General features: G+C 45.2%; 1 protein-coding gene across 1 annotated transcript; it reads left to right on the forward strand.

Moving 5' to 3' along the window:
• Positions 1-16,447: 16,447 nt before the first annotated feature.
• On the forward strand, positions 16,448-98,278 carry LOC139544449 (lysophosphatidic acid receptor 1-like). The gene is made up of 3 exons (XM_071351560.1): positions 16,448-16,762; positions 48,404-49,163; positions 97,099-98,278. Exons 2-3 carry the CDS (start codon positions 48,425-48,427, stop codon positions 97,404-97,406), a joined length of 1,047 nt encoding a protein of 348 aa, XP_071207661.1. The 5' UTR covers positions 16,448-16,762; positions 48,404-48,424; the 3' UTR covers positions 97,407-98,278.
• The last annotated feature ends 45,901 nt before the right edge of the window (positions 98,279-144,179 follow it).

Raw genomic sequence — 144,179 nt, forward strand, 5'->3', positions numbered from 1 at the left:
TGGGAGGTATTAGACCATTCTCCTTGTATGACTGGTGGAGGAGAGACAGGTGTGTTCTACAGGTCTGATGGGAGGTATTAGACCATTCTCCTTGTATGACTGGTGGAGGAGAGACAGGTGTGTTCTACAGGTCTGATGGGAGGTATTAGACCATTCTCCTTGTATGACTGGTGGAGGAGAGACAGGTGTGTTCTACAGGTCTGATGGGAGACATTAGACCATTCTCCTTGTATGACTGGTGGAGGAGAGACAGGTGTGTTCTACAGGTCTGATGGGAGGTATTAGACCATTCTCCTTGTATGACTGGTGGAGGAGAGACAGGTGTGTTCTACAGATGCTGAAAGACAAAATCCAGATACAAATATCTTGGCGTTATTATACAATAGATGGCCATAATCACCGTCAGTCACACCTAGCTAACTTGATGGGCCACGTAATCATCTGGCGAAGTGGAGTCTTTTGTTTAGACATGTAGCTAGCTAGCTAAACAACCATAATCCCAATAGAGTACCAGCAATACAAACCGATTGTCATAGCTAGCTAAAGTTAACCAAATAGGTTTAATGTTAGCTAGTTAGCTAGCTAACATTAGGTTATGACTAGCAATGGCTAGCAGGCCAGCCATCTAATGTCAGCTAGCTAACAGTACGCTTTACCATGAAACGAAAAAGACTTTGACAAAATTAGAAATGTATATCTGAATCTGTATCTAGACTCTTATCCGTGTACATGGATGAACGCTTCACAACAGACAGCATCCTCTTTCTTAATAAAGACATCCTGCGTGGTTTCCGTTTTGTTTGTACAGCTTGCTTGGCCCGTCGTCTCTCTGGGGGGCAGCGAGGGAGACAGGGAGGCAGGGGCCAGGGAGGGAGGGGCAGGCAGGGAGGGGCAGGGGCCAGGGAGGGAGGGAGGGAGGGGCAGGGGCCAGGGAGGGAGGGAGGGAGACAGGGGCCAGGGAGGGAGACAGGGGCCAGGGAGGGGCAGGGGCCAGGGAGGGAGGGAGGGAGGGGCAGGGGCCAGGGAGGGAGGGGCAGGGGCCAGGGAGGGAGGGAGGGGCAGGGGGTAACAGGGAGGGGCAGGGAGGGAGGGAGGGGCCAGGGAGGGAGGGAGGGGCAGGGGCCAGGGAGGGAGGGAGGGGCAGGGGGTAACAGGGAGGGGCAGGGAGGGAGGGGCAGGAAGGGATGGAGGGGCAGGGGAGGGAGGGGCAGGGAGGGAGGGGCAGGGGCCAGGGAGAGAGGGAGGGGCCAGGGAGAGAGGGAGGGAGGGGCAGGGGCCAGGGAGGGAGGGAGGGGCAGGGGCCAGGGAGGGAGGGGCAGGGGCTAGGGAGGGAGGGGCAGGCAGGGAGTGACAGGGAGGGAGGGGCAGGCAGGTGGGGTAGAGAGAGGTAGAGAGGTGTGTAGAGGCAGAGAGATGTAGAGGCAGAGAGATGTAGAGGCAGAGAGATGTAGAGGTAGAGAGATGTAGAGGTAGAGAGGTGTGTAGAGGCAGAGAGGTGTGTAGAGGCAGAGAGGTGTGTAGAGGCAGAGAGGTGTGTAGAGGCAGAGAGATGTAGAGGTAGAGAGGTGTGTAGAGGTAGAGAGGTGTGTAGAGGCAGAGAGGTGTGTAGAGGCAGAGAGGTGTGTAGAGGTAGAGAGGTGTGTAGAGGCAGAGAGATGTGTAGAGGCAGAGAGATGTGTAGAGGCAGAGAGATGTAGAGGCAGAGAGATGTAGAGGCAGAGAGATGTAGAGGCAGAGAGATGTAGAGGTAGAGAGATGTAGAGGTAGAGAGATGTAGAGGTAGAGAGATGTGTAGAGGTAGAGAGATGTGTAGAGGTAGAGAGATGTGTAGAGGTAGAGAGATGTAGAGGCAGAGAGATGTAGAGGCAGAGAGATGTAGAGGCAGAGAGATGTATAGAGGTAGAGAGATGTATAGAGGTAGAGAGATGTATAGAGGTAGAGAGATGTAGAGGTAGAGAGGTGTGTGTAGGCAGAGAGATGTAGAGGTAGAGAGGTGTGTAGAGACAGAGAGATGTAGAAGCAGAGAGATGTAGAGGCAGAGAGATGTAGAGGCAGAGAGATGTAGAGGTAGAGAGGTGTGTAGAGGCAGAGAGATGTAGAGGTAGAGAGGTGTGTAGAGGCAGAGAGATGTAGAGTGGGGGTTTAGAGCCAGTGTGTGGAAAATAGGGTAATTGTTTCCTGATGTCAAGTTTCTGCTCTCTGCCTGCTTCTCTAAATGATAGGCCCTTTTCCATTCCTCCGATCCGAGGGTGGCTGGAGTACTTTCTAGAAGTATGTATGTGTGTGCGTGTGCGTGCGTGTATGTGTGTGTAGCAGTTTAGCGTGGCGCTAAAGATGCTAATCAGACTCATGTTTCAGCTGCTCCTCTACCCCATCTCCACTCAGTCTCCCAGTCAGACAGCCCTCTGAATGACTCAACTCTGGAGAATGTAGTTACTGCTAGGTTTCTTCTAACACAAGGCTAGCCTATCACACTACTGCTAGGTTACATTTACATTTCACATTTAAGTCATTTAGCAGACGCTCTTATCCAGAGCGACTTACAAATTGGTGCATTCACCTTATGATATCCAGTGGAACAACCACTTTACAATAGTGCATCTAACTCTTTTAAGGGGGGGGGAGGTTAGAAGGATTACTTTATCCTATCCTAGGTATTCCTTAAAGAGGTGGGGTTTCAGGTGTCTCCGGAAGGTGGTGATTGACTCCGCTGACCTGGCGTCGTGAGGGAGTTTGTTCCACCATTGGGGTGCCAGAGCAGCGAACAGTTTTGACTGGGCTGAGCGGGAACTGTACTTCCTCAGAGGTAGGGAGGCGAGCAGGCCAGAGGTGGATGAACGCAGTGCCCTTGTTTGGGTGTAGGGCCTGATCAGAGCCTGAAGGTACGGAGGTGCCGTTCCCCTCACAGCTCCGTAGGCAAGCACCATGGTCTTGTAGCGGATGCGAGCTTCAACTGGAAGCCAGTGGAGAGAGCGGAGGAGCGGGGTGACGTGAGAGAACTTGGGAAAGTTGAACACCAGACGGGCTGCGGCGTTCTGGATGAGTTGTAGGGGTTTAATGGCACAGGCAGGGAGCCCAGCCAACAGCGAGTTGCAGTAATCCAGACGGGAGATGACAAGTGCCTGGATTAGGACCTGCGCCGCTTCCTGCGTGAGGCAGGGTCGTACTCTGCGAATGTTGTAGAGCATGAACCTACAGGAACGGGTCACCGCCTTGATGTTAGTTGAGAACGACAGGGTGTTGTCCAGGATCACGCCAAGGTTCTTAGCACTCTGGGAGGAGGACACAATGGAGTTGTCAACCGTGATGGCGAGATCATGGAACGGGCAGTCCTTCCCCGGGAGGAAGAGCAGCTCCGTCTTGCCGAGGTTCAGCTTGAGGTGGTGATCCGTCATCCACACTGATATGTCTGCCAGACATGCAGAGATGCGATTCACCACCTGGTTATCAGAGGGGGGAAAGGAGAAGATTAATTGTGTGTCGTCTGCATAGCAATGATAGGAGAGACCATGTGAGGATATGACAGAGCCAAGTGACTTGGTGTATAGCGAGAATAGGAGAGGGCCTAGAACAGAGCCCTGGGGGACACCAGTGGTGAGAGCACGTGGTGCGGAGACAGATTCTCGCCACGCCACCTGGTAGGAGCGACCTGTCAGGTAGGACGCAATCCAAGCGTGGATTTAAGCGTGGAGTTACTGCTAACAAGGCTAGCCTATCACACTACTGCTACTGCTAGGTTACTGCTAACAAGGCTAGCCTATCGCACTACTGCTACTGCTAGGTTACTGCTAACAGGGCTAGCATATCACACTAATGCTACTGCTAGGTTACTGCTAACAAGGCTAGCCTATCACAGTACTGCTACGTTACTTTTTTTCCCACCTTTATTTAACCAGGTAGGCTAGTTGAGAAAAGTTCTCATTTACAACTGCGACCTGGCCAAGATAAAGCAAAGCAGTTCGACACATACAACAACACAGAGTTGCACATGGAATAAACAAACATACATTAAAAAATACAGTAGAAAAAGTCTATATACAGTGAGTACAAATGAGGTAAGATAAGGGAGGTAAGGCAATAAATAGTCCATGGTGGCGAAGTAATTACAATATAGCAATTAAACACTGGAATGGTAGAATGTACAGAAGATGAATGTGCAATTAGAGATACTGGAGTGCAAAGGAGCAAGATAAATAAATAAATACAGTATGGGGATGAGGCAGTTGGGTGGGCTATTTACAGATGGGCTATATACAAGAGCAGTGATCTGTGAGCTGCTCTGACAGCTGGTGCTTAAAGCTAGTGCGGGAAATACGAGTCTCCAGCTTCAGTGATTTTTGCAGTTCGTTCCAGTCATTGGCAGCATAGAACTGTAAGGAAAGGCAGCCAAAGGAGGTGTTGGCTTTGGGGGTGACCAGTGAGATATACCTGCTGGAACACGTGCTACGGGTGGGTGCTGCTATGGTGACCAGTGAGCTGAGATAAGGCGGGGCATTACCTAGCAAAGACTTATAGATGACCTAGAGCCAGTGGGTTTGGCGACGGATATGAAGCGAGGGCCAGCCAACGGGAACATACAGGTTGCAGTGGTGGGTAGTATATGGGGCTTTGGTGACAAAACGGATGGCACTGTGATAGACTGCATCCAATTTGTTGAGTAGAGTGTTGCAGGCTATTTTGTATTATTTGTCTATTTAAGTCGAGGATCGGTAGGATGGTCACTTTTACGAGGGTATATTTGGCAGCATGAGTGAAGGATGCTTCGTTGTGAAATAGGAAGCCGATGTTAGATTTAATTATGGATTGGAGATGCTTAATGGGAGTCTGGAAGGAGAGTTTACAGTCTAGCCAGAGACCTAGGTATTTGTAGTTGTCCACATATTCTAAGTCAGAACCGTCCAGAGTAGTGATGCTGGACGGGCGGGCAGGTGCAGGCAGCGATCGGTGGAAGAGCATGCATTTAGTTTTACTTGCATTTAAGAGCAGTTTGAGGCAACGGAAGGAGAGTTGTATGGTATTGAAGCTCGTCTGGAGGTTAGTTAGCACAGTGTCCAAAGAAGGGCCAGAAGTATACAGAATGGTGTTGTCTGCATAGAGGTGGATCAGAGAATCACCAGAAGAAAGAGCGACATCATTGATGTATACAGAGAAGAGAGTCGGCCAAAGAACTGAACCCTGTGGCACCCCCATAGAGACTGCCAGAGGTCTGGACAACAGGCCCTTCGATTTGACACACTGAACTCTATCTGTGAAGTAGTTGGTGAACCAGGCGAGGCAATCATTTGAGAAACCAAGACTGTTGAGTCTGCCGATAAGAATGTGGTGATTGACAGAGTCGAAAGCCTTGGCCAGGTCGATGAATAGGGCTGCACAGTAATGTCTCTTATCGATGGCGGTTATGATATCGTTTAGGACCTTGAGCGTGGCTGAGGTGCACCCATGACCAGCTCGGAAACCAGATTGCATAGCGGAGAAGGTACGGTGGGATTCGAAATGGTCTGTAATCTGTTTGTTAACTTGGCTTTCGAAGACCTTAGAAAGGCAGGGTAGGATAGTTATAGGTCTGTAGCAGTTTGGGTCTAGAGTGTCTCCCCCTTTGAAGAGGGGGATGATAGCGGCAGCTTTCCAATCTTTAGGAATCTCAGACGAAACGAAAGAGAGGTTGAACAGGCTAATTATAGGGGTTGTAACAATTTTGGCAGATCATTTTAGAGAGAGAGTCCAGATTGTTTAGCCCGGCTGATTTGTAGGTGTCCAGATTTTGCAGCTCTTTCAGAACATCAGCTGTCTGGATTTGGGTGAAAGAGAAGCGGGGGGGTCTTGGGCCAGTTGCTGTGGGGGTTGCAGTGCTGTTGGCCGGGGTTGGGGTAGCCAGGTGGAAAGCATGACCAGCCGTAGAAAAATGCTTATTGAAATTCTCAATTATAGTGGATTTATCGGTGGTGACAGTGTTTCCTAGCCTCAGTGCAGTGGGCAGCTGGGAGGAGGTGCTCTTATTCTCCATGGACTTTACAATGTCCCAGAACTTTTTTGAGTTAGTACTACAAGATGCACATTTCTGTTTGAAGAAGCTAGCCTTAGCTTTCCTAACTGCCTGTGTATATTGGTTCCTAACTTCCCTGAAAAGTTGCATATCACAGAGGCTATTCGATGCTAATGCAGTTCGGCAAAGGATGTTTTTGTGCTGGTCAAGGGCAGTCAGGTCTGGAGTGAACCAAGGGCTATATCTGTTCCTGGTTCTACATTTTTTGAATGGGGCATGCTTATTTCAGATAGTGAGGAAGGCACTTTTAAAGAATAACCAGGCATCCTCTACTGACGGGATGAGGTCAATATCCTTCCAGGATACCTGGGCCAGGTCGATTAGAAAGGCATGCTCACTGAAGTGTTTAAGGGAGCGTTTGACAGTAATGAGGGGTGGTCATTCGACCGCAGACCCATTACAGATAAGGGCAATGAGGCAGTGATAGCTGAGATCTTAGTTGAAAACAGGTATATTTGGGAGGCAAGTTGGTTAGGATGATATCTATGAGGGTGCCCGTGTTTAAGGATTTGGGGTTGTACTTGGTAGGTTCATTGAAAATTTGTGTGAGATTGAGGGCATCATACTTAGATTGTAGGATGGCTGGGGTGCTAAGCATGTGCCAGTTTAGGTCCCCTAGCAGCACGAGCTACTGCTAACAATTCTCGCCTATTACAGTACTGCTACTGCTATGTTACTGCTAACAAGGCTAGCCTATCACAGTTCTGCTACTGCTATGTTATTGCTAACAATTCTAGCCTATCACACTACTGCTACTGCTAGGTTACTGCTAACAAGTCTAGCCTATCACAGTACTGCTACTGCTAGGTTACTGCTAACAAGGCTAGCCTATCACACTTCTGCTACTGCTAGGTTAGTGCTATTAAGGCTAGCCTATCACAGTACTGCTACTGCTAGGTTAAGGCTAGCCTTAATAGCACATCACAGTACTGCTACTGCTAGGTTACTGCTATGACGGCTAGCCTATCACAGTACTGCTACTGCTATGTTACTGCAAACAAGGCTAGCCTATCACAGTTCTGCTACTGCTATGTTATTGCTTCCAATTCTAGCCTATCACACTACTGCTACTGCTAGGTTACTGCTAACAGGGCTAGCCTATCACAGTTCTGCTACTGCTAGGTTAGTGCTATTAAGGCTAGCCTATCACAGTACTGCCACTACTAGGTTACTGCTAACAAGGCTAGCCTATCACACTACTGCTACTGCTAGGTTAGTGCTATTAAGGCTAGCCTATCACAGTACTGCCACTACTAGGTTACTGCTAACAAGGCTAGCCTATCACAGTACTGCTACTGCTAGGTTACTGCTAACAAGGCTAGCCTATCACACTTCTGCTACTGCTAGGTTAGTGCTATTAAGGCTAGCCTATCACAGTACTGCTACTGCTATGTTACTGCTAACAAGGCTCGCATATCACAGTTCTGCTACTGCTATGTTATTGCTAACAATTCTAGCCTATCACACTACTGCTACTGCTAGGTTACTGCTAACAAGGCTAGCCTATCACAGTTATGCTACTGCTAGGTTAGTGCTATTAAGGCTAGCCTATCACAGTACTGCCACTACTAGGTTACTGCTAACAAGGCTAGCCTATCACACTACTGCTACTGCTAGGTTACTGCTAACAAGGGTAGCCTATCACACTTCTGCTACTGCTAGGTTAGTGCTATTAAGGCTAGCCTATCACAGTACTGCCACTACTAGGTTACTGCTAACAAGGCTAGCCTATCACACTACTGCTACTGCTAGGTTACTGCTAACAAGGGTAGCCTATCACACTTCTGCTACTGCTAGGTTAGTGCTATTAAGGCTAGCCTATCACAGTACTGCTACTGCTAGGTTAACGCTAGCCTTAATAGCACATCACAGTACTGCTACTGCTAGGTTACTGCTAACAAGGCTAGCCTATCACACTACTGCTACTGCTAGGTTAGTGTTATTAAGGCTAGCCTATTACAGTACTGCTACTGCTAGGTTAGTGCTATTAAGGCTAGCCTATTACAGTACTGTTAGGTTGATGGTATTACGCTGAGCAGAGCAGTGGCTCCACGAGGTTATATTGTTGTGAGGGTTGGGTCTGGTCCAATGTAACGTGTTACATCGCTCTACTCTGAGTTGAGTCATAATGGCTGTCTAATGGAACAGGGATGTTGTAAACTCTACTCTGATTTGAGTCATAATGGCTGTCTAATGGAACAGGGAGGTTGTAAACTCTACCCTGAGTTGAGTCATAATGTCTGTCTAATGGAACAGGGAGGTTGTAAACTCTACTCTGAATTGAGTCATAATGGCTGTCTAATGGAACAGGGAAGTTGTAAACTCTACTCTGAGTTGAGTCATAATGGCTGTCTAATGGAACAGGGAGGTTGTAAACTCTACCCTGAGTTGAGTCATAATGTCTGTCTAATGGAACAGGGAGGTTGTCAACTCTACTCTGAATTGAGTCATAATGGCTGTCTAATGGAACAGGGAGGTTGTCAACTCTACTCTGAATTGAGTCATAATGGCTGTCTAATGGAACATGGAGGTTGTAAACTCTACTCTGAGTTGAGTCATAATGGCTGTCTAATGGAACAGGGAGGTTGTAAACTCTACCCTGAGTTGAGTCATAATGGCTGTCTAATGGAACAGGGAGGTTGTCAACTCTACTCTGAGTTGAGTCATAATGGCTGTCTAATGGAACAGGGAGGTTGTCAACTCTACTCTGAATTGAGTCATAATGGCTGTCTAATGGAACAGGGAGGTTGTAACCTCTACTCTCCATTATGTTGCCATTTCACTATGTCACATTCTGTCCTCAAACTGCCATCACTACATGACTACGTCTCCTGGCTGGAGAGTGGTTAGGCCAGACCGGCGGGGAAGACGTGAAACACATTCAGTCACTGACTCCTCAGCATCTGGGCTGTGCAATTTAGACTGACAGACAGTAATTAAATAAAACTCTCTAACGCCACAACAAACTCAGAGCAAACTGAAGGAAACAACACCGAGATTCAACTTGTTGATGATTCCTGACTGATGGCCACTGGGGATCATCTCAGGTCGTAGGAAACGTGGAAAAACCAAACAGCAAAAGACAAAAGGAAGAAGAAAAAAAATACAGGATACAGAGAGACTGAGTTCCCCAGGGAATAGGGTGCCATATGGGACATATCCCGAGTTCCCCAGGGAATAGGGTGCCATATGGGACATACCCTGAGCTCCCCGGGGAATAGGGTGCCATATGGGACATACCCTGAGCTCCCCGGGGAATAGGGTGCCATATGGGACATACCCTGAGCTCCCCGGGGAATAGGGTGCCATATGGGACATACCCTGAGCTCCCTGGGGAATAGGGTGCCATATGGGACATAACCCTGAGTTCCTCAGGGAATAGGGTGCCATATGGGACATACCCCGAGTTCCCCGGGGAATAGGGTGCCATATGGGACATACCCTTAGTTCCCCAGGGAATAGGGTGCCATATGGGACATACCCTGAGCTCCCCGGGGAATAGGGTGCCATATGGGACATACCCTGAGCTCCCCGGGGAATAGGGTGCCATATGGGACATAACCCTGAGTTCCTCAGGGAATAGGGTGCCATATGGGACATACCCCGAGTTCCCCGGGGAATAGGGTGCCATATGGGACATACCCTGAGTTCCCCGGGGAATAGGGTGCCATATGGGACATAACCCTGAGTTCCTCAGGGAATAGGGTGCCATATGGGACATACCCTGAGTTCCCCAGGGAATAGGGTGCCATATGGGACATACCCTGAGTTCCCCGGGAGATAGGGTGCCATATGGGACATACCCTGAGTTCCCCAGGGAATAGGGTGCCATATGGGACATACCCTGAGTTCCCCAGGGAATAGGGTGCCATATGGGACATACCCTGAGTTCCCCGGGGAATAGGGTGCCATATGGGACATACCCTGAGTTCCCCGGGGAACAGGGTGCCATATGGGACATACCCTGAGTTCCCCGGGGAATAGGGTGCCATATGGGACATACCCTTAGTTCCCCGGGGAATAGGGTGCCAAATGGGACATACCCCGAGTTCCCCGGGGAATAGGGTGCCATATGGGACATACCCCGAGTTCCCCGGGGAATAGGGTGCCATATGGGACATACCCTGAGTTCCCCAGGGAATAGGGTGCCATATGGGACATACCCTGAGTTCCCCGGGGAATAGGGTGCCATATGGGACATACCCTGAGTTCCCCTGGGAATAGGGTGCCATATGGGACATACCCCGAGTTCCCCGGGGAATAGGGTGCCATATGGGACATACCCGAGTTCCCCGGGGAATAGGGTGCCATATGGGACATAACCCTGAGTTCCCCGGGGAATAGGGTGCCATATGGGACATACCCCGAGTTCCCCGGGGAATAGGGTGCCATATGGGACATACCCTGAGTTCCCCAGGGAATAGGGTGCCATATGGGACATACCCCGAGTCCCCCGGGGAATAGGGTGCCATATGGGACATACCCCGAGTTCCCCGGGGAATAGGGTGCCATATGGGACATAACCCTGAGTTCCCCAGGGAATAGGGTGCCATATGGGACATACCCTGAGTTCCCCGGGGAATAGGGTGCCATATGGGACATACCCTGAGTTCCCCTGGGAATAGGGTGCCATATGGGACATACCCCGAGTTCCCCGGGGAATAGGGTGCCATATGGGACATACCCGAGTTCCCCGGGGAATAGGGTGCCATATGGGACATAACCCTGAGTTCCCCGGGGAATAGGGTGCCATATGGGACATACCCCGAGTTCCCCGGGGAATAGGGTGCCATATGGGACATACCCTGAGTTCCCCAGGGAATAGGGTGCCATATGGGACATACCCCGAGTCCCCCGGGGAATAGGGTGCCATATGGGACATACCCCGAGTTCCCCGGGGAATAGGGTGCCATATGGGACATAACCCTGAGTTCCCCGGGGAATAGGGTGCCATATGGGACATACCCCGAGTTCCCCGGGGAATAGGGTGCCATATGGGACATACCCCGAGTTCCCCAGGGAATAGGGTGCCATATGGGACATACCCTGAGTTTCCCAGGGAATAGGGTGCCATATGGGACATACCCTTAGTTCCCCGGGGAATAGGGTGCCATATGGGACATACCCTGAGTTCCCCGGGGAATAGGGTGCCATAGGGGACCTACCCTTAGATTTCCACTGACTCCCCCACCCCCTCTACTGACCCTCCACAACCTACATTGACCACCCCAGCCCTTCCTCTGACCCCCACCCCCTCTACTGACCCCCCCACCCTCTTCACTGACCCCCTCCAACCCTTCCTCTGACCCCCCACCCCCTTCAATGACCCCCACCCACCCTACTGACCTATACAGTAGTGAGTGGAGTTAAGAAACTGACTGTACTAAAGACAGGAGGTTGGTGGTCTCTTAATATGGGAGGACAGGCTCGTGGTAATGGCTGGAACAGAATAGGTGGAACGGTAAAAATACATCAAACACATGGTTTCCATGGTTTTGATGCCATTCCATTTGCTCCTTTCCAGCCATTATTATGAGCAGTCCTCCCCTCACCAGCCTCCACTGGTACACAGCCCTCCACTGATACACAGCCCTGCACTGATACACAGCCCTCCACTGGTACACAGCCCTGCACTGATACACAGCCCTCCACTGGTACACAGCCCTGCACTGATACACAGCCCTCCCCTCACCAGCCTCCACTGGTACACAGCCTCCACTGACACACAGCCCTCCACTGGTACACAGCCCTGCACTGATACACAGCCCTCCCCTCACCAGCCTCCACTGGTACACAGCCTCCACTGACACACAGCCCTCCACTGGTACACAGCCCTGCACTGGTACACAGCCCTGCACTGGTACACAGCCCTCCACTGGTACACAGCCCTGCACTGATACACAGCCCTCCCATCACCAGCCTCCACTGGTACACAGCCTCCACTGACACACAGCCCTCCACTGACACACAGCCCTCCACTGATACACAGCCCTCCAGGTCTAGGTACACAGCCCTCCCCTCACCAGCCTCCACTGACACACAGCCCTCCACTGATACACAGCCCTCCAGGTCTAGGTACACAGCCCTCCCCTCACCAGCCTCCACTGGTACAAAGCCCTCCCCTCACCAGCCTCCACTGACACACAGCCCTCCACTGACACACAGCCCTCCACTGATACACAGCCCTCCAGGTCTAAGTACACAGCCCTCCCCTCACCAGCCTCCACTGATACACAGTCCTCCCCTCACCAGCCTCCACTGACACACAGCCCTCCAGGTCTATAGTTCATCTGTTTACAATAATTATCCAATGCATGCTGTATTTAACACCAGCTAATGAGGTTATACTGAAACACAAACAGAACACAACTAAAGAGCTTTAGCTAGGTAATGTGTTTATGTAAACAGAACACAATTAAAGAGTTTTAGCTAGGTAATGTGTTTATGTAAACAGAACACAACTAAAGAGCTTTAGCTAGGTAATGTGTTTATGTAAACAGAACACAACTAAAGAGTTTTAGCTAGGTAATGTGTTTATGTAAACAGAACACAACTAAAGAGCTTTAGCTAGGTAATGTGTTTATGTAAACAGAACACAACTAAAGAGTTTTAGCTAGGTTATGTGTTTATGTAAACAGAACACATCTAAAGAGCTTTAGCTAGGTAATGTGTTTATGTAAACAGAACACAACTAAAGAGCTTTAGCTAGGTAATGTGTTTATGTAAACAGAACACATCTAAAGAGCTTTAGCTAGGTAATGTGTTTATGTAAACAGAACACAACTAAAGAGCTTTAGCTAGGTAATGTGTTTATGTAAACAGAACACATCTAAAGAGTTTTAGCTAGGTAATGTGTTTATGTAAACAGAACACAACTAAAGAGTTTTAGCTCGGTAATGTGTTTATGTAAACAGAACACAACTAAAGAGCTTTAGCTAGGTAATGTGTTTATGTAAACAGAACACAACTAAAGAGTTTTAGCTAGGTAATGTGTTTATGTAAAAGGAACACAACTAAAGAGCTTTAGCTAGGTAATGTGTTTATGTAAACAGAATACAACTAAAGAGTTTTAGCTAGGTAATGTGTTTATGTAAACAGAATACAACTAAAGAGCTTTAGCTAGGTAATGTGTTTATGTAAACAGAACACAACTAAAGAGTTTTAGCTAGGTAATGTGTTTATGTAAACAGAATACAACTAAAGAGTTTTAGCTAGGTAATGTGTTTATGTAAACAGAATACAACTAAAGAGTTTTAGCTAGGTAATGTGTTTATGTAAACAGAACACAACTAAAGAGCTTTAGCTCAGTAATATGTGTTTATGTAAACACAAACAGAACACAACTAAAGAGCTTTAGCTAGTTAATGAGTGTTTATGTAAACAGAACACAACTAAAGAGCTTTAGCTCAGTAATATGTGTTTATGTAAACAGAACACAACTAAAGAGCTTTAGCTAGTTAATGTGTTTATGTAAACAGAACACAACTAAAGAGCTTTAGCTAGGTAATGTGTTTATGTAAACAGAACACAACTAAAGAGTTTTAGCTAGGTAATGTGTTTATGTAAACAGAACACAACTAAAGAGTTTTAGCTAGGTAATGTGTTTATGTAAACAGAATACAACTAAAGAGTTTTAGCTAGGTAATGTGTTTATGTAAACAGAACACATCTAAAGAGCTTTAGCTAGGTAATGTGTTTATGTAAACAGAACACAACTAAAGAGTTTTAGCTAGGTAATGTGTTTATGTAAACAGAATACAACTAAAGAGTTTTAGCTAGGTAATGTGTTTATGTAAACAGAATACAACTAAAGAGTTTTAGCTAGGTAATGTGTTTATGTAAACAGAACACAACTAAAGAGTTTTAGCTAGGTAATGTGTTTATGTAAACAGAACACAACTAAAGAGCTTTAGCTAGTTAATGAGTGTTTATGTAAACAGAACACAACTAAAGAGCTTTAGCTCAGTATTATGTGTTTATGTAAACACAAACAGAACACAACTAAAGAGCTTTAGCTAGTTAATGAGTGTTTATGTAAACAGAACACAACTAAAGAGCTTTAGCTCAGTAATATGTGTTTATGTAAACAGAACACAACTAAAGAGCTTTAGCTAGTTAATGTGTTTATGTAAACAGAACACAACTAAAGAGCTTTAGCTAGGTAATGTGTTTATGTAAACAGAACACAACTAAAGAGCTTTAGCTAGTTAATGAGTGTTTATGTAAACAGAACACAACTAAAGAGCTTTAGCTCAGTAATATGTGTTTATGTAAACAGAACACAACTAAAGAGCTTTAGCTAGGTAATGTGTTTATGTAAACAGAACACAACTAAAGAGCTTTAGCTAGGTAATGTGTTTATGTAAACAGAACACAACTAAAGAGCTTTAGCTAGTTAATGTGTTTATGTAAACAGAACACAACTAAAGAGCTTTAGCTAGGTAATGTGTTTATGTAAACAGAACACATCTAAAGAGCTTTAGCTAGGTAATGTGTTTATGTAAACAGAACACAACTAAAGAGCTTTAGCTAGTTAATGTGTTTATGTAAACAGAACACATCTAAAGAGCTTTAGCTAGGTAATGTGTTTATGTAAACAGAACACATCTAAAGAGCTTTAGCTAGGTAATGTGTTTATGTAAACAGAACACATCTAAAGAGCTTTAGCTAGGTAATGTGTTTATATAAACAGAACACATCTAAAGAGCTTTAGCTAGGTAATGTGTTTATGTAAACAGAACACAACTAAAGAGCTTTAGCTAGGTAATGTGTTTATGTAAACAGAACACAACTAAAGAGCTTTAGCTAGTTAATGAGTGTTTATGTAAACAGAACACAACTAAAGAGCTTTAGCTCAGTAATATGTGTTTATGTAAACACAAACAGAACACAACTAAAGAGCTTTAGCTAGTTAATGTGTTTATGTAAACAGAACACAACTAAAGAGCTTTAGCTAGGTAATGTGTTTATGTAAACAGAATACAACTAAAGAGCTTTAGCTAGGTAATGTGTTTATGTAAACAGAACACATCTAAAGAGCTTTAGCTAGTTAATGTGTTTATGTAAACAGAACACAACTAAAGAGCTTTAGCTAGTTAATGTGTTTATGTAAACAGAACACAACTAAAGAGCTTTAGCTAGGTAATGTGTTTATGTAAACAGAATACAACTAAAGAGTTTTAGCTAGGTAATGTGTTTATGTAAACAGAACACAACTAAAGAGTTTTAGCTAGGTAATGTGTTTATGTAAACAGAACACAACTAAAGAGCTTTAGCTAGGTAATGTGTTTATGTAAACAGAACACATCTAAAGAGCTTTAGCTAGGTAATGTGTTTATGTAAACAGAACACAACTAAAGAGTTTTAGCTAGGTAATGTGTTTATGTAAACAGAACACATCTAAAGAGCTTTAGCTAGGTAATGTGTTTATGTAAACAGAACACAACTAAAGAGTTTTAGCTAGGTAATGTGTTTATGTAAACAGAACACAACTAAAGAGTTTTAGCTAGGTAATGTGTTTATGTAAACAGAACACAACTAAAGAGTTTTAGCTAGGTAATGTGTTTATGTAAACAGAACACATCTAAAGAGCTTTAGCTAGGTAATGTGTTTATGTAAACAGAACACATCTAAAGAGCTTTAGCTAGGTAATGTGTTTATGTAAACAGAACACAACTAAAGAGTTTTAGCTAGGTAATGTGTTTATGTAAACAGAACACAACTAAAGAGCTTTAGCTAGGTAATGTGTTTATGTAAACAGAACACAACTAAAGAGTTTTAGCTAGGTAATGTGTTTATGTAAACAGAACACAACTAAAGAGCTTTAGCTAGGTAATGTGTTTATGTAAACATATTTCATGTTCAAAATACTTACACGTTTCTGATGCCCCCCCTGAAAACATAATATAAACCTAGCCATGTTGTTCAAAGCACACTATCAGGAAATTATGGAGATATCTGTTGTCACCTGCTTAATTAAAAGGAAGATGTGCATTTTAAACAAAGTAGGCCTGCATGAGCAGCAGTTCTGCCTTAAATTAATTTTCAATTTGACTAGCTATGATGCTGCGTCATCCTTTAGCACTGTAGACCTAAGGATTGCGTGCCAATACAACGCTATTAAAAACAATCTTGCTATATATTTAACTTTAGCCTATAATATCACAAATAAACACTAAACTACCTAAACTAGAACATAGAGAAAGCTAATTGGTAAAGAATACAATCGCGTGTCTCTCTCTCTCTCTCTCTCTCTCTCTCTCTCTCTCTCTCTCTCTCTCTCTCTCTCTCTCTCTCTCTCTCTCTCTCTCTCTCTCTCTCTCTCTCTCTCCCTCTCCCTCTCCCTCTCTCCCCCTCTCTCTCTACAAAAAAAAACGAGTGTTTTCATTTATGCGCTCAAGAAAAAAAGTGTGAGTGTGACGTCATACGCGTACAGCGGTCCAGTCCAGTCGAGTGGCGAACAGGGCTCTGAGACGCTGGAGAGGAGGACGCAAGGAAAGTAGAGAGAGCTACCATAACTATGCAATCACAAAAACACACTCGTCTCTATGGACTGTAAAATGAAAAGATCCTCGACTTGGATTGGAAGAAACAACACATGCGACTCTGATGACCAACTCAATAACGGAATTCACTTTTTGGAGTTTGGGAGTTCACTCCGAAATAATCTTTTTGGCGTTTCAAGCAACAGTTTGTAAATATCGCTGAGACAGAACGACTGTAAGTAGTAATTTATTTGTTTATCTCGAACATAAAACATTTAATCTCCAACACGTAGCCTATAGAATATACACGAGATGTGTCCGTTTTTTTCTCCCTTGCGCATCTTCAGCTGCATCTTCAGGTGTTTATGTCACCGTAGGTAGGCTGTTTTCAAAAGTCGAACTAGTATGTTACCGGCCACGTATTATCATTCACAATCAATTGACAACTGTTTAATGGTAGTTACCGCCGATGTCGTGTTCCTGGTCAACGTCTATTTAATATGTCCGGATCTCACGACAGGAAACCGTGCAGCTGAATCATAACTTGTTGCGCCTGTGCAGTGCCTGGTAAAACTATTTTCCATGGACAAAAAAAAAACCAACAGATGAAACGTGGGCTTTGGAAAATGGGAATAAATGTTACCTGTGTTGATCGATTTGGGCAGCTGTTTTCACTTTTTCTTCAATGAATCCTTGGTAGACTTATTATTCAGAATAAAACACCTGTGTTATGTAATCCTCCAGGCTCTATGCTGTCCTGTAGTTCTATGCTGTCCTGTAGTTCTATGCTGTCCTGTCGTTCTATGCTGTCCTGTCGTTCTATGCTGTCCTGTCATTCTATGCTGTCCTGTAGTTCTATGCTGTCTTGTAGTTCTGGGTCCTGTATTCCTCCAGGCTCTATGCTGTCCTGTATTCCTCCAGGCTCTATGCTGTCCTGTAGTTGTGGGTCATGTATTCCTCCAGGCTCTATGCTGTCCTGTAGTTGTGGGTCATGTAATACTCCAGGCTCTATGCTGTCATGTAGCTCTATGCTGTCCTGTAGCTCTATGCTGTCCTGTAGCTCTATGCTGTCCTGTAGCTCTATGCTGTCCTGTAGTTATGGGTCATGTATTCCTCCAGGCTCTATGCTGTCCTGTATTCTCCAGGCTCTATGCTGTCCTGTATTCCTCCAGCCTCTATGCTGTCATGTAGTTCTATGCTGTCCTGTAGTTCTGGGTCCTGTATTCCTCCAGGCTCTATGCTGTCCTGTATTCCTCCAGGCTCTATGCTGTCCTGTATTCCTCCAGGCTCTATGCTGTCCTGTATTCCTCCAGGCTCTATGCTGTCCTGTATTCCTCCAGGCTCTATGCTGTCCTGTATCTCTTACAGATTATTTCAGTCCTTTGCTTAAACATTGGCAAATACAGATTGATAGTCATCAAACATTCCTGCTGTTTTTTGGCATGTCCACAAAGTCTACGCCTTGGTGTAGTCTCTCTCTGGCTCTGAGAGGGCTGTGTTCAATGTTGGGTGCCGGTCTGAGGTCTCAATAACAACGTTTTGGACATTTGACAAAAGTACTCAGGTTTTTACACTTTGTTTTGCTTTAAATCAGAACTACCTTTATTTGCCAATACATTAACATGTACCATGGATTTGACATGGTGCTGACAATGCCTTAAAATTAACAGAATATAGAAAATAGGATTTGTCAGATATTGTCACATGCACTACATGACCGAAAGGATGTGGACACCTGCTCGTTGAACGTCTCATTCTAAAATCATGTGCATTAATATGGAGTTGCCCATGAAAAACAGCCCCAGACCATTATTCCTCCTCCACCAAACTTTACAGTTGGCACTACTCGTAGCCTTCTCCTGCCATCCGCCAAACCCAGATTTGTCCGTCAGACTGCCAGATGACGAAGCGTGATTCATCACTCCAGAGAACGTGTTTCCACTGCTCCAGATTCCAATGGCGGTGAGTTTTACATCTCTCTAGCCAACGCGTGCGTGGCAGAATAGTCTTTTAGGACAAACCCTTCCAGATGATTTTGTGAGATGACTGTTTTTCGTGATGTCTCATGGTCCGTGCAAAACACCGCTCTGTCATCTTTCACAGCAGATGCGAAAGTGCGACATGGGCGGATATGGTAGATTGAGACACATCCAATGCAAAACACCATATAATTATATCTTAAACAGACAAATTGTTATGGGGATTGTTTTTAGTATTATGCTAATTAGATTTCCGTGGGGGCGTAGACATCGACCTCAGCAAGTTAAGTGTAAAAATTTGCCCTCTGAAAATGTATCTGTAATCGGCTTTATAGCCGCTAGTCGAAAACACTGCATGGGTTTCACCGTGTTAACACAATGGGCATCATAGTTAGAAGGCCCTGGTCTGGGTTTCACCATGTTAACACACTGGGCATCATAGTTAGAAGGCCCTGGTCTGGGTTTCACCATGTTAACACAATGGGCATCATAGTTAGAAGGCCCTGGTCTGGGTTTCACCATGTTAACACAATGGGCATCATAGTTAGAAGGCCCTGGTCTGGGTTTCACCATGTTAACACACTGGGCATCATAGTTAGAAGGCCCTGGTCTGGGTTTCACCATGTTAACACAATGGGCATCATAGTTAGAAGGCCCTGGTCTGGGTTTCACCATGTTAACACAATGGGCATCATAGTTAGAAGGCCCTGGTCTGGGTTTCACCATGTTAACACACTGGGCATCATAGTTAGAAGGCCCTGGTCTGGGTTTCACCATGTTAACACACTGGGCATCATAGTTAGAAGGCCCTGGTCTGGGTTTCACCATGTTAACACAATGGGCATCATAGTTAGAAGGCCCTGGTCTGGGGTTCACCATGTTAACACAATGGGCATCATAGTAAGAAGGCCCTGGTCTGGGTTTCACCATGTTAACACACTGGGCATCATAGTTAGAAGGCCCTGGTCTGGGTTTCACCATGTTAACACAATGGGCATCATAGTTAGAAGGCCCTGGTCTGGGGTTCACCATGTTAACACAATGGGCATCATAGTAAGAAGGCCCTGGTCTGGGTTTCACCATGTTAACACACTGGGCATCATAGTTAGAAGGCCCTGGTCTGGGTTTCACCATGTTAACACAATGGGCATCATAGTTAGAAGGCCCTGGTCTGGGTTTCACCGTGTTAACACACTGGGCATCAGTATCACAGGGACGTGAGGCAAGAGGTAGATTAAAGACACCTCGGTGGTTTTCTAAATTGCATGCTATTTCCGTTTTATAGTGCTGTGGTCTAAAGTTGTTCACTATATAGGGAATAGGGCTCTGGTCTAAAGTAGTGTACTATATAGGGCTCTGGTCTAAAGTAGTGCACTATATAGGGCTCTGGTCTAAAGTAGTGCACTATATAGGGAATAGGGTGCCATTTGGGACTCTCCCTTTGTTTTTGTGAATGTGACAAATGATGAGTGGTGAATGTGATTGTTGGTGCTGACAAACCAACCAGATGGGAAGCGCACCGGCCGGTAGGTCAGGTGGGATGCAGGTCAGTCACAGGAGAGACCTGCGTCCTGTCCCAGCCTCAACCCCAGCCCCTTCCCAATCTCTCCCAGGGATGGCTTCATGTTCATTGGGCAAGTAAACATGTAATACCCCTCACACTGTCTGGTGTATTATATACCCCCGTCGGCCTCCATGCCCAACTTGGAGGGAGAACAATACGTGGTTACTCTGTAGACTCATAGCAAAAAAGTAGTGAGTTTGAGTCAATCAGTTGTGTTGTGATTAGGTAGAGGTGGTATACAGAAGATAGCCCTACTTGGTAAAAGACCAAGTCCATATTATGGTAAGAACAGCTCAAATAAGCAAAGAGAAACGACAGACCATCATTACTTTAAGACACGAAGGTCAGTCAATCTTGAAAGTTTCTTCAAATGCAGTTGCAAAAACCATCAAGAGCTATGATGAAACTGGCTCTCATGAGGACCACCACAGGAAAGGAAGACCCAGAGTTACCTCTGCTGCAGAGGATGAGTTCATTAGAGTTACCAGCCTTAGAAATTGCAGCCCAAATAAATGCTTCAGAGTTCAAGTAACATACATCTCAACATCAACTGTTCAGAGGAGACTGCGTGAATCAGACCTTCATGGTTGAATTCATGGTTGAATTGCTGCAAAGAAACCACTACTAAAGGACACCAATAAGAAGAGACTTGCTTGGGCCAAGAAATACGAGTAATGGACATTAGACCATTGTAAATCTGTCCTTTGGTCTGATGAGTCCAAATTTGAGATTTTGGGTTCCACCCGCAGTGTCTTTGTGAGATTTTGGTTACTACATGATTCCATATGTGTTATTTCATAGTTTTGATGTCTTCACTATTATTCTACAATTTAGAAAATAGTAAAAATATAGAAATATTTAGTAGATATAGTAGTGGTAGTGTCTGCAGTAGTAATGGTAGATATAGTAGTGGTAGTGTCTGCAGTAGTAATGGTAGTGACTGGTTATAGTTATAGTAGTGGTAGTGTCTGCAGTAGTAATGGTAGATATAGTAGTGGTAGTGTCTGCAGTAGTAATGGTAGATATAGTAGTGGTAGTGTCTGCAGTAGTAATGGTAGATATAGTAGTGGTAGTGTCTACAGTAGTAATGGTAGATATAGAAGTGGTAGTGTCTACGATAGTAATTGTAGTGACTGGTTTTAAACTCAGCAAAAAATAAATGTCCTATCTGTCAACTGCGTTTATTTTCAGCAAACTGAACTTGTGTAAATATTTGTATGAACATAACAAGATTCAACAACTAAGACATAAACTGAACAAGTTCCACAGACATATGACTAACAGAAATGGAATAATGTGTCCCTGAACAAAGGAGAGGGGTCAAAATCAAAAGTAACAGTCAGAATCTGGTGTGGCCACCAGCTGCATTAAGTACTGCAGTGCATCTCCTCCTCATGGACTGCACCAGATTTGACAGTTCTTGCTGTGAGATGTTACCCCACTCTTCCACCAAGGCACCTGCAAGTTCCCGGACATTTCTGGGGGGAATGGCCCTAGCCCTCACCCTCCGATCCAACAGGTTCCAGACGTGCCGGGCTCTCGCTGGCCATGGCAGAACACTGACATTCCTGTCTTGCAGGAAATCCCGCACAGAACGAGCAGTATGGCTGATTACATTGTCATGCTGGATGGTCATGTCAGGATGAGCCTGCAGGAAGGGTACCACATGAGGGAGGAGGATGTCTGTCTGTCTGGTCCAGTGACTGTCTGTCTGTCTGTCTGTCTGGTCCACTGTCTGGTCCAGGAGGATGACCAGTCCTGTCTGGTCCAGTGACGGGGGGCAACGTTGTTGCCGGTGATGTCTGGTGAGGACCTGCCTTACAACAGGCCTACAAGCCCTCAGTCCAGCCTCTCTCATTCTATTGCGGACAGTCTGAGCACTGATGGAGGGATTGTGCGTTCCTGGTGTAACCCGCGCAGTTGTTGTTGCCATCCTGTACCTGTCCCGCAGGTGTGATGTTCGGATGTACCGATCCTGTGCAGGTGTTGTTACACGTGGTCTGCCACTGCGAGGATGATCAGCTGTCCGTCCTGTCTCCCTGTAGCGCTGTCTTAGGCGTCTCACGGTACGGGCATTGCAGTTTATTGCCCTGGCCACATCTGCAGTCCTCATGCCTCGTTGCAGCATGCCCAAGGCACGTTCACGCAGATGAGCAGGGACCCTGGGCATCTTTCTTTTGGTGTTTTTCAGAGTCAGTAGAAAGGCCTCTTTAGTGTCCTAAGTTTTCATAACTGTGACCTTAATTGCTTACCGTCTGTAAGCTGTTAGTGACTTAACAACTGTTCCACAGGTGCATGTTCATTAATTGTTTATGGTTTATTGAACAAGCATGGGAAACAGTGTTTAAACTCTTTACAGTGAAGATCTGGGAAGTTACTTGGATTTTTACGAATTATCTTTGAAAGACAGGGTCCTGAAAAAGGGACGTTTCTGTTTTTTTTGCTGAGTTTAGTAGTGGTATTGTCTATGGTAATGCTAGTGACTGGTTATAGTAGTGGTAGTGACTACAGTTGTTATTGTAGATAGATAGGATAACCTGAACATATGAAAGTTGGTTTGGTGTCAATAGCTTAAACTGTAAATTAGTTACTGTTAGTGAGTTATTTTATGCAAATGTATGTAGTTAAAGTTGATAAAGATTTAAGAATTGGAAGTTAGCATTGCCTAAACGAGAGTTTGTTTGGTGTCTCTAGATTTATATGGTTATAGTTGATAAATGTTTTTTATAATTTGAACTTGTAGCGAAATGATTGTATTTCGAGCTCCAATCCAACAGGAATATCTAACAATTTCACAACATATACCCAATAAAAAAACAGATCTAAGTAAAGGAATGGATTTAAGAGTATATAAATAAATAAACAAGCAATGTTTGAGCAATGTTTTACCAGGCGATGATACAGCCCGACAGAATGCTCTCAACTGTGCATCTGTAAAAGTTTGAGGGTTTTAGGTGCCAATTCAAATTTCTTCAGCCTCCTGAGGTTGAAGAGGGGTTGTTGCACCGCCTTCACCATGCTATCTGTGTGGGTAGACCATTTTCAGTTTTTGTAGGATACCCTGAACATGTGAAAGTCGGTTTGGTGTCTCTAGCTTGAACGGTTCAAGAGTTTTACTGTTGGTGAGTTTATTTCTGCAACTGTGTATAGTTATATTTGATAAAGATGTTTAAAGAATTTGAAGTATAGCCTAAACATGTGCATGTTGATTTGGTGGCTCTGGCTGGAACTATTCATTAGTTATTCTTTTGCTAATTGATGCAAATCATATTTTTAAAAATGTTTATTTTATCAAGGTTTGAGAGAAATTTAAGTTAGGGTAGCCTGAACGTTTTAAAGTTGGTCTTGTAGATGAATTGACCAAGGAGCAGGACCATTTTGAATAGCAACCACTGTATTCCTATGGTTCTCATTCAAACCCATGTTAATTTATACATATTTACAATGGTTATAGTTCCGAAAGTATACATAGTTTCAAATATCCTTTGACAAGCCATATAAATTTGGCCAGTCTGAACGTCTCAACGTTGGTTTGAGGTTAAACGGTGTAGGAGGTCTAGAATGTATATTGTTTAGCGTTGAAGACTATGGGCTTTTTTTTTGTCATTGAAATGCATTTTCAAATATTGTTATAGTTCAAAAAGTATAAATGCTATCAAAATCATTTTCTACAGCAACCTGGGCAATCTGGACATTTGGAAGTTGGTTTGGTGTTTAATATCGTACATTGTTTAAGATCTAGAGCAGACTAATAAACAAATTTCTCTGTAAGAAATCTCACGTTGTGCTGTGCCTTCAGCACACCTAATAAATCTGAGAAGGTTTGAGCTCATTCAGCAGTTTTTACCTGATTTCTGTTGAAAAATAAACGCTATCATTTTATATTACTAAAACATAAGTTGAAAATGATACTGTTGATGCTTCCTGTTAATCTAGCTGTGTGTCAAAACACTGGTATCCAAATTCATAATCAATAAGTTGTGATATGTTAAAGACCAAGACATGCATGTTACTCCCTACACGCGTGTCACACTTGTGTCCAGATGACTTACACTGTGTTTAGCTAAATTAGTACCTTAGAAACATCAACATTTACCGAGCGGACACTCTAAACCGGAATTGATTAGCTTGTTCTACTGTAATCAAAAGTGTGTGCAAATGAATCGCTCACATCGATATTGTATTCAAAACAATCGAACTGGGACAATAACCGTGGTGACATGTACTGTTTGCGCTCTTCTAAAAGTAGTGCTGAGCGATGAACCACATTTTTGTTTATTTATTTTTTATTTATTAAAAAAATGATTGATGTCTGTTCAATTATTTGCATTCCATGTAATGTCTGAGGACAGTGCCCCGCATACACCAGCATTAAAAACATTTTTCAAACCAGCAGAGGCGTCACAAAAATCAGAAATAGCGATAAAATAAATCACTTACCTTTGAAGATCTTCCTCTGTTTGCAATCCCAAGGGGCCCAGCTACACAACAAATTGTCATTTTGTTAGTTAAAGTCCTTTATATCAAAAAAAGTCTGTTTTAGTTAATGCGTTTGATTCAGTAATCCACTCGTTCAACATGCAGACAAATGAATCCCAAAAGTTACCGGTAAACTTCGTCCAAACAAGTCAAACAAGGTTTCCAATCAATCCTCAGATACCCTAATATGTAAATAAATGATACTACATTCCGTCTTAAATTGTATGTTCGATACCGGATATAAATCACGAAGTGCGCGCCCTCACTCACGCGTGCCACAAGACTAGAGTCCTAATGAGGGACACCTTGAAAAACTACATCTACTTGCTCATTTTTCAAAAAACAAGCCTGAAACCCTTTCTAAAGACTGTTGACATCTAGTGGAAGCCCTAGGAACTGCAATCTGGGATGATTTATTTTGAATATCCCATAGACTAGCATTAAAATGCCCTTTACCTCAAATAATTTTTCCCATATGGATTCTCCTTGGGTTTTCGCCTGCTATATCAGTTATGTTACACTCACAGACGTTATTTTAACAGTTTTAGAAACTTTAGAGTGTTTTCTATCTAATGCTACCAATTATATGCATATCATAGCTTCTGGGCCGGAGTAACAGAAAGTGTACTTTGGGGACAACAGTCATCCGAACTTCCGAATACTGCCCCCTAGCCCAAAGAGGTTAACAAACTATAGCTTTGGCAAGTCGGTTAGGACATCTACTTTGTGCATGACACAATTATTATTTTCCAACAATTGTTTACAGACAGATTATTTCACTTATAATTCACTGTATCACAATTCTAGTGGGTCAGAAGTTTACATACACTAAGTTGACTGTGCCTTTAAACAGCTTGGAAAATTCCAGAAAATTATGTCATGGCTTTAGAAGCTTCTGATAGGCTAATTGACATCATTTGAGTCAATTGGAGGTGTACCTGTGGATGTATTTCAAGGCCTACCTTCAAACTCAGTACCTCTTTGCTTGACATCATGGGAAAATCAAAAGGAATCAGCCAAGACCTCAGAAAAAAGATTGTAGACCTTCACAAGTCTGGTTCATCCTTGGGAGCAATTTCCAAATGCCTGAAGGTACCACGTTCATCTGTACAAACAATAGTACGCAAGTATAAACATCATGGGACCACGCAGCCGTCATACCGCTCAGGAAGTTCTGTCTCCTGGAGATGAACGTACTTTGTTGCAAAAAGTGCAAATCAATCCCAGAACAACAGCAAAGGACCTTGTGAAGATGCTGGAGGAAACAGGTACAAAAGTATCTATATCCACAGTAAAAGGAGTCCTATATTGACATAATCTGAAAGGCCGCTCAGCAAGGAAGAAGCCACTGCTCCAAAACCGCCTTTAAAAAGCCAAACTACAGTTTGCAACTGCACATGGGGACAAAGATTGTACTTTTTGGAGAAATGTCCTCTGGTCTGATGAAACAAAAATAGAACTGTTTGGCCATAATGACCATTGTTATGTTTGGAGGAAAAAGGGGGAGGCTTGCAAGCCAAAGAATACCATCCCAACCATGAAGCACGTGGGTGGCAGCATCATGTTGTGGGGGTGCTTTGCTGCAGGAGGTGCTGGTGCACTTCACAAAATAGATAATTTTCTTCCTCATGATACTATGTGGATATATTGAAGCAACATCTCAAGACATCAGTCAGGAAGTTAAAGCTTGGTCGCAAATGGGTCTTCCAAATGGACAATGACCCCAAGCATACTTGCAAAATGGCTTCAGGACAAAGTCAAGATATTGGAATGGCCATCACAAAGCCCTGATCTCAATCCTATAGAACATTTGTGGGCAGAACTGAAAAAGCGTCTGCGAGTGAGGAGGCCTACAAACCTGACTCAGTTACATCAGTTCTGTCAGGAGGAATGGGCCAAAATTCACCCAACTTATTGTGGGAAGCTTGTGGAAGGCTACCCTAAATGTTTGACCCCAGTTAAACAATTTAAAGGGTGGCAGAGTAGCCTAGTGGTTAGAGCGTTGGACTAGTAACCTAAAGGTTGCAAGTTCGAATCCCCGAGCTGACAAGGTACACATCTGTCGTTCTGCCCCTGAACAAGGCAGTTAACCCACTGTTCCTAGGCTGTCATTGAAAATAAGAATTTGTTCTTAACTGACCTGCCTAGTTAAATAAATAAAAATAAATAAACAATTTAAAGGCAATGCTACCAAATACTAATTGAGTGTATCTAAACTTATGACCCACTGGGAATGTGATGAAAGAAATCAAAGCTGAAATAAATAATTATCTCTACTATTATTCTGACATTTCACATTCTTAAATAAAGTGGTGATCCTAACTGACCTAAGACAGGGAATTTTTACTAGGATTAAATGTCAGGAATTGTGAAAAACGGTGAAACTGAGATTAAATGTAGTTGGCTAAGGCGTATGTAAACTTCCGACTTCATCTGTACTTTCTTTAGGCACTGTAGGTAAGTCAAAAGGAGATTTTGATCAAGAGCTGTTTGACAAAACAAACCTTGTGACACAGTGTGACTAACAGATATCAAATCAAATCAAATCAAATCAAATTTTATTAGTCACATACACATGGTTAGCAGATGTTAATGCGAGTGTAGCGAAATGCTTGTGCTTCTAGTTCCGACAATGCAGTAATAACCAACAGTAATCTAACCTAACAATTCCACAACTACTACCTTACACACACACACAAGTGTAAAGGGATAAAGAATATGTACATAAAGATATATGAATGAGTGGTGGTACAGAACGGCATGGCAGATGCAGTAGATGGTATAGAGTACGGTATATACATATGAGATGAGTACTGTAGGGTATGTAAACATAAAGTGGCATAGTTTAAAGTGGCTAGTGGTACATGTATTACATAAAGATGGCAAGATGCAGTAGATGATATAGAGTACAGTATATACATATGAGATGGGTAATGTAGGGTATGTAAACATTGTATTAAGTGGCATTGTTTAAAGTGGCTAGTGGTACATTTTTACATAATTTCCATCAATTCCCATTTTTAAAGTGGCTGGAGTTGAGTCAGTATGTTGGCAGCGGCCGCTAAATGTTAGTGGTGGCTGTTTAACAGTCTGATGGCCTTGAGATAGAAGCTGTTTTTCAGTCTCTCGGTCCCTGCTTTGATGCACCTGTACTGACCTCGCCTTCTGGATGATAGCGGGGTGAACAGGCAGTGGCTTGGGTGGTTGTTGTCCTTGATGATCTTTATGGCCTTCCTGTGACATCGGGTGGTGTAGGTGTCCTGGAGGGCAGGTAGTTTGCCCCTGGTGATGCGTTCTGCAGACCTCACTACCCTCTGGAGAGCCTTACGGTTGTGGGCGGAGCAGTTGCCGTACCAGGCGGTGATACAGCCCGACAGGATGCTCTCGATTGTGCATCTGTAGAAGTTTGTGAGTGCTTTTGGTGACAAGCCGAATTTCTTCAGCCTCCTGAGGTTGAAGAGGCGCTGCTGCGCCTTCTTCACAACGCTGTCTGTGTGGGTGGACCAATTCAGTTTGTCCGTGATGTGTACACCGAGGAACTTAAAACTTTCCACCTTCTCCACTACTGACCCGTCGATGTGGATAGGGGGGTGCTCCCTCTGCTGTTTCCTGAAGTCCACAATCATCTCCTTTGTTTTGTTGACGTTGAGTGTGAGGTTATTTTCCTGACACCACACTCCGAGGGCCCTCACCTCCTCCCTGTAGGCCGTCTCGTCATTGTTGGTAATCAAGCCTACCACTGTAGTGTCATCCGCAAACTTGATGATTGAGTTGGAGGCGTGCATGGCCACGCAGTCGTGGGTGAACAGGGAGTACAGGAGAGGGCTCAGAACGCACCCTTGTGGGGCCCCAGTGTTGAGGATCAGCGGGGTGGAGATGTTGTTACCTACCCTCACCACCTGGGGGCGGCCCGTCAGGAAGTCCAGGACCCAGTTGCACAGGGCGGGGTCGAGACCCAGGGTCTCGAGCTTGATGACGAGTTTGGAGGGTACTATGGTGTTAAATGCTGAGCTGTAATCGATGAACAGCATTCTCACATGGGTATTCCTCTTGTCCAGATGGGTTAGGGCAGTGTGCAGTGTGGTTGCGATTGCGTCGTCTGTGGACCTATTGGGTCGGTAAGCAAATTGGAGTGGGTCTAGGGTGTCCGGTAGGGTGGAGGTGATATGGTCCTTGACTAGTCTCTCAAAGCACTTCATGATGACGGAAGTGAGTGCTACGGGGCGGTAGTCGTTTAGCTCAGTTACCTTAGCTTTCTTGGGAACAGGAACAATGGTGGCCCTCTTGAAGCATGTGGGAACAGCAGACTGGGATAAGGATTGATTGAATATGTCCGTAAACACACCAGCCAGCTGGTCTGCGCATGCTCTGAGGACGCGGCTGGGAATGCCGTCTGGGCCTGCAGCCTTGCGAGGGTTAACACGTTTAAATGTTTTACTCACCTCGGCTGCAGTGAAGGAGAGCCCGCAGGTTTTGGTAGGGGGCCGTGTCAGTGGCACTGTATTGTCCTCAAAGCGGGCAAAAAAGTTGTTTAGCCTGTCTGGGAGCAAGACATCCTGGTCCGCGACGGGGCTGGTTTTCTTTTTGTAATCCGTGATTGACTGTAGACCCTGCCACATACCTCTTGTGTCTGAGCTGTTGAATTGCGACTCGATTTTGTCTCTGTACTGAGACTTAGCCTGTTTGATTGCCTTGCGGAGAGAATAGCTACACTGTTTGTATTCGGTCATGCTTCCGGTCACCTTGCCCTGGTTAAAAGCAGTGGTTCGCGCTTTCAGTTTCACGCGAATGCTGCCGTCAATCCACGGTTTCTGGTTTGGGAATGTTTTTATCGTTGCTGTGGGTACGACATCGTCAATGCACTTCCTAATGAACTCGCTCACCGAATCAGCATATTCGTCAATATTGTTGTTGGACGCGATGCGGAACATATTCCAATCCGCGTGATCGAAGCAGTCTTGAAGCGTGGATTCAGATTGGTCGGACCAGCGTTGAACAGACCTGAGCGCGGGAGCTTGTTGTTTGAGTTTCTGTTTGTAGGCTGGAATCAACAAAATGGAGTCGTGGTCAGCTTTTCCGAAAGGGGGGCGGGGGAGGGCCTTATAAGCGTCGCGGAAATTAGTATAACAATGGTCTAGTGTTTTTCCAGCCCTGGTAGCACAATCGATATGCTGATAGAATTTAGGGAGTTTTGTTTTTAGATTAGCCTTGTTAAAATCCCCAGCTACGATGAATGCAGCCTCAGGGTGTGTGGTTTCCAGTTTACAAAGAGTCAGATAAAGTTCGTTCAGGGCCATCGATGTGTCTGCTTGGGGGGGAATATATACGGCTGTGATTATGATTGAGGAGAATTCCCTTGGTAGATAATGCGGTCGACATTTGATTGTGAGGAGTTCTAGATCAGGTGAACAGAATGACTTGAGTTCCTGTGTGTTGTTATGATGATCACACCACTTCTCGTTAATCATAAGGCATACCCCCCCGCCCCTCTTCTTACCGGAAAGATGTTTGTTTCTGTCGGCGCGATGCATGAAGAAACCAGCTGGCTGCACCGACTCCGTTAGCGTCCCTTGAGTTAGCCATGTTTCCGTGAAGCAGAGCACGTTGCAATCCCTGATGTCTCTCTGGAATGCTACCCGTGCTCGGATTTCATCAACCTTATTGTCAAGAGACTGGACATTGGCGAGTAGTATGCTAGGGAGTGGAGCGCGATGTGCCCGTCTCCGAAGCCTGACCACGAGACCGCCTCGTTTTCCCCTTTTTCGGCGTCGCACAGGGTCGCCGGCTGGGATCAGATCCATTGTATTGGGTGGAAGGCAAAACACTGGATCCGTTTCGGGAAAGTCATATTCCTGGTAGGAACGATGATGAGTTGACGTTAATCGTATATTCAGTAGTTCCTCCCGACTGTATGTAATGAAACCTAAGATTACCTGGGGTACCGATGTAAGAAATAACACGTAAAAAAACAAAATACTGCATATTTTCCAAGGAACGCGAAGCGAGGCGGCCATCTCTTTTCGGCGCCGGAAGTAACAGGTTAGGTTGTATTACCACGCAGCAGTATTGAAAACAGGACTTTTCCATCTGGGCTGTGTTTTCCTGCTTTAAATCTCAACAGAGGAACTCAGTCAGCAGAGCAACGCACTGGTTGAGTTAAACGCAGGCTCTCTCTCTCACACACACACACATAGTGTATGTCCAGTGTATTCAGGCCAGAGCTCTAGAGTTGAATTGGCCGATTCTCTTCTCCCCCAACACCCTGGCAGGAAGTAATGGGCCTCTGGGCTGTGCCTGGAGCACGTGCACATGTTTGTGAAAAAGCCTGGAGCCTCAGCATGGGTCTTGTAATCGAATCCTTATTATTTACGCACAGCAATGTGGATGTGTGTGGTCATCTTATATGTTCACATTCCTTACAGTGTCTCTATAGCGTGCAGCGTGACACAGCAGTTCTTAAACTATACTGAAAAAAATATAGAAACTAACCCTGTTTGAACCCCAGGAAGAGTAGCTGCTGCCTTGTTGTGAGGTGTAACTATTCTAACCCTGTTTGAACCCCAGGAAGAGTAGCTGCTGCCTTGTTGTGAGGTGTAACTATTCTAACCCTGTTTGGACCACAGGAAGAGTAGCTGCTTTCGCAGCAGCTAATGGGGATCCTAATTGATACTAAATACTATATAAACAAAAATATGAAAGCAACATGTAAAGTGTTGGTCCCATGTTTCAATAAATGAAATAAAAGTTCCCCGAAATTTTCCATACGCACAAAAAAACATATTTCCCTCAAATTTGATGCATAAATTGGTTTACATCCTTGTTAGTGAGAATTTATCCTTTGTGAAGGTAATCCATCTACCTGACAGGTGTGGCCTTATCAAGAAGCTGATGAAACAGCATGATCATTACACAGATGCACCTTGTGCTGGGGACAATAAAAGCCTGCTCTAAAATGTGCACATTTTGTCACACAACACAATGCCACAGATGTCTGAAGTGTTGAGGGACCGTGCAATTGCAGGAATGTCCACCAGAGCTGTTGCCAGATAATTTAATTTTAATTTCTCTACCATAAGCCACCTCCAACATCGTTTTAGAGAATTTGGTAGTACGTCTAACTGGCCACACAACTGCAGACCACAAGTAACCATGGCAGCCCAGGACCTCCACATCTTCCTCCTTCACCTGCGGGATCAACTGAGACCAGCTACCCGGACAGCTGAGGACCTCCACATCTTCCTCCTTCACCTGCGGGATCAACTGAGACCAGCTACCCGGACAGCTGAGGACCTCCACATCTTCCTCCTTCACCTGCGGGATCAACTGAGACCAGCTACCCGGACAGCTGAGGACCTCCACATCTTCCTCCTTCACCTGCGGGATCAACTGAGACCAGCTACCCGGACAGCTGAGGACCTCCACATCTTCCTCCTTCACCTGCGGGATCAACTGAGACCAGCTACCCGGACAGCTGAGGACCTCCACAACTTCCTCCTTCACCTGCGGGATCAACTGAGACCAGCTACCCGGACAGCTGAGGACCTCCACATCTTCCTCCTTCACCTGCGGGATCAACTGAGACCAGCTACCCGGACAGCTGAGGACCTCCACATCTTCCTCCTTCACCTGCGGGATCAACTGAGACCAGCTACCCGGACAGCTGAGGACCTCCACATCTTCCTCCTTCACCTGCGGGATCAACTGAGACCAGCTACCCGGACAGCTGAGGACCTCCACATCTTCCTCCTTCACCTGCGGGATCAACTGAGACCAGCTACCCGGACAGCTGAGGACCTCCACATCTTCCTCCTTCACCTGCGGGATCAACTGAGACCAGCTACCCGGACAGCTGAGGACCTCCACATCTTCCTCCTTCACCTGCGGGATCAACTGAGACCAGCTACCCGGACAGCTGAGGACCTCCACATCTTCCTCCTTCACCTGCGGGATCAACTGAGACCAGCTACCCGGACAGCTGAGGACCTCCACATCTTCCTCCTTCACCTGCGGGATCAACTGAGACCAGCTACCCGGACAGCTGAGGACCTCCACATCTTCCTCCTTCACCTGCGGGATCAACTGAGACCAGCTACCCGGACAGCTGAGGACCTCCACATCTTCCTCCTTCACCTGCGGGATCAACTGAGACCAGCTACCCGGACAGCTGAGGACCTCCACATCTTCCTCCTTCACCTGCGGGATCAACTGAGACCAGCTACCCGGACAGCTGAGGACCTCCACATCTTCCTCCTTCACCTGCGGGATCAACTGAGACCAGCTACCCGGACAGCTGAGGACCTCCACATCTTCCTCCTTCACCTGCGGGATCAACTGAGACCAGCTACCCGGACAGCTGAGGACCTCCACATCTTCCTCCTTCACCTGCGGGATCAACTGAGACCAGCTACCCGGACAGCTGAGGACCTCCACATCTTCCTCCTTCACCTGCGGGATCAACTGAGACCAGCTACCCGGACAGCTGAGGACCTCCACATCTTCCTCCTTCACCTGCGGGATCAACTGAGACCAGCTACCCGGACAGCTGAGGACCTCCACATCTTCCTCCTTCACCTGCGGGATCAACTGAGACCAGCTACCCGGACAGCTGAGGACCTCCACATCTTCCTCCTTCACCTGCGGGATCAACTGAGACCAGCTACCCGGACAGCTGAGGACCTCCACATCTTCCTCCTTCACCTGCGGGATCAACTGAGACCAGCTACCCGGACAGCTGAGGACCTCCACATCTTCCTCCTTCACCTGCGGGATCAACTGAGACCAGCTACCCGGACAGCTGAGGACCTCCACATCTTCCTCCTTCACCTGCGGGATCAACTGAGACCAGCTACCCGGACAGCTGAGGACCTCCACATCTTCCTCCTTCACCTGCGGGATCAACTGAGACCAGCTACCCGGACAGCTGAGGACCTCCACATCTTCCTCCTTCACCTGCGGGATCAACTGAGACCAGCTACCCGGACAGCTGAGGACCTCCACATCTTCCTCCTTCACCTGCGGGATCAACTGAGACCAGCTACCCGGACAGCTGACGACCTCCACATCTTCCTCCTTCACCTGCGGGATCAACTGCAGACCAGCTACCCGGACAGCTGAGGACCTCCACATCTTCCTCCTTCACCTGCGGGATCAACTGAGACCAGCTACCCGGACAGCTGAGGACCTCCACATCTTCCTCCTTCACCTGCGGGATCAACTGAGACCAGCTACCCGGACAGCTGAGGACCTCCACATCTTCCTCCTTCACCTGCGGGATCAACTGAGACCAGCTACCCGGACAGCTGAGGACCTCCACATCTTCCTCCTTCACCTGCGGGATCAACTGAGACCAGCTACCCGGACAGCTGAGGACCTCCACATCTTCCTCCTTCACCTGCGGGATCAACTGAGACCAGCTACCCGGACAGCTGAGGACCTCCACATCTTCCTCCTTCACCTGCGGGATCAACTGAGACCAGCTACCCGGACAGCTGAGGACCTCCACATCTTCCTCCTTCACCTGCGGGATCAACTGAGACCAGCTACCCGGACAGCTGAGGACCTCCACATCTTCCTCCTTCACCTGCGGGATCAACTGAGACCAGCTACCCGGACAGCTGAGGACCTCCACATCTTCCTCCTTCACCTGCGGGATCAACTGAGACCAGCTACCCGGACAGCTGAGGACCTCCACATCTTCCTCCTTCACCTGCGGGATCAACTGAGACCAGCTACCCGGACAGCTGAGGACCTCCACATCTTCCTCCTTCACCTGCGGGATCAACTGAGACCAGCTACCCGGACAGCTGAGGACCTCCACATCTTCCTCCTTCACCTGCGGGATCAACTGAGACCAGCTACCCGGACAGCTGAGGACCTCCACATCTTCCTCCTTCACCTGCGGGATCAACTGAGACCAGCTACCCGGACAGCTGAGGACCTCCACATCTTCCTCCTTCACCTGCGGGATCAACTGAGACCAGCTACCCGGACAGCTGAGGACCTCCACATCTTCCTCCTTCACCTGCGGGATCAACTGAGACCAGCTACCCGGACAGCTGAGGACCTCCACATCTTCCTCCTTCACCTGCGGGATCAACTGAGACCAGCTACCCGGACAGCTGAGGACCTCCACATCTTCCTCCTTCACCTGCGGGATCAACTGAGACCAGCTACCCGGACAGCTGAGGACCTCCACATCTTCCTCCTTCACCTGCGGGATCAACTGAGACCAGCTACCCGGACAGCTGAGGACCTCCACATCTTCCTCCTTCACCTGCGGGATCAACTGCAGACCAGCTACCCGGACAGCTGAGGACCTCCACATCTTCCTCCTTCACCTGCGGGATCAACTGAGACCAGCTACCCGGACAGCTGAGGACCTCCACATCTTCCTCCTTCACCTGCGGGATCAACTGAGACCAGCTACCCGGACAGCTGAGGACCTCCACATCTTCCTCCTTCACCTGCGGGATCAACTGAGACCAGCTACCCGGACAGCTGAGGACCTCCACATCTTCCTCCTTCACCTGCGGGATCAACTGAGACCAGCTACCCGGACAGCTGAGGACCTCCACATCTTCCTCCTTCACCTGCGGGATCAACTGAGACCAGCTACCCGGACAGCTGAGGACCTCCACATCTTCCTCCTTCACCTGCGGGATCAACTGAGACCAGCTACCCGGACAGCTGAGGAAACTGTTTTACACAACCTAATCATTTCTACAGAAACTGGCTCAGGGAAGCTCATTTTGTTCAGTATAAGTCCTAAGCTATGTCAGGGGTTCAGGGGTCTGTATAAGTTATGGGATAGGGGTTGGGGGCGGGGGGGGGGTCCTGTCTAAATACTATAAACTGTGGAATGCATGGGCTGTGTCTGAAATGGAAGACTTTGGGGGTTGGGTGTGTTTACCACCTGGAGGAGAGGACTGGAGGAGGAGAGGAGGTATGGGTGTAATGTTATATCTGTCAGTATCTAAAGCGTTTCCATCCTGTTCTGCTTCATGAGTACGGCCTGACGCTATTTCAGATCCCCGTTCTTAACAGCTGTCGGTAAAATAATGATTGTAAAATCTTCCAACCTTCTGCCCGGCTCTTGCACAACACCGGAACAGCTCTGGTGAAAGGTACTAACAATCTGTTGACTGCAGATTTGGAATCTCCCAGCATCCTCTTTTTTAATTTTTTGTTTTTTCTTGAGCGGTTGGTCGGGGGGGGCTGGAACATGACCGCAAGAAGCCCACACAGATATGTTTGACTAAAACATAATCATTATAAACCTTGCTTACGTTTCAATACGATCACGTGTCTCTCTATTACGCGTTGGAATACTTGGAAAAATATTTCTGATTTCCTGGTGTCTTTACAGTCTATTGATCATCAATTAAAAAAAGATAAAATAAATAAAACATTTGCTCAAAACTTGCGGGGATAAATAAAACGGCCCGTGGGCCACCAGTTGGGGAACCCTGCCGTAGACCACACCATCCTCCTGCCGTAGACCACACGGCTGCTGTCTAGACCACACCATCCTCCTGTGGCGTCTCAGAGCACACGGCTGCTGTCTAGACCACACCATCCTCCTGCGCTGTCTCAGAGAGCACACGACTGCTGTCTAGACCACACCATCCTCCTGCGGCGTCTCAGAGCACATCCTCCTGCGGTGTCTGAGAGCACGGCTGCTGTCTAGACCACACCATCCTCCTGCGGTGTCTCAGAGCACACTGCTGCTGTCTAGACCACACCATCCTCCTGCGGCATCTCAGAGCACATCCTCCTGCGGTGTCTCAGAGCACACGGCTGCTGTCTAGACCACACCATCCTCCTGCGGTGTCTCAGAGCACATGGCTGCTGTCTAGACCACACCATCCTCCTGCGGTGTCTCAGAGCACATGGCTGCTGTCTAGACCACACCATCCTCCTGCGGTGTCTCAGAGCACATGGCTGCTGTCTAGACCACACCATCCTCCTGCGGTGTCTCAGAGCACATGGCTGCTGTCTAGACCACACCATCCTCCTGCGGTGTCTCAGAGCACACGGCTGCTGTCTAGACCACACCATCCTCCTGCGGTGTCTCAGAGCACACGGCTGCTGTCTAGACCACACCATCCTCCTGCGGTGTCTCAGAGCACACGGCTGCTGTCTAGACCACACCATCCTCCTGCGGTGTCTCAGAGCACACGGCTGCTGTCTAGACCACACCATCCTCCTGCGGTGTCTCAGAGCACACGGCTGCTGTCTAGACCACACCATCCTCCTGCGGTGTCTCAGAGCACACGGCTGCTGTCTAGACCACACCATCCTCCTGCGGTGTCTCAGAGCACACGGCTGCTGTCTAGACCACACCATCCTCCTGCGGTGTCTCAGAGCACACGGCTGCTGTCTAGACCACACCATCCTCCTGCGGTGTCTGAGCACACGGCTGCTGTCTAGACCACACCATCCTCCTGCGGTGTCTCAGAGCACACGGCTGCTGTCTAGACCACACCATCCTCCTGCGGTGTCTCAGAGCACACGGCTGCTGTCTAGACCACACCATCCTCCTGCGGTGTCTCAGAGCACACGGCTGCTGTCTAGACCACACCATCCTCCTGCGGTGTCTCAGAGCACACGGCTGCTGTCTAGACCACACCATCCTCCTGCGGTGTCTCAGAGCACACGGCTGCTGTCTAGACCACACCATCCTCCTGCGGTGTCTCAGAGCACACGGCTGCTGTCTAGACCACACCATCCTCCTGCGGTGTCTCAGAGCACACGGCTGCTGTCTAGACCACACCATCCTCCTGCGGTGTCTCAGAGCACACGGCTGCTGTCTAGACCACACCATCCTCCTGCGGTGTCTCAGAGCACACGGCTGCTGTCTAGACCACACCATCCTCCTGCGGTGTCTCAGAGCACACGGCTGCTGTCTAGACCACACCATCCTCCTGCGGTGTCTCAGAGCACACGGCTGCTGTCTAGACCACACCATCCTCCTGCGGTGTCTCAGAGCACACGGCTGCTGTCTAGACCACACCATCCTCCTGCGGTGTCTCAGAGCACACGGCTGCTGTCTAGACCACACCATCCTCCTGCGGTGTCTGAGCACACGGCTGCTGTCTAGACCACACCATCCTCTTGCGGTGTCTCAGAGCACACGGCTGCTGTCTAGACCACACCATCCTCCTGCGGTGTCTCAGAGCACACGGCTGCTGTCTAGACCACACCATCCTCCTGCGGCGTCTGAGAGCACACGGCTGCTGTCTAGACCACACCATCCTCCTGCGGTGTCTCAGAGTGCACACGGCTGCTGTCTAGACCACACCATCCTCCTGCGGTGTATCAGAGAGCACGGCTGCTGTCTAGACCACACCATCCTCCTGCGGCATCTCAGAGCGCACACGGCTGTCTCTGGAACAACTGGGTCTCCTATCTCTCCAATGGGAAGCAATACATCACGAGTCTGCAGTCACATGCGATGTCCCATCGTGATGTCCCACCGGGGTATGTTTCTGTCCCTCATTTACATGCCCCCTCTCGGCCAAATCCTCAGAGACCATAACATCAACTTCCACGGCTGTTTTAAGCTACGCTGACGATACCCAGATATATATATTACCATCACAGCACTATCGTAAATTGGCAGCTGCCTAGATGACGTCATGGTATGGATGAAATGACTTCCTCCAGCTGCAAGACTGAGGCTTATTTGAGACACCCAAGCAGGTCAGCAGTGCTGGAAACATCTGGCCTACAATAGTTGGTCAAGACATCCATCTGTTCCCTGTCATATCCAACCTGGGAGTCAAGTTTGATCCTTCTCTGTCCTTTTTAATGCTCATATTGAACATATCTGTTAAAGATAATGTTTCCATCTGTGAAATTCAACCATGCCTTCATCTTCTCCCGAGTTGACTACAGCAATGCTCTGTTCGGGTTGGGGCCTTCCAGCTCTGTTCGGGTTGGGGCCTTCCAGCTCTGTCCGGGTTGGGGCCTTCCAGCTCTGTTCGGGTTGGGGCCTTCCAGCTCTGTCCGGGTTGGGGCCTTCCAGCTCTGATCGGGTTGGGGCCTTCCAGCTCTGTTCGGGTTGGGCCCTTCCAGCTCTGTTCGGGTTGGGGCCTTCCAGCTCTGTTCGGGTTGGGGCCTTCCAGCTCTGTTCGGGTTGGGGCCTTCCAGCTCTGTCCGGGTTGAGGCCTTCCAGCTCTGTCCGGGTTGGGGCCTTCCAGCTCTGTTCGGGTTGGGGCCTTCCAGCTCTGTTCGGGTTGGGGCCTTCCAGCTCTGTTCGGGTTGGGGCCTTCCAGCTCTGTCCGGGTTGGGGCCTTCCAGCTCTGTCCGGGTTGAGGCCTTCCAGCTCTGTCCGGGTTGGGGCCTTCCAGCTCTGTTCGGGTTGGGGCCTTCCAGCTCTTCGGGGGGGGGGGCTACCAGACAAATCACTTCAGAGGCTTCTCCAGAGTCCTGACCAAGAAGTCAGCCCACATTAACCCCATCCATTCTGAACTCCTGTGAATACCAGTCCACGATGGGATTAACTTTAAAAGCCTCCAGGTGTTGAAAGCCTTGAATGGATTGAGTCCCACCTACAGCCACCTCACTCTCCCTGCTCCACTGCTTGTCTTACTGAATAGTCCCCATTTTTAATGTTCCCTCTAAGTGTATCTTTCATCTGTCTGTCATTAAAACTGCAACATTTTCTTTACGACCTATGGCAAAATGTGTAGATTTGCAGGAAAATAACATTACAATTTATCTTTCCACCGTGAAGAGGGGGGCGACTAAAATGTTTTGTCGTGAGGTGGGGTGGTGGGGGGGCGGGGTATGGCTGTAATACATATGACTGGAGGAGAATCTTGCGTAGGGCCCCCAACAGACTAGGGCCGGCCCTGTCTGTGAGCTGTTTGATGGGACTGTGTTGAAGTGAAGGGAGGACAACAGCGTTCTATGCTGAGCTGTGTGCAGACAGTCCTCTCTCTCTCTCTCTCTCTCTCTCTCTGTCTCTGTCTCTGTCTCTGTCTCTCTCTCTCTCCATCAATGGGATAAAAAGACCAGGCTGGGTCCCAAATGGCATTCCATTCCCTATATAGTGCACTACTTCTCACCACATGCACATGGGCCATTTGGGACACGTCCATTATCGTCTTCTCTTGTAGACAGGACCACCCTGGAGCACCCTGTGTCTAGTACTGATGAGGTCACAGCCTGCCTATTATCCTGTCGCTCCCTATGGCCAGAAGAGACAGAACAAAGGAAGTGTTATCTGGTCGGAGTTACAGTGAAACACAGCCATTCCATGAGAATTCAATGGGTGCGTCCCAAATGGCTCTCTCTTCCGTATTTAGTGCACAGGACTCTCATTTAACTGTTGTCTTCCATTAGAACTTTTCCTTTAGAACTTTTTATTCTTCGTTTACAGATTGGCTTGTTAAATTGTTTGAACTTAATTGACTTAATTGAATTAAAACATAAGTTAGTTGAAATCAAATAATTTAAATACAGTAAGACATTGTTAGTTTGGCAAAAAAAAACCTAAGTCAACATTTGTAGGTCACAGGGAATACACAGTTCCTCAATCCGCCCAGCAGAAGGTAATACATGGATATATATGACTGGAGGAGGAGAGGAGGTATGGCTGTAATACAGTACCAGTAAAAAGTTAGGACACATCTACTCATTCAAGGGTTTTTCTTTTCTTTAATTTTACTATTTCCTACATTGTAGAATAATAGTGAAAACATAAACTATTAAGTAAGACATGGAATCATGTAGTAATCAAAAAAGTGTTAATCAAATCAAAATGTATTTTATTTTTGAGATTCTTCAAAGTAGCCACCTTTGCATTGATGACAGCTTTGCACACTCTTCGCATTCTCTCATCCCACGTAATGAGTAATGCTTTTCCAACGGTCTTGAAGGAGTTCCCAGATATGCTGAGCACTTGTTGGCTGCTTTTCCTTCACTCTGCAGTCTAACTGTTCTCAAAACATCTCTCAAAACATCTCAATTGGGTTGAGGTCGGGTGATTGTGGAGGCCAGGTCATCTGATGCAGCACTCCATCACTCTCCTTCTTGGTCAAATAGCCCTTACACAGCCTGGGGGTGTGTTGGGTCATTGTCCTGTTGAAAAAAATGATAGTCCCACTAAGCCCAAACCAGATGGGATGGTGTATCGCTGCAGAATGCTGTGGTAGACATGCTCGTTAAGTGTTCCTTCAATTCTAAATAAATCACTGACAGTATCACCAGCAAAGCACCCCGACACCATCACACCTCCTCCTCCATGCTTCATGGTGGGAACCACACATCCGTTCACCTGCTCTGCGTCTCAAAGACACGGCGGTTGGAACCAAAAATCTCACATTTGGACTCATCAGACCGAAGGACAGATTTCCACCTGTCAAATGTGCATTGCACCTGTTTCTTGGCCCAAGCAAGTCTCTTCTTATTGGTGTCCTTTAGTAGTGGTTTATTTTCAGCAATTCAACGATGAAGGCCTAATTCACGCAGTCTCCTCTGAACAGTTGATGTTGAGATGTCTGTTACTTTAACTCTGTGACCTATTTATTTGGGCTGCAATCCTCCTTTCCTGTGATGGTCCTCATGAGAGCCAGTTTCATCAGCGCTTGATGGTTTTTGCGACTGCACTTGAAGAAACGTTAAGTTGTTGAACATTTTCATTATTGACTGACCTTCATGTTTTAAAGTAATAATGGACTTTTGTTGCTCTTTCCATATTTGAGCTGTTTTTGCCATAATATGGACTTGGTCTTTTACCAAATAGGGATATCTTCTGTATACCACCCCTACTTTGTCACAACACAACTGATTGGCTCAAACACATTAACCTTTACTTAACACCCATCCCGCATCCGGGAGCATTCTCATCAGTAAAAGCTGACTAGCATAGCCTAGCATAGCGCCACAAGTAAATAATAGCATATAAATATCATGAAATCACAAGTCCAATACAGCAAATGAAAGATAAACATCTTGTGAATCCAACCATCATTTCTGATTTTTAAAATGTTTTACAGCGAAAACACAATATGTATTTCTATTAGCTAACCACAATAGCCAAAGACTCAACCGCATATTTTCACCATGTTTCTACCGCATAGGTAGCTATCACAAAACCGACCAAATATAGATATAATTAGTCACTAACCAAGAAACAACTTCATCAGATGACAGTCTTATAACATGTTATACAATAAATTTATGTTTTGTTCGAAAATGTGCATATTTGAGGTATAAATCATAGTTTTACATTGCAGCTACCATCAAAAATATCACCAAAGCAGCCAGAATAATTACAGAGAGCAACGTGAAATACCTAAATGCTCATCATAAAACATTTATGAAAAATACATGGTGTACAGCAAATTAAAGATAAACATCTTGTGAATCCAGCCAATATTTCCGATTTTTTAAAAGTGTTTTACAGCGAAAACACAATATAGCATTATATTAGCTTACCACAATAGCCAAACACACAACCGCATTTATTCACCGCATAGATAGCATTCGCAAAAACCAGCAAAAGATATAAAATGAATCACTAACCTTGACCAACTTCATCAGATGACAGTCTTATAACATCAGGTTATACAATACACTTATGTTTTGTTCGAAAATGTGCTTATTTAGAGCTGCAAACCGTGGTTATACATTGTGAATATGTAGCATCGATTCACCAGAATGTCCGGAGCTATTTTGGACACTCACCTAATCTGACCAAAGAACTCATCATAAACTTTACATAAAAATACTTGTTGTATGGCAAATGAAAGATACACTGGTTCTTAATGCAACCGCCGTGTTAGATTTTTTAAAATAACTTTACCATAACAAACAGCTTGCGTTATTGCGAGACAGCGCCCGCCAAAACGGCAGAGAATAGGAATAACATTTTCCACAGAAATACGAAATAACATCATAAATTGTTCTTACTTTTGTTGAGCTTCCATCAGAATCTTGTACAAGGAGTCCTAGGTCGAGGATAAATCGTTGTTTGGTTTTAGAATGTCCTTTTCTTCTGTCGAATTCGTGCCACAATGCTAGCCAATGTTGATGACATTCCCAGTTTCTCTCGACGCAAAGAACGGAAAACTCCAAAAGTCCCAATAAACGTTGAATAAACGGATGAAACTCGGTTGAAAAAACCTACTTTATGATGTTTTTCTAATATGTATCAAATAAAAACAGAGCTGGAGATATTAGCCGTGTATACCGAACGCTTATCATAAGACAGTATGGAGGTGCTTTCCCGCGCCTAGGTAGAGAAAGGAAATTCTGGACACGTCAATCCAAGAGCTCTTGTTCGACCTCAGATCAAGCTAGACACCCCATTCCACCTTCCACTGCCTGTTGACATCTAGTGGAAGGCGTATGAAGTGCATGCATATCGATAAATATTAGGCAATTGAATAGGCAGGCCCTGAAACAGAGCCTCGTTTTCAGATTTTTCACTTCCTGTTTGGAAGTTTGCTGCAAAATGAGTTCTGTTTTACTCACAGATATAATTCAAACAGTTTTAGAAACTTGAGAGTGTTTTCTATCCAATAGTAATAATAATATGCATATTGTACGATCTAGAATAGAGTACGAGGCAGTTTAATTTGGGCACGTATTTTTCCAAAGTGAAAACAGCGCCCCCCTATTGACAAGAAGTTTTTAAGAAGGAAAGAAATTCCACAAATTAACTTTTAACAAGGCACACCTGTTAATTGAAACACATTCCAGGTGATTACCTGGTTGAAGCTGTTTGAGAGAATGCCAAGAGTGTGCAAAGCTGTCATCAAGAAAAGAGTGGCTATTTGAAGAATCTCAAATATAACATATATTTTGATTTGTTTAACACTTTTGGTAAACACATGATTCCATATGTGTTATTTCATAGTTTTGATGTCTTCACTATTATTCTACAATGTAGAACATTGTAAAAATAAAGAAAAGCCCTTGAATGAGTAGGTGCCAAACTTTTGACTGGTACTTTATATTTTAAATATACATTTTACATACATTGTACTTTTCTATACAGCGATCACATAACAATAATACGTTACTGAACATAAGATCTTTATCCCAACCCTCAGTCTGTCTTTCTGTGTCTGTCTGTGTCTGTCTGTCTGTCTGTCTGTCTGTGTCCTCAGCCACTCTCAGACCATCCCACCTGTTTGGTTTCCATTTGCCATATATATATTTTGAAATTGTGCTGTGATGTTTGACATTTTTGCCAAAGCTCAAAACCTTTACGAGTATTATTATATTTATTTACTATCAGTTTCTTTCATCCTCAGTCATTTGTGTCAGTGATGAGTGCCCTTTCCTATAAGCATTTTCTTTTGTGAATTAACTTTGTATTTGTTCAAATACATTTTTTCCCAAAAGTTTACTAAGCACTGGTAACGGGCTGATTGGTCGGCTGTTTGAACTATTAAAGGATGCTCTGCTATTCTTGGGTAGCTGGATGACCTTTGACTCCCTCATGTCTAGGCTTAAATTGAAGATGTGCAGAACAAGTACCAATCTCAGTAATTTACCATCCAAAAAGCCTTTCGACCATCTTGAATGGCCTTTTCTATTCAAAACTTTGGAAGCGTTCAACTTTTACAACCTCAATAATAAATGTAATAAAAATATTTAATTACATTTCCTGAAGTAAAAATATACACATATAATACATTATCTGATGAAATTGCTTTAAAAAGGGGCACAAGACAGGAATGTCCCCTCGTGCCCCTGCTGTTTGCACTGGCAATTGAACCGCTTGCAGAAAAAATTCGACAATACCCAAACGTAACAGGTATCAGTATTGGTAAACATTTAAATTAAATATTATTTGCAGATGATCTCCTTATATACCTGACCAATACTGACAACTCGATGTCCCCCTTGCTATAAATATTTTCAGAATTCTCTAAAATCTCTCAATTTATAAAATGAATGTGGAATGTGGAAAATTTATGTGGAAAAAACAGAAATAATGGCAATAGGAAAAAATTTAAGAATAACTCACCATCTACAGCAATGATTTTAAGTGGACGACAAAAAATATCAAATACTTAGAATGCTTAAGGATCAATTTTCGCCTAAAATGACATATCCAAATCTAACTGCCTGTAGCTCAGGACCTGAAGCAAGGATAGGAATATTATTGATACCATTTGGAAACACTTTGACGTTTGTGTAAATGTGAAATTAATGTAGGAGAATATAACACATTAGATCTGGTAAAAGATAATATAAAAACTGTTTTCTATTTGTTTTTTGGTTCCATCTTTGAAATGCAAGAGAAAGAACCATACTTTGAGATGTGATTTTAGGTGTAATTTAGAGGTTGTCCACAAGATGGCAGCAGTGTGTGTGCAAAGTTTAAGACTGATCCAGTGAAGAATTACATCACTACACAATATTTTGTATCAATTTTGCACAAATGTGCTGAATTGGTCAATTTATAGATTCTCATCTACATAACTATAGAGAACATACAAACATGCTATGGTAATACATTTTTTTTTTTAGTTTACACACTCCCAGGAATGTCATACATGATGGATCATTAGCTTCCCTACAGAAAATACACTAACCTTCACACATCTAGATGGGTGGGGTGGGTGTGGAGCCAGAGACAGCAGGGGTTCATACTGTAAAACCCAGTTCCTACATTTTAATGTTAAAATGGATTTTTATCAAACAAAACTATGCTGCCTTTTATCTCTGGGACCCTCAGGATGACAAATCAGAGAAAGTTTACTGAATGTACCAAACCAGTTGCCGTGACATGTGTTTTGTTATTTTTGCATTATCCCCAAACAATAGCATGTTATTTTTTTTTGCTGTGAAAGCTACTGTAAGGTGGACACTGCAGTTAGATTCACAAGAATTTAAGCTTTCTACCCATATAAGATATGTCTATGTCCCGGAAAGATAGCTGTTGTTTACAATGTCATTCTAGTCTCAATATCGCATATTGAGCAACAACTGTCCTGGTTTAGGGACACCGATCCCGTAGAGGTTAATAAGTGACAACACATATATAAAGATAACTTTATTCCATTTACTCAACAATATGAAAGCAGTTCTAATTAAATGGAACATTCTTCCCATAAATCTTAAAGGTAGAATAAACCTCTTCAGAATGGCATGGCTCCCAAAGTTTTTATATTTATTCTTGATTATACCGAAGACATTCTTTAAACATGTATACTCGGTCAAAACATACTTTGTATATGGGCAAATCAAACTCCTAGAATAAATAGGAAAGTTTTACGTCTTCCTGAGTCTGTGGGTGGTTTTAATCTTCCAGATTTGGAATTGTTTTACAAATCAATTAATAATGAAAAATTTAAATGTCTTGAGTCAATAAGTATTCCACCCCTTTGTTATGGCAAGCCTAAATAAATTCAGGGGAAAAAATTTGCATAATAAGTTGCATGGACTCACTCTGTGTGCAATAATAGTGTTTAACATGAATTTTGAATGACTACCTCATCTCTGTACCCCACACATATAATTATCTGTCAAGCAGTGAATTTCAAACACAGATTCAACCACAAAGATCAGGGAGGTTTCCCAATGCCGTGCAATGCCTTGCAAAGAAGGTCACCTATTGGTAGATGGCAAAAAAAAACATTGAATATCCCTTTGAGCATGGTGAAGTTATTAATAACACTTTGGATGGTGTATCAATTCACCCAGTCACTACAAAGATACAGACATCCTTCCTAACTCGGTTGCCGGAGAGGAAGGAAACTGCTCAGGGATTTCACCATGTGGCCAATGGTGACAGTTACAGAGTTTAATGGCTGTGATAAGAGAAAACTGAGGATGGATCAACAACATTGTAGTTACTCCACAATACTAAGCTAATTGACAGAGTGAAAGGAAGGAAGCCGGTACAGAATACAAATATTCCAAAACATGCATCCTGCACTAAAGTAATACTGCAAAAACTGTGGCAAAGCACTTCACTTTTGTCGTGCATACAAAGTGTTACGTTTAGGGAAATTCCAATACAACACATTACTGAGTACCACTCTCCATATTTTCAAGCATATTGGTGGCTGCATCATGTTATGGGTATGCTTGTAACTGTTAAGGACTGGGGAGTTTTTCAGGATAAAAACCTAAAACACAAGGCCAAATCTACACTAGATTTGCTTACCCACCTTGCAGCAAAATATTTTATTGCCCCCCCCCCCCCCCTTGACGGTGGAGAAAAATTACAATTACAATTCTACAAAAACATGAATTGGGGCGAAGAGAAAATGTTGCAGTTTTAAAGGCCCAGTGCGGTCAAAAATATGATTTCCTTTGATTTATATACAGTGCATTTCAGACAGTATTTAGACCCCTTTTCCCATATTTTGTTACGTTACAGCCTTATTCTAAAATTGATTAAATACATCTACACACAATCTACACACAATTCCTCATAATGACAAAGTGAAAAAAATAATGTAATTTTTTGCAAATGTATCAAAAATAAAAACATGAATACCTTATTTACATAAGTATTCAGACCCATTGCTATGACTTATACCATGCTAATATGATATCTGAGTGAGAGGTCAGGGCCCCTGCAATTAGTATTTGTCCATGATTACTACTAACCCCTGACTCCCTAACAACCTACTGTGACTCTAACCTATTGTGACTCTCTCTTACCTACTGTGACTCTCTCCAACCTACTGTGACTCTCTCCAACCTATTGTGACTCTCTCCAACCTACTGTGACTCTCTCTAACCCCTGTGTCCTCTCCTCCAGACCCCCTAACAACCTACTGTGACTCTCTAACCTACTGTGACTCTCTAACCTACTGTGACTCTCTAACCTATTGTGACTCTCTCTAACCTATTGTGACTCTCTCTAACCTACTGTGACTCTCTCTAAAGCCTATTGTGACTCTCTCTAACCTACTGTGACTCCCTCTAACCCCTGTCTCCTCTCCTCCAGACCCCCTAACAACCTACTGTCTCTCTCTAACCTACTGTGACTCTCTAACCTACTGTGACTCCCTCTAACCCCTGTCTCCTCTCCTCCAGATCCCCTAACAACCTGCTGTGACTCTCTAACCTACTGTGACTCCCTCTAACCCCTGTCTCCTCTCCTCCAGATCCCCTAACAACCTGCTGTGACTCTCTAACCTACTGTGACTCCCTCTAACCCCTGTCTCCTCTCCTCCAGACCCCCTAACAACCTACTGTGACTCCCTCTAACCCCTGTCTCCTCTCCTCCAGACCCCCTAACAACCTGCTGTGACTCTCTAACCTACTGTGACTCCCTCTAACCCCTGTATCCTCTCCTCCAGACCCCCTAACAACCTATTGTGACTCTCTAACCTACTGTGACTCTCTAACCTACTGTGACTCCCTCTAACCCCTGTCTCCTCTCCTCCAGACCCCCTAACAACCTACTGTGACTCTCTAACCTACTGTGACTCTCTAACCTACTGTGACTCTCTAACCTACTGTGACTCTCCCTAACCTACTGTGACTCTCCCTAACCTACTGTGACTCTCCCTAACCTACTGTGACTCTCCCTAACCTACTGTGACTCTCCCTAACCTACTGTGACTCTCTCTAACCCCTGTATCCTCTCCTCCAGACCCCCTAACAACCTATTGTGACTCTCTAACCTACTGTGACTCTCTAACCTACTGTGACTCCCTCTAACCCCTGTCTCCTCTCCTCCAGACCCCCTAACAACCTACTGTGACTCTCTAACCTACTGTGACTCTCTAACCTACTGTGACTCTCTAACCTACTGTGACTCTCCCTAACCTACTGTGACTCTCCCTAACCTACTGTGACTCTCCCTAACCTACTGTGACTCTCCCTAACCTACTGTGACTCTCTCTAACCCCTGTCTCCTCTCCTCCAGACCCCCTAGCCAGCCTTCAAGATGGAGGAGGAACAGTGCTTCTACAATGAGTCCATTGCCTTCTTCTACAACCGCAGTGGAAAGTACCTGGCTACAGAGTGGAATACCGTCAGTAAGCTGGTGATGGGGCTGGGTATCACAGTATGTATCTTCATCATGCTGGCTAACTTGCTGGTCATGGTGGCTATATACGTCAACCGCCGCTTCCACTTCCCTATTTACTACCTGATGGCCAACCTGGCCGCCGCGGACTTCTTTGCCGGCCTGGCGTACTTCTACCTGATGTTCAACACGGGCCCGAACACGCGACGCCTCACGGTCTCTACGTGGTTGCTCCGACAGGGTCTCATCGACACGTCCCTCACGGCGTCCGTGTGTAACCTCCTCGCCATCGCCATCGAGCGCCACATCACCGTTTTCCGCATGCAGCTGCACACGCGCATGTCCAACCGGCGTGTGGTGGTGGTGATTGTAGTCATCTGGACCTTGTCTATCGTCATGGGAGCCATCCCGTCGGTGGGGTGGAACTGTATCTGTGACATCAGCACGTGTTCTAGCATGGCGCCGCTGTACTGTAACTCCTACCTGGTGTTCTGGGCCGTATTCAACCTGGTCACCTTCCTGGTCATGGTGGTGCTGTACGCTCACATCTTTATGTACGTGAGACAGAGGACCATGAGGATGAGCAGACACAGCTCTGGACCACGCAGGAACAGAGACACCATGATGAGCCTGCTGAAGACTGTCGTCATCGTATTGGGTAAGAACCTCGACTACCTTCACAACAGACACTATATGTTAGATTCTAGTACTGGGTAGGTTAGAGTTATGACTACGTAGGAACAGACACTATATGTTAGATACTGGTACTGGGTAGGTTAGAGTTATGACTATGTAGGAACAGACACTATATGTTAGATACTGGTACTGGGTATGTTAGAGTTAGGACCACGTAGGAACAGACACTACATGTTAGATACTAGTACTGGGTAGGTTAGAGTTAGAGTTAGGACCACGTAGGAACAGACACTATATGTTAGATTCTGGTACTGGGTAGGTTAGAGTTAGGACCACGTAGGAACAGAGACATCATGATGAGCCTGCTGAAGACTGTCATGATTGTACTGGGTAAGACCTTACCCTTGACATCCCATAATAACATAATGCAGTATCCCTGTAAGACTGAGGTCGTGAACCTGGAGTAAGGACTAGGGATGTTCTCATGACCGTATTACCGCCACACTGGAAGCCGTCAGTCACGACCGCAGTAAAATACCACGTGACTGTTGAGCCCAGGAAATGATATTGTCCCTCCATCAGATCCTAATGGCCTGGTACTCAGGGCTCTATTGTCCCTCCATCAGGTCCTAATGGCCTGGTACTCAGGGCTCTATTGTCCCTCCATCAGGTCCTAATGGCATGGTACTCAGGGCTCTATTGTCCCTCCATCAGGTCCTAATGGCCTGGTACTCAGGGCTCTATTGTCCCTCCATCAGGTCCTAATGGCCTGGTACTCAGGGCTCTATTGTCCCTCCATCAGGTCCTAACGGCCTGGTACTCAGGGCTCTATTGTCCATCCATCAGGTCCTAATGGCCTGGTACTCAGGGCTCTATTGTCCCTCCATCAGGTCCTAACGGCCTGGTACTCAGGGCTCTATTGTCCCTCCATCAGGTCCTAATGGCCTGGTACTCAGGGCTCTATTGTCCCTCCATCAGGTCCTAATGGCCTGGTACTCAGGGCTCTATTGTTCCTCTATCAGGTCCTAATGGCCTGGTACTCAGGGCTCTATTGTTCCTCCATCAGGTCCTAATGGACTGGTACTCAGGGCTCTATTGTTCCTCCATCAGGTCCTAATGGCCTGGTACTCAGGGGTCTATTGTCCCCCCATCAGGTCCTAATGGCCTGGTACTCAGGGGTTTGTTGGCCCTCTAACCTAATCTGAAAGCAATGAAATCGAACCACTTTATATCAAAACAGTATTGTGCTTTTAAAACTCTGTGATTGATCAATTTGAAGGAAGAAGTGCAACAGCTGGTTGATTTGTTAAACATGGTCTTTGTGAATGTTGTTTCAAAGCCCCCCCAAATGAATTAAAATAATGATTGTGCCTTTATACAATAAAGGCTCTGATCAGGCCCTACACCCAAACAAGGGCACTGCGTTCATCCACCTCTGGCCTGCTCGCCTCCCTACCACTGAGGAAGTACAGTTCCCGCTCAGCCCAGTCAAAACTGTTCGCTGCTCTGGCCCCCCAATGGTGGAACAAACTCCCTCACGACGCCAGGACAGCGGAGTCAATCACCACCTTCCGGAGACACCTGAAACCCCACCTCTTTAAGGAATACCTAGGATAGGATAAAGTAATCCTTCTGACCCCCCCCCCCCTTAAAAGATTTAGATGCACTGTTGTAAAGTGGCTGTTCCACTGGATGTCATAAGGTGAATGCACCAATTTGTAAGTCGCTCTGGATAAGAGCGTCTGCTAAATGACTTAAATGTAAATGTTTATACAATACATAGCCTACTGCATATTACACACGGCAGAAAAACATTAACAAAAAAAAATACTGATTTTAAAATATATTTTGTACATAATTGGTCTAGCCTAATTAAAAAAATTCAGATTCAGCTTACAATTTATAGTGCATTTGTATTTAATTTCGTATAACCTAGTGAGAGGGTGTTGTTTAATATTTTCATAATTAATTGGGTGATACATTTACCTCTAGCTCCAGAACATCTCTCCACCATGTGTCTCCATCTCCTCCTCCCCTCTTCTTCATTCCTTTCTCCAGAACACAGAGAGATGTGGCTGGCAACAGTTTCATGAAATATGTGTCCTTGTGAAAACATGTTACTATTGATGTTCCCGAACAGATTTCACTTGGTTTCCCATGTGAATCACTGGGTAGCTGCAGGAACAGGGTTGGAGAGCCCATGGCATACAGAGTACTGGGTAGCTGCAGGAACAGGGTTGGAGAGCCCATGGCATACAGAGTACTGGGTAGCTGCAGGAACAGGGTAGGAGAGCCCATGGCATACAGAGTACTGGGTAGATGCAGGAACAGGGTTGGAGAGACCATGGCATACAGAGTACTGGGTAGCTGCAGGAACAGGGTAGGAGAGCCCATGGCATACAGAGTACTGGGTAGCTGCAGGAACAGGGTTGGAGAGCCCATGGCATACAGAGTACTGGGTAGCTGCAGGAACAGGGTTGGAGAGACCATGGCATACAGAGTACTGGGTAACTGCAGGAACAGGGTTGGAGAGACCATGACATACAGAGTACTGGGTAGCTGCAGGAACAGGGTTGGAGAGCCCATGGCATACAGAGTACTGGGTAGCTGCAGGAACAGGGTTGGAGAGCCCATGGCATACAGAGTACTGGGTAGCTGCAGGAACAGGGTTGGAGAGCCCATGGCATACAGAGTACTGGGTAGCTGCAGGAACAGGGTTGGAGAGACCATGGCATACAGAGTACTGGGTAGCTGCAGGAACAGGGCTGGAGAGACCATGGCATACAGATTACTGGGTAGCTGCAGGAACAGGGTTGGAGAGACCATGGCATACAGAGTACTGGGTAGCTGCAGGAACAGGGTAGGAGAGCCCATGGCATACAGAGTACTGGGTAACTGCAGGAACAGGGTTGGAGAGCCCATGGCATACAGAGTACTGGGTAGCTACAGGAACAGGGTTGGAGAGTCCATGGCATACAGAGTACTGGGTAGCTGCAGGAACAGGGTTGGAGAGCCCATGGCATACAGAGTACTGGGTAGCTGCAGAAACAGGGTTGGAGAGCCCATGGCATACAGAGTACTGGGTGGCTGCAGGAACAGGGTTGGAGAGCCCATGGCATACAGAGTACTGGGTAGCTGCAGGAACAGGGTTGGAGAGCCCATGGCATACAGAGTACTGGGTAGCTACAGGAACAGGGTTGGAGAGACCATGGCATACAGAGTACTGGGTAGCTGCATGAACAGGGTTGGAGAGCCCATGACATACAGAGTACTGGGTAGCTGCAGGAACAAGGTTGGAGAGACCATGGCATACAGAGTTTAGGTGGAATATCACCTGTTGAGCGACAAAATAACCAGAGTAGCCTACGCAGCATGAGTGAAACAAGGTGTCCTCCATTTACTATTGCAGTGCAATGGCCCCTGTTCCTGCCAATTTTGATAATGGGCCATTCTAAATCTAAACTATGGTATGGGCAGGCATAATAATTTGTTCTTAACGGACTTGCCTAGTTAAATAAAGGTTAAATAAAAAAACTTTTAATAAAAAAAGCTACGGACAACAAACACACTTGCATTTTATCAATGGCGATTTGAATGCACAGAGGTACCATGATGAGGCCCATTGTCGTTCCATTCATCCGCTGCCATCACTTCATGTTTCAGTATGCACAGCCCCATGTCGCAAGGATCTGTACACAATTCCTGATAGCTGAAAATGTGCCTTCCATGGCCTGCATACTCACCAGACATGTCACCCATTGAGCATGTTTGGAATGCTCTGGATCGACGTGAATGACAGCGTGTTCCAGTTCCCGCCAATATCCATCAACTTCGCACAGCCATTGAAGAGGAGTGGGACAACATTCCACAGGCCACAATCAACAGCCTGATCAACTCTATGTGAAGGTGATGTGTCGCGCTGCATGAGACAAATGGTGGTCACACCAGATACTGACTGGTCATCTGATCCACGCCCCTACCTTTTCTTGAATGTATCTGTGACCAACAGATGAATGTCTGTAATCCCAGTCATGTGAAATCCATAGATTAGGACCTAATTTATTTCAATTGACTGATTTCCTTATATGAACTGTAACTCAGAAAAAAACGTTGAAGTTGTTGCATGTTGCGTTTACATAGCGTTTTAGTTAGGTCCTAGCAAAGAGAGATGGACTCTTAAGCTTCCTGCTCAGCGGTTAATGTGTCAGGGTTGGGGAGTTGAACAATACAGCTGGTTGTCCGGGACTACCGCAGTGCCTGACACCGTAGCCGCCCTGCTGCCATAAAAGTTCCAGTGTCTGCATAGCACGGCATAACGTCACATTGTTGAAGCACCAGCACCAGTCGTTACAGTACAGGTCATAGGTCATAGCAAAAGCCAAGCCATGAACCCCAGTATGGCGGAGGCCAGCCCCGGCGCTGCCCCGGCGGAGGCCAGCCCCGGCGGAGGCCAGTGGTTTGTCAGACCTACCATTCAAGTTTCAGCATTATCTCAGTCCCTTTCTCACCGGACTGAAGAGAATTTAAAGTCAAGCACATCCAATTGTTATTTTTTGTTCTGTCAGATTTATCGCAATCAACCAACACTACAATTTGTTTTCTAAAACGACAGAGCTCTAAGTTTAGATAAATTGACCACCAGGTACAATAGTGATATCTATTGTATTTTGTAGAATGAGTTGTGAGGGTCACAGTATCACAATATATCACTTCTCAAAGCTATTGTTTGCTTCAGCTGCCTACCATTTTACTAATGGTGTGTATATTTCTGAGGAAGCACGGTGGGTGGATTTGAAGTTTTCTTTCTTCAGCTGAAGTGAATTTTTTGTTTAATAGTTGGAGGGAAACTTAACATATTTCCAAGTAACACATCTGGAAAGCAGATGAGGAGGGCAGATTCCAGCTTTCTGGTACTTTTCTGTAAAATCTGTTATTCCTGATTTCTCCTGGGAACATCTATCAGAGGAAAGAGCAGGATCCATAACTAGCACCAAGCCCATAGCTTAATAAACACATTGTGTGCACCCCACAATGATAACCTGTTCTGGGAATAGTGCACTACATTTGACCAGGGCTCTAAAGTGCAATACAAAGGGAAAAGGTTGCCATTTGGGACGAATATATAATACCCAGGCACATTCGCATTCACCTGTCACTTCTTATTGGCTAATGGAAGACCAGTGTCACTGTGATCAAGATCCACTCAGGTGTGAAACAAACAGAGCTTTTATTAGGACCAGGTGTGTGTTCCCAGCAGCTCCTAAAGATGACCGAGATGAAGCTATGGGACCTGGGCTGGCTGGCACGGACACTCACACTAACACTCACTCACAACCCAGGACTGTAACCTGAATCTGATTGATTGTCCTTGTTAACGTATCTGTAATAACACCAAATGTAAAGTTTCAGATGACTGAATAACCCTGTCTAATTCGCTATTATATCACTCTTTCACACGTGCGCACACACAGAGGGAGAGAAGGAGAGAGAAAGACAATAATACTGTTCTAGATTCTGCCTTTGAAACAATGAGTTGTGTGTTTCTGCCCTGTGAATTCAGAACAAATGACTGGCTGCGTCACAATTGGCACCAGGGCCCATAGGGCTCCCTACATAATGGCCGCAGGGCTCTGGTCAAAGGTAGTGCTCTATGTAGGAATAGGGTGCCATTTGGGGCACAGGCACTGTCCACTAGCCAAGCCCTCCCATCTCTGGCCTGCCTGCCTTAAACCATGGGCCAAGCCCTCCCGTCTCTGGCCTGCCTGCCTTAAACCATGGGCCAAGCTCTCCCATCTCTGGCCTGCCTACCTTAAACCATGGGCCAAGCCCTCCCGTCTCTGGCCTGCCTGCCTTAAACCATGGGCCAAGCTCTCCCATCTCTGGCCTGCCTACCTTAAACCATGGGCCAAGCCCTCCCGTCTCTGGCCTGCCTGCCTTAAACCATGGGCCAAGCCCTCCCATCTCTGGCCTGCCTGCCTTAAACCATGGGCCAAGCCCTCCCGTCTCTGGCCTGCCTGCCTTAAACCATTGGCCAAGCTCTCCCATCTCTGGCCTGCCTGCCTTAAACCATGGGCCAAGCCCTCCCATCTCTGGCCTGCCTACCTTAAACCATGGGCCAAGCTCTCCCATCTCTGGCCTGCCTACCTTAAACCATGGGCCAAGCTCTCCCATCTCTGGCCTGCCTGCCTTAAACCATGGGCCAAGCCCTCCCATCTCTGGCCTGCCTACCTTAAACCATGGGCCAAGCTCTCCCATCTCTGGCCTGCCTACCTTAAACCATGGGCCAAGCTCTCCCATCTCTGGCCTGCCTACCTTAAACCATGGGCCAAGCCCTCCCATCTCTGGCCTGCCTGCCTTAAACCATGGGCCAAACCCTCCCATCTCTGGCCTGCCTGCCTTAAACCATGGGCCAAGCTCTCCCATCTCTGGCCTGCCTACCTTAAACCATGGGCCAAGCTCTCCCATCTCTGGCCTGCCTACCTTAAACCATGGGCCAAGCTCTCCCATCTCTGGCCTGCCTACCTTAAACCATGGGCCAAACCCTCCCATCTCTGGCCTGCCTGCCTTAAACCATGGGCCATGTCCTCCCATCTTAAACCATGGGCCAAGCTCTCCCATCTCTGGCCTGCCTACCTTAAACCATGGGCCAAACCCTCTCATCTCTGGCCTGCCTGCCTTAAACCATGGGCCATGTCCTCCCATCTTAAACCATGGGCCTTGTCCTCCCATCTTAAACCATGGGCCTTGTCCTCCCATCTTAAACCATGGGCCATGTCCTCCCATCTTAAACCATGGGCCATGTCCTCCCACCTTAAACCATGGGCCAAGCCCTCCCATCTTAAACCATGGGCCATGTCCTCCCATCTTAAACCATGGGCCATGTCCTCCCATCTTAAACCATGGGCCTTGTCCTCCCATCTTAAACCATGGGCCTTGTCCTCCCATCTTAAACCATGGGCCTTGTCCTCCCATCTTAAACCATGGGCCTTGTCCTCCCATCTTAAACCATAGGCCATGTCCTCCCATCTTAAACCATGGGCCATGTCCTCCCATCTTAAACCATGGGCCTTGTCCTCCCATCTTAAACCATGGGCCTTGTCCTCCCATCTTAAACCATAGGCCATGTCCTCCCATCTTAAACCATGGGCCATGTCCTCCCATCTTAAACCATGGGCCTTGTCCTCCCATCTTAAACCATGGGCCAGGTCCTCCCATCTTAAACCAAGGGCCATGTCCTCCCATCTTAAACCATGGGCCATGTCCTCCCATCTTGAACCATGGGCCATGTCCTCCCATCTTAAACCATGGGCCATGTCCTCCCATCTTGAACCATGAGCCTTGTCCTCCCATCTTGAACCATGGGCCATGTCCTCCCATCTTAAACCATGGGCCTTGTCCTCCCATCTTGAACCATGGGCCTTGTCCTCCCATCTTAAACCATGGGCCATGTCCTCCCATCTTGAACCATGGGCCAGGTCCTCCCATCTTAAACCATGGGCCTTGTCCTCCCATCTTAAACCATGGGCCATGTCCTCCCATCTTAAACCATGGGCCTTGTCCTCCCATCTTGAACCATGGGCCATGTTCTCCCATCTTAAACCATGGGCCTTGTCCTCTCATCTTGAACCATGGGCCTTGTCCTCCCATCTTGAACCATGGGCCTTGTCCTCCCATCTTGAACCATGGGCCATGTCCTCCCATCTTAAACCATGGGCCATGTCCTCCCATCTTAAACCATGGGCTATGTCCTCCCATCTTGAACCATGGGCCTTGTCCTCCCATCTTAAACCATGGGCCATGTCCTCCCATCTTAAACCATGGGCCATGTCCTCCCATCTTAAACCATGGGCCTTGTCCTCCCATCTTGAACCATGGGCCAGGTCCTCCCATCTTAAACCATGGGCCATGCCCTCTACACTTCTGCAGTCTGCCTAGGTCTGCAAAGCTGTGGATCCAACAACGTTGGTCAGTTATTATTATTTGTTTTATCCCAAAAGCTGATTCCATAACGTCAGCTATTCTTCCTGGGGTCCAACACAGAACTAAATATACATTACAAACAATTACGTTTTACATTAAGACATTACAAACATTGAACAAGTAGACGTTAGAGAGAAAATACCTTGCATGTAATACACTTAACATTTTATGTGATTTAGTATCTGTCCAGTCATGTGATCGATAGCGTCAGATGTTATTTTGTTGTTTTCTTGAAGGTGGATTTACTTTTTACCGGATTTTGTAAAGAATTCAGTTTAGTGATGGCACTGTATATTATTGGAGATTTGTCCTTGGTCTGAGTGGTATCAGATTGCCTGAACTTGCCTGTCTGGTTTGGTGGTTATGTTCATTGCTAGTATACACTAATTGGTCTGAAAGATAACTTTTTTTTAAAAGTATTACTAAATTATTTAAAAAAAATCAAGACTGGACACTAATTTGCTTTCATCAGGAAACTATGAGCAGTTCAGGTGCATTGAGTTGAAGTTCTAGGGGAAGCCATGAGAGATTAAAATGCATGTGGTTGACTTTCTAGGGAAAGCCATGAGAGATTAAGATTCATTGGGTTGACATTCATTCATATAGAGCTAGGAAGAGCTAGTCTGGCAGCCATGTTTTGAGAGTTGGAGCTTTTTTAGGTATTTGTTTTGCTGCAGATGACCATATGACTGGACACTACTCTAGGTGTGACAGAACCAGAGCTTGAATCACCTGATTCAGAGTGCTGGATGTTAGATAGTTAGAACATTTTCTTGTTATGGCAATGTCCTTACCAATTTTAAATAAAACGTTCTCTATATGTTCAGACCAGAATAGAGCTGCGTTGGATGTGACGTTCAGTAGTTTGGTCTTTTTTAACTTGTCATACAGCCAACCCATCCTTCGACAAGTTGAATTGAGGGTCACCAGTAAGCATATATCTTGGACCAAATACAATATATTTTGTTTTAGAAAAATATTCCAACACCAGTGTGTTCAAATTAACCTTTAGTTCCGCTAGCGGAACTCCTCCCACATTCCACTGAAAATTCAAAAAATATTTTTTCGAAATATTTAACTTTCACACATTAACAAGTCCAATACAGCTAATGAAAGATACACATCTTGTGAATCCAGCCAACATGTCCGATTTTTTAAATGTTTTACAGGGAAAACACCACGTATATTTATGTTAGCTCACCTCCAAATAGAAAAAAAGCACAGACATTTTTCACAGCACAGGTAGCATGCACAAAACCAACCAAACTAACCTAGAACCAACCAAACTAACCAAGAAACAACTTCATCAGATGACAGTCTTATAACATGTTATTCAATAAATCTATGTTTTGTTCGAAAAATGAGCATATTTGAGGTATAAATCAGTTTTACATTGCAGCTACCATCACAGCTACCGTCAAAAATAGCACTGAAGCAGCCAGAGTAATTATAGAGACCAACGTGAATTACCTAAATACTCATCATAAAACTTTTCTGAAAAATCGATGGTGTACAGCAAATTAAAGACAAACATCTTGTGAATCCAGCCAATATTTCCGATTTTTTTTAAGTGTTTTACAGCGAAAACACAATATAGCATTATATTAGCTTACTACAATAGCCTACCACACTACCGCATTCATTCATCAAGGCACGTTAGCGATAGCAATAGGCACGTTAGCGTTAGCGAATAAACCAGCAAAAGATATAAAATTTCACTAACCTTCATAAACCTTCCTCAGATGACAGTCCTATAACATCAGGTTATACATACACTTATGTTTTGTTCGAAAATGTGCATATTTAGAGCTGAAATCCGTGGTTATACAATTTGCTAACGTAGCATATTTTTCCCAGAATGTGCGGATATTTCTATTAGACTCTCACCTATTCTGACCAAATAGCTATTCATAAACATTACAAAAAAATACATGTTGTATAGGAAACGATAGATCCATTAGTTCTTAATGCAATCGCAGTGTTAGAATTCTAAAAATATCTTCATTACGACATAAGACTTAGTTATGGTAAGGGAATAACCAAAACCTGAGCGCAAAGCTACTAGTACACAGTTCGACAGATATATGAAATAGCATCACAAAATGGTTCCTACTTTTGCTGATCTTCCATCAGAATGTTGAACAAAGGTGTCCTTTGTCCAGAACCGTCTTTGTTTGGATTCAGAACGTCGTTTTTCCCTCTTGAATTAGCAAGCACACTGGCCCAAGTGGTGCTAAGCTCTCCTTCGTGAACAAACGCAAACAACGCAACACGCCTAACGTCCCGAATAAATTTCAATATTCTAATAAAACTATATTGAAAAAACATACTTTACGATGATATTGTGACACGTATCAAATAAAATCAAAGCCGGAGATAGTATTCGCCCATAACGACAGCTTTCCAGAAGGCAATAACAGCTCCCTCCACGCGCCTTGCAGAAAACAGAAAATGGCGTACACGTCGTTCCAAGAGGGTTTATTCCACCTCAGACCGAGATAATCAACTAATTTCTTCTCTCACTTCCTCTTGACATCTAGGGGAAGGTGTATGACGTGCACGTATAGTCATACGTATCATGCCCATTTATAGGCAGGCCCTTGAACACAGCATCGATTTCAGACTTTCCACTTCCTGGTCAGAAAGTGTGCTGCCAAATGAGTTGTGTTTTACCCACAGACAAAATTCAAACGGTTTTAGAAACTAGAGAGTTTTTTCTATCCAATAGTAATAATAATATGCATATTGTACGAGCAAGAATTGAGTACGAGGCCGTTTAAATTGGGTACGATTTTCCCCCAAAGTGAAAACAGCGCCCTCTGGTCCTCATCAGGTTAACCCACTCAGACACCGTTCTTAGTTCTCTGCTCAGTACATCTGTTAGCTCATTAAATGTTGATGCAGCACTATATATTGTAGAGTCATCAGCATACTTAACCACTCTTGCTTCGTTCATTACTGAGGGTAAACCATTAGTAAAGATGGAGTAGATGAGTGGTCCTAGGCAGCTGCCTTGAGGAACACCACAGGGTAAAGTGAATAGAGGAGTGGTCCTAGGCAGCTGCCTTGACGAACACAACATGCTAAAGATAGAGTATTTGCAAGTATTATGGATCCCCATTGGTTCCTGCCAAGGCAGCAGCTACTCTTCCTGGGGTTTATTATGGATCCCCATAAGTTCCTGCCAAGGCAGCAGCTACTCTTCCTGGGGTTTATTATGGATCCCCATTAGTTCCTGCCAAGGCAGCAGCTACTCTTCCTGGGGTCCAAACAATTAAGGCACTTACATCACACACAAAACAAAAAATAAAACAGTACATCATATAACATTACTACACCACTACATATCTACAATACAACATGTATAATACCACCAATATTAAAATGTACGCAGGTGTGCTAGAGGATGCGTGTGTCTGTTCCTGTGTCACTTCACAGTCCCCACTGTTCCATAAGGTATATTTTTAAGTGTTTTTAAATATGATTCTACTGCTTGCATCAGCTTGCATCAGTTACCTGATGTGGAATAGAGTTCCATGTAGTCATGACTCCATGTGGTACTGTGCACCTCCCAGAGTCTGTTCTTGACTTGGGGATTGTAAAGAAACCTTTGGTGGCATGTCTTGTGGGGTAGGGATGCACCGATATAACATTTTTAGCTGATACGTTATCCAATATTTTCCATGCCCCCCAAAAAACGATACCGATAACCGATATTTCACATTTTTGCGGCCTTTTAAGCATTCTAGTACAGTTAAATAGTTAAAAACCTGTTGAGGATGGGGGCGCTGTTGTGGCTATTTATGCTAATCGTGTAATTTTTTGAAACGGCTTCCCACAAAGTTCTTGATCGTACAATATGCATATTATTATTATTATTGGATAGAAAACAGTCTATAGTGTCTATAGGAGTTGAAATTTTGTCTCTAAGTGGAACAGAGCCCATTCTACAGCAATTTCCCTGACATGGAGTCTTATTTCAGAAATTTTGGCCACTGTTCTGGAGTCAGTTAAAAGGGCACTGTTATTGCTATGACTATACGGACACTGCTTACGTCTTCCCCTGGATGTCTTTACGTGATGACGATTTGAATGGGGTCGATTGCGCGTTCACAGGCACTATAAATGAAAAAACCCTGAGGCTAGTCACTCTTTTGGAGCTGCGTCATGCGCCTAGAGGACACCGACCCGCACCTGTTCCAAGCATTAGTGGAGGGAGTAATATTACTCTGGTCATGTTTCTACTCGTTATGGGAGTTAAAAACATCATAAGGTAGTTAATTTAAAGCGTTTTATAGCAATTTATATCCGTTTAGTGCGATTTTGGGACATTTATTTCTGAAACGCTGTGAATTGCTGGGCACGCTTCCAGTTCATCCCGAACGCAGTTGGCATTTCCACATGGCAAGAGGACAGCTTTCCACCAAAAGACGATTGGACCCAAGAAAGGATCCTTTGCCCAAGATACTGATGGAAGAACAGCTCAAGGTAGGACATTTTTATTATGATAAATCGTGTTTCTGTCGAAAAATGTTAGTGGCTTAGGACGCCATGTTTTTTGACGTAGCTTCGCTTGGCGCAAGCTGTATTGAAAAGTAAGGATAATTTAAAAAATGTAATTCCGCGATTGTATTAACACACATTGACGCAGCGGTCTTAGTCACTGCATCTCAGTGCAAGAGGCGTCACTACATTCCCTGGCTTCGAATCCAGGATGTATTACATCTGGCTGTGATTGGGAGTCCCATAGGGCGGCGTACAATTGGCCCTGCGTCGTCTGTGTTTGGCCGGGCTAGACCGCCATTGGAAATAGGAATTTGTTCTTAACTGACTTACTGTTAAAGGAATTTTGATTCCTGTTTATTAACCAATTCAATTAAAACACTACAAAACACATAAATAAGAATTTGTAAGATAATTATTTGCATAAAATGGACAGATACCAGTCTTAAAATCAATCAATCAATAGCGTTTATTCTCGAGAGTACTGATCATAATACATTTTACCTCAGGTTATATAACAAAGATGATGTCATAGGTTTTAACCTTTTCTCAATACAGGGGGTGCTGTTTCCACTTTGGAAAATATCGTCTCCAAATTAAACTGCCTCATACTCAATTCTTGCTCGTACAATATGCATATTATTATTACTATTGGATAGAAAACAATCTCTAGTTTCTAAAACCGTTTGAATTATGTCTGTGGGTGAACCAGAACTCTTTCTACAGCGAAAATCATGACAGGACATGCGAAGGTCTGAAAACTAGGCTCTGATCTCGGATCAGTTTAAAGCTCTGTGTGTGCCCTATGGATCGAAATGAACTGCACCCGCCTTCCCCTGGATGTCAGTAACCAATGAGAAGTGGAATGGTGTTTCTACGTATTTCTCAGAGCTTATAAAAGGGCAAGGAACGTGGTGCGCTCTCTTTTCGACTTCCGCCATTACGCAACGCAAGACCCCAGGATAGCATTTTGAAACGCTCAGTTATCGGCCTTAGATATGTCCGTCTGTAATTTAATTCGGTATAGGTGTTAGAAACATCATAACGAAGTTATTTGAAACCGATTTATATCAGTTTATGCGAGTATATTGCTATTTTCGGAATTTTCGTAGTATTGCGTTTGAGGATTTGGACATGTGTGTGCCACGTAGCTACTGTTAGCTGCTAGTTCCGAAGTTGAAGTGGACGTTTTACAACAAAGCAACGATTATTTTGGACAAAAGGACACCTTGCCCAAGATTCTGATGGAAGCTCGTCCAAAAGTAAGAGCTATTTATGATTTTATTCCGTATTTATGTGGAAAAATGTAAACGCATTTTTCGGCCATTATTGCGGCACTAGTCTGGCTGCAACGCACACTGTATGTCTAGTAACGTTAATTTAAAAAATCTAAATCAGCGGTTGCATTAATAACCAATGCATCTTTAATTAGCTGTCCAACCTGTATTTTTTTTGTCAATCTAATCGATAAATAATCGTAAACTTAGGTGCCCTTCCAAGATGGCGCCGGCCAGAATGCATGCCATGTTTTGACTGATTACATAGCATAACCACGATTTGTGATGCTAAATATGCAAATTTTCGAACAAACTCTATATGCATTGTGTAATATGATGTTACAGGACTGTCATCTGAAGAATTCTGGGTTAGGTTTGTGAAAAAATTTATATATTTTGGTGGTGATAACGTTATCGCGCTTTTTGCCTTGAATCAATGCTGGGGTGATGTTAGCTCATGTGGTATGCTAATATAACGATATATTGTGTTTTCGCTGTAAAACACTTAGAAAATCTGAAATATTGTCTGGATTCACAAGATGTTGGGCTTTCATTTTCTGTACGCTGTGTATTTTTCAGAAATGTTTTAAATAATACACGTTGCTCTCTGTAGTTATTCTAGTCGCTTTGGGTGAGTTTTGTGATAGTGGCTGCAATGGTAAACTATGATTTATACCTGAAAAATGCACATTTTTCTAAAAAAACATATGCTATACCATAAATATGTTATCAGACTGTCATCTTATGAAGTTGTTTCTTGGTTAGTGGCTATATATATCTTTATTTAGTCGAATTAGTGATAGCTACTGATGGAGTAAAAAACTGGTGGAGTAAAAAAAGTGGTGTCTTTTGCTAACGTGGTTAGCTAATAGATTTACATATTGTGTCTTCCCTGTAAAACATTTAAAAAATCAGAAATGATGGCTGGATTCACAAGATGTTGGGCTTTCATTTGCTGTATGCTGTGTATTTTTCAGAAATGTTTTAGGATGAGTATTTTGGTAATTGACGTCGGTCTCTGTAATTATTCCGGCTGCTTCCAACGCTATTTCAGATTGCAGCTGCAATGTAGAACTGTGATTTATACCTGAAATATGCAAATTTTTCTAAAAAAACATATGCTATACCATAAATATGTTATCAGACTGTCATCTTATGAAGTTGTTTCTTGGTTAGTGGCGATATATATCTTTATTTAGTCGAAATTGTGATAGCTGCCCATGCAGGAAAAAAATGGTGGAGAAAAAAGAGTTGTGTCTTTTGCTATCGTGGTTAGCTAATAGATTTACATATTGTGTCTTCCCTGTAAAACATTTTAAAAATCAGAAATTATGGCTGGATTCACAAGATCTGTATCTTTCATCTGGTGTCTTGGACTTGTGATTTAATGATATTTAGATGCTAGTATTTACTTGTGACGCTATGCTAGGCTATGCTAGTCAGCTTTTTTACTGTGGGGGGTGCTCCCGGATCCGGGATGCGTACCAAGTAAAAGTTAATGTCCAACCTCTTCTCGGATACAATAGGAATACAGTTCGAGTTCTCATTACTGTCTGCCACCTGTTCAACTATCTACAACCAACTCAAGGTCTTTCCCCTCCCTGGGTAGAGACAGAATGTCCTGTAAGGAACACAGCATTCCAGCCTGTCTGAAGATAACTCCATTCTTTCTAATAAGGAACATATTACACTCAGAATTATAATTATAATAAGTTTCATTCATACAGTAACGTCTAAGTCAAATGTATACATATTTTAGTCATTAAACACAAAAATCTCGTAACACTTACCTAGTTAAATAAAGGTTACACAGACACCACACCAAAAATGTGTTGGCATTTACGTATGTCCCCATTAGCAGTAAAACATAATGAAAACCTATTTCTTTCACTTACTTGCTGTTTTATTGTTCAGTCGTTTCATTCTCAACCAGGATTTCATCATACATGTCAAACAGTGAAGTTTCAGCTCTGTCTGTCCGTGGCCTCTCTTCCTCGGTGCTGTCACTGTGTCCGTTTCCATCTTGTCCAGCTGTGTCTAACATTTCACGTTAACCTCTCTGGGATAGCGGGACGCTAGCGTCCCAACAGCCTGTTAAAATGTAGAGCGCCATATTCAAAAAAAAATCTATAAAATCAAACTTTATTAAATTACACATATAAGATACCAAATTAAAGCTACACTCGTTGTGAATCCAGCCAACATGTCAGATTTCAAAAAGGCTTTTCGGCGAAAGCATAAGATGCTATTATCTGATGATAGTACAGAAACTACACTCTCTTTTTTGACAATTTCAACCATGCCGGCGCTACTCAAAACGCAGAAATAAAATATAAAACATGCATTACCTTTGACGAGATTCTTTTGTTGGCACTCCAATATGTCCCATAAACATCACAAATGGTCCTTTAGTTCGATTAATTCCGTCCATATATATCCAAATTGTCCATTTATTTGGCGCCGTTGTACCAGGAAAAACAGCGTTCAATTTGCGCAAAATCACGACAAAATATCTAAAAAATTACCTCTAAACTTTGCCAAAACATTTCAAAGTACTTTTGTAATACAACTTAAGTTATTTGTAAACGTTAATAATCAATCAAATTGAAGACTGGTCAATCTGTTTTCAATACAGGATATCAACAAACTCACGGTACTTTTCAAGTCTTGCTCAACTCTCAAACATAAACAAACGACGTCACTCCACTTCCGGGTCAATATCTTTCTCTGTTAACTAAGGAAAAACCTTAACCTTTTTCCATACAATGGCGACATCCAGTGGAAGCAGTAGGAACTACGTGTATACTGATTAGAATTCCGGTTTGCCCATAACAAACCATTGAACATACAGGAACTTAAAAAGAAAAAAGTTAGTCCTCAGGGTTTTGACTGATATATAAGTTCTGTTATACTTACAGATATGATTCAAACAGTTTTAGAAACTTCAGAGTGTTTCCTATCCAAATCTACTGATAATATGCATATCTTATATTCTGGGGATGAGTAGCACGAAGTTGAAATTGCGCACGCTATTTTTCCCTAAGTGAAAACTCTGCACCCTATCCTCAAGAAGTTTTAACCCTGTTTCTTGTCTGCGTCGAAGTAGCGGTCCTTGTACCTAGCATCGAGCATGGTGGCGACACAGTAAAGAGGCTCAGAGAGAATGCCACCGAATCACTTGTTCACAGCCTCGAGTACTTCTGTAAGTTTTAACCCCACGGTCTGTGTTGGCAGTTTAGTGTTTCAATTCAATGACAGAGGGTTTCACGTCTGCTGCAGACACAGTTGATGAGCTTATTTCTCCAGTCAGTTGTTCGAATGGAGCTAGGAGTGTGTTTATGTTTCCAAGTTTCAAACATGTTCTCAAATGACAAATGGCAGCAGCGGTATGACAACCAGCACATTCTTGAGCACGCAATACGGCTTTCCTCAGTACGAAATTCTCATCGACCCACTGCTGTCATACGCAGCATGCTCATGGGGCTGACATCGCTGGTCCAAATGTCAGTCGTGAAGCTCATAGCAGTGACGCTCATAGCAAGTAGCTCAGGGATGTACATTTCAACAATATTGTGTAACCCCAGTAGGGCAACATCTGAAAAATAGTGTGTAGTGGGGCTCGACCAGTCGGCGAAAGCCAACATCATCCACGACAGAGGACGGTTGATTGTCAAGGGTAATGAAATCCATTATCTTGGCGTTTAATTGTCTCGCAGAAATGTTCTTTCAAATGACTTGAACTTGTTAAGTTGTTGGAAGTGTGTGCTTAGTGTTTTTCTGCTTTTGTTCTGTGTACGGCTGTGTTTTTCATGGCGTCGTTACGTCATCTACTTACGTTATATAGGTATGCACGTCAGCTTTGACATCGGTTTTGTACATCGGCATTAAACTAGACATCGGGCCAATGTTGGCATTTTTAGCCTATATCGTCCGATTCCGATACGCTCACCAATATACCCCCCTGCTTGTGGGTTATGCATGGGTGTCCAAGCTGTGTGCTCGTAGTTTAAACACCTCTTCTAGATAGGACCCTATATACATAATTTCAAAGGGATTTTCTGATGATCAATTAGCCTTTTTAAAATTATAAACTTGGATTAGCTAACACAACGGAGCACAGGAGCACAGGATTGGAGCACAGGAGTGATGGTTGCTGATAACGGGCCTCTACGCCTATGTAGATATTACATAAAAAATCTGCCGTTTCCAGCTACAATAGTCATTTACAACATTAACAATGTCAACACTGTATTTCTGATCAATTTGATGTTATTTTAATGGACAAAAATATGTGCTTTTCTTTCAAAACAAGGAAATGTCTAAGTGACCTCAAACGTGTGTGTGTGTTGTTGGGTTTTTGGCATCATTAACGGTGAAGACTTATTTTATCAAATCAATTCTCTGTAATTATTATTATTACGTGATTAAACTAATCATGTAAATGTAATTAACTAGGAAGTCGGGGCACCAAGGAATATCTTCAGATTGCTAAGTTATAATTTTCCTAATATAACTCTTCAGATATTTTTATATCTGATCAATTAGTTTTCTATTAATGAATTATTCTTTACCTCGTTAGTCTCATTCCAAACGCCTTAGAATTCTGGATTATCTGCACGAACCCAGCCTTAACCATGAATCATCAATACACCAATTGGCTTAATCATTTATTTACTAACTAACTAATCACAGAAATGCATAAACAGTAGATATTGGTTACTAACAATGATAGGGAAGATTCCCCAGTGGGCTAGGCCGATATGACGGCTTGGTGGTTCGTATTGACGGCTGACCTTCATGTAATATAGAATAATGAAACAAGTTTGGTTGCCTTTTCGAGTGTGTGAGGAAAACTCAGAAACAGAAACTGAACTTGACCGGGTTTTCCTGATTTTATTTTTTAGATTTCATTGTTTTGATCAAGGAGTCGGAATTCATTCAAAACGTTGTATACAACATGGACCGTGTTAGGATATAAAAACGGATTTTATCAAACAAAACTATGCTACATTTTATCTCTGAGACTCTCAGGATGATAAATCAGAGCCAGATTACTGAATGTAATAAACATTATTCACCGTCAGAGGTGAATGTATCAAACCAGTTGCCTTTAAGTGTTTTGTTGTTGTGATCCTCAAGCAATAGCAAGCCATTTGTTTTTTAACTACTGTACATTGGACCCTGCAGATTGACACACCTTTTTTAAGGTTTCTGATGATATAAGACGTGTCTATGTCCCGGAAAGTTGGCTGTTGTTTACAACGCCATTCTAGTCACATTATTGAGCAAAAACTGTCCCGATTTTTGAGACACTGATCCTGCAGAAGTTAAACAGACACCTTGGTGCATTCAGCATGTCAACACTTCTCACAAAAACCAGTAGAACGGAAGTCAACCTCTCCTCTCCTTTGAGCCATGAGACATGTACATATTATTAACGTGTTCATTACGGGCCTTTGTACCACCTCACCACTACAGGAATGACTGAGTCCATCCAAATCATCTTGGCTCCTGGACTCTGTCCAGGCATTTCAAGTCTGCGTTGAAACAATGACTGGTAAATGATCCAAGACCAGCTCAGTAAATGATCCCTACCATTGTGACAATGAGTCGTCATAAGGCTGCATCAAATGTACATGATCTTAGGGGCGTTGGCAAACACAATGTAAGTCATTTAATTTATGTCCCCCTAACTGCACCGAATACATCTGTTTATCCTACAGCTATTGTAAGCAGTAATCATGAGCCTATAAACCAGAGTTACACTGTTAGCACTGAGGCGGTGTGCAATGGTAGGAAAACCACTTTATGCAGCTCACCCTGCACTATCAGCTCCAATGTAAATAACATGAGTAAGTCTACCTCTGATAAGCTTCCCGGTAAAGCATTAAAAACAATCAAGCAACCCAGAAAAGTGCTAAAAATAGCCCATGAGTTCTCAATTTGCAGTATGTTTGCCAATCGGTGGTGCAGCCAGACTTATTTGCCGTTCCTTTTGCTTCATCCCTCTCAACCATAAAATGTTTCAATTCCTCATAAATTCATGAAGATTTAACAGTTTTTATAGTCATTTTCTTAATAGCTGCATGCTTATTAGTAACTGGGATAAGCAATTTTCACTATTCACAATTTTCCAATCGGGCACACAGCCATGCAATCTCCACAGACAAACATTGGAAGTATATGGCCTTACTGAAGAGCTCAGTGACTTTCAATTTTTTTAATTTTATGGGAGGGACTAATATTTCATAAATGTGTCAAGTGCAGCGTCTGGTTACTCCTCATTACACATCAGACCAGCAAATATTATTTACATCATCAACATAGGAATCACTACAAAACTTATTGTATGACCTCTTATATACTATATTAGGCCCAGCCTTTGGAACTTAGACTTTCCTAGATATGGCTACTATATTGTGATCACTACATCCAACTGATTTGGATACTGCTTAAAGCAAATTTCTGCAGCATTTGTAAAGATGTGATCAATACATGTTGATGATTTATTTCATTCCTGCGCTGTTTGATTATTATTATTTGTTTTTATTTAACTAGGCAAGTCAGTTATGAACACATTTTTATTTACAATGATGGTCTACCCCCGGCCAAACCCTAACCCGTATGATCCTGGTCCAATTGTGCGCCGCCTTATTGGACTCCCAATCCCGGCCGGTTGTGATACAGCCTGCAATCGAACCAGGGTCTTTAGTGACGCCTCTAGCACTGTGATGCAGTGCCTTAGACCACTCGGGAGCTCTACCCTGGTTAGTTGACTGATAACCTGAAACAGGGTGCAGGGACTGGTTAGAGTTTTAAAAAATGTCTTGAGAGGGCAGCTTGATGAAAGCCAGTCAATATTTAAATCACCCAGAAAAGATACATCTCTTTTGATATCACATACATTATCAAGCATTTCACACATACAGTATTATCCAGATACTAACTGTTAGCACTTGGTGGTCTATAGCAGCTTCCCACCAGAATGGGCTTTAGGTGAGGCAGATGAACCTGTAGCCATATTACTTCAACAGAATTTAACGTGAGATCCTCTCTAAGCTTTACAGGAATGTGGTTCTGAATATAAACAGCAACACCTCCACCATTGTCTTTTCTGTATTTCTGTAGATGTTATAACCATGTATTACTACCACTGCATCGTCAAAGGTATTATCGGAGTGAGTTTCAGAGTCAGAATATACATGTCATCTTGTGTCTTAGGCTACATTAATGTGGGCTATTTTTAGCAATTTTCTGTGATGCTTGATTGATTTATTGATTGATTGTTGTCATTGCTTTACTGGGACATGCTTTTCCAACAGTCTTGAAGGAGTTCTCACATGCTTTTCCAACAGCCTTGAAGGAGTTCCCAAATGCTTTTCCAACAGTCTTGAAGGAGTTCTCACATGCTTTTCCAACAGCCTTGAAGGAGTTCTCACATGCTTTTCCAACAGTCTTGAAGGAGTTCCCAAATGCTTTTCCAACAGTCTTGAAGGAGTTCTCACATGCTTTTCCAACAGTCTTGAAGGAGTTCCCAAATGCTTTTCCAACAGCCTTGAAGGAGTTCTCACATGCTTTCCCAACAGTCTTGAAGGAGTTCCCAAATGCTTTTCCAACAGTCTTGAAGGAGTTCCCACATGCTTTCCCAACAGTCTACAGTCCAACTCATCCCAAACCATCTCATTTGGGTTGAGGTCGGGTGATTGTGGAGAACAGGTCATCTGATGCAGCGCTCCATCACTCTCCTTCTTGGTCAAATAGCCCTTACACAGCCTGGAGGTGTGTTGGGTCATTGTGCTGTTGAAAAAAAAAAATAGTCCCACTAAGCACAAACGAGATGGGATGGCGTATCGCTGCAGAATGCTGTGGTAGCCATGCTGGTTAAGTGTACCTTGAATTATAAATAAATCACAGACAGTGTCACCAGCAAAGCACCATCACATCTCCTGCTCCGTGCTTCACGGTAGGAACAACACATGCAGTTATCATCCGGTCACCTACTCTGCGTCTCACAAAGACACAGCGGTTGGAACCAAAAATAAAAAATGTGGACTCATCAGACCAAAGGACATGATGTCCATTGCTCGTGTTTCTTGGCCCAAACAAGTGTCTTTTTATTGGACACTTAGTAGTGGTTTCTTTGCAACAATTTGACCATGAAGGCCTAATTTCACGCAGTCTCCTCTGAACAGTTGATATTGAGATGTGTCTGTTACTTGAACTCTGTGAGGAATTTATTTTACCTACAATCTGAGGCTGGTAACTCCAATGAACTTATCCTCAACAGCTTAGGTAACTCTGTGTCTTACTTTCCTGTGGCGGTCCTCATGAGAGCCAGTTTCATCATAGCGCTTAATGATTTTTGTGACTGCCCTTTAAGAAACTTTCAAAGTTCTTGAAATGTTCCTTATTGACTGACCTTCATGTCTTAAAGTAATGATGGACTGTTGTTTCTCTTTGCATATTTGAGCTGTTTTTGCAACAATATGGACTTGATCTTTTACCAAATAGGGCTATCTTCTGTATACCACCCCTACCTTGTCACAACACAACTGATTGGCTCAGACGCATTAAGGAGGAAATATATTCCACAAATGAATTGTTAACAAGGCACACCTGTTAATTAAAATGCATTCCAGGTGACTACCTCATGAAGCTGGTTGAGAGAATGCCAAGAGTGTGCAAAGCTGTCATCAAGGTAATGGGTGGTTACTTTGAAGAATGTCAAATATAAAATATGTTTTGATTTGTTTAACACTTTCTTGGTTACTACATGATTCCATATGTGTTATTTCATCGTGTTGATGTCTTCACTATTATTCTACAATGTAGAAAATAGTACAAGTAAAGAAAAACCCTTGAATGAGTAGCTGTGTCCAAATGTTGTCTTCTATGGTGGCTTCTACCACAAGCACGGCCTAATGTAGCACATGTCTACTGTAGCACAGCCTAATGTATGGTAGCATGGCCTACTGTAGCACAGCTTAATGTATGGTAGCATGGCCTACTGTAGCATGGCCTACTGTAGCACGCCCTACTGTAGCACGCCCTACTGTAGCACGGCCTACTGTAGCACGGCCTACTGTAGCACGGCCTACTGTAGCACGGCATAATGTACTGTAGCACGGCCTACTGTAGCACGGCCTACTGTATCCAGTCCTACTGTAGCACGGCCTACTGTAGCACGGCCTACTGTAGCACGGCCTACTGTAGCACAGCCTACTGTAGCATGGCCTACTGTAGCATGGCCTACTGTAGCATGGCCTACTGTAGCACAGCCTACTGTAGCATGGCCTAATGTACTGTAGCACGGCCTACTGTAGCACGGCCTAATGTACTGTAGCACAGCCTACTGTAGCACGGCCTACTGTAGCACGGCCTACTGTAGCACAGCCTACTGTAGCACAGCCTACTGTAGCACAGCCTACTGTAGCATGGCCTAATGTACTGTAGCACAGTGCCATTTCCAAACATTTACCCCCAGTGCCATTTTCAAACAGAATTATTGAAAGTGCCTTTTAGACCAAATGAGTTCAGGAAAGAGTTCCCATTTCTGCAGAAGAGGGTGATTTATTTAGTCATTCAGAACCATTTCTATACGAGATCTATGAGGAAGTGATTGGTAATGATGCTGTTGATGAGAATGATGATGAGGCAGAGATGGTTCCTTTCAGCACAGTGTATTATCTGTTTGTTATACAGAGCCTTTATGATATAGGAGGACACCGGATGACAGATGGGTGACTGGCCAATAGCGAGAGCACTATAGCAGCATACTAGAACAGCTTTCAGAGGACATGAGAGGAACAGATGTGTTATTTTAACTCTCCCAGTCTGACATCTGAAGAGAGTTGGACTGGGATATGATATCTTTAAAACAATGTGAATGTTCCTAACTGAATAGACAGACAATGTGAATGTTCCTAACTGAATAGACAGACAATATGAATTTTAATTTGCTGTGTGTGTTTCTCTGGTGTGTGTGTGTGTGTGTTTTCTCGGGGTGTGTTAGGGTTGGGCTGTGTTGTGTTTTAAATAGTCTCTGTTCATCCCTGTCATCTGGTATAAATTAGTCCTCGTCATGTTCCCACGACTTCCCATGTCTCAGTAACTAGGAGGGAGAAGTGTTCTCACACAGAATCTCTCCTCTCTCATACAGCCTCTCTCTTCTCTCATACAGAATCTCTCCTCTCTCATACAGAATCTCTCCTCTCTCATACAGCATCTCTCTTCTCTCATACAGCATCTCTCTTCTCTCATACAGAATCTCTCCTCTCTCATACAGAATCTCTCCTCTCTCATACAGAATCTCTCCTCTCTCATACAGCCTCTCTCTTCTCTCATACAGAATCTCTCCTCTCTCATACAGAATCTCTCCTCTCTCATACAGAATCTCTCCTCTCTCATACAGCATCTCTCTTCTCTCATACAGCATCTCTCCTCTCTCATACAGAATCTCTCTTCTCTCATACAGCATCTCTCCTCTCTCATACAGCATCTCTCCTCTCTCATACAGCATCTCTCCTCTCTCATACAGAATCTCTCCTCTCTCATACAGCATCTCTCCTCTCTCATACAGAATCTCTCCCCTCTCATACAGCATCTTTCATACAGAATCTCTCATACAGCCTCTCTCCCCTCTCATACAGCCTCTCTCATACAGCCTCTCTCTACCCTCATACAGCCTCTCTCCCCTCTCATACAGCCTCTCTCATACAGCTTCTCTCCCTTCTCATACAGCTTATATCCCTTCTCATACAGCCCCTCATACAGCTTATATCCCTTCTCATACAGCCTCTCTCCCCTCTCATACAGCATCTCTCATACAGCCTCTCTCCCCTCTCATACAGCATCCTTCCTCTCTCCCCATTCACAACCCACAGCTGTATACTACACCGGCTCTGATGCTCGTCAGATGTGGCAGGGCTTGCAAACTATTATAAAACTTATATAAAAAGAGAAACCCAGGCACGAGTTGCCCAGTGATGTAAACCTACCAGACGGGCTAAATGCCTTTTATGCTCGCGTCGAGGCAAGCAACACCGAAGCAAGCATGAGAGCACCAGCTGTTCCGGACAACTGTGTGATCCCGCTCTACATGTGAGCAAGACCTTTAAACAGGTCAAGATTCACAAGGCCGCAGGGCCAGACGGATTACCAGGACTTGCACTCAGAGCATTCAAGGACCAACTGGCAGGTTTCTTCATTGACATTTTCAACCTCTCCCTGACCGAGTCTGTAATACCTACATGTTTCAAGCAAACCACCATAGTCCCTGTGCCCAAGAAAAGTAACCTGCCTAAATGACTAACATCCCGTAGCACTCATGTCCGTAGCCATGAAGTGCTTTGAAAGGCTGGTCATGGCTCACATCAACACCATCATCCCAGAAAACCTAGACCCACTCCAATTTGCATACCGCCCCAAAAGATCCACAGGTGACACAATCTCAATCGTACTCCACTGCCCTTTCCCACCTGGACAAAAGGAATACCTATGTGAGAATGCTGTTCATTGACTACAGCTCAGCATTCAACACCATAGTACCCACAAAGCTCATCACTAAGCTAAGGACCCTGGGACTAAACACCTCCATCTGCAACTGGATCCTGGACTTCCTGACAGGCTGCCCCCAGGTGGTCAGGGTAGGCAACAACACGTCTGCCACGCTGATCCTCAACACTGCGGCCCCTCAGGGGTGTGCACTTAGTCCCCTCCTCTACTCCCTGTTCACCCACGACTGCATGGCCAAGCACGACTCCAACACCATCGTTAAGTTTGCTGACGACACCGGTGATAGGCCTGATCACCGACAACAATGAGACAGCCTATAGGGAGGAGGTCAGAGACCTGGCAGTTTGGTGCCAGGACAACAACCTCTACCTCAACGTCAGCAAGACACAAGAGCTGATCGTGGACTACATGAAAAGGAGGGCCGAACACGCCCCCATTAACATTGAGGGGGCTGTAGTGGAGCGGGTCGAGAGTTTCAAGGTCCTTGGTGTCCACATCACCAGCAAACTATCATGGTCCAAACAAACCAAGACCGTCGTGAAGAGGGCACGACAAAACCTTTTCCCCTCGGGAGACTGAAAAGATTTGACATGGGTCCCCAGATTCTCAAAAATTATACAGCTGCACCATCGAGAGCATCCTGACTGGTTGCATCACAACCTGGTACGGCAACTACTCATCATCCGACTGTAAGGCGATACGAAGGGTAATGCGTACAGCCCAGTACATCACTGGGGCCAAGCTTCCTGCCATCCAAGCTTCCTGCCATCCAAGCTTCCTGCCATCCAAGCTTCCTGCCATCCAAGCTTCCTGCCATCCAAGCTTCCTGCCATCCAAGGCCCAAAAATGTGTCAGTCACCCCAGTCATAGACTGTTCTCTCTGCTACCACACGACAAGCAGTACCGGAGCGCCAAGTCTAGGTTCCAAAAGGCTCCTTAACAGCTTCTACTCCCAAGCCATAAGACACCTGAACAATTAGTTAATTGGCCACCCTGACTATTTACATTGACACCCCCCCTCTCCATTTGTTTTTACACTTCTGCTACTCACTGTTTGTTATCTATGTGACTTTATCTCTACCTATATGTACAAATTAACTCAAATAACCTAATATTTTCTAAACTCTAATTCCTGAACTGCATTGTTGGTTAAGGGCTTGTCATTAAGCATTTCATGGTATTTACATGTTGTATTCAGCGCATGTGACAAATAACATTTTATTTTATTTGAAAGATGTCTCTCTCGCTCTCTCCTCATTGACAATTCACAGCTGTCAATTCAATTGGTTTTATTGGCATGGGAAAGATACTGTATGTTTACATTGCCGAAGCAAGTGAAATAGATAATAAACAATATAAAATGAACAGTAAACATTACACTCAAAAGTTCCAAAGAAAAATAGATATTTCAGATGTCATTATGTTTCTCTCTCTCTCATCATTCACAGTCCACAGCTCTCTCTCCTCTTTCTCTCTCTCTCATCATTCACAGTCCACAGCTCTCTCTCCTCTTTCTCTCTCTCTCATCATTCACAGTCCACAGCTCTCTCTCATCTTCTCTCTCCTCTTTCTCTCTCTCTCTCATTCACAGGCCACAGCTGTCTCTCCATCTCCTCTTTCTCCTCTCTCTCTCCTCTCCCTCTCCCTTCCTCTCTCCAGTTGGTTGGGATAACCTAAAGGTTATTTTGGGTTCCAGGTGGAACCCTTTCCACAGAGGAAAGGGTGTAGAACATGTGAGTCGGCTGCTCTGCTCTCTTACAGCTTGTTTAACTCCTGAGAGCCTCTCTCGGCATATCTGAGACATGAGGTGTACAGTCAGACCCGCCGAGCAGAACATAGAGCAGAGAGAAAAGCTTTAACAAAATATCTGCTCTCTTACAAATTAACATCGGAATCTGAATATTGTTATTTTTTAACACAGATTTTCAGCTGAATTACATCGTAGAGCGTAAATCTTCATGCATCTTTGTCAGAATGTTATGTTGATAAAAGCAGAATTGTAGCTATATGTGTAAATGATGTTGCTGTGATGGTCAAGAACATGTTGTCTTTAGTTGGAGATAAGAGTCTTTAGTTGGAGATAAGAGGAGGATAATATTGTGTCAGAGAAACCAAGGAGAAGCCTTGTCCTTAACAGAGAACTACTCAGAGGAACCAAGGAGAGGCCTTGTCCTTAACAGAGAACTACTCAGAGGAACCAAGGAGAGGCCTTGTCCTTAACAGAGAACTACTCAGAGGAACCAAGGAGAGGCCTTGTCCTTAACAGAGAACTACTCAGAGGAACCAAGGAGAGGCCTTGTCCTTAACAGAGAACTACTCAGAGGAACCAAGGAGAGGCCTTGTCCTTAACAGAGAACTACTCAGAGGAACCAAGGAGAGGCCTTGTCCTTAACAGAGAACTACTCAGAGGAACCAAGGAGAGGCCTTGTCCTTAACAGAGAACTACTCAGAGGAACCAAGGAGAGGCCTTGTCCTTAACAGAGAACTACTCAGAGGAACCAAGGAGAGGCCTTGTCCTTAACAGAGAACTACTCAGAGGAACCAAGGAGAGGCCTTGTCCTTAACAGAGAACTACTCAGAGGAACCAAGGAGAGGCCTTGTCCTTAACAGAGAACTACTCAGAGGAACCAAGGAGAGGCCTTGTCCTTAACAGAGAACTACTCAGAGGAACCAAGGAGAGGCCTTGTCCTTAACAGAGAACTACTCAGAGGAACCAAGGAGAGGCCTTGTCCTTAACAGAGAACTACTAACTATATATGCGTCCTATTTGGGACGCACCTACTCATCCAAGGGTTTTTCTTTATTTTTACTATTTTCTACATTGTAGAATAATAGTGAAGACATCAAAACTATGAAATAACACATATGGAATTATGTAGAAAAGTGTTAAACAAATCAAAATATATTTTATATTTGAGATTCTTCAAAGTAGCCACACTTTGCCTTGTTGACAGCTTGGCATTCTCTCAACCAGCTTCATGAGGTAGTCAACTAGAATGCATTTCAATTAACAGGTTTGCCTTGTTAAAAGTTAATTTGTGGACTTTATTTCCTCCTTAAAACTTATTTGGGATAGGGGGCAGTATTTGGAAGTTTGGATGACTGAGGTGCCCAAAGTAAACTGCCTGTTACTCAGGCCAGAAGCTAGGATATGCATATCATTGGTAGTATTGGATAGAAAACACTCTGCAGTTTCTAAAACTGTTAAAATAATGTCTGTGAGTATCCAGAACTGATATGTTGTTGAGGTGTCTGCCCATTCAAATGCTTGTTTATGGGAAAATCTTAGGAACACCTCCCAGATTGCAGTTCCTAGGGCTTCCACTAGATGTCAACTGTCTTTAGAAAGAGTTTCAGGCTTGTTTTTTGAAAAATTAGGAAGTAGATGTAGTTTTTCAAGGTGACTTTCATTTTGACTGTAGTCTTGTGGCACGCGTGGATGAGGGCGCGCACTTCATTATTTATCTCCGGTAATGAACATACTATTCGCCATCTTAAATTTGATCGTTTATTTACATATTAGGGTACCTGAGGATTGATTAGAAACGTTGTTTGACTTGTTTGGACGAAGTTTATTGGTGACTTTTGGGATTCCTTTGTATGCATTTTGAACGAGCGGAACAGGTGGATTACTGAATCAAGCGCGCCAACTAAACAGACTTTTTTGGGATATAAAGAAGTACTTTATCGAACAAAACGACCATTTGTTATGTAGCTGCGACCCTTTCCCAGCACCCCACCTTTGCCAAAGAGCTTAATGAGTTTGAGCTAATCAGTTGTGTTGTGACAAAGTAGGGGTGGTATACCAGGGCTCTACACTAACTTTCTCCACAAGGAGTACATGCGCTCCTAAATGAAAAAATGTAGGAGCACAGTGAAAAATGTAACAGAGTTTATTAACAACAATTTATTGTCAACATGGTCTCCCACAGGCCACTGTAGGACTTGTCCTTGAAATTGTTGCTGACCAGGATTTTCAGCCCCTGCCATTCATCCTGGAATGCTGTTGATCTGCAGGATTGAACAGAGCAAGTGAGTTTGCAAAATATGCAAACATAACATTGTCGCATATGGCAATGCAGTTTCAAATAAATTATTACCTCTCTAGAAGCTCCTTGAAATGCCTCATCAGGTCTGCCACACCATCATCGCCAAAGGTGAGAAGGCTGGCCTGGTCTTCTGGTCACGTGTCAGGGTTTAGCACTCTGAAAGACTCCACTGGGGTCTGGACACCCTCATCCTTCAGCAAAACACCAAACCTGGCTTTGAGATCATCCACGCCACCTTCTGAATGGTCAGTAGTTCCAGCTCTAGTCTGTGAAAGTCAGAACAGAATCTTCCAAACAATTCACCATCTCCCCCCTGTCTCTCGTGCCAACAGAAAACAATAATTATGTGGTATTTACCGTTCCAGCAGTTAGCGCACGCACACAGACAGTATTGTTTAACATTCTCTACTAGTAAATAAAACTAATTCATAGAGAATTTATTAGTTACAAACCTATGTGGCATACAGTGGATTGTGGATTATATGCCCCCCTGCCGCTCTCTGGTCAATCATTCCCCCACGGTGGGGCATGTTCACGGATACACCATCTGCCCCGAAGGAGATGCCCCTCTTCTTCCATGACCATCCTCCTCTGGGCAAACAGCACGAAATGTGGCCTTGGTGGCATCCAAAACACCTCGAATGACAACACAAATAAAATAATATATACAAAAGTATTTCTGACAAACTAAATTAAATTATCCCAATTATGAATAACGATTAAACTTTACACAAGAATAAAGCCTATAAAGAGGAACAATTTACCAATGGCACGGGTCAAGGGTCTGCTGTCCGACCAGGAGATTGACTAGCTTCCCATTCCCCAACAAGCGTATGTAGACAATCTCGTCTATTAGAACAGCTAGATACATTGCGGCTTTCCTGTATACAGAAGATAGCCCTATTTGGTAACAGACCAAGTCCATATTATGGTAAGAACTGCTCAAATAAGAAAAGAGAAACAACAGTCCATCATTACTTTAAGACACGAAGGTCAGTCAATATGGATAATTTCAAGAACTGTGAAAGTTTCAAGTACAGTCTCAAAAACAATCAAGCGCTATGATGAAACTGGATCTCATGAGGACCGTCACAGGAAAGGAAGACCCAGAGTTACCTCTGCTGCAGAGGATAAATTCATTAGAGTTACCAGCCTCAACTTGCAGCCCAAATAAATGCTTCACAGAGTTCAAGTAACAGACGCATCTCAACATCAACTTTTTTTATTTAAATGTAACCTTTATTTAGCTATGCAAGTCAGTTAAGAACAGATTCTCATTTACAATGACGGGAACAGTGGGTTAACTGCCTTGTTCATGGGCAGAACGACAGGTTTTGACTCAGCTCGGGGATTCGATCCAGCAACCTTTCGGTTACTGGCCCAACACTCTAACCACTAGACTACCTGCCACCCCTGTTCAAAGGAGACTGTGTGAATCAGGCCTTCATGGTCGAATTGCTGCAAAGAAACCACTACTAAAGGACACCAATAATAAGAAGAGACTTGCATGGGCCAAGAAACACGAGCAATGGACATTAGACCGGAGGAAATCTGTCCTTTGTTCTGATGAGTCCAAATTTGAGATTTTCGGTCCAAGCACCGTGTCTTTGTGAGACACAGAGTAAGTGAACGGATGATATCTCCACCGTGAAGCATAGAGGAGGAGGTGTGGAGGTGCTTTGCTGGTGATACTGTCTGATTTATTTAGAATTTAAGGCACACTTAACCAGCATGGCTACCACAGCATTCTGCAGCGATACGCCATCCCATCTGGTTTGCACATAGTAGGACTATCATTTGTTTTTCAACAGGACAATGACCCAACACACCCCCAGGCTGTGTAAGGGCTATTTGACCAAGAAGGAGAGTGATGGAGTGCTGCATCAGATGACCTGGCCTCCACAATCACCCGACCTCAACCCAATTTAGATGGTTTGGGATGAGTTGGACCACAGAGTGAAGGAAAAGCAGCCCACGTGCTCAGCATATGTGGGAACTCCTTCAAGACTGTTGGAAAAGCATTCCTTATGAAGCTGGTTGAGAGAATGCCAATAGTGTGCAAAGCTGTCATCAAGGCAAAGGGTGGCTACTTTGAAGAATCTAAAATATACTTTCATTTGTTTAACACTTTTTTGGGCTACTACATTATTCTATGTGTGTTATTTCATAGTTTTGATGTCTTCGCTATTATTCTACAATGTTGAAAATGTATCGTGTTTTGACCCGTACTGTATATGTTAGTGAATCCACAGACATTAAGACACACACTGGCAGCTCATGAGAAGTTATGTCATAACTGCACTTGGAATAAAAGCTTAGAGACTAAAAGGTTTGTGGATTAAGTCAGATGACGTATGAACCCACTGGGCACACATTGGCTGAATCAACGTTGTTATCGAGTCAATTCAATGTTGAACCTACATGGAATAGACGTTGAATTGATGTCTGTGCCCAGTTGGAAGTGCTTGCTTCCTGTTTCTAATAATATATATTAACTATAATAATAATAATAATACACTTGAAACGCAGCCATATATTCTTGTCTCGTATACTTTGTATTTGTATTAGGTAAATTCATTTGAATTCAGTCACTTTTTGACAGCACCCCTTCTGATTTAAATAAAAACTTTCCATAAATGTTTGCCGATGGAAAAAAAGTAGTCAGGAAGTGATTTTAGGACCTGAATACCAAAACATTCAGGAGATGGAGGTGCTTAAAGTGGACTCATTTTGCAAACCCCACCATATCACGAGACATGTTTTTGTCACTGGAAAATATAAAACTCAACTGTTAATATCATTTAAAAGCTTATAAACAGGGTTGTCCCCAAAAAATACAAATAAACTGACTTCTTGCTTTTACCTTTTAAAGTAAATTATCTAAAAACGCGTATACTCAGATTTTTCCCATATGTTATGTTGTAGCTTTGACCGTACTTTACATAATTTTAGGTTTTTGTGTCGCTCCATCGGTTGAGACACAACATGCTCTTGAATACAGGGTGGGTGTAATTTCAATCATAGAAACAGAATTCATAGAATGGACCTATCCCTTCAGAACACTGTAATTTAGTTGGTAATTAAATAGAATTTCAACTTTGTAATTACTACCACAAAGATGGCCGCCTGTCCACCCACCATCAAATGTCAACTTAAATGGTCATGTCCAATGTTCCCTCTAACGTTTTGGGGCACTAAGCAAATTGTAGGTTTTGTGAGAGGAAACTTGACCGTTGTGAGAATTTTGTGCAACTTCCGGTGTGTGTTTACAGTGAACACTGAGGCTGTACCCTGACAGTTTTAGACAGTAGCCAATAGGTTATTGTGGATATTGGAGCGTAATGTAGGCCTACGAACAAAACCAATGGAGTAAATCACATTAACATTTTCACATGGAAACAGCTGTTGATTTGTATGATATAGTCTACAGTAGTCTATATGAGGTATTCAATACAGGCCTACAATGCATGAGACTTTTAAAAACGTTTTTACATTTTACTTCATCTGTAGCACCACGGGCCAAATACGTGACTGTACATTGTATTGTGTTGAATGCAGGAAGCCACTTTACAAAATACAATTATTTATTATTACCATACTGATAATTAGACAATGTAGGCTACCCCTCTGCCTATTGGCTTATTTGCATATTCATTTTGTTTCAAAATACAACACTGCCCCTTTAATTAAGACATAAGCTTTTTACCTAACTGGTTTTTGTGCTCTTGTAGGAAGCAGTAACTCCCCATCTACCAGACTGGTTTTTGTGCTCTTGTAGGAAGCAGTAACTCCCCATCTACCAGACTGGTTTTTGTGCTCTTGTAGGAAGCAGTAACTCCCCATCTACCTGACTGGTTTTTGTGCTCTTGTAGGAAGCAGTAACTCCCCATCTATAATTGGGCTAATAACTTGCTAACTAGCAAAGAATATCAACACATGTGCACACGCACGGCTCTGCGCTCTGTTCTTAACTGATCTGAAAAGCGCGTTCACTTTGCGGATGATTTGAAAGACCGTTGCGCTCTGCCTGCAACAAAATCATACTCAATCTAGCGAAATTACATTTGTTTTGGTTTGTCGCATCCAAATGGGGCTGATATAATGTTGTTGATTCGATCATAGAAACAACGCGGATCTAATACACCACAAACTAATGGGCCGGATCGCTTGCGTCTCCTGCGCAAGCGCGCAGTTTAGAGGGAACATAGAATAGACATGAACATTGTTTCAATATGGTTTCCTATGGAGTATTGACAGTATAAATTAAAACAAAAGATATTCACATTCAAGTCAACATTCTCTGTGTTGACCTTCAACACTTTTTTTGTGGTACCGTTTGTAAATGACATTTAGTAAAATGATCAGCCAAAATATGACACCCCCCCTGTATTCAAGTGCATGTTGTGTCTCAACTGATGGCACAACACAAAAACCTCCTGATGTAAAATAAGGTCCAAGCTACAACATATGTAACACATCATTTAGATAGTTTTAACTTTTAACTTTAACAAATTAAATGTTTCTCAAGAAATTATAAAACAGTTTGACAATCCCTGCTTGTAAGCTTTTAAAATATACCCATCTCAGTGGTTGATATTTTCCAGGGATGAAGACGAATGTTTCATGGTGAGGTATATAGAAGAGGTCAACTTTGAGCACATCTCTTGAATGTTTTGCCATTCAGGTCCAAATATCACTTCCTGTCCACTTCTACAATGGAACAACATGTACGGTAGGTTTCATTCAAATCAAAAGGGGTGCTGTCAAAATATACAAGACCATATATGGCTGTGTTTCAAATGTCTTTTCTATAGAGAAATCAACAATTTTAGGCTGAGTCAGACTAACTTCTGGCCACACTGAACAGTCCCATTCTCTAACCAGTCATCTCCTCCTGGTGGTCAGATTAACTGAACAGTCCCATTCTCTAACCAGTCATCTCCTCCTGGTGGTCAGATTAACTGAACAGTCCCATTCTCTAACCAGTCATCTCCTGGTGGTCAGATTAATTGAACAGTCCCGTACTCTAACCAGTCATCTCCTCCTGGTGGTCAGATTAACTGAACAGTCCCATTCTCTAACCAGTCATCTCCTCCTGGTGGTCAGATTAACTGAACAGTCCCATTCTCTAACCAGTCATCTCCTCCTGGTGGTCAGATTAGCTGAACAGTCCCATTCTCTAACCAGTCATCTCCTCCTGGTGGTCAGATTAACTGAACAGTCCCATTCTCTAACCAGTCATCTCCTGGTGGTCAGATTAACTGAACAGTCCCATTCTCTAACCAGTCATCTCCTGGTGGTCAGATTAACTGAACAGTCCCATTCTCTAACCAGTCATCTCCTGGTGGTCAGATTAACTGAACAGTCCCATTCTCTAACCAGTCATCTCCTGGTGGTCAGATTAACTGAACAGTCCCGTTCTCTAACCAGTCATCTCCTCCTGGTGGTCAGATTAACTGAACAGTCCCATTCTCTAACCAGTCATCTCCTCCTGGTGGTCAGATTAGCTGAACAGTCCCATTCTCTAACCAGTCATCTCCTCCTGGTGGTCAGATTAGCTGAACAGTCCCGTTCTCTAATCAGTCATCTCCTCCTGGTGGTCAGATTAACTGAACAGTCCCATTCTCTAACCAGTCATCTCCTGGTGGTCAGATTAACTGAACAGTCCCATTCTCTAACCAGTCATCTCCTCCTGGTGGTCAGATTAGCTGAACAGTCCCATTCTCTAATCAGTCATATCCTGGTGGTCAGATTAACTGAACAGTCCCATTCTCTAACCAGTCATCTCCTGGTGGTCAGATTAACTGAACAGTCCCATTCTCTAACCAGTCATCTCCTCCTGGTGGTCAGATTAACTGAACAGTCCCATTCTCTAACCAGTCATCTCCTGGTGGTCAGATTAACTGAACAGTCCCATTCTCTATCCAGTCATCTCCTCCAGGTGGTCAGATTAGCTGAACAGTCCCATTCTCTAACCAGTCATCTCCTGGTGGTCAGATTAACTGAACAGTCCCATTCTCTAACCAGTCATCTCCTCCTGGTGGTCAGATTAACTGAACAGTCCCATTCTCTAACCAGTCATCTCCTGGTGGTCAGATTAACTGAACAGTCCCATTCTCTAACCAGTCATCTCCTCCTGGTGGTCAGATTAGCTGAACAGTCCCATTCTCTAACCAGTCATCTCCTGGTGGTCAGATTAACTGAACAGTCCCGTACTCTAACCAGTCATCTCCTCCTGGTGGTCAGATTAACTGAACAGTCCCATTCTCTAACCAGTCATCTCCTGGTGGTCAGATTAACTGAACAGTCCCATTCTCTAACCAGTCATCTCCTGGTGGTCAGATTAACTGAACAGTCCCGTACTCTAACCAGTCATCTCCTCCTGGTGGTCAGATTAACTGAACAGTCCCATTCTCTAACCAGTCATCTCCTGGTGGTCAGATTAACTGAACAGTCCCGTACTCTAACCAGTCATCTCCTCCTGGTGGTCAGATTAACTGAACAGTCCCATTCTCTAACCAGTAATCTCCTGGTGGTCAGATTAACTGAACAGTCCCATTCTCTAACCAGTCATCTCCTGGTGGTCAGATTAACTGAACAGTCCCATTCTCTAACCAGTCATCTCCTCCTGGTGGTCAGATTAACTGAACAGTCCCATTCTCTAACCAGTCATCTCCTCCTGGCGGTCAGATTAACTGAACAGTCCCATTCTCTAACCAGTCATCTCCTCCTGGTGGTCAGATTAACTGAACAGTCCCATTCTCTAACCAGTCATCTCCTCCTGGTGGTCAGATTAACTGAACAGTCCCATTCTCTAACCAGTCATCTCCTGGTGGTCAGATTAACTGAACAGTCCCATTCTCTAACCAGTCATCTCCTGGTGGTCAGATTAACTGAACAGTCCCATTCTCTAACCAGTCATCTCCTGGTGGTCAGATTAACTGAACAGTCCCGTTCTCTAACCAGTCATCTCCTGGTGGTCAGATTAACTGAACAGTCCCATTCTCTAACCAGTCATCTCCTCCTGGTGGTCAGATTAACTGAACAGTCCCGTTCTCTAACCAGTCATCTCCTGGTGGTCAGATTAACTGAACAGTCCCATTCTCTAACCAGTCATCTCCTGGTGGTCAGATTAACTGAACAGTCCCGTTCTCTAACCAGTCATCTCCTCCTGGTGGTCAGATTAACTGAACAGTCCCGTTCTCTAACCAGTCATCTCCTGGTGGTCAGATTAACTGAACAGTCCCGTTCTCTAACCAGTCATCTCCTGGTGGTCAGATTAACTGAACAGTCCCATTCTCTAACCAGTCATCTCCTGGTGGTCAGATTAACTGAACAGTCCCATTCTCTAACCAGTCATCTCCTCCTGGTGGTCAGATTAACTGAACAGTCCCATTCTCTAACCAGTCATCTCCTGGTGGTCAGATTAACTGAACAGTCCCATTCTCTAACCAGTCATCTCCTCCTGGTGGTCAGATTAACTGAACAGTCCCATTCTCTAACCAGTCATCTCCTGGTGGTCAGATTAACTGAACAGTCCCATTCTCTAACCAGTCATCTCCTCCTGGTGGTCAGATTAGCTGAACAGTCCCATTCTCTAACCAGTCATCTCCTCCTGGTGGTCAGATTAGCTGAACAGTCCCGTTCTCTAATCAGTCATCTCCTCCTGGTGGTCAGATTAACTGAACAGTCCCATTCTCTAACCAGTCATCTCCTGGTGGTCAGATTAACTGAACAGTCCCATTCTCTAACCAGTCATCTCCTCCTGGTGGTCAGATTAGCTGAACAGTCCCATTCTCTAATCAGTCATATCCTGGTGGTCAGATTAACTGAACAGTCCCATTCTCTAACCAGTCATCTCCTGGTGGTCAGATTAACTGAACAGTCCCATTCTCTAACCAGTCATCTCCTCCTGGTGGTCAGATTAACTGAACAGTCCCATTCTCTAACCAGTCATCTCCTGGTGGTCAGATTAACTGAACAGTCCCATTCTCTATCCAGTCATCTCCTCCAGGTGGTCAGATTAGCTGAACAGTCCCATTCTCTAACCAGTCATCTCCTGGTGGTCAGATTAACTGAACAGTCCCATTCTCTAACCAGTCATCTCCTCCTGGTGGTCAGATTAACTGAACAGTCCCATTCTCTAACCAGTCATCTCCTGGTGGTCAGATTAACTGAACAGTCCCATTCTCTAACCAGTCATCTCCTCCTGGTGGTCAGATTAGCTGAACAGTCCCATTCTCTAACCAGTCATCTCCTGGTGGTCAGATTAACTGAACAGTCCCGTACTCTAACCAGTCATCTCCTCCTGGTGGTCAGATTAACTGAACAGTCCCATTCTCTAACCAGTCATCTCCTGGTGGTCAGATTAACTGAACAGTCCCATTCTCTAACCAGTCATCTCCTGGTGGTCAGATTAACTGAACAGTCCCGTACTCTAACCAGTCATCTCCTCCTGGTGGTCAGATTAACTGAACAGTCCCATTCTCTAACCAGTCATCTCCTGGTGGTCAGATTAACTGAACAGTCCCGTACTCTAACCAGTCATCTCCTCCTGGTGGTCAGATTAACTGAACAGTCCCATTCTCTAACCAGTAATCTCCTGGTGGTCAGATTAACTGAACAGTCCCATTCTCTAACCAGTCATCTCCTGGTGGTCAGATTAACTGAACAGTCCCATTCTCTAACCAGTCATCTCCTCCTGGTGGTCAGATTAACTGAACAGTCCCATTCTCTAACCAGTCATCTCCTCCTGGCGGTCAGATTAACTGAACAGTCCCATTCTCTAACCAGTCATCTCCTCCTGGTGGTCAGATTAACTGAACAGTCCCATTCTCTAACCAGTCATCTCCTCCTGGTGGTCAGATTAACTGAACAGTCCCATTCTCTAACCAGTCATCTCCTGGTGGTCAGATTAACTGAACAGTCCCATTCTCTAACCAGTCATCTCCTGGTGGTCAGATTAACTGAACAGTCCCATTCTCTAACCAGTCATCTCCTGGTGGTCAGATTAACTGAACAGTCCCGTTCTCTAACCAGTCATCTCCTGGTGGTCAGATTAACTGAACAGTCCCATTCTCTAACCAGTCATCTCCTCCTGGTGGTCAGATTAACTGAACAGTCCCGTTCTCTAACCAGTCATCTCCTGGTGGTCAGATTAACTGAACAGTCCCATTCTCTAACCAGTCATCTCCTGGTGGTCAGATTAACTGAACAGTCCCGTTCTCTAACCAGTCATCTCCTCCTGGTGGTCAGATTAACTGAACAGTCCCGTTCTCTAACCAGTCATCTCCTGGTGGTCAGATTAACTGAACAGTCCCGTTCTCTAACCAGTCATCTCCTGGTGGTCAGATTAACTGAACAGTCCCATTCTCTAACCAGTCATCTCCTGGTGGTCAGATTAACTGAACAGTCCCATTCTCTAACCAGTCATCTCCTCCTGGTGGTCAGATTAACTGAACAGTCCCATTCTCTAACCAGTCATCTCCTGGTGGTCAGATTAACTGAACAGTCCCATTCTCTAACCAGTCATCTCCTCCTGGTGGTCAGATTAACTGAACAGTCCCATTCTCTAACCAGTCATCTCCTGGTGGTCAGATTAACTGAACAGTCCCATTCTCTAACCAGTCATCTCCTCCTGGTGGTCAGATTAGCTGAACAGTCCCATTCTCTAACCAGTCATCTCCTGGTGGTCAGATTAACTGAACAGTCCCGTTCTCTAACCAGTCATCTCCTGGTGGTCAGATTAACTGAACAGTCCCATTCTCTAACCAGTCATCTCCTGGTGGTCAGATTAACTGAACAGTCCCATTCTCTAACCAGTCATCTCCTGGTGGTCAGATTAAGTGAACAGTCCCATTCTCTAACCAGTCATCTCCTGGTGGTCAGATTAACTGAATAGTACCGTTCTCTAACCAGTCATCTCCTGGTGGTCAGATTAACTGAACAGTCCCGTTCTCTAACCAGTCATCTCCTCCTGGTGGTCAGATTAACTGAACAGTCCCGTTCTCTAACCAGTCATATCCTGGTGGTCAGATTAACTGAACAGTCCCATTCTCTAACCAGTCATCTCCTGGTGGTCAGATTAACTGAACAGTCCCATTCTCTAACCAGTCATCTCCTGGTGGTCAGATTAACTGAACAGTCCCGTTCTCTAACCAGTCATCTCCTGGTGGTCAGATTAACTGAACAGTCCCGTTCTCTAATCAGTCATATCCTGGTGGTCAGATTAACTGAACAGTCCCATTCTCTAACCAGTCATCTCCTGGTGGTCAGATTAACTGAACAGTCCCATTCTCTAACCAGTCATCTCCTGGTGGTCAGATTAACTGAACAGTCCCGTTCTCTAATCAGTCATCTCCTGGTGGTCAGATTAACTGAACAGTCCCATTCTCTAACCAGTCATCTCCTCCTGGTGGTCAGATTAACTGAACAGTCCCATTCTCTAACCAGTCATCTCCTGGTGGTCAGATTAACTGAACAGTCCCATTCTCTAACCAGTCATCTCCTGGTGGTCAGATTAACTGAACAGTCCCATTCTCTAACCAGTCATCTCCTGGTGGTCAGATTAACTGAACAGTCCCGTTCTCTAATCAGTCATCTCCTCCTGGTGGTCAGATTAACTGAACAGTCCCATTCTCTAACCAGTCATCTCCTGGTGGTCAGATTAACTGAACAGTCCCATTCTCTAACCAGTCATCTCCTGGTGGTCAGATTAACTGAACAGTCCCATTCTCTAACCAGTCATCTCCTGGTGGTCAGATTAACTGAACAGTCCCATTCTCTAACCAGTCATCTCCTCCTGGTGGTCAGATTAACTGAACAGTCCCATTCTCTAACCAGTCATCTCCTGGTGGTCAGATTAACTGAACAGTCCCATTCTCTAACCAGTCATCTCCTGGTGGTCAGATTAACTGAACAGTCCCATTCTCTAACCAGTCATCTCCTGGTGGTCAGATTAACTGAACTGTCCCATTCTCTAACCAGTCATCTCCTCCTGGTGGTCAGATTAACTGAACAGTCCCGTTCTCTAATCAGTCATCTCCTGGTGGTCAGATTAACTGAACAGTCCCATTCTCTAACCAGTCATCTCCTCCTGGTGGTCAGATTAACTGAACAGTCCCGTTCTCTAACCAGTCATCTCCTGGTGGTCAGATTAAATGAACAGTCCCGTTCTCTAATCAGTCATCTCCTGGTGGTCAGATTAACTGAACAGTCCCATTCTCTAACCAGTCATCTCCTCCTGGTGGTCAGATTAACTGAACAGTCCCATTCTCTAACCAGTCATCTCCTGGTGGTCAGATTAACTGAACAGTCCCATTCTCTAACCAGTCATCTCCTGGTGGTCAGATTAACTGAACAGTCCCATTCTCTAACCAGTCATCTCCTGGTGGTCAGATTAACTGAACAGTCCCGTTCTCTAATCAGTCATCTCCTCCTGGTGGTCAGATTAACTGAACAGTCCCATTCTCTAACCAGTCATCTCCTGGTGGTCAGATTAACTGAACAGTCCCATTCTCTAACCAGTCATCTCCTGGTGGTCAGATTAACTGAACAGTCCCATTCTCTAACCAGTCATCTCCTGGTGGTCAGATTAACTGAACAGTCCCATTCTCTAACCAGTCATCTCCTCCTGGTGGTCAGATTAACTGAACAGTCCCATTCTCTAACCAGTCATCTCCTGGTGGTCAGATTAACTGAACAGTCCCATTCTCTAACCAGTCATCTCCTGGTGGTCAGATTAACTGAACAGTCCCATTCTCTAACCAGTCATCTCCTGGTGGTCAGATTAACTGAACAGTCCCATTCTCTAACCAGTCATCTCCTGGTGGTCAGATTAACTGAACAGTCCCATTCTCTAACCAGTCATCTCCTCCTGGTGGTCAGATTAACTGAACAGTCCCGTTCTCTAATCAGTCATCTCCTGGTGGTCAGATTAACTGAACAGTCCCATTCTCTAACCAGTCATCTCCTGGTGGTCAGATTAACTGAACAGTCCCGTTCTCTAACCAGTCATCTCCTGGTGGTCAGATTAACTGAACAGTCCCGTTCTCTAATCAGTCATCTCCTGGTGGTCAGATTAACTGAACAGTCCCATTCTCTAATCAGTCATCTCCTGGTGGTCAGATTAACTGAACAGTCCCATTCTCTAACCAGTCATCTCCTGGTGGTCAGATTAACTGAACAGTCCCATTCTCTAACCAGTCATCTCCTGGTGGTCAGATTAACTGAACAGTCCCATTCTCTAACCAGTCATCTCCTCCTGGTGGTCAGATTAACTGAACAGTCCCGTTCTCTAACCAGTCATCTCCTGGTGGTCAGATTAAATGAACAGTCCCATTCTCTAACCAGTCATCTCCTGGTGGTCAGATTAACTGAACAGTCCCATTCTCTAACCAGTCATCTCCTCCTGGTGGTCAGATTAACTGAACAGTCCCGTTCTCTAACCAGTCATCTCCTCCTGGTGGTCAGATTAACTGAACAGTCCCGTTCTCTAACCAGTCATCTCCTCCTGGTGGTCAGATTAACTGAACAGTCCCGTTCTCTAATCAGTCATCTCCTCCTGGTGGTCAGATTAACTGAACAGTCCCGTTCTCTAACCAGTCATCTCCTCCTGGTGGTCAGATTAACTGAACAGTCCCGTTCTCTAATCAGTCATCTCCTCCTGGTGGTCAGATTAACTGAACAGTCCCATTCTCTAACCAGTCATCTCCTCCTGGTGGTCAGATTAACTGAACAGTCCCGTTCTCTAACCAGTCATCTCCTGGTGGTCAGATTAACTGAACAGTCCCGTTCTCTAATCAGTCATCTCCTCCTGGTGGTCAGATTAACTGAACAGTCCCGTTCTCTAATCAGTCATCTCCTCCTGGTGGTCAGATTAACTGAACAGTCCCGTTCTCTAACCAGTCATCTCCTGGTGGTCAGATTAACTGAACAGTCCCATTCTCTAATCAGTCATCTCCTCCTGGTGGTCAGATTAAATGAACAGTCCCGTTCTCTAATCAGTCATCTCCTGGTGGTCAGATTAACTGAACAGTCCCGTTCTCTAACCAGTCATCTCCTCCTGGTGGTCAGATTAACTGAACAGTCCCATTCTCTAACCAGTCATCTCCTGGTGGTCAGATTAACTGAACAGTCCCATTCTCTAACCAGTCATCTCCTGGTGGTCAGATTAACTGAACAGTCCCATTCTCTAACCAGTCATCTCCTGGTGGTCAGATTAACTGAACAGTCCCGTTCTCTAACCAGTCATCTCCTGGTGGTCAGATTAACTGAACAGTCCCGTTCTCTAATCAGTCATATCCTGGTGGTCAGATTAACTGAACAGTCCCATTCTCTAACCAGTCATCTCCTGGTGGTCAGATTAACTGAACAGTCCCATTCTCTAACCAGTCATCTCCTGGTGGTCAGATTAACTGAACAGTCCCGTTCTCTAATCAGTCATCTCCTGGTGGTCAGATTAACTGAACAGTCCCATTCTCTAACCAGTCATCTCCTCCTGGTGGTCAGATTAACTGAACAGTCCCATTCTCTAACCAGTCATCTCCTGGTGGTCAGATTAACTGAACAGTCCCATTCTCTAACCAGTCATCTCCTGGTGGTCAGATTAACTGAACAGTCCCATTCTCTAACCAGTCATCTCCTGGTGGTCAGATTAACTGAACAGTCCCGTTCTCTAATCAGTCATCTCCTCCTGGTGGTCAGATTAACTGAACAGTCCCATTCTCTAACCAGTCATCTCCTGGTGGTCAGATTAACTGAACAGTCCCATTCTCTAACCAGTCATCTCCTGGTGGTCAGATTAACTGAACAGTCCCATTCTCTAACCAGTCATCTCCTGGTGGTCAGATTAACTGAACAGTCCCATTCTCTAACCAGTCATCTCCTGGTGGTCAGATTAACTGAACAGTCCCATTCTCTAACCAGTCATCTCCTCCTGGTGGTCAGATTAACTGAACAGTCCCATTCTCTAACCAGTCATCTCCTGGTGGTCAGATTAACTGAACAGTCCCATTCTCTAACCAGTCATCTCCTGGTGGTCAGATTAACTGAACAGTCCCATTCTCTAACCAGTCATCTCCTGGTGGTCAGATTAACTGAACAGTCCCATTCTCTAACCAGTCATCTCCTCCTGGTGGTCAGATTAACTGAACAGTCCCGTTCTCTAATCAGTCATCTCCTGGTGGTCAGATTAACTGAACAGTCCCATTCTCTAACCAGTCATCTCCTCCTGGTGGTCAGATTAACTGAACAGTCCCGTTCTCTAACCAGTCATCTCCTGGTGGTCAGATTAAATGAACAGTCCCGTTCTCTAATCAGTCATCTCCTGGTGGTCAGATTAACTGAACAGTCCCATTCTCTAACCAGTCATCTCCTCCTGGTGGTCAGATTAACTGAACAGTCCCATTCTCTAACCAGTCATCTCCTGGTGGTCAGATTAACTGAACAGTCCCATTCTCTAACCAGTCATCTCCTGGTGGTCAGATTAACTGAACAGTCCCGTTCTCTAACCAGTCATCTCCTGGTGGTCAGATTAACTGAACAGTCCCGTTCTCTAATCAGTCATCTCCTCCTGGTGGTCAGATTAACTGAACAGTCCCATTCTCTAACCAGTCATCTCCTGGTGGTCAGATTAACTGAACAGTCCCATTCTCTAACCAGTCATCTCCTGGTGGTCAGATTAACTGAACAGTCCCATTCTCTAACCAGTCATCTCCTGGTGGTCAGATTAACTGAACAGTCCCATTCTCTAACCAGTCATCTCCTCCTGGTGGTCAGATTAACTGAACAGTCCCATTCTCTAACCAGTCATCTCCTGGTGGTCAGATTAACTGAACAGTCCCATTCTCTAACCAGTCATCTCCTGGTGGTCAGATTAACTGAACAGTCCCATTCTCTAACCAGTCATCTCCTGGTGGTCAGATTAACTGAACAGTCCCATTCTCTAACCAGTCATCTCCTGGTGGTCAGATTAACTGAACAGTCCCATTCTCTAACCAGTCATCTCCTCCTGGTGGTCAGATTAACTGAACAGTCCCGTTCTCTAATCAGTCATCTCCTGGTGGTCAGATTAACTGAACAGTCCCATTCTCTAACCAGTCATCTCCTGGTGGTCAGATTAACTGAACAGTCCCGTTCTCTAACCAGTCATCTCCTGGTGGTCAGATTAACTGAACAGTCCCGTTCTCTAATCAGTCATCTCCTGGTGGTCAGATTAACTGAACAGTCCCATTCTCTAATCAGTCATCTCCTGGTGGTCAGATTAACTGAACAGTCCCATTCTCTAACCAGTCATCTCCTGGTGGTCAGATTAACTGAACAGTCCCATTCTCTAACCAGTCATCTCCTGGTGGTCAGATTAACTGAACAGTCCCGTTCTCTAACCAGTCATCTCCTCCTGGTGGTCAGATTAACTGAACAGTCCCGTTCTCTAACCAGTCATCTCCTGGTGGTCAGATTAAATGAACAGTCCCATTCTCTAACCAGTCATCTCCTGGTGGTCAGATTAACTGAACAGTCCCATTCTCTAACCAGTCATCTCCTCCTGGTGGTCAGATTAACTGAACAGTCCCGTTCTCTAACCAGTCATCTCCTCCTGGTGGTCAGATTAACTGAACAGTCCCGTTCTCTAACCAGTCATCTCCTCCTGGTGGTCAGATTAACTGAACAGTCCCGTTCTCTAATCAGTCATCTCCTCCTGGTGGTCAGATTAACTGAACAGTCCCGTTCTCTAACCAGTCATCTCCTCCTGGTGGTCAGATTAACTGAACAGTCCCGTTCTCTAATCAGTCATCTCCTCCTGGTGGTCAGATTAACTGAACAGTCCCATTCTCTAACCAGTCATCTCCTCCTGGTGGTCAGATTAACTGAACAGTCCCGTTCTCTAACCAGTCATCTCCTGGTGGTCAGATTAACTGAACAGTCCCGTTCTCTAATCAGTCATCTCCTCCTGGTGGTCAGATTAACTGAACAGTCCCGTTCTCTAATCAGTCATCTCCTCCTGGTGGTCAGATTAACTGAACAGTCCCGTTCTCTAACCAGTCATCTCCTGGTGGTCAGATTAACTGAACAGTCCCGTTCTCTAATCAGTCATCTCCTCCTGGTGGTCAGATTAAATGAACAGTCCCGTTCTCTAATCAGTCATCTCCTGGTGGTCAGATTAACTGAACAGTCCCGTTCTCTAACCAGTCATCTCCTGGTGGTCAGATTAACTGAACAGTCCCGTTCTCTAATCAGTCATCTCCTCCTGGTGGTCAGATTAACTGAACAGTCCCATTCTCTAACCAGTCATCTCCTGGTGGTCAGATTAACTGAACAGTCCCATTCTCTAACCAGTCATCTCCTGGTGGTCAGATTAACTGAACAGTCCCATTCTCTAACCAGTCATCTCCTGGTGGTCAGATTAACTGAACAGTCCCATTCTCTAACCAGTCATCTCCTCCTGGTGGTCAGATTAACTGAACAGTCCCATTCTCTAACCAGTCATCTCCTGGTGGTCAGATTAACTGAACAGTCCCATTCTCTAACCAGTCATCTCCTGGTGGTCAGATTAACTGAACAGTCCCATTCTCTAACCAGTCATCTCCTGGTGGTCAGATTAACTGAACAGTCCCATTCTCTAACCAGTCATCTCCTGGTGGTCAGATTAACTGAACAGTCCCATTCTCTAACCAGTCATCTCCTCCTGGTGGTCAGATTAACTGAACAGTCCCGTTCTCTAATCAGTCATCTCCTGGTGGTCAGATTAACTGAACAGTCCCATTCTCTAACCAGTCATCTCCTGGTGGTCAGATTAACTGAACAGTCCCGTTCTCTAACCAGTCATCTCCTGGTGGTCAGATTAACTGAACAGTCCCGTTCTCTAATCAGTCATCTCCTGGTGGTCAGATTAACTGAACAGTCCCATTCTCTAATCAGTCATCTCCTGGTGGTCAGATTAACTGAACAGTCCCATTCTCTAACCAGTCATCTCCTGGTGGTCAGATTAACTGAACAGTCCCATTCTCTAACCAGTCATCTCCTGGTGGTCAGATTAACTGAACAGTCCCGTTCTCTAACCAGTCATCTCCTCCTGGTGGTCAGATTAACTGAACAGTCCCGTTCTCTAACCAGTCATCTCCTGGTGGTCAGATTAAATGAACAGTCCCATTCTCTAACCAGTCATCTCCTGGTGGTCAGATTAACTGAACAGTCCCATTCTCTAACCAGTCATCTCCTCCTGGTGGTCAGATTAACTGAACAGTCCCGTTCTCTAACCAGTCATCTCCTCCTGGTGGTCAGATTAACTGAACAGTCCCGTTCTCTAACCAGTCATCTCCTCCTGGTGGTCAGATTAACTGAACAGTCCCGTTCTCTAATCAGTCATCTCCTCCTGGTGGTCAGATTAACTGAACAGTCCCGTTCTCTAACCAGTCATCTCCTCCTGGTGGTCAGATTAACTGAACAGTCCCGTTCTCTAATCAGTCATCTCCTCCTGGTGGTCAGATTAACTGAACAGTCCCATTCTCTAACCAGTCATCTCCTCCTGGTGGTCAGATTAACTGAACAGTCCCGTTCTCTAACCAGTCATCTCCTGGTGGTCAGATTAACTGAACAGTCCCGTTCTCTAATCAGTCATCTCCTCCTGGTGGTCAGATTAACTGAACAGTCCCGTTCTCTAATCAGTCATCTCCTCCTGGTGGTCAGATTAACTGAACAGTCCCGTTCTCTAACCAGTCATCTCCTGGTGGTCAGATTAACTGAACAGTCCCGTTCTCTAATCAGTCATCTCCTCCTGGTGGTCAGATTAAATGAACAGTCCCGTTCTCTAATCAGTCATCTCCTGGTGGTCAGATTAACTGAACAGTCCCGTTCTCTAACCAGTCATCTCCTCCTGGTGGTCAGATTAACTGAACAGTCCCGTTCTCTAACCAGTCATCTCCTCCTGGTGGTCAGATTAACTGAACAGTCCCATTCTCTAACCAGTCATCTCCTGGTGGTCAGATTAACTGAACAGTCCCATTCTCTAACCAGTCATCTCCTGGTGGTCAGATTAACTGAACAGTCCCATTCTCTAACCAGTCATCTCCTGGTGGTCAGATTAACTGAACAGTCCCATTCTCTAACCAGTCATCTCCTGGTGGTCAGATTAACTGAACAGTCCCGTTCTCTAACCAGTCATCTCCTCCTGGTGGTCAGATTAACTGAACAGTCCCATTCTCTAACCAGTCATCTCCTGGTGGTCAGATTAACTGAACAGTCCCATTCTCTAACCAGTCATCTCCTGGTGGTCAGATTAACTGAACAGTCCCATTCTCTAACCAGTCATCTCCTGGTGGTCAGATTAACTGAACAGTCCCATTCTCTAACCAGTCATCTCCTGGTGGTCAGATTAACTGAACAGTCCCATTCTCTAACCAGTCATCTCCTCCTGGTGGTCAGATTAACTGAACAGTCCCATTCTCTAACCAGTCATCTCCTCCTGGTGGTCAGATTAACTGAACAGTCCCATTCTCTAACCAGTCATCTCCTCCTGGTGGTCAGATTAATCAATAAACTGTATATTCAAAGTGGTCTGTATAAATGCAGCCCCTGAGTCTTTGTTTAAATCAGATTTTACTGAAAAGTCTTACTTTCTCACGTGTTCCTCCTCCAGGTGCGTTCATCGTGTGCTGGACTCCAGGCCTGGTTCTCATCCTCCTCGATGTGTTCTGTGCCAACTGTAACGTCCTGGACTTTGAGAAGTTCTTCCTGCTTCTGGCTGAGTTCAACTCTGCTATGAACCCCATCATCTACAGCTACCGGGACAAGGAGATGAGCGCCACCTTCAAGCAGATCCTGTGCTGCCAGCGCCAGGAGAATGTTAACGGGACGGCAGCCGAGGGCTCCGACCGCTCAGCCTCCTCTATCCATCACACCGTGATGGGTGGAGGGAAAAAAAACAATGATCACTCAGTGGTCTGAGGAGAGGGGCTGGAGACAGGAGGAGAGGAGAGGGACTGGAGACAATAGGAGAGGGACTGGGGCTGGAGACAAGAGGAGAGGGGCTGGAGACAGGAGGAGAGGGACTGGAGCTGGAGACAGGAGGTGAGGAGAGGGACTGGGGCTGGAGACAGGAGGAGAGGAGTGGAGAGGGACTGGGGCTGGAGACAGGAGGAGAGGGGAGGGACTGCGGCTGGAGACAAGAGGAGATGGACTGGGGCTGGAGGAGAGGAGAGGGGCTGGAGACAGGAGGGGAGGAGAGGGGCTGGAGACAGGAGGGGAGGAGAGGGGCTGGAGACAGGAGGGGAGGAGAGGGGCTGGAGACAGGAGGAGAGGGGCTGGAGACAGGAGGAGAGGAGAGGAACTGGAGATGGGAGGAGAGGAGAGGAACTGGAGACGGGAGGAGAGGGACTGGGGCTGGAGAGGAGAGGGACTGGAGCTAGCAGAAGAGGAGCTGGAGACAGGAGGAGAGGACTGGGGCTAGAGACCAGAGGAGAGGGGGCTGCAGTGTGGAGCTCAGCCCAGGAGTGGCCAGGAGATGGGTGGGGGGGACGAGGGCAGGCTGGGGCCAGGGAGGTGGGTGGCCAGGAGATGGACAATTGGACCTACTATAATTGACCAGGGTGATGCCATGGAGATGGGTCGGAACAGAGGGTAGATTCATTGCAAGACTCTTATTGGTTGTTAGTTATATGTTTTCTATTTTGTTAAAGTGTTGTTGACACCACATGCACTATTTAAAGACTTTAATCTATGATGTGAAGGACTTACCTGTAGAAGCTCTCTATATCCCCCCTCTCTCTGACTAAACTTCCTATCATTATAAACATATTACCATTACAATAGGAAGAAGGGTGTGACTACATGGCTGAACAGGTTTTACCCAGGTCTTTTGGGCCTTCATTGTGACCGCACGCACACCTTAGATTATTGTTACTGTCTGTACTCTGTTGTTGAGCCAGACCAAAGGGAGCCAACCAAGTAGTTAGTCTGCCAAGACCTGACTGTGTCCCAAATTGGTCCTGGTCTAAAGTAGTGCACTACAATGGGAGTAGGGTTCCATTGGGTCCTGGTCTAAAGTTGTGCACTACAAAGGGAATAGGGTTCCATTGGGCCCTGGTCTAAAGTAGTGCACTACAAAGGGAATAGGGTTCCATTGGGTCCTGGTCTAAAGTAGGGCACTACAAAGGGAATAGGGTTCCATTGGGTCCTGATCTAAAGTAGTGCACTACAAAGGGAATAGGGTTCCATTGGGTCCTGATCTAAAGTAGGGCACTACAAAGGGAATAGGGTTCCATTGGGCCCTGATCTAAAGTAGTGCACTACAAAGGGAATATTTTTTTATATTTTTTTTATTTCACCTTTATTTAACCAGGTAGGCTAGTTGAGAACAAGTTCTCATTTGCAACTGCGACCTGGCCAAGATAAAGCATAGCAGTGTGAACAGACAACAACACAGAGTTACACATGGAGTAAACAAGTCAATAACATGGTAGAAAAAAAGAGAATCTATATACAATGTGTGCAAAAGGCATGAGGAGGTAGGCAATAAATAGAATAATTACAATTTAGCAGATTAACACTGGAGTGATAAATCATCAGATGATCATGTGCAAGTAGAGATACTGGTGTGCAAAAGAGCAGAAAAGTAAATAAATAAAAGGAGTATGGGGAGGGTGAGGTAGGTAAATTGGGTGGGCTATATACCGATGGACTATGTACAGCTGCAGCGATCGGTTAGCTGCTCGGATAGCAGATGTTTAAAGTTGTTGAGGGAGATAAACGTCTCCAACTTCAGAGATTTTTGCAATTCGTTCCAGTCGCAGGGTTCCATTGGGTCCTGGTCTAAAGTAGGGCACTACAAAGGGAATAGGGTTCCATTGGGCCCTGGTCTAAAGTAGTGCACTACAAAGGGAATAGGGTTCCATTGGGTCCTGGTCTAAAGTAGTGCACTACAAAGGGAATAGGGTTCCATTGGGTCCTGATCTAAAGTAGTGCACTACAAAGGGAATAGAGTTCCATTGGGAACATAGACCTGTTCATCATTTTAACTTTTTGTTGCCAAGTATGTTGATCCATGAACTGAAAGATTGGTGACCTGTTTTACCCAACTCTCGTCTACCTAAGGCTTTGGCCAGATTCCACCCCAAAGTCTGTCGTTATCAAACACGACTGATCATAAAGCGTGTACATTCCAGATGTTTTAATGTCAGACATTCAGGTTAACACACTCTGTCCTGGACAATGACCAGAGGCCAGGTAGTGGCTTTCCATTAAATTGTCTCTAAATCTATCTACAGTTTGGGTCTATAGATGGCCTGAATTGCTTACAGGAGGTGTATTGATGGCGTTAATGCAATTGATCTGAATGGGTGCCTCTAATACAGCTAACCTGAGTGTCATCACCTCTAATACAGCTAACCTGAGTGTCATCACCTCTAATACAGCTAACCTGAGTGTTATCACCTCTAATACAGCTAACCTGAGTGTTATCACCTCTAATACAGCTAACCTGAGTGTTATCACCTCTAATACAGCTAACCTGAGTGTTATCACCTCTAATACAGCTAACCTGAGTGATATCACCTCTAATACAGCTAACCTGAGTGTTATCACCTCTAATACAGCTAACCTGAGTGTTATCACCTCTAATACAGCTAACCTGAGTGTTATCACCTCTAATACAGCTAACCTGAGTGTTATCACCTCTAATACAGCTAACCTGAGTGTTATCACCTCTAATACAGCTAACCTGAGTGTTATCACCTCTAATACAGCTAACCTGAGTGTTATCACCTCTAATACAGCTAACCTGAGTGATATCACCTCTAATACAGCTAACCTGAGTGTCATCACCTCTAATACAGCTAACCTGAGTGTTATCACCTCTAATACAGCTAACCTGAGTGTTATCACCTCTAATACAGCTAACCTGAGTGATATCACCTCTAATACAGCTAACCTGAGTGTCATCACCTCTAATACAGCTAACCTGAGTGTCATCACCTCTAATACAGCTAACCTGAGTGATATCACCTCTAATACATCTAACCTGAGTGTTATCACCTCTAATACAGCTAACCTGAGTGTTATCACCTCTAATACAGCTAACCTGAGTGTCATCACCTCTAATACAGCTAACCTGAGTGATATCACCTCTAATACATCTAACCTGAGTGTTATCACCTCTAATACAGCTAACCTGAGTGTTATCACCTCTAATACAGCTAACCTGAGTGTCATCACCTCTAATACAGCTAACCTGAGTGTTATCACCTCTAATACAGCTAACCTGAGTGATATCACCTCTAATACAGCTAACCTGAGTGTTATCACCTCTAATACAGCTAACCTGAGTGATATCACCTCTAATACAGCTAACCTGAGTGTTATCAACTCTAATACAGCTAACCTGAGTGATATCACCTCTAATACAGCTAACCTGAGTGTTATCACCTCTAATACAGCTAACCTGAGTGTCATCACCTCTAATACAGCTAACCTGAGTGTTATCAACTCTAATACAGCTAACCTGAGTGTCATCACCTCTAATACAGCTAACCTGAGTGTTATCACCTCTAATACAGCTAACCTGAGTGTTATCACCTCTAATACAGCTAACCTGAGTGTTATCACCTCTAATACAGCTAACCTGAGTGTCATCACCTCTAATACAGCTAACCTGAGTGTCATCACCTCTAATACAGCTAACCTGAGTGTTATCACCTCTAATACAGCTAACCTGAGTGTCATCACCTCTAATACAGCTAACCTGAGTGTCATCACCTCTAATACAGCTAACCTGAGTGTTATCACCTCTAATACAGCTAACCTGAGTGATATCACCTCTAATACAGCTAACCTGAGTGTTATCACCTCTAATACAGCTAACCTGAGTGATATCACCTCTAATACAGCTAACCTGAGTGTTATCACCTCTAATACAGCTAACCTGAGTGATATCACCTCTAATACAGCTAACCTGAGTGTTATCAACTCTAATACAGCTAACCTGAGTGTTATCACCTCTAATACAGCTAACCTGAGTGATATCACCTCTAATACAGCTAACCTGAGTGATATCACCTCTAATACAGCTAACCTGAGTGTTATCACCTCTAATACAGCTAACCTGAGTGTTATCACCTCTAATACAGCTAACCTGAGTGTCATCACCTCTAAAACAGCTAACCTGAGTGTCATCACCTCTAATACAGCTAACCTGAGTGTCATCACCTCTAATACAGCTAACCTGAGTGTTATCACCTCTAATACAGCTAACCTGAGTGTCATCACCTCTAATACAGCTAACCTGAGTGTTATCACCTCTAATACAGCTAACCTGAGTGTCATCACCTCTAATACAGCTAACCTGAGTGTTATCACCTCTAATACAGCTAACCTGAGTGTCATCACCTCTAATACAGCTAACCTGAGTGTCATCACCTCTAATACAGCTAACCTGAGTGTCATCACCTCTAATACAGCTAACCTGAGTGATATCACCTCTAATACAGCTAACCTGAGTGATATCACCTCTAATACAGCTAACCTGAGTGATATCACCTATAATACAGCTAACCTGAGTGTTATCACCTCTAATACAGCTAACCTGAGTGATATCACCTCTAATACAGCTAACCTGAGTGTTATCACCTCTAATACAGCTAACCTGAGGGTCAGTTTGTTGTTGCTGTCATGCAACTACCTTTCACTTATTGCCATGCCAAATACAGGGATCTGCTAAAATGAAAACCCAACATACAGGGTGGGCTGCACCAACATGGAGGAACTCTTAAGCCTTCATTTAACCCAGTTTATCTATTCATCTTGTTGCAACAAACTTTAAACCTATTTGTAAATGAATCCTAAGTTAAAATGAATCCTTCCTCTAATCTAAGTTTTAGTTTTCACTTTATACCTAGAGTAATTTTAAGCTTGAATATAAATTTAGATTGCAGAACTGCCACTTGATGTGGATGAACTGATAAAATGACATGCTACTGTGGAGAAACCAGAACAACAGAGTTCCTCACATTAAGAGACGGGTTGTATCCTGTTGAGTTTTATGATAATGATGAGTTTTCAAGGAGATGCCGCTTCTCCAAGGACTCTGTTAATGCAACTGGAAAGAAAGGTTGGACCAAGCGCGGGAACGACGGTAACGAGGATGTACCTCCCCCACTACTGCAGCTCCTGGTGACCCTACGTCTATGTGACTGGATGTTTCCAGATGACGGATGGGGACCTTTCTGGACTCCACAAGTCAACCGTCTGCTGGACTGTAGTCAGAGTGTCCAGTGATATTGCCGGTCTGAAGAATCAGTACCTCAGGTTCAGTCCTACAGAGGAAACAGCAGCTGGATTTTACAGGAGAGCTAGATTCCCAGGTGTACTAGGGGCAATAGACTGTTTACATTTACATTTACATTTAAGTCATTTAGCAGACGCTCTTATCCAGAGCGACTTACAAATTGGAAAGTTCATACATATTCATCCTGGTCCCCCCGTGGGGAATGAACCCACAACCCTGGCGTTGCAAGCGCCATGCTCTACCAACTGAGCCACACGGGACCTGTTCACACATTCCTATTCCCAACCCTGGTGGTGAGATTGGAGAACTATTCTGTAATCGGAACGGTTACTGCTCCATCAACGCGCAGCCTGTCTGTGATGTCAAAGGTCAGCTCACTAACATCCTACTGCTCCATCAACGTGCAGCCTGTCTGTGATGTCAAAGGTCAGCTCACCAACATCCTACTGCTCCATCAACGTGCAGCCTGTCTGTGATGTCAAAGGTCAGCTCACCAACATCCTACTGCTCCATCAACGTGCAGCCTGTCTGTGATGTCAAAGGTCAGCTCACCAACATCCTACTGCTCCATCAACGTGCAGCCTGTCTGTGATGTCAAAGGTAAGAGCGTCTGCTAAATGACTTAAATGTAAATGTAAATGTAACTAGATGGCCAGGATCCACCCATGACAGCAGAATCTTTGAGAATAGTCGTCCGTGTGCAATGCTGGAAAGGGGGGCATATGAAGGCCCCCTACTAGGTGACCATGGATATGCCTGTCATGGGTACCTTATGACTCCCCTTTTAAACCCACAGACACCTGAAGAGAGACATTACACCACCTCTCATATCCTGACAAGAGATCTCATAGAGAGACATTACACCACCTCTCATATCCTGACTAGAGATCTCATAGAGAGACAATACACCACCTCTCATATCCTGACAAGAGATCTCATAGAGAGACAATACACCACCTCTCATATCCTGACAAGAGATCTCATAGAGAGACAATACACCACCTCTCATATCCTGACTAGAGATCTCATAGAAAACACACCACCTCTCATATCCTGACAAGAGATCTCATAGAGAGACATTACACCACCTCTCATATCCTGACAAGAGATCTCATAGAGAACACACCACCTCTCATATCCTGACAAGAGATCTCATAGAGAACACACCACCTCTCATATCCTGACAAGAGATCTCATAGAGAACACACCACCTCTCATATCCTGACAAGAGATCTCATAGAGAATACACCACCTCTCATATCCTGACAAGAGATCTCATAGAGAATACACCACCTCTCATATCCTGACAAGAGATCTCATAGAGAACACACCACCTCTCATATCCTGACAAGAGATCTCATAGAGAGAGTTTTTGTAGTGTGGAACAGAAGACTCCCTCCCCTACAGGTGGTGCTCTGCATGAAGATGGACACTACACTCACTATTGCAGTGGCAGTTCTGTATAACTTTATCAAGAGACGAGGTGACAAGCTACCTGAGGAGGACCTACCTGATGAGAATGGAGAAGATGGCCAGGTGTAACATGCTGTTGATGTGAATGCGGAGAGGAGAACCTTGATTGAGAGCAATTTTTGCAGCCTAACGTGTGTGTGTGTGTAGTGTAACATGTAAAAAGCAATATTATATTTTGATAGACATGTGCACTTCTTAATAAGACTCTATGTGTTAAAATGTATTATTAAGTCTTTGTTATTCTCAATACCATAAAGGGGGAAACTGGAAGCACCAGAACATGAGTGGGGACACCACATTGCTTGGGAAAGCATTGTTTTAATAAAAAGCAAGAGTATCATTCTTTCCACATGTGTTTCCCTGAAGGAGTTTCTGTTTTCTGAATTAGCAGTAGCTCTTTTCTGTAAACTCAAAATCTCAGTCTGTGGAATATTTTTCTCTCCCTCCAGCTCCAAAACATCAATATGAGCTGGTTTCGTCTCGGGTTCTGGGGCGTTTGCTTGGCCTGGCTAGTTCAAGATCCAGGCATGGCTGTTTCTGCACGGCAACAGGTTCTCCACGGCAACAGATTCTCCACGGCAACAGGGTGTCAGCTCAACTAAAGAGAATCAACTCATTATTTTAATTGACCTTCCCATTTTGTAATTTAATTAGAGCTTGTGATACACCTTGGTAGAATGATGATGTTATACAACATGCTGTAACGGGACTGAGAACGGTAACGTTCTAGTGAAATAGCATTAGCGTTAGTTTCAGCGGTGGAAAAAATAATTGTTATACTGTAGTAAAAAGTAAAGATATCTTAATAGAAAATAACTCAAGTAAAAGTCAGCCAGTAAAATACTATTTGAGTAAAAGTCTAAAAGTATTTAGTTTTAAATATTCTTAAGTATGAAAAGTAAAAATAGAAATCATTTAATATTCCTTATAATAAGCAAACCAGACACTCCAACACTCAGACATCATTTACAAATTAAACATTTGTGTTTAGTGAGTCCGGCAGATAAGATGCAGTGGGAATGACCAAGGATATTCTCTCCAAGTGCCTGAATTGGACCAGTTTCTTGTCCTGCTAAGCATTCAAAAAATTAACGAGTACTTTTGCGTGTCAGGGAAGTAAAACGTTTTTTTAATGTATTTTCTTTGGGAATGTAGTGAAGTAAAAATAAAAGTTGTCCAATATATAAATAGTAAAGTACAGATACCCCAAAAAACAACTTAAGTAGTACTTTTAATGTATTTTAACTTAAGTTCTTTACACCACTGGTTAGTTTTAACGTGCATTGTAGTCATTGATGTTAAACCAGTTATTTATGCGTACTAAATATTTGTGGGACGAGTTGTCCAGTCGTCATCATAGGGTTAACTGTTCGGGTATCATCACATATGTTCTGTGAGAGAGACTCTGGTCTGAAATAGCTTCCGCCTCTCGTCTGCTGCATTCCTTTTTGGCTTTCGCTTTGAACTTTTTCCAGCAGCCTTCATCTGATTTGTGTCCCTCTCCTCTTTTATGTCCATCATTTAAATCTGTCGCATAAAACAGCCCAGGTGTCGTCTTTCATCCTCCAGTACGTTACTAAATTCCTCCATCAGCTCAGTACGTTACTAAATTCCTCCATCAGCTCAGTACGTTACTAAATTCCTCCATCAGCTCAGTACGTTACTAAATTCCTCCATCAGCTCAGTACGTTACTAAATTCCTCCATCAGCTCAGTACGTTACTAAATTCCTCCATCAGCTCAGTACGTTACTAAATTCCTCCATCAGCTCAGTACGTTACTAAATTCCTCCATCAGCTCAGTACGTTACTAAATTCCTCCATCAGCTCAGTACGTTACTAAATTCCTCCATCAGCTCAGTACGTTACTAAATTCCTCCATCAGCTCAGTACGTTACTAAATTCCTCCATCAGCTCAGTACGTTACTAAATTCCTCCATCAGCTCAGTACGTTACTAAATTCCTCCATCAGCTCAGTACGTTACTAAATTCCTCCATCAGCTCAGTACGTTACTAAATTCCTCCATCAGCTCAGTACGTTACTAAATTCCTCCATCAGCTCAGTACGTTACTAAATTCATCCATCAGCTCAGTACGTTACTAAATTCCTCCATCAGCTCAGTACGTTACTAAATTCCTCCATCAGCTCAGTACGTTACTAAATTCCTCCATCAGCTCAGTACGTTACTAAATTCCTCCATCAGCTCAGTACGTTACTAAATTCCTCCATCAGCTCAGTACGTTACTAAATTCCTCCATCAGCTCAGTACGTTACTAAATTCCTCCATCAGCTCAGTACGTTACTAAATTCCTCCATCAGCTCAGTACGTTACTAAATTCCTCCATCAGCTCAGTACGTTACTAAATTCCTCCATCAGCTCAGTACGTTACTAAATTCCTCCATCAGCTCAGTACGTTACTAAATTCCTCCATCAGCTCAGTACGTTACTAAATTCCTCCATCAGCTCAGTACGTTACTAAATTCCTCCATCAGCTCAGTACGTTACTAAATTCCTCCATCAGCTCAGTACGTTACTAAATTCCTCCATCAGCTCAGTACGTTACTAAATTCCTCCATCAGCTCAGTACGTTACTAAATTCCTCCATCAGCTCAGTACGTTACTAAATTCCTCCATCAGCTCAGTACGTTACTAAATTCCTCCATCAGCTCAGTACGTTACTAAATTCCTCCATCAGCTCAGTACGTTACTAAATTCCTCCATCAGCTCAGTACGTTACTAAATTCCTCCATCAGCTCAGTACGTTACTAAATTCCTCCATCAGCTCAGTACGTTACTAAATTCCTCCATCAGCTCAGTACGTTACTAAAACAAAGTTTACATACACCTTAGCCAAACACAGTCGTGGCCAAAAGTTTTGAGAATTACACAAATATTAATTTCCACAAAGTTTGCTGCTTCAGTGTCTTTAGATATTTTTGTCAGATGTTACTGTGGAATACTGAAGTATAATTACAAGCATGTCCAAAGCTTTTATTGACAATGACATTGAAGTTGATGCAACAAGTCAATATTTCCAGTGTTGACCCTTCTTTTTCAAGACCTCTGCAATCCGCCCTGGCGTGCTGTCAATTAACTTCTGGGCCACATCCTGACTGATGGCAGCCCATTCTTGCATAATCAATGCTTTGAGTTTGTCAGAATTTGTGGGTATTTGTTTGTCCACCCGCCTTTTGAGGATTGACCACAAGTTCTCAATGGGATTAAGGTCTGGGGAGTTTCCTGGCCATGGACCCAAAATATTGATGTTTTGTTCCCCGAGCCACTTAGTTATCACTTTTGCCTTATGGCAAGGTGCTCCATCATGCTGGAAAAGGCATTGTTCGTCACCAAACTGTTCCTGGATGGTTGGGAGAAGTTGCTCTCAAAGGATGTGTTGGTACCATTCTTTATTCATGGCTGTGTTCTTAGGCAAAAATTGTGAGTGAGCCCACTCCCTTGGCTGCGAAGGAACCCCAAACATGAATGGTCTCAGGATGCTTTACTGTTGGCATGAAACAGGACTGATGGTAGCGCTCACCTTGTCTTCTCCGGACAAGCTTTTTTCCGGATGCCCCAAACGATCGGAAAGGGGATTCATCAGAGAAAATGTCTTTACCCCAGTCCTCAGCAGTCCAATCCCTGTACCTTTTGCAGAATATCAGTCTGTCCCTGATTTTTTTCCTGGAGAGAAGTGTCTTCTTTGCTGCCCATCTTGACACCAGGCCATCCTCCAAAAGTCTTCGCCTCACTGTGTGTGCAGATGCACTCACACCTGCCTGCTGCCATTCCTGAGCAAGCTCTGTACTGGTGGTGCCCCGATCCCGCAGCTGAATCAACTTTAGGAGACGGTCCAGGTGCTTGCTGGACTTTCTTGGGCGCCCTGAAGCCTTCTTCACACCAATTGAACCGCTCTCCTTGAAATTCTTGATGATCCGATAAATGGTTGATTTAGGTGCAATCTTACTGGCAGCAATATCCTTGCCTGTGAAGCCCTTTTTGTGCAAAGCAATGATGACGGCACGTGTTTCCTTGCAGGTAACCATGGTTGACAGAGGAAGAACAATGATTCCAAGCACCACCCTCCTTTTGAAGCTTCCAGTCTGTTATTCGAACTCAATCAGCATGACAAAGTGATCTCCAGCCTTGTCCTCGTCAACACTCACACCTGTGTTAACGAGAGAATCACTGACATGACGTCAGCTGGTCCTTTTGTGGCAGGGCTGAAATGCAGTGGAAATGTTTTTTGGGGATTCAGTTCATTTGTATGGCAAAGAGGGACTTTTCAATTAATTGGATTTCATCTGATCACTCTTCATAACATTCTGGAGTATATGCAAATTGCCATCATACAAACTGAGGCAGCAGACTTTGTGAAAATTAATATTTGTATCATTCTCAAAACTTTTGGCCATGACTGTACATTTAAACTCAATTTTTCACAATTCCTGACATTTAATCAGAGTAAAAAATCCCTGTCTTAGGTCAGTTAGGATCACCACTTTATTTTAAGAACGTGAAATGTCAGAATGATAGTAGAAATAATTATTTATTTAAGCTTTTATTTATTTCATCACATTCCCAGTGGGTCAGAAGTTTACATACACTCAATTAGTATTTGGTAGCATTGCCTTTAAACTGTTTAACTTGGATCAAACGTTTCGGGTAGCCCTCCGCAAGCTTCCCACAATAAGTTGGGTGAATTTTGGCCCATTCTTCCTGACAGAGCTGGTCAGAGCTGAGTCAGGTTTGTAGGCCTCCTTGCTCGCACATGCTTTTTCAGTTCTGCCCACAAATTTTCTATAGCTTTGAGGTCAGGGCTTTGTGATGGACACTCCAATACCTTGACAGTGTTGTCCTTAGGCCATTTTGCCACAACTTTGGGGTCATTGTCCATTTGGAAGACCCATTTGCGACCAAGCTTTAACTTCCTGACTGCTGTCTTGAGATGTTGCTTCAATATATCCACATAATTTTCGCCCTCATGATGTCATCTATTTTGTGAAGTGCACCAGTCCCTCCTGCAGCAAAGCCCCACCACAACATGATGCTGCCACCCCCGTGCCTCACGGTTGGGATGGTGTTCTTCGGCTTGCAAGCATCCCCCTTTTACCTCCAAATGTAACGATGGTCATTATGGCCAAACAGTTCTATTTTTGTTTCATCAGACCAGAGGACATTTCTCCAAAAAGTACGATCTTTGTCCCCATGTGCAGTTGCAAAACATAGTCTGGCTTTTTTTTGGCGGTTTTGGAGCAGTGGCTTCTTCCTTGCTGAACGGCCTTTCAAGTTATGTCGATATAGGACTAATTTTACTGTGGATGTACAGTGGGGCAAAAAAGTATTTAGTCAGCCACCAATTGTGCATGTTCTCCCACTTAAAAAGATGAGAGAGGTTCTGCGTCTCCTTCCTGAGCAATATGACGGATGTGTGGTCCCATGGTGTTTATACTTGCGTACTATTGTTTGTACAGATGAACGTGGTACCTTCAGGCATTTGGAAATTGCTCCCAAGGATGAACCACACTTGTGGAGGTGTACAATTTTTTTTCTTAGTTCTTGACTGATTTCTTTAGATTTTCCAATGATGTCAAGCAAAGAGGCAATGATTTTGAAGTTAGGCCTTGAAATACATCCACAGGTACACCTCCAATTGACTCAGATGATGTCAATTATACTATCAGAAGCTTTTAAAGCATGACATCATTTTCTGGAATTTTCCAAGCTGTTTAAAGGCACAGTCAACTTAGTGCATGTAAAACCCACTGGAATTGTGATACAGTGAATTATAAGTGAAATAATCTGTCTGTAAACAATTGTTGGAAAAATTACTTGTGTCATGCACAAAGTAGATGTCCTAACCGACTTACCAAAACTATAGTTTGTTACAAAGAAAGTTGTGGAGTGGTTGAATTTTTTTTTTTATTGACTCCAACCTAAGTGTGTGTAAACTTCTGACTTCAACTGTATATGCTGAGAGCCCCAAAGTGGAGGTTTGATAATACCCATACAACCTTGCGGTGAAACAGGGAAATGGTTCCAGTCTATTTTTCTCCATTCATTTTTCTTCAAATAAGGTCTGTGTTTCATGTAGGCTTACCCTGGCGTGACGTTTTAATAATGTAAATCTCTCTCAGACAAGATTACCCTTATCAATATATTTGGCTCTATTTACTATCAGATTTGAAAACACTAATTAGCATCAAAGTAGACGACATGCAAGACTACAAATCCCTGCATGCTCCTGCACGTCATCTCTAGCTGACACCTTTGCTAACAGGTATTGTGTCAATTTAAAACGTGCACAAGTCAGTTCACAGAATTGCAGGAAATTTTTTTTAACTGATTTTTTTCTCTCCAACGGGGCACTAAAATATTTTGCTGTGAGGTGGTGGGGCCTCCCAACCAAATCTTGCTTAGGGCCCCCAAAAGGCTACGGCCGGCCCTGGAGACCTGGATACAATACAGCTAGATAATAAACAAACATACTCCTGAAGCAGCTGGAAGAAATACTGGCGGCCATGGCAGAAGCCAAACATGAGTTGGCTTGGGGGTGTGGTTTGATGTCCTTGCCACCATGAAGACACACCCATTTGTCAGAACCTTGCCTGCAGCTGTTTCCTCCCACTCATTCACAACAAACAAACCTCTTGCAGATTCAGTTCAATAACTACAGGCAGATGTATGGTGAGATGCCAGAGGAAGCTTTGACTAGGTCAGTAGTCTACAGAGTAATATGAGAAGAATGCAATTGTAGAATATATGTAGATACTCTAAACTAAGTGTTTTGATAACTTTCAAATGTAGTAACAGGTCCATGTAGAATAAACAACCTTTTACATAATACCATAGAAGTGTTATACTAATATAACAATGTGCACCTTTCATTGTCGTTCCCAGCCGATACAGATACTGCTTCCTGTCTGGTGGTAATGGGGATACCAATGTAACATGTCAGAGTGGTCATACCTTCTTATACGGTTTTCCATATACAACAAGAGTTCCTGATCCTGGTCCAGAATACACAGGGTTTCTCCCTCCCCATATTGACTGATACCTGATCCTGGTCCAGAATACACAGGGTTTCTCCCTCCCCATGTTGACTGATCCTGGTTCAGAATACACAGGGTTTCTCCCTCCTCATATTGACTGATCCTAGTCCAGAATACACAGGGTTTCTCCCTCCTCATGTTGACTGATCCTGGTTCAGAATACACAGGGTTTCTCCCTCCTCATATTGACTGATCCTGGTCATGAATACACAGGGTTTCTCCCTCCCCATATTGACTGATACCTGATCCTGGTCCAGAATACACAGGGTTTCTCCCTCCTCATATTGACTGATCCTGGTCCAGAATACACAGGGTTTCTCCCTCCTCATATTGACTGATACCTGATCCTGGTCCACAATACACAGGGTTTCTCCCTCCCCATATTGACTGATACATGATCCTGGTCCAGAATACACAGGGTTTTTCCCTCCCCATATTGACTGATACCTGATCCTGGTCCAGAATACACAGGGTTTCTCACTCCCCATGTTGACTGATCCTGGTTCAGAATACACAGGGTTTCTCCCTCATGTTGACTGATCCTGGTCCAGAATACACAGGGTTTCTCCCTCCTCATATTGACTGATCCTGGTCCAGAATACACAGGGTTTCTCCCTCCTCATATTGACTGATCCTGGTCCAGAATACACAGGGTTTCTCCCTCCCCATATTGACTGATACCTGATCCTGGTGCAGAATACACAGGGTTTCTCCCTCCCCATATTGACTGATACCTGATCCTGGTCAAGAATACACAGGGTTTCTCCCTCCTCATGTTGACTGATCCTGGTCCAGAATACACAGGGTTTCTCCCTCCTCATATTGACTGATACCTGATCCTGGTCCAGAATACACAGGGTTTCTCCCTCCTCATATTGACCGATCCTGGTCGAGAATACACAGGGTTTCTCCCTCCCCATATTGACTGATACCTGATCCTGGTCCAGAATACACAGGGTTTCTCCCTCCTCATATTGACTGATCCTGGTCCAGAATACACAGGGTTTCTCCCTCCCCATATTGACTGATCCTGGTCCAGAATACACAGGGTTTCTCCCTCCCCATATTGACTGATACCTGATCCTGGTCGAGAATACACAGGGTTTCTCCCTCCCCATATTGACTGATACATGATCCTGGTCAAGAATACACAGGGTTTCTCCCTCCCCATATTGACTGATACATGATCCTGGTCGAGAATACACAGGGTTTCTCCCTCCCCATATTGACTGATACATGATCCTGGTCGAGAATACACAGGGTTTCTCCCTCCTCATATTGACTGATCCTGGTCCAGAATACACAGGGTTTCTCCATCCTCATATTGACTGATCCTGGTCCAGAATACACAGGGTTTCTCCTTCCTCATATTGACTGATTCTGGTCCAAAATACACAGGGTTTCTCGCTCCTCATATTGACTGATCCTGGTCCAGAATACACAGGGTTTCTCCCTCCTCATGTTGACTGATACCTGATCCTGGTCCAGAATACACAGGGTTTCTCCCTCCTCATATTGACTGATCCTGGTCCAAAATACACAGGGTTTCTCCCTCCTCATATTGACTGATCCTGGTCCAGAATACACAGGGTTTCTCCCTCCTCATGTTGACTGATACCTGATCCTGGTCCAGAATACACAGGGTTTCTCCCTCCTCATATTGACTGATCCTGGTCCAAAATACACAGGGTTTCTCCCTCCTCATATTGACTGATCCTGGTCCAGAATACACAGGGTTTCTCCCTCCTCATGTTGACTGATACCTGATCCTGGTCCAGAATACACAGGGTTTGTCCCTCCTCATATTGACTGATCCTGGTCCAGAATACACAGGGTTTCTCCCTCTTCATATTGACTGATCCTGGTCCAGAATACACAGGGTTTCTCCCTCCTCATGTTGACCTGATCCTGGTCCAGAATACACAGGGTTTCTCCCTCCTCATATTGACTGATACCTGATCCTGGTCCACAATACACAGGGTTTCTCCCTCCCCATATTGACTGATACTTGATCTTTGTCCAGAATACACAGGGTTTCTCCCTCCCCATGTTGACTGATCCTGGTCCAGAATACACAGGGTTTCTCCTTCCTCATATTGACTGATCCTGGTCCAGAATACACAGGGTTTCTCCCTCCTCATATTGACTGATACCTGATCCTGGTCCAGAAAACACAGGGTTTCTCCCTCCTCATATTGACTGATCCTGGTCCAGAATACACAGGGTTTCTCCCTCCTCATATTGACTGATCCTGGTCCAGAATACACAGGGTTTCTCCCTCCTCATATTGACTGATACCTGATCCTGGTCCACGATACACAGGGTTTCTCCCTCCCCATATTGACTGATACATGATCCTGGTCCAGAATACACAGGGTTTTTCCCTCCCCATATTGACTGATACCTGATCCTGGTTCAGAATACACAGGGTTTCTCCCTCCCCATGTTGACTGATCCTGGTTCAGAATACACAGGGTTTCTCCCTCCCCATGTTGACTGATCCTGGTCCAGAATACACAGGGTTTCTCCCTCCTCATATTGACTGATCCTGGTCCAGAATACACAGGGTTTCTCCCTCCTCATATTGACTGATCCTGGTCCAGAATACACAAGGTTTCTCCCTCCCCATATTGACTGATACCTGATCCTGGTGCAGAATACACAGGGTTTCTCCCTCCCCATATTGACTGATACCTGATCCTGGTCAAGAATACACAGGGTTTCTCCCTCCTCATGTTGACTGATCCTGGTCCAGAATACACAGGGTTTCTCCCTCCTCATATTGACTGATCCTGGTCCAGAATACACAGGGGTTCTCCCTCCTCATATTGACTGATACCTGATCCTGGTCCACAATACACAGGGTTTCTCCCTCCCCATATTGACTGATACTTGATCCTTGTCCTGAATACACAGGGTTTCTCCCTCCCCATGTTGACTGATGCTGGGTCAGAATACACAGGGTTTCTCCCTCCTCATGTTGACTGATCCTGGTTCAGAATACACAGGGTTTCTCCCTCCCCATGTTGACTGATCCTGGTCCAGAATACACAGGGTTTCTCCCTCCTCATATTGACTGATCCTGGTCCAGAATACACAGGGTTTCTCCCTCCTCATATTGACTGATCCTGGTCCAGAATACACAAGGTTTCTCCCTCCCCATATTGACTGATACCTGATCCTGGTGCAGAATACACAGGGTTTCTCCCTCCCCATATTGACTGATACCTGATCCTGGTCAAGAATACACAGGGTTTCTCCCTCCTCATGTTGACTGATCCTGGTCCAGAATACACAGGGTTTCTCCCTCCTCATATTGACTGATCCTGGTCCAGAATACACAGGGTTTCTCCCTCCTCATATTGACTGATACCTGATCCTGGTCCACAATACACAGGGTTTCTCCCTCCCCATATTGACTGATACTTGATCCTTGTCCTGAATACACAGGGTTTCTCCCTCCCCATGTTGACTGATAATGGGTCAGAATACACAGGGTTTCTCCCTCCCCATGTTGACTGATCCTGGTCCAGAATACACAGGGTTTCTCCCTCCTCATATTGACTGATCCTGGTCCAGAATACACAGGGTTTCTCCATCCTCATATTGACTGATCCTGGACCAGAATACACAAGGTTTCTCCCTCCCCATATTGACTGATACCTGATCCTGGTCCAGAATACACAGGGTTTCTCCTTCCTCATATTGACTGATCCTGGTCCAGAATACACAGGGTTTCTCCTTCCTCATATTGACTGATCCTGGTCCAGAATACACAGGGTTTCTCCCTCCTCATATTGACTGATCCTGGTCAAGAATACACAGGGTTTCTCCCTCCTCATGTTGACTGATCCTGGTCCAGAATACACAGGATTTCTCCCTCCTCATATTGACTGATACCTGATCCTGGTCCACAATACACAGGGTTTCTCCCTCCCCATATCGACTGATACATGATCCTGGTCCAGAATACACAGGGTTTTTCCCTCCCCATATTGACTGATACCTGATCCTGGTTCAGAATACACAGGGTTTCTCCCTCCCCATGTTGACTGATCCTGGTTCAGAATACACAGGGTTTCTCCCTCCCCATGTTGACTGATCCTGGTCCAGAATACACAGGGTTTCTCCCTCCTCATATTGACTGATCCTGGTCCAGAATACACAGGGTTTCTCCCTCCTCATATTGACTGATCCTGGTCCAGAATACACAAGGTTTCTCCCTCCCCATATTGACTGATACCTGATCCTGGTGCAGAATACACAGGGGTTCTCCCTCCCCATATTGACTGATACCTGATCCTGGTCAAGAATACACAGGGTTTCTCCCTCCTCATGTTGACTGATCCTGGTCCAGAATACACAGGGTTTCTCCCTCCTCATATTGACTGATACCTGATCCTGGTCCAGAATACACAGGGTTTCTCCCTCCTCATATTGACTGATCCTGGTCCAGAATACACAGGGTTTCTCCCTCCTCATATTGACTGATACCTGATCCTGGTCCACAATACACAGGGTTTCTCCCTCCCCATATTGACTGATACTTGATCCTTGTCCAGAATACACAGGGTTTCTCCCTCCCCATGTTGACTGATCCTGGTTCAGAATACACAGGGTTTCTCCCTCCCCATGTTGACTCATCCTGGTTCAGAATACACAGGGTTTCTCCCTCCCCATGTTGACTGATCCTGGTCCAGAATACACAGGATTTCTCCCTCCTCATATTGACTGATCCTTTTCCAGAATATACAGGGTTTCTCCCTCCTCATATTGACTGATCCTGGTCCAGAATACACAAGGTTTCTCCCTCCCCATATTGACTGATACCTGATCCTGGTCCAGAATACACAGGGTTTCTCCTTCCTCATATTGACTGATCCTGGTCCAGAATACACAGGGTTTCTCCTTCCTCATATTGACTGATCCTGGTCCAGAATACACAGGGTTTCTCCCTCTTCATATTGACTGATCCTGGTCAAGAATACACAGGGTTTATCCCTCCTCATGTTGACTGATCCTGGTCCAGAATACACAGGGTTTCTCCCTCCTCATATAGACTGATACCTGATCCTGGTCCAGAATACACAGGGTTTCTCCCTCCTCATATTGACTGATCCTGGTCCAGAATACACAGGGTTTCTCCCTCTTCATATTGACTGGTCCTGGTCCAGAATACACAGGGTTTCTCCCTCCTCATATTGACTGATCCTGGTCCAGAATACACAGGGTTTCTCCCTCTTCATATTGACTGATCCTGGTCCAGAATACACAAGGTTTCTCCCTCCTCATATTGACTGATACCTGATCCTGGTCCACAATACACAGGGTTTCTCCATCTCCATTTTGACTGATATGTGATCCTGGTCCAGAATACACAGGGTTTTTCCTTCCCCATATTGACTGATACCTGATCCTGGTCCAGAATACACAGGGTTTCTCACTCCCCATGTTGACTGATCCTGGTTCAGAATACACAGGGTTTCTCCCTCCTCATGATGACTGATCCTGGTCCAGAATACACAGGGTTTCTCCCTCCTCATATTGACTGATCCTGGTCCAGAATACACAGGGTTTCTCCCTCCTCATATTGACTGATCCTGGTCCAGAATACACAAGGTTTCTCCCTCCCCATATTGACTGATTCCTGATCCTGGTGCAGAATACACAGGGTTTCTCCCTCCCCATATTGACTGATACCTGATCCTGGTCAAGAATACACAGGGTTTCTCCCTCCTCATGTTGACCTGATCCTGGTCCAGAATACACAGGGTTTCTCCCTCCTCATATTGACTGATACCTGATCCTGGTCCAGAATACACAGGGTTTCTCCCTCCTCATATTGACTGATCCTGGTCCAGAATACACAGGGTTTCTCCCTCCTCATATTGACTGATCCTGGTCCAGAATACACAGGGTTTCTCCCTCCTCATATTGACTGATACCTGATCCTGGTCCACAATACACAGGGTTTCTCCCTCCCCATATTGACTGATACATGATCCTGGTCCAGAATACACAGGGTTTTTCCCTCCCCATATTGACTGATACCTGATCCTGGTCCAGAATACACAGGGTTTCTCCCTCCTCATGTTGACTGATCCTGGTCCAGAATACACAGGGTTTCTCCCTCCTCATATTGACTGATCCTGGTCCAGAATACACAGGGTTTCTCCCTCCTCATGTTGACTGATCCTGGTCCAGAATACACAGGGTTTCTCCCTCCTCATATTGACTGATCCTGGTCCAGAATACACAGTGTTTCTCCCTCCTCATATTGACTGATCCTGGTCCAGAATACACAGGGTTTCTCCCTCCTCATGTTGACTGATACCTGATCCTGGTCCAGAATACACAGGGTTTCTCCCTCCTCATATTGACTGATCCTGGTCCAGAATACACAGGGTTTCTCCCTCCTCATATTGACTGATCCTGGTCCAGAATACACAGGGTTTCTCCCTCCTCAAATTGACTGATACCTGATCCTGGTCCAGAATCCACAGGGTTTCTCCCTCCTCATATTGACTGATCCTGGTCCAGAATACACAGGGTTTCTCCATCCTCATATTGACTGATCCTGGACCAGAATACACAAGGTTTCTCCCTCCCCATATTGACTGATACCTGATCCTGGTCCAGAATACACAGGGTTTCTCCTTCCTCATATTGACTGATCCTGGTCCAGAATACACAGGGTTTCTCCTTCCTCATATTGACTGATCCTGGTCCAGAATACACAGGGTTTCTCCCTCCTCATATTGACTGATCCTGGTCAAGAATACACAGGGTTTCTCCCTCCTCATGTTGACTGATCCTGGTCCAGAATACACAGGATTTCTCCCTCCTCATATTGACTGATACCTGATCCTGGTCCACAATACACAGGGTTTCTCCCTCCCCATATCGACTGATACATGATCCTGGTCCAGAATACACAGGGTTTTTCCCTCCCCATATTGACTGATACCTGATCCTGGTTCAGAATACACAGGGTTTCTCCCTCCCCATGTTGACTGATCCTGGTTCAGAATACACAGGGTTTCTCCCTCCCCATGTTGACTGATCCTGGTCCAGAATACACAGGGTTTTTCCCTCCTCATATTGACTGATCCTGGTCCAGAATACACAGGGTTTCTCCATCCTCATATTGACTGATCCTGGTCCAGAATACACAAGGTTTCTCCCTCCCCATATTGACTGATACCTGATCCTGGTGCAGAATACACAGGGGTTCTCCCTCCCCATATTGACTGATACCTGATCCTGGTCAAGAATACACAGGGTTTCTCCCTCCTCATGTTGACTGATCCTGGTCAAGAATACACAGGGTTTCTCCCTCCTCATATTGACTGATACCTGATCCTGGTCCAGAATACACAGGGTTTCTCCCTCCTCATATTGACTGATCCTGGTCCAGAATACACAGGGTTTCTCCCTCCTCATATTGACTGATACCTGATCCTGGTCCACAATACACAGGGTTTCTCCCTCCCCATATTGACTGATACTTGATCCTTGTCCAGAATACACAGGGTTTCTCCCTCCCCATGTTGACTGATCCTGGTTCAGAATACACAGGGTTTCTCCCTCCCCATGTTGACTCATCCTGGTTCAGAATACACAGGGTTTCTCCCTCCCCATGTTGACTGATCCTGGTCCAGAATACACAGGATTTCTCCCTCCTCATATTGACTGATCCTGGTCCAGAATACACAGGGTTTCTCCCTCCTCATATTGACTGATCCTGGTCCAGAATACACAAGGTTTCTCCCTCCCCATATTGACTGATACCTGATCCTGGTCCAGAATACACAGGGTTTCTCCTTCCTCATATTGACTGATCCTGGTCCAGAATACACAGGGTTTCTCCTTCCTCATATTGACTGATCCTGGTCCAGAATACACAGGGTTTCTCCCTCCTCATATTGACTGATCCTGGTCAAGAATACACAGGGTTTCTCCCTCCTCATGTTGACTGATCCTGGTCCAGAATACACAGGGTTTCTCCCTCCTCATATTGACTGATACCTGATCCTGGTCCAGAATACACAGGGTTTCTCCCTCCTCATATTGACTGATCCTGGTCCAGAATACACAGGGTTTCTCCCTCTTCATATTGACTGATCCTGGTCCAGAATACACAGGGTTTCTCCCTCCTCATATTAAATCATCCTGGTCCAGAATACACAGGGTTTCTCCCTCCTCATATTGACTGATACCTGATCCTGGTCCACAATACACAGGGTTTCTCCATCTCCAGTTTGACTGATACGTGATCCTGGTCCAGAATACACAGGGTTTTTCCTTCCCCATATTGACTGATACCTGATCCTGGTCCAGAATACACAGGGTTTCTCACTCCCCATGTTGACTGATCCTGGTTCAGAATACACAGGGTTTCTCCCTCCTCATGATGACTGATCCTGGTCCAGAATACACAGGGTTTCTCCCTCCTCATATTGACTGATCCTGGTCCAGAATACACAGGGTTTCTCCCTCCTCATATTGACTGATCCTGGTCCAGAATACACAAGGTTTCTCCCTCCCCATATTGACTGATACCTGATCCTGGTGCAGAATACACAGGGTTTCTCCCTCCCCATATTGACTGATACCTGATCCTGGTCAAGAATACACAGGGTTTCTCCCTCCTCATGTTGACCTGATCCTGGTCCAGAATACACAGGGTTTCTCCCTCCTCATATTGACTGATACCTGATCCTGGTCCAGAATACACAGGGTTTCTCCCTCCTCATATTGACTGATCCTGGTCCAGAATACACAGGGTTTCTCCATCCTCATATTGACTGATCCTGGTCCAGAATACACAGGGTTTCTCCCTCTTCATATTGACTGATCCTGGTCCAGAATACACAGGGTTTCTCCCTCCTCATATTGACTGATCCTGGTCCAGAATACACAGGGTTTCTCCCTCCTCATATTGACTGATACCTGATCCTGGTCCACAATACACAGGGTTTCTCCCTCCCCATATTGACTGATACATGATCCTGGTCCAGAATACACAGGGTTTTTCCCTCCCCATATTGACTGATACCTGATCCTGGTCCAGAATACACAGGGTTTCTCCCTCCTCATATTGACTGATCCTGGTCCAGAATACACAGTGTTTCTCCCTCCTCATATTACTGATCCTGGTCCAGAATACACAGGGTTTCTCCCTCCTCATGTTGACTGATACCTGATCCTGGTCCAGAATACACAGGGTTTCTCCCTCCCCATGTTGACTGATCCTGGTCCAGAATACACAGGGTTTTTCCCTCCTCATATTGACTGATCCTGGTCCAGAATACACAGGGTTTCTCCATCCTCATATTGACTGATCCTGGTCCAGAATACACAAGGTTTCTCCCTCCCCATATTGACTGATACCTGATCCTGGTGCAGAATACACAGGGGTTCTCCCTCCCCATATTGACTGATACCTGATCCTGGTCAAGAATACACAGGGTTTCTCCCTCCTCATGTTGACTGATCCTGGTCAAGAATACACAGGGTTTCTCCCTCCTCATATTGACTGATACCTGATCCTGGTCCAGAATACACAGGGTTTCTCCCTCCTCATATTGACTGATCCTGGTCCAGAATACACAGGGTTTCTCCCTCCTCATATTGACTGATACCTGATCCTGGTCCACAATACACAGGGTTTCTCCCTCCCCATATTGACTGATACTTGATCCTTGTCCAGAATACACAGGGTTTCTCCCTCCCCATGTTGACTGATCCTGGTTCAGAATACACAGGGTTTCTCCCTCCCCATGTTGACTCATCCTGGTTCAGAATACACAGGGTTTCTCCCTCCCCATGTTGACTGATCCTGGTCCAGAATACACAGGATTTCTCCCTCCTCATATTGACTGATCCTGGTCCAGAATACACAGGGTTTCTCCCTCCTCATATTGACTGATCCTGGTCCAGAATACACAAGGTTTCTCCCTCCCCATATTGACTGATACCTGATCCTGGTCCAGAATACACAGGGTTTCTCCTTCCTCATATTGACTGATCCTGGTCCAGAATACACAGGGTTTCTCCTTCCTCATATTGACTGATCCTGGTCCAGAATACACAGGGTTTCTCCCTCCTCATATTGACTGATCCTGGTCAAGAATACACAGGGTTTCTCCCTCCTCATGTTGACTGATCCTGGTCCAGAATACACAGGGTTTCTCCCTCCTCATATTGACTGATACCTGATCCTGGTCCAGAATACACAGGGTTTCTCCCTCCTCATATTGACTGATCCTGGTCCAGAATACACAGGGTTTCTCCCTCTTCATATTGACTGATCCTGGTCCAGAATACACAGGGTTTCTCCCTCCTCATATTAAATCATCCTGGTCCAGAATACACAGGGTTTCTCCCTCCTCATATTGACTGATACCTGATCCTGGTCCACAATACACAGGGTTTCTCCATCTCCAGTTTGACTGATACGTGATCCTGGTCCAGAATACACAGGGTTTTTCCTTCCCCATATTGACTGATACCTGATCCTGGTCCAGAATACACAGGGTTTCTCACTCCCCATGTTGACTGATCCTGGTTCAGAATACACAGGGTTTCTCCCTCCTCATGATGACTGATCCTGGTCCAGAATACACAGGGTTTCTCCCTCCTCATATTGACTGATCCTGGTCCAGAATACACAGGGTTTCTCCCTCCTCATATTGACTGATCCTGGTCCAGAATACACAAGGTTTCTCCCTCCCCATATTGACTGATACCTGATCCTGGTGCAGAATACACAGGGTTTCTCCCTCCCCATATTGACTGATACCTGATCCTGGTCAAGAATACACAGGGTTTCTCCCTCCTCATGTTGACCTGATCCTGGTCCAGAATACACAGGGTTTCTCCCTCCTCATATTGACTGATACCTGATCCTGGTCCAGAATACACAGGGTTTCTCCCTCCTCATATTGACTGATCCTGGTCCAGAATACACAGGGTTTCTCCATCCTCATATTGACTGATCCTGGTCCAGAATACACAGGGTTTCTCCCTCTTCATATTGACTGATCCTGGTCCAGAATACACAGGGTTTCTCCCTCCTCATATTGACTGATCCTGGTCCAGAATACACAGGGTTTCTCCCTCCTCATATTGACTGATACCTGATCCTGGTCCACAATACACAGGGTTTCTCCCTCCCCATATTGACTGATACATGATCCTGGTCCAGAATACACAGGGTTTTTCCCTCCCCATATTGACTGATACCTGATCCTGGTCCAGAATACACAGGGTTTCTCCCTCCTCATATTGACTGATCCTGGTCCAGAATACACAGTGTTTCTCCCTCCTCATATTACTGATCCTGGTCCAGAATACACAGGGTTTCTCCCTCCTCATGTTGACTGATACCTGATCCTGGTCCAGAATACACAGGGTTTCTCCCTCCTCATATTGACTGATCCTGGTCCAGAATACACAGGGTTTCTCCCTCCTCATATTGACTGATCCTGGTCCAGAATACACAGGGTTTCTCCCTCCTCAAATTGACTGATACCTGATCCTGGTCCAGAATCCACATTGTTTCTCCCTCCTCATATTGACTGATCCTGGTCCAGAATACACAGGGTTTCTCCCTCCTCATATTGACTGATCCTGGTCCAGAATACACAGGGTTTCTCCCTCCTCATATTGACTGATCCTGGTCCAGAATACACAGGGTTTCTCCCTCCTCATGTTGACTGATCCTGGTCCAGAATACACAGTGTTTCTCCCTCCTCATATTGACTGATCCTGGTCCAGAATACACAGGGTTTCTCCCTCCTCATGTTGACTGATACCTGATCCTGGTCCAGAATACACAGGGTTTCTCCCTCCTCATATTGACTGATCCTGGTCCAGAATACACAGGGTTTCTCCCTCCTCATATTGACTGATCCTGGTCCAGAATACACAGGGTTTCTCCCTCCTCAAATTGACTGATACCTGATCCTGGTCCAGAATCCACAGGGTTTCTCCCTCCTCATATTGACTGATCCTGGTCCAGAATACACAGGGTTTCTCCCTCCTCATATTGACTGATCCTGGTCCAGAATACACAGGGTTTCTCCCTCCTCATATTGACTGATACCTGATCCTTGTCCAGAATACACAGGGTTTCTCCCTCCCCATGTTGACTGATCCTGGTTCAGAATACACAGGGTTTCTCCCTCCCCATGTTGACTGATCCTTGTTCAGAATACACAGGGTTTCTCCCTCCCCATGTTGACTGATCCTTGTTCAGAATACACAGGGTTTCTCCCTCCTCATATTGACTGATCCTGGTCCAGAATCCACAGGGTTTCTCCCTCCTCATATTGACTGATCCTGGTCCAGAATACACAGGGTTTCTCCCTCCTCATATTGACTGATCCTGGTCCAGAATACACAGGGTTTCTCCCTCCTCATATTGACTGATACCTGATCCTTGTCCAGAATACACAGGGTTTCTCCCTCCCCATGTTGACTGATCCTGGTTCAGAATACACAGGGTTTCTCCCTCCCCATGTTGACTGATCCTTGTTCAGAATACACAGGGTTTCTCCCTCCCCATGTTGACTGATCCTGGTTCAGAATACACAGGGTTTCTCCCTCCCCATGTTGACTGATCCTGGTCCAGAATACACAGGGTTTCTCCCTCCTCATATTGACTGATCCTGGTCCAGAATACACAGGGTTTCTCCCTCCTCATATTGACTGATCCTGGTTCAGAATACACAGGGTTTCTCCCTCCCCATGTTGACTCATCCTGGTTCAGAATACACAGGGTTTCTCCCTCCCCATGTTGACTGATCCTGGTCCAGAATACACAGGATTTCTCCCTCCTCATATTGACTGATCCTGGTCCAGAATACACAGGGTTTCTCCCTCCTCATATTGACTGTTCCTGGTCCAGAATACACAAGGTTTCTCCCTCCCCATATTGACTGATACCTGATCCTGGTCCAGAATACACAGGGTTTCTCCTTCCTCATATTGACTGATCCTGGTCCAGAATACACAGGGTTTCTCCTTCCTCATATTGACTGATCCTGGTCCAGAATACACAGGGTTTCTCCCTCCTCATATTGACTGATCCTGGTCAAGAATACACAGGGTTTCTCCCTCCTCATGTTGACTGATCCTGGTCCAGAATACACAGGGTTTCTCCCTCCTCATATTGACTGATACCTGATCCTGGTCCAGAATACACAGGGTTTCTCCCTCCTCATATTGACTGATCCTGGTCCAGAATACACAGGGTTTCTCCCTCTTCATATTGACTGATCCTGGTCCAGAATACACAGGGTTTCTCCCTCCTCATATTGACTCATCCTGGTCCAGAATACACAGGGTTTCTCCCTCCTCATATTGACTGATACCTGATCCTGGTCCACAATACACAGGGTTTCTCCATCTCCATTTTGACTGATACGTGATCCTGGTCCAGAATACACAGGGTTTTTCCTTCCCCATATTGACTGATACCTGATCCTGGTCCAGAATACACAGGGTTTCTCACTCCCCATGTTGACTGATCCTGGTTCAGAATACACAGGGTTTCTCCCTCCTCATGATGACTGATCCTGGTCCAGAATACACAGGGTTTCTCCCTCCTCATATTGACTGATCCTGGTCCAGAATACACAGGGTTTCTCCCTCCTCATATTGACTGATCCTGGTCCAGAATACACAAGGTTTCTCCCTCCCCATATTGACTGATACCTGATCCTGGTGCAGAATACACAGGGTTTCTCCCTCCCCATATTGACTGATACCTGATCCTGGTCAAGAATACACAGGGTTTCTCCCTCCTCATGTTGACCTGATCCTGGTCCAGAATACACAGGGTTTCTCCCTCCTCATATTGACTGATACCTGATCCTGGTCCAGAATACACAGGGTTTCTCCCTCCTCATATTGACTGATCCTGGTCCAGAATACACAGGGTTTCTCCATCCTCATATTGACTGATCCTGGTCCAGAATACACAGGGTTTCTCCCTCTTCATATTGACTGATCCTGGTCCAGAATACACAGGGTTTCTCCCTCCTCATATTGACTGATCCTGGTCCAGAATACACAGGGTTTCTCCCTCCTCATATTGACTGATACCTGATCCTGGTCCACAATACACAGGGTTTCTCCCTCCCCATATTGACTGATACATGATCCTGGTCCAGAATACACAGGGTTTTTCCCTCCCCATATTGACTGATACCTGATCCTGGTCCAGAATACACAGGGTTTCTCCCTCCTCATATTGACTGATCCTGGTCAAGAATACACAGGGTTTCTCCCTCCTCATGTTGACTGATCCTGGTCCAGAATACACAGGGTTTCTCCCTCCTCATATTGACTGATACCTGATCCTGGTCCAGAATACACAGGGTTTCTCCCTCCTCATATTGACTGATCCTGGTCCAGAATACACAGGGTTTCTCCCTCTTCATATTGACTGATCCTGGTCCAGAATACACAGGGTTTCTCCCTCCTCATATTGACTCATCCTGGTCCAGAATACACAGGGTTTCTCCCTCCTCATATTGACTGATACCTGATCCTGGTCCACAATACACAGGGTTTCTCCATCTCCATTTTGACTGATACGTGATCCTGGTCCAGAATACACAGGGTTTTTCCTTCCCCATATTGACTGATACCTGATCCTGGTCCAGAATACACAGGGTTTCTCACTCCCCATGTTGACTGATCCTGGTTCAGAATACACAGGGTTTCTCCCTCCTCATGATGACTGATCCTGGTCCAGAATACACAGGGTTTCTCCCTCCTCATATTGACTGATCCTGGTCCAGAATACACAGGGTTTCTCCCTCCTCATATTGACTGATCCTGGTCCAGAATACACAAGGTTTCTCCCTCCCCATATTGACTGATACCTGATCCTGGTGCAGAATACACAGGGTTTCTCCCTCCCCATATTGACTGATACCTGATCCTGGTCAAGAATACACAGGGTTTCTCCCTCCTCATGTTGACCTGATCCTGGTCCAGAATACACAGGGTTTCTCCCTCCTCATATTGACTGATACCTGATCCTGGTCCAGAATACACAGGGTTTCTCCCTCCTCATATTGACTGATCCTGGTCCAGAATACACAGGGTTTCTCCATCCTCATATTGACTGATCCTGGTCCAGAATACACAGGGTTTCTCCCTCTTCATATTGACTGATCCTGGTCCAGAATACACAGGGTTTCTCCCTCCTCATATTGACTGATCCTGGTCCAGAATACACAGGGTTTCTCCCTCCTCATATTGACTGATACCTGATCCTGGTCCACAATACACAGGGTTTCTCCCTCCCCATATTGACTGATACATGATCCTGGTCCAGAATACACAGGGTTTTTCCCTCCCCATATTGACTGATACCTGATCCTGGTCCAGAATACACAGGGTTTCTCCCTCCTCATGTTGACTGATCCTGGTCCAGAATACACAGGGTTTCTCCCTCCTCATATTGACTGAACCTGGTCCAGAATACACAGGATTTCTCCCTCCTCATGTTGACTGATCCTGGTCCAGAATACACAGGGTTTCTCCCTCCTCATATTGACTGATCCTGGTCCAGAATACACAGTGTTTCTCCCTCCTCATATTGACTGATCCTGGACCAAAATACACAGGGTTTCTCCCTCCTCATGTTGACTGATACCTGATCCTGGTCCAGAATACACAGGGTTTCTCCCTCCTCATATTGACTGATCCTGGTCCAGAATACACAGGGTTTCTCCCTCCTCATATTGACTGATCCTGGTCCAGAATACACAGGGTTTCTCCCTCCTCAAATTGACTGATACCTGATCCTGGTCCAGAATCCACAGGGTTTCTCCCTCCTCATATTGACTGATCCTGGTCCAGAATACACAGGGTTTCTCCCTCCTCATATTGACTGATCCTGGTCCAGAATACACAGGGTTTCTCCCTCCTCATATTGACTGATACCTGATCCTTGTCCAGAATACACAGGGTTTCCCCCTCCCCATGTTGACTGATCCTGGTTCAGAATACACAGGGTTTCTCCCTCCCCATGTTGACTGATCCTTGTTCAGAATACACAGGGTTTCTCCCTCCCCATGTTGACTGATCCTTGTTCAGAATACACAGGGTTTCTCCCTCCTCATATTGACTGATCCTGGTCCAGAATCCACAGGGTTTCTCCCTCCTCATATTGACTGATCCTGGTCCAGAATACACAGGGTTTCTCCCTCCTCATATTGACTGATCCTGGTCCAGAATACACAGGGTTTCTCCCTCCTCATGTTGACTGATCCTGGTCCAGAATACACAGTGTTTCTCCCTCCTCATATTGACTGATCCTGGTCCAGAATACACAGGGTTTCTCCCTCCTCATGTTGACTGATACCTGATCCTGGTCCAGAATACACAGGGTTTCTCCCTCCTCATATTGACTGATCCTGGTCCAGAATACACAGGGTTTCTCCCTCCTCATATTGACTGATCCAGGTCCAGAATACACAGGGTTTCTCCCTCCTCAAATTGACTGATACCTGATCCTGGTCCAGAATCCACAGGGTTTCTCCCTCCTCATATTGACTGATCCTGGTCCAGAATACACAGGGTTTCTCCCTCCTCATATTGACTGATCCTGGTCCAGAATACACAGGGTTTCTCCCTCCTCATATTGACTGATACCTGATCCTTGTCCAGAATACACAGGGTTTCTCCCTCCCCATGTTGACTGATCCTTGTTCAGAATACACAGGGTTTCTCCCTCCCCATGTTGACTGATCCTTGTTCAGAATACACAGGGTTTCTCCCTCCTCATATTGACTGATCCTGGTCCAGAATCCACAGGGTTTCTCCCTCCTCATATTGACTGATCCTGGTCCAGAATACACAGGGTTTCTCCCTCCTCATATTGACTGATCCTGGTCCAGAATACACAGGGTTTCTCCCTCCTCATATTGACTGATACCTGATCCTTGTCCAGAATACACAGGGTTTCTCCCTCCCCATGTTGACTGATCCTGGTTCAGAATACACAGGGTTTCTCCCTCCCCATGTTGACTGATCCTTGTTCAGAATACACAGGGTTTCTCCCTCCCCATGTTGACTGATCCTGGTTCAGAATACACAGGGTTTCTCCCTCCCCATGTTGACTGATCCTGGTCCAGAATCCACAGGGTTTCTCCCTCCTCATATTGACTGATCCTGGTCCAGAATACACAGGGTTTCTCCCTCCTCATATTGACTGATCCTGGTCCAGAATACACTAGGTTTCTCCCTCCCCATATTGCCTGATACCTGATCCTGGTGCAGAATACACAGGGTTTCTCCCTCCCCATTTTGACTGATACCTGGTCCTGGTCAAGAATACACAGGGTTTCTCCCTCCTCATATTGACTGATCCTGGTACAGAATACACAGGGTTTCTCCCTCCTCATATTGACTGATCCTGGTCCAGAATACACAGGGTTTCTCCCTCCTCATATTGACTGATCCTGGTCCAGAATACACAAGGTTTCTCCCTCCCCATATTGACTTATACCTGATCCTGGTCAAGAATACACAGAGTTTCTCCCTCCTCATGTTGACTGATCCTGGTCCAGAATACACAGGGTTTCTCCCTCCCCATATTAACTGATCCTGGTCCAGAATACACAGGGTTTCTCCCTCCTCATATTGACTGATCCTGGTCCAGAATACACAGGGTTTCTCCCTCCTCATGTTGAGGAGGGAGAAATACACAAGGTCAGTCAATATGAGGAGGGAGAAACCCTGTGTATTCTGGACCAGGATCAGTCAACATGAGGAGGGAGAAACCCTGTGTATTCTGGACCAGGATCAGTCAATATGAAGAGGGAGAAACCCTGTGTATTCTGGACCAGGATCAGTCAACATGAGGAGGGATAAACCCTGTGTATTCTGGACCAGGATCAGTCAACATGAGGAGGGAGAAACCCTGTGTATTCTGGACCAGGATCAGTCAATATGAGGAGGGAGAAACCCTGTGTATTCTGGACCAGGATCAGTCAACATGAGGAGGGAGAAACCCTGTGTATTCTTGACCAGGATCAGGTATAAGTCAATATGGGGAGGGAGAAACCCTGTGTATTCTGCACCAGGATCAGGTATCAGTCAATATGGGGAGCGAGAAACCTTGTGTATTCTGGACCAGGATCAGTCAATATGAGGAGGGAGAAACCCTGTGTATTCTAGACCAGGATCAGTCAAAATGAGGAGGGAGAAACCCTGTGTATTCTAGACCAGGATCAGTCAATATGAGGAGGGAGAAACCCTGTGGATTCTGGACCAGGATCAGTCAATATGAGGAGGGAGAAACCCTGTGTATTCTCAACCGGGATCAGTCAACATGAGGAGGGAGAAACCCTGTGTATTCTGGACCAGGATCAGTCAATATGAGGAGGGAGAAACCCTGTGTATTCTGGACCAGGATCAGTCTATATGAGGAGGGAGAAACCCTGTGTATTCTGGACCAGGATCAGTCAATATGAGGAGGGAGAAACCCTGTGTATTCTGGACCAGGATCAGGTATCAGTCAATATGAGGAGGGAGAAACCCTGTGTATTCTGCACCAGGATCAGGTATCAGTCAATATGGGGAGCGAGAAACCTTGTGTATTCTGGACCAGGATCAGTCAATATGAGGAGGGAGAAACCCTGTGTATTCTAGACCAGGATCAGTCAATATGAGGAGGGAGAAACCCTGTGTATTCTAGACCAGGATCAGTCAATATGAGGAGGGAGAAACCCTGTGGATTCTGGACCAGGATCAGTCAATATGAGGAGGGAGAAACCCTGTGTATTCTCAACCGGGATCAGTCAACATGAGGAGGGAGAAACCCTGTGTATTCTGGACCAGGATCAGTCAATATGAAGAGGGAGAAACCCTGTGTATTCTGGACCAGGATCAGTCAACATGGGGAGGGAGAAACCCTTTGTATTCTGGACAAGGACCAGGATCAGTCAATATGAGGAAGGAGAAACCCTGTGTATTCTGGACAAGGACCAGGATCAGTCAATATGAGGAGGGAGAAACCCTGTGTATTCTGGACCAGGATCAGTCAATATGAGGAGGGAGAAACCCTGTGTATTCTGGACCAGGATCAGTCAATATGAGGAGGGAGAAACCCTGTGTATTACACAGGGTTTCTCCCTCCCCATATTGACTGATACATGATCCTGGTTGAGAATACACAGGGTTTCTCCCTCCCCATATTGACTGATCCTGGTCCAGAATACACATGGTTTCTCCCTCCTCATATCGACTGATACCTGATCCTGGTCCAGAATACACAGGGTTTCTCCCTCCTCATATTGACTGATCCTGGTCCAGAATACAAGGGTTTCTCCTTCCTCATATTGACTGATTCTGGTGCAAAATACACAGGGTTTCTCCCTCCTCATATTGACTGATCCTGGTCCAGAATACACAGGGTTTCTCCCTCCTCATATTGACTGATCCTGGTACAGAATACACAGGGTTTCTCCCTCCTCATATTGACTGATACCTGATCCTTTTCAAGAATACACAGGGTTTCTCCCTCCTCATGTTGACTGATCCTGGTCCAGAATACACAGGGTTTCTCCCTCCTCATATTGACTGATCCTGGTCCAGAATACACAGGGTTTCTCCCTCCTCACGTTGACTGATCCTGGTCCAGAATACACAGGGTTTCTCCCTCCTCATGTTGACTGATCCTGGTCCAGAATACACAGGGTTTCTCCCTCTTCATATTGACTGATCCTGGTCCAGAATACACAGGGTTTCTCCCTCCTCATATTGACTGATCCTGGTCCAGAATACACAGGGTTTCTCCCTCCTCATATTGACTGATCCTGGTTCAGAATACACAGGGTTTCTCCCTCTTCATATTGACTGATACCTGATCCTGGTTCAGAATACACAGGGTTTCTCCCTCTTCATATTGACTGATCCTGGTTCAGAAAACACAGTGTTTCTCCCTCCTCATATTGACTGATCCTGGTCCAGAATACACAGGGTTTCTCCATCCTCATATTGACTGATCCTGGTCCAGAATACACAGGGTTTCTCCCTCTTCATATTGACTGATCCTGGTCCAGAATACACAGGGTTTCTCCCTCCTCATATTGACTGATCCTGGTCCAGAATACACAGGGTTTCTCCCTCCTCATATTGACTGATACCTGATCCTGGTCCACAATACACAGGGTTTCTCCCTCCCCATATTGACTGATACATAATCCTGGTCCAGAATACACAGGGTTTTTCCCTCCCCATATTGACTGATACCTGATCCTGGTCCAGAATACACAGGGTTTCTCCCTCCTCATGTTGACTGATCCTGGTCCAGAATACACAGGGTTTCTCCCTCCTCATATTGACTGAACCTGGTCCAGAATACACAGGATTTCTCCCTCCTCATGTTGACTGATCCTGGTCCAGAATACACAGGGTTTCTCCCTCCTCATATTGACTGATCCTGGTCCAGAATACACAGTGTTTCTCCCTCCTCATATTGACTGATCCTGGTCCAGAATACACAGGGTTTCTCCCTCCTCATGTTGACTGATACCTGATCCTGGTCCAGAATACACAGGGTTTCTCCCTCCTCATATTGACTGATCCTGGTCCAGAATACACAGGGTTTCTCCCTCCTCATATTGACTGATCCTGGTCCAGAATACACAGGGTTTCTCCCTGCTCAAATTGACTGATACCTGATCCTGGTCCAGAATCCACAGGGTTTCTCCCTCCTCATATTGACTGATCCTGGTCCAGAATACACAGAGTTTCTCCCTCCTCATATTGACTGATCCTGGTCCAGAATACACAGGGTTTCTCCCTCCTCATATTGACTGATACCTGATCCTTGTCCAGAATACACAGGGTTTCTCCCTCCCCATGTTGACTGATCCTGGTTCAGAATACACAGGGTTTCTCCCTCCCCATGTTGACTGATCCTTGTTCAGAATACACAGGGTTTCTCCCTACCCATGTTGACTGATCCTGGTTCAGAATACACAGGGTTTCTCCCTCCCCATGTTGACTGATCCTGGTCCAGAATACACAGGGTTTCTCCCTCCTCATATTGACTGATCCTGGTCCAGAATACACAGGGTTTCTCCCTCCTCATATTGACTGATCCTGGTCCAGAATACACAAGGTTTCTCCCTCCCCATATTGCCTGATACCTGATCCTGGTGCAGAATACACAGGGTTTCTCCCTCCCCATTTTGACTGATACCTGGTCCTGGTCAAGAATACACAGGGTTTCTCCCTCCTCATATTGACTGATCCTGGTACAGAATACACAGGGTTTCTCCCTCCTCATATTGACTGATCCTGGTCCAGAATACACAGGGTTTCTCCCTCCTCATATTGACTGATCCTGGTCCAGAATACACAAGGTTTCTCCCTCCCCATATTGACTTATACCTGATCCTGGTCAAGAATACACAGAGTTTCTCCCTCCTCATGTTGACTGATCCTGGTCCAGAATACACAGGGTTTCTCCCTCCCCATATTAACTGATCCTGGTCCAGAATACACAGGGTTTCTCCCACCCCATGTTGACTGATCCTGGTCCAGAATACACAGGGTTTCTCCCTCCTCATATTGACTGATCCTGGTACAGAATACACAGGGTTTCTCCCTCCTCATATTGACTGATCCTGGTCCAGAATACACAGGGTTTCTCCCTCCTCATATTGACTGATCCTGGTCCAGAATACACAGGGTTTCTCCCTCCTCATGTTGACTGATCCTGGTCCAGAATACACAGGGTTTCTCCCTCCTCATGTTGACTGATCCTGGTCCAGAATACACAGGGTTTCTCCCTCTTCATATTGACTGATCCTGGTCCAGAATACACAGGGTTTCTCCCTCCTCATGTTGACTGATCCTGGTCCAGAATACACAGGGTTTCTCCCTCCTCATATTGACTGATCCTGGTCCAGAATACACAGGGTTTCTCCCTCCTCATGTTGACTGATCCTGGTCCAGAATACACAGGGTTTCTCCCTCCTCATGTTGACTGATCCTGGTCCAGAATACACAGGGTTTCTCCCTCCCCATATTGACTTATACCTGATCCTGGTCAAGAATACACAGGGTTTCTCCCTCCTCATGTTGACTGATACTGGTCCAGAATACACAGGGTTTCTCCCTCCTCATATTGACTGATCCTGGTCCAGAATACACAGGGTTTCTCCCTCCTCATATTGACTGAACCTGGTCCAGAATACACAGGATTTCTCCCTCCTCATGTTGACTGATCCTGGTCCAGAATACACAGGGTTTCTCCCTCCCCATATTAACTGATCCTGGTCCAGAATACACAGGGTTTCTCCCTCCTCATATTGACTGATCCTGGTCCAGAATACACAGGGTTTCTCCCTCCTCATGTTGACTGATCCTGGTCCAGAATACACAGGGTTTCTCCCTCCCCATATTAACTGATCCTGGTCCAGAATACACAGGGTTTCTCCCTCCTCATATTGACTGATCCTGGTCCAGAATACACAGGGTTTCTCCCTCCCCATATTGACTTATACCTGATCCTGGTCAAGAATACACAGGGTTTCTCCCTCCTCATGTTGACTGATCCTGGTCCAGAATACACAGGGTTTCTCCCTCCTCATATTGACTGATCCTGGTCCATAATACACAGGGTTTCTCCCTCCTCATGTTGACTGATCCTGGTCCAGAATACACAGGGTTTCTCCCTCCTCATGTTGACTGATCCTGGTCCAGAATACACAGGGTTTCTCCCTCCTCATGTTGACTGATCCTGGTCCAGAATACACAGGGTTTCTCCCTCCTCATATTGACTGATCCTGGTCCAGAATACACAGGGTTTCTCCCTCCTCATGTTGACTGATCCTGGTCCAGAATACACAGGGTTTCTCCCTCCTCATGTTGACTGATCCTGGTCCAGAATACACAGGGTTTCTCCCTCCCCATATTGACTTATACCTGATCCTGGTCAAGAATACACAGGGTTTCTCCCTCCTCATGTTGACTGATACTGGTCCAGAATACACAGGGTTTCTCCCTCCTCATGTTGACTGATCCTGGTCCAGAATACACAGGGTTTCTCCCTCCTCATGTTGACTGATCCTGGTCCAGAATACACAGGGTTTCTCCCTCTTCATATTGACTGATCCTGGTCCAGAATACACAGGGTTTCTCCCTCCTCATATTGACTGATCCTGGTCCAGAATACACTGTGTTTCTCCCTCCTCATATTGACTGATCCTGGTTCAGAATACACAGGGTTTCTCCCTCTTCATATTGACTGATACCTGATCCTGGTTCAGAATACACAGGGTTTCTCCCTCTTCATATTGACTGATCCTGGTTCAGAAAACACAGAGTTTCTCCCTCCTCATATTGACTGATCCTGGTCCAGAATACACAGGGTTTCTCCCTCCTCATATTGACTGATCCTGGTACAGAATACACAGTGTTTCTCCCTCCTCATATTGACTGATCCTGGTCCAGAATACACAGGGTTTCTCCCTCCTCATATTGACTGATCCTGGTCCAGAATACACAGGGTTTCTCCCTCCTCATATTGACTGATCCTGGTCCTTGTCCAGAATACACAGGGTTTCTCCCTCCTCATATTGACTGATCCTGGTCCAGAATACACAGGGTTTCTCCCTCCTCATATTGACTGATCCTGGTCCTTGTCCAGAATACACAGGGTTTCTCCTTCCTCATATTGACTGATCCTGGTCCTTGTCCAGAATACACAGGGTTTCTCCCTCCCCATGTTGACTGATCCTGGTCCAGAATACACAGGGTTTCTCCCTCTTCATATTGACTGATCCTGGTTGAGAATACACAGGGTTTCTCCCTCCTCATGTTGACTGATCCTGGTTGAGAATACACAGGGTTTCTCCCTCCTCATATTGACTGATCCTGGTCCAGAATCCACAGGGTTTCTCCCTCCTTATATTGACTGATCCTGGTCTAGAATACACAGGGTTTCTCCCTCCTCATATTGACTGATCCTGGTCTAGAATACACAGGGTTTCTCCCTCCTCATATTGACTGATCCTGGTCCAGAATACACAAGGTTTCTCGCTCCCCATATTGACTGATACCTGATCCTGGTGCAGAATACACAGGGTTTCTCCCTCCCCATATTGACTGATACCTGATCCTGGTCAAGAATACACAGGGTTTTTCCCTCCTCATGTTGACTGATCCTGGTCCAGAATACACAGGGTTTCTCCCTCCTCATATTGACTGATCCTGGTCCAGAATACACAAGGTTTCTCCCTCCCCATATTGACTGATACCTGATCCTGGTCAAGAATACACAGGGTTTCTCCCTCCTCATGTTGACTGATCCTGGTCCAGAATACACAGGGTTTCTCCCTCCTCATATTGACTGATACCTGATCCTGGTCCAGAATACACAGGGTTTCTCCCTCCTCATATTGACTGATCCTGGTCCAGAATACACAGGGTTTCTCCCTCCTCATATAGACTGATCCTGGTCCAGAATACACAGGGTTTCTCCCTCCTCATATTGACTGATCCTGGTCCAGAATACACAGGGTTTCTCCCTCCCCATATTGACTGATACCTGATCCTGGTCCAGAATACACAGGGTTTCTCCCTCCTCATATTGACTGATACATGATCCTGGTCGAGAATACACAGGGTTTCTCCCTCCCCATATTGACTGATACATGATCCTGGTTGAGAGTACACAGGGTTTCTCCCTCCCCATATTGACTGATCCTGGTCCAGAATACACATGGTTTCTCCCTCCTCATATTGACTGATACCTGATCCTGGTCCAGAATACACAGGGTTTCTCCCTCCTCATATTGACTGATCCTGGTCCAGAATACAAGGGTTTCTCCTTCCTCATATTGACTGATTCTGGTGCAAAATACACAGGGTTTCTCCCTCCTCATATTGACTGATCCTGGTCCAGAATACACAGGGTTTCTCCCTCCTCATATTGACTGATCCTGGTACAGAATACACAGGGTTTCTCCCTCCTCATATTGACTGATACCTGATCCTTTTCAAGAATACACAGGGTTTCTCCCTCCTCATGTTGACTGATCCTGGTCCAGAATACACAGGGTTTCTCCCTCCTCATATTGACTGATCCTGGTCCAGAATACACAGGGTTTCTCCCTCCTCACGTTGACTGATCCTGGTCCAGAATACACAGGGTTTCTCCCTCCTCATGTTGACTGATCCTGGTCCAGAATACACAGGGTTTCTCCCTCTTCATATTGACTGATCCTGGTCCAGAATACACAGGGTTTCTCCCTCCTCATATTGACTGATCCTGGTCCAGAATACACAGGGTTTCTCCCTCCTCATATTGACTGATCCTGGTTCAGAATACACAGGGTTTCTCCCTCTTCATATTGACTGATCCTGGTCCAGAATACACAGGGTTTCTCCCTCCTCATATTGACTGATCCTGGTCCAGAATACACTGTGTTTCTCCCTCCTCATATTGACTGATCCTGGTTCAGAATACACAGGGTTTCTCCCTCTTCATATTGACTGATACCTGATCCTGGTTCAGAATACACAGGGTTTCTCCCTCTTCATATTGACTGATCCTGGTTCAGAAAACACAGTGTTTCTCCCTCCTCATATTGACTGATCCTGGTCCAGAATACACAGGGTTTCTCCCTCCTCATATTGACTGATCCTGGTACAGAATACACAGTGTTTCTCCCTCCTCATATTGACTGATCCTGGTCCAGAATACACAGGGTTTCTCCCTCCTCATATTGACTGATCCTGGTCCAGAATACACAGGGTTTCTCCCTCCTCATATTGACTGATCCTGGTCCTTGTCCAGAATACACAGGGTTTCTCCCTCCTCATATTGACTGATCCTGGTCCAGAATACACAGGGTTTCTCCCTCCTCATATTGACTGATCCTGGTCCTTGTCCAGAATACACAGGGTTTCTCCTTCCTCATATTGACTGATCCTGGTCCTTGTCCAGAATACACAGGGTTTCTCCCTCCCCATGTTGACTGATCCTGGTCCAGAATACACAGGGTTTCTCCCTCTTCATATTGACTGATCCTGGTTGAGAATACACAGGGTTTCTCCCTCCTCATGTTGACTGATCCTGGTTGAGAATACACAGGGTTTCTCCCTCCTCATATTGACTGATCCTGGTCCAGAATCCACAGGGTTTCTCCCTCCTTATATTGACTGATCCTGGTCTAGAATACACAGGGTTTCTCCCTCCTCATATTGACTGATCCTGGTCTAGAATACACAGGGTTTCTCCCTCCTCATATTGACTGATCCTGGTCCAGAATACACAAGGTTTCTCGCTCCCCATATTGACTGATACCTGATCCTGGTGCAGTATACACAGGGTTTCTCCCTCCCCATATTGACTGATACCTGATCCTGGTCAAGAATACACAGGGTTTTTCCCTCCTCATGTTGACTGATCCTGGTCCAGAATACACAGGGTTTCTCCCTCCTCATATTGACTGATCCTGGTCCAGAATACACAAGGTTTCTCCCTCCCCATATTGACTGATACCTGATCCTGGTCAAGAATACACAGGGTTTCTCCCTCCTCATGTTGACTGATCCTGGTCCAGAATACACAGGGTTTCTCCCTCCTCATATTGACTGATACCTGATCCTGGTCCAGAATACACAGGGTTTCTCCCTCCTCATATTGACTGATCCTGGTCCAGAATACACAGGGTTTCTCCCTCCTCATATAGACTGATCCTGGTCCAGAATACACAGGGTTTCTCCCTCCTCATATTGACTGATCCTGGTCCAGAATACACAGGGTTTCTCCCTCCCCATATTGACTGATACCTGATCCTGGTCCAGAATACACAGGGTTTCTCCCTCCTCATATTGACTGATACATGATCCTGGTCGAGAATACACAGGGTTTCTCCCTCCCCATATTGACTGATACATGATCCTGGTTGAGAGTACACAGGGTTTCTCCCTCCCCATATTGACTGATCCTGGTCCAGAATACACATGGTTTCTCCCTCCTCATATTGACTGATACCTGATCCTGGTCCAGAATACACAGGGTTTCTCCCTCCTCATATTGACTGATCCTGGTCCAGAATACAAGGGTTTCTCCTTCCTCATATTGACTGATTCTGGTGCAAAATACACAGGGTTTCTCCCTCCTCATATTGACTGATCCTGGTCCAGAATACACAGGGTTTCTCCCTCCTCATATTGACTGATCCTGGTACAGAATACACAGGGTTTCTCCCTCCTCATATTGACTGATACCTGATCCTTTTCAAGAATACACAGGGTTTCTCCCTCCTCATGTTGACTGATCCTGGTCCAGAATACACAGGGTTTCTCCCTCCTCATATTGACTGATCCTGGTCCAGAATACACAGGGTTTCTCCCTCCTCACGTTGACTGATCCTGGTCCAGAATACACAGGGTTTCTCCCTCCTCATGTTGACTGATCCTGGTCCAGAATACACAGGGTTTCTCCCTCTTCATATTGACTGATCCTGGTCCAGAATACACAGGGTTTCTCCCTCCTCATATTGACTGATCCTGGTCCAGAATACACAGGGTTTCTCCCTCCTCATATTGACTGATCCTGGTTCAGAATACACAGGGTTTCTCCCTCTTCATATTGACTGATACCTGATCCTGGTTCAGAATACACAGGGTTTCTCCCTCTTCATATTGACTGATCCTGGTTCAGAAAACACAGTGTTTCTCCCTCCTCATATTGACTGATCCTGGTCCAGAATACACAGGGTTTCTCCCTCCTCATATTGACTGATCCTGGTACAGAATACACAGTGTTTCTCCCTCCTCATATTGACTGATCCTGGTCCAGAATACACAGGGTTTCTCCCTCCTCATATAGACTGATCCTGGTCCAGAATACACAGGGTTTCTCCCTCCTCATATTGACTGATCCTGGTCCAGAATACACAGGGTTTCTCCCTCCCCATATTGACTGATACCTGATCCTGGTCCAGAATACACAGGGTTTCTCCCTCCTCATATTGACTGATACATGATCCTGGTCGAGAATACACAGGGTTTCTCCCTCCCCATATTGACTGATACATGATCCTGGTTGAGAATACACAGGGTTTCTCCCTCCCCATATTGACTGATCCTGGTCCAGAATACACGTGGTTTCTCCCTCCTCATATTGACTGATACCTGATCCTGGTCCAGAATACACAGGGTTTCTCCCTCCTCATATTGACTGATCCTGGTCCAGAATACAAGGGTTTCTCCTTCCTCATATTGACTGATTCTGGTGCAAAATACACAGGGTTTCTCCCTCCTCATATTGACTGATCCTGGTCCAGAATACACAGGGTTTCTCCCTCCTCATATTGACTGATCCTGGTACAGAATACACAGGGTTTCTCCCTCCTCATATTGACTGATACCTGATCCTTTTCAAGAATACACAGGGTTTCTCCCTCCTCATGTTGACTGATCCTGGTCCAGAATACACAGGGTTTCTCCCTCCTCATATTGACTGATCCTGGTCCAGAATACACAGGGTTTCTCCCTCCTCACGTTGACTGATCCTGGTCCAGAATACACAGGGTTTCTCCCTCCTCATGTTGACTGATCCTGGTCCAGAATACACAGGGTTTCTCCCTCTTCATATTGACTGATCCTGGTCCAGAATACACAGGGTTTCTCCCTCCTCATATTGACTGATCCTGGTCCAGAATACACAGGGTTTCTCCCTCCTCATATTGACTGATCCTGGTTCAGAATACACAGGGTTTCTCCCTCTTCATATTGACTGATACCTGATCCTGGTTCAGAATACACAGGGTTTCTCCCTCTTCATATTGACTGATCCTGGTTCAGAAAACACAGTGTTTCTCCCTCCTCATATTGACTGATCCTGGTCCAGAATACACAGGGTTTCTCCCTCCTCATATTGACTGATCCTGGTACAGAATACACAGTGTTTCTCCCTCCTCATATTGACTGATCCTGGTCCAGAATACACAGGGTTTCTCCCTCCTCATATTGACTGATCCTGGTCCAGAATACACAGGGTTTCTCCCTCCTCATATTGACTGATCCTGGTCCTTGTCCAGAATACACAGGGTTTCTCCCTCCTCATATTGACTGATCCTGGTCCAGAATACACATTGTTTCTCCCTCCTCAAATTGACTGATACCTGATCCTGGTCCAGAATCCACAGGGTTTCTCCCTCCTCACGTTGACTGATCCTGGTCCAGAATACACAGGGTTTCTCCCTCCTCATGTTGACTGATCCTGGTCCAGAATACACAGGGTTTCTCCCTCTTCATATTGACTGATCCTGGTCCAGAATACACAGGGTTTCTCCCTCCTCATATTGACTGATCCTGGTCCAGAATACACAGGGTTTCTCCCTCCTCATATTGACTGATCCTGGTTCAGAATACACAGGGTTTCTCCCTCTTCATATTGACTGATACCTGATCCTGGTTCAGAATACACAGGGTTTCTCCCTCTTCATATTGACTGATCCTGGTTCAGAAAACACAGTGTTTCTCCCTCCTCATATTGACTGATCCTGGTCCAGAATACACAGGGTTTCTCCCTCCTCATATTGACTGATCCTGGTACAGAATACACAGTGTTTCTCCCTCCTCATATTGACTGATCCTGGTCCAGAATACACAGGGTTTCTCCCTCCTCATATTGACTGATCCTGGTCCAGAATACACAGGGTTTCTCCCTCCTCATATTGACTGATCCTGGTCCTTGTCCAGAATACACAGGGTTTCTCCCTCCTCATATTGACTGATCCTGGTCCAGAATACACAGGGTTTCTCCCTCCTCAAATTGACTGATACCTGATCCTGGTCCAGAATCCACAGGGTTTCTCCCTCCTCATATTGACTGATCCTGGTCCAGAATACACAGGGTTTCTCCCTCCTCATATTGACTGATCCTGGTCCAGAATACACAGGGTTTCTCCCTCCTCATATTGACTGATACCTGATCCTTGTCCAGAATACACAGGGTTTCTCCCTCCCCATGTTGACTGATCCTGGTTCAGAATACACAGGGTTTCTCCCTCCCCATGTTGACTGATCCTTGTTCAGAATACACAGGGTTTCTCCCTCCCCATGTTGACTGATCCTGGTTCAGAATACACAGGGTTTCTCCCTCCCCATGTTGACTGATCCTGGTCCAGAATACACAGGGTTTCTCCCTCCTCATATTGACTGATCCTGGTCCAGAATACACAGGGTTTCTCCCTCCTCATATTGACTGATCCTGGTCCAGAATACACAAGGTTTCTCCCTCCCCATATTGCCTGATACCTGATCCTGGTGCAGAATACACAGGGTTTCTCCCTCCCCATTTTGACTGATACCTGGTCCTGGTCAAGAATACACAGGGTTTCTCCCTCCTCATATTGACTGATCCTGGTACAGAATACACAGGGTTTCTCCCTCCTCATATTGACTGATCCTGGTCCAGAATACACAGGGTTTCTCCCTCCTCATATTGACTGATCCTGGTCCAGAATACACAAGGTTTCTCCCTCCCCATATTGACTTATACCTGATCCTGGTCAAGAATACACAGAGTTTCTCCCTCCTCATATTGACTGATCCTGGTCCAGAATACACAGGGTTTCTCCCTCCTCATATTGACTGATCCTGGTACAGAATACACAGGGTTTCTCCCTCCTCATATTGACTGATACCTGATCCTTTTCAAGAATACACAGGGTTTCTCCCTCCTCATGTTGACTGATCCTGGTCCAGAATACACAGGGTTTCTCCCTCCTCATATTGACTGATCCTGGTCCAGAATACACAGGGTTTCTCCCTCCTCACGTTGACTGATCCTGGTCCAGAATACACAGGGTTTCTCCCTCCTCATGTTGACTGATCCTGGTCCAGAATACACAGGGTTTCTCCCTCTTCATATTGACTGATCCTGGTCCAGAATACACAGGGTTTCTCCCTCCTCATATTGACTGATCCTGGTCCAGAATACACAGGGTTTCTCCCTCCTCATATTGACTGATCCTGGTTCAGAATACACAGGGTTTCTCCCTCTTCATATTGACTGATACCTGATCCTGGTTCAGAATACACAGGGTTTCTCCCTCTTCATATTGACTGATCCTGGTTCAGAAAACACAGTGTTTCTCCCTCCTCATATTGACTGATCCTGGTCCAGAATACACAGGGTTTCTCCCTCCTCATATTGACTGATCCTGGTACAGAATACACAGTGTTTCTCCCTCCTCATATTGACTGATCCTGGTCCAGAATACACAGGGTTTCTCCCTCCTCATATTGACTGATCCTGGTCCAGAATACACAGGGTTTCTCCCTCCTCATATTGACTGATCCTGGTCCTTGTCCAGAATACACAGGGTTTCTCCCTCCTCATATTGACTGATCCTGGTCCAGAATACACAGGGTTTCTCCCTCCTCATATTGACTGATACCTGATCCTTGTCCAGAATACACAGGGTTTCTCCCTCCCCATGTTGACTGATCCTGGTTCAGAATACACAGGGTTTCTCCCTCCCCATGTTGACTGATCCTTGTTCAGAATACACAGGGTTTCTCCCTCCCCATGTTGACTGATCCTGGTTCAGAATACACAGGGTTTCTCCCTCCCCATGTTGACTGATCCTGGTCCAGAATACACAGGGTTTCTCCCTCCTCATATTGACTGATCCTGGTCCAGAATACACAGGGTTTCTCCCTCCTCATATTGACTGATCCTGGTCCAGAATACACAAGGTTTCTCCCTCCCCATATTGCCTGATACCTGATCCTGGTGCAGAATACACAGGGTTTCTCCCTCCCCATTTTGACTGATACCTGGTCCTGGTCAAGAATACACAGGGTTTCTCCCTCCTCATATTGACTGATCCTGGTACAGAATACACAGGGTTTCTCCCTCCTCATATTGACTGATCCTGGTCCAGAATACACAGGGTTTCTCCCTCCTCATGTTGACTGATCCTGGTCCAGAATACACAGGGTTTCTCCCTCCCCATATTAACTGATCCTGGTCCAGAATACACAGGGTTTCTCCCTCCTCATATTGACTGATCCTGGTCCAGAATACACAGGGTTTCTCCCTCCTCATGTTGACTGATCCTGGTCCAGAATACACAGGGTTTCTCCCTCCCCATATTAACTGATCCTGGTCCAGAATACACAGGGTTTCTCCCTCCTCATATTGACTGATCCTGGTCCAGAATACACAGGGTTTCTCCCTCCCCATATTGACTTATACCTGATCCTGGTCAAGAATACACAGGGTTTCTCCCTCCTCATGTTGACTGATCCTGGTCCAGAATACACAGGGTTTCTCCCTCCTCATATTGACTGATCCTGGTCCAGAATACACAGGGTTTCTCCCTCCTCATGTTGACTGATCCTGGTCCAGAATACACAGGGTTTCTCCCTCCTCATGTTGACTGATCCTGGTCCAGAATACACAGGGTTTCTCCCTCTTCATATTGACTGATCCTGGTCCAGAATACACAGGGTTTCTCCCTCCTCATGTTGACTGATCCTGGTCCAGAATACACAGGGTTTCTCCCTCCTCATATTGACTGATCCTGGTCCAGAATACACAGGGTTTCTCCCTCCTCATGTTGACTGATCCTGGTCCAGAATACACAGGGTTTCTCCCTCCTCATGTTGACTGATCCTGGTCCAGAATACACAGGGTTTCTCCCTCCCCATATTGACTTATACCTGATCCTGGTCAAGAATACACAGGGTTTCTCCCTCCTCATGTTGACTGATACTGGTCCAGAATACACAGGGTTTCTCCCTCCTCATATTGACTGATCCTGGTCCAGAATACACAGGGTTTCTCCCTCCTCATGTTGACTGATCCTGGTCCAGAATACACAGGGTTTCTCCCTCCTCATGTTGACT

This window comes from Salvelinus alpinus, chromosome 18 (assembly GCF_045679555.1).
Source record: "Salvelinus alpinus chromosome 18, SLU_Salpinus.1, whole genome shotgun sequence".
NCBI classification, from domain to species: Eukaryota; Metazoa; Chordata; class Actinopteri; order Salmoniformes; family Salmonidae; genus Salvelinus; species Salvelinus alpinus.

Bases quoted from the DNA above. Each gene is read 5' to 3' on its own strand.
- LOC139544449 (XM_071351560.1), top strand. From the start codon at position 48,425: ATGGAGGAGGAACAGTGCTTCTACAATGAGTCCATTGCCTTCTTCTAC. The intron at 49,164-97,098 runs GTAAGAACCTCG...TTCCTCCTCCAG, and splicing joins GACTGTCGTCATCGTATTGG to GTGCGTTCATCGTGTGCTGG.